The following is a 144,179-nucleotide window of genomic DNA, read 5'->3' as shown; positions in this document are numbered from 1 at the left end:
CAGCCATGGGCCCACAGGTGAAGATGATATACCTGTGTGATTGGAGGGGGTGGAGCCTGGCTCCACCTCTCCCAAACCCCATTTAAGGGCTGACCACCACTAGGGAAGGATCTCTTCTTGGAGATCCCTCCTATGTGGAGTCTTCTGCAAGCCTTGATATCTTGAAGGTGAGCCATCTTCTCTTTTGTTTTATTTGTATCCTATCTATATAGAACTGCCCAAAATATACTATCATCTATACTATTTTGTTGTGAAGTACCATCCTTGGGAGTTATTTACCTCACACCTGGGGAGTATGCTAGGAAACTTTTTTTTACTTTTCTTTCCATTCTCTTCTTATTTTGCTCATTTCTCTTTGCTGGTGATGGTCAGCCATCACACTACTCTCCCTCTTTCCATACTTCAGCCTTCCTCCTCCCAATCTCCTAGTAATATTTACAAGCACCTGGTGTCTGGAAGTCTACTCAGTGTTTGCAGAACTTATTGCACTTGTAACCTCTAGTGAGCAGTGCAAGACTGTGAGCATAACCCATGCAATCATCCTAAGCTATTTGCAGGTTCAGAATTCCCTCTTTTACTGTCTATTCAAATGCAATCAGCTAGAAAGTGTCCCTGATTATTGCCATTACACTAAAAAATCACCCCAGCTGTGCAAACTGTTTCCACTGGTGAGTACTCTGTTGTAATGAACCAGAGGATGTTGCGTTTCAGAGTGTGCCAAGGTGCATTTAAAGCTGTTATTGTACAGCTGCTGCAAAGATGTTCATGGACGTTCCAAAATAATACAAGTCAGAGGATAGGGTGTTATTTATGCTGTTAGCAGGTGCTGGAATTCTGGGGAGAAGGCTTCCCACCAGCACCAGCAGAGTGATACAAGTTTCCTGTGCGGCAGAGGAAAGAGATGTTCACTGCTGAAGCCAGATGGAAGACTGGAGACATGGCTAGAGAAAGCCTAGCCACCACAGGAGATGATGCTGGGCTTGTGAAGGTCCATGAGGAGCCCCACGGCCCCATCTGCCCTTGGTGGAAATGGGTGGCCAATTTAGTCCAGTGGTGAACACCCAGAATGGATCTACATCCTAAATAGAACAATGTTATTTAAGTAAAAAAGTTAATAAGCAACTCATGTGCCAAAAAAAAAGGTAAATTATAGCTGAAAAGGCTTGATACAGCATACAGTTTCCTTCAGGAAGAAGTAGGCTGCTAGGTCATGGAGTTTGGTTTACTGATTGTATTGACATTGGCTTACTCAACTAATTAAAATCCTCATTAGTGATCTTAACTGAAAAGCTGCTATTTTCAGGTCAAGTTTCTGCCTGTGTTCATCTGTACGATCCTGGGGTTAAAGCACAGGGGTTCAGCAGCAGAAAATAGCTCTTGCAGCTATCTCACCATCTCCTGGTACGTCCTTGACAAGTCCCTTAATCTCTTTGACTTTCTTTGCCATGCTGTAATGTGAAGACAAGAACTTTCTACTTGTCGATCACACAAACATAGATTTTTCTAGTATTTGAACAATAAGGTGGCAGAGAAAACTGAATTAGTGTCACTTGTTCAAACACTGACAGTTTGTGAGAACAAGTAGGTGAACTGGGTGAGTACCAGAAGATTCTGTTGCAACAATTTTGAAGCTGTGTGTACACAAGTCATAAGAGTGCTTTAAAACAAAATGGCTGGCATACCTTACCTGTAATACTGCTGTGTGGAATACAGACTTCTTTAAAAAAGGTGAGTGGAGGAATTGCACACAGAGGGGTGTATGTCTGTACATGAATACTGCCACAAGTCAAGTACTGAGTCACCAGCTTCCCCTAAAGCACACTGATGAGGTTTTACCTGGCTTTCTGTGTCCTTAAAGGTCTTAACACAGAGCAAATCAGTTCACAGTACTGTGTTTTAACACTGCACTTCAAGATTTCTGCTTTTAGAGAGATTTCCCGTGCCATGTATACTCTTAATATTTGTGCTGGCTTAAAAAGGTGAATCTTTGTGAGGTTTGCCCCAAATTCAATCCATGTCGAAATTATCAAGTCCACATCTTCAGACATGAAAAAATGATACCAATATCTTGCAATTCTGTCATATTTTTAAATACTGCTGATTATTTCACTTTCTAATTAATCATTATTACTAATTTCTCCTTTTAACAAAGGGAGAGTACTAGCATAAATTACAATAAAATAAGTAACCTTTTGCTTATGCTTTAGTAAAGAAGACTTGTACAGAACTCAGATAATAACAAAACAATCTATTTTTAAAAAACATGGAATGAGAGCTCTTTTATAAATTACAGTTCCAAAAAAAATTATAATTCTGTATGGGTCAACAGGAATTAAACTCATAATCAAAAACACAAAAAACCAACAACAATGACTTCTATTCAGAGTAGTCAGTATTCTGAAATGAGACTATACAGTACAGCTCATAATAGTAACAGAAATGTTGAACAATTCAACATTGGTGATCTCAATTTAAAGGTGGACAAAATGAGAAAATGACGACTTTTGAAGTTTCAGCAGGAGTGAATGGCAGTACTGGTGGTCTCACAACTTTTATTTTCCAGCCAAACCATTAAACTGCAAGGGGAGCAATGAGCTGGCAAGGGATGCTGCACAATAAATACAGTACATGGAACTGGTGTGAAACTTCCTGTACCACAATGGAGCAAAATAGACAAATTCAATATGCAAAGCAAGGAATATGTAAAAGCTACACAGGCTAGCTAAGAGATCTCTCCAAAGATCCCCACTGACATCAGAGATTCTGTGTGCACAACCAGGACTGTGCATATTCTATTCACTGTTCATAAGAGATTGTTCACAAAAACTATCAAGTGTGTAATGTATTTCCTGCCACGCATTGATTGTTGCTTTGTCACATGAATTAAATGACTGTTACTATAGTACACTAAGCAACTCAAAGGAGAAAGTTCATGTAAACAACAAAAAAACAAACCTAAATGAGCATAGCATCATTTAAGTAATTAAATCTTTAATGGTTTAATGCAAGTATTGTTTGAATTGCTTGGCTTAATACTTACAAGCATCAAAAAGGTAGAACAACTATCTTTACTATGTGCTCAGTGAAGCTCTCAAGACTTCCCTCTTGTGGAGAATTTCGTTGTGTAAGGGCAGAAGACACATCTGAAGATTTGAAGAATGAGGATTTGATGGAAAAGTTTTGGCTGAAACAGCAAGCAACAACACGGGACAGTTTTATGATAAACTAAAGAGGGCTGGATTATCATTTATTACCCAAACTGACAAGGCACTTCTTGGAAAAAGCCAAAGTGCTGTATGCAGATCTCTGGTTATTTAGACACAGCCAACAGGATACTGTGGGCTGTTAACACAAACAGCATATATATAATTCAACATTGCCTGTAGTCACTCAGCATGACCATAAGTAGCAAGTGAAAAGGGTCAAGATGTAGATGAGGTTAACCAGTGTTGACAGTGACCATACACTCATCATCATGTCAAGATCACAACTAAACAGAAAGTTTAGGGAATAGGTTAAATGCAACAGTATTAGCAAATCCTCCCACACAGAGTGATTCAATCAGTTGTATAAACGTCATTTCAACTATGGTGCAATCAACATACTTAACACAAAAAAAGCTAATGTTGGTATCATTTATCCTCCTTTTTTGCTGTTAGGATCTGTTTTTAAAAAGGCAAGTTTTGTTAGTACTTATTAATATATAAAAGAAGAAAAACAAGACCTACTGTTGGGTACACGTGATGTTGAAACAGCACAGTGGTAGCAGAACATCATCAGACTCTTACACTTCCTTCTCACTCACAATTCCATGTAGTGGAAATTACGTAGAGGCAATTGTTGATAGATTTATTAGAAGAGCCCTATTTTGAAATACTGCTCTCCAGAACCACCCTTTCGATTATGCAGGCCCCTACTTTATTAACCCATTATGAAAAGCAAGGTGCCTGTGGCAAAAGCAAAGCAAACATATTTAGTCCCTTTCTGAGTACATAATGTAACCAACATTTCTCAGCTACCAGCACAATACATACCCTGCAATGCTGAACAATCAGCAGCCCTCGATCTGTACTTCTGGGACATAACACATTTCATAACTGAATCAAGTGTCTCAGGGCAACTATGAAGGTGAAATGACGCGACTACTGTGCACTGGAAAGAAGTAGTATCTAAAAGCTGCAAAGGACAGAAGCACTCATTTAACAGGGAAGGAATATTTCTTAGAAAATAGTCACTGTATTTTATTTTGGATGTTTATTTTAGATGCTCACTGAGGAATCTGAGGAAAAAAAATGAGTGCTTTCAGAAACCTGCTGGATAATAAACACCATGAATTCAGAGAGTGATTTTCTTAGATTAAAACCTCCTTTCCTTTCCTAATGTCTTTCTTCCTTGATCTCCTCTTCCTTTTTCTATTTCTTCCTCTTCAAAAGCGCCAGCTACTTTTTTGAGATGATCAGAGGCACAACTAATATGCCAGAAGACAATGATCTCAACATCTTCTTTGCTTTGAAGGCTTCTGCTTCAAGTTTCAGACCTGAGAAAGTGACTCATATGCAGAAAAACTTGTCTAATTTTCCCAGTGATACAAGCTCATCTAATAAAAGATATTTGCTGCACCAGCAAACTGTCTTGATGATATCTTCATGCTGTCATAACAATAACAGCACCATTCTTATCCTTCACGTAACATAGTCAACCAGTAGATACATTTTGTCTTTCCATAAGCAGTGCATAAAGCAGTAATAAACCAGCCTTTGTGGTTTCAAAAGATAGAAACAAACAATTGAATTAAAATTTAAATTAAGGGTAAGGCAAGCACAGAGAAATACATTCAACTAATAGCACCTAAATGGCAAATAAATTCTTGAATTAAACTGGAAAATTCCTTATAAGGTTGAATTAAATTGAATAGTACACTTAACCAAACTTATAAGATGTAAGGCTGAATACTTCCAGGTTTCTTTTTACTTCTGTTTTTAAAGGCCAACAACTGTCAGGGATACCTTTTTGAGGACAAACAGAAGAGAGAAAACTCTGTGGAAGCAGATCATTTACCAAACAAAGATGAGGGAGAAGACAAACATAGGGTGAAAAAGAACTTAAGGAAAATAAGGCTACCAAGAGAGGCAGCCTGTTGGGACTGCTTGAATAAGTACACGGTGGAGGAAGGGAAAAGGAAGGAAATAAAAGGCATGCAAATATTTTGGCTACATGTACAAAAAATGAGCGACTCTTAGAAACCTGATTTAGATCGAAGGAATCTGGTGAAGGAGAGGGAATGCTTCATGGCTGGGTCAGTGAACGAGGAAGATGACATCTGTGTCAGGGTTGTAACCTCCATCCAAAATCATACAACCAAAAAGAATTAGAAATAACAGTCTAGATAAGTAATGACGTATCAGGAACAGATATTTTTAAAGCTGTTTTTTAGCCAATGTTTTCACATAATTTCTGTTATAAAATTTAATCTAATACTTCAGCAGATGTTAAAGACCTCAGTTGCTTCTGAACCAGATGACTGCTTTACATTTGCAGATCAGTTTATTTTGTTAAAAGTCTAATCTGCTAAAGGTAAAGCATATACTACTATGTTAAATGTCTTTCATTGACTGTTGTTTTTAATGAGTAATAGAGAACCATTCCTCAAGTATCTGTTTCCTTAAATAAGCTCCGTATTTAAAGAGGCGTATCAGGGATGATGTGCACACATATTTTCAAACATTCATTTAGATCCATCAGAGTTTTATCCACGTTCACTTTTCTTTAAAGGACAATTATAAGAAGCAGACATCTGGATTCCAGCATAAGTGCATGTCTACCAAGCATTGTTCTGCATAGGTGCAGCTGTATTCAGCACTGAAGAGAGAAGCAATTTCATGGAGCTGACAGTGTTATAAGCAGGGTATTAGTCTAAAGGGTCCATAATGATTGTTTCAATCCAACACAAAGGCAGGGAGCTTAAAATAATAAAAAAAAAAATTTTGAGATATGCACTACATACTATATTTGAAAGATTATTTCATTATCTTTTTCAGAGTATTCATGACATGAGTTCTGAGCTCCCCCCAAAACAATAATTTAAATGTTAGCGAGGTCAGATATCCTTGCGGGGGGGGGGAGGGTGCAGACTTTGTAACTAGAATGGTAACTGCCACCAGTCAAAGAAGGAATTCAGTAGTGAACTATAAGGAGAGATTACTCTTGGTGGAGCCCACAGGAGTGGCACACACAGTATTAGCTCAGAAATGGGGAGCTGGAAATGATTGTAGGCTGACAGCACTTAGCTGAAAGGAATGCACTACCAAATAAGATAAACTTCTCTTAAATGTTAAATATTTATAACTTTAACACCAACTTTTTCTTTCCTCTCTTCAGTTTCCATACCACCTACAAACCATTCAAATGCCTTCTTCACCCAAAAGCCATATACTGATTGTCCCCCAGAACCTAAACTTTGTGGATTTGAAACTTTTAAGTATGGTTGCTAGCATAAAATTATCAACTTTAGCCATCATCTTGCCTTAGATCCCTGCCTTAAAGCTCAATGGAATCGGTTTCAGATTAGAAGTTCCTTTTGGTAGTCCTTATTGGTGTCCCTTGGTGGCACATGGTGGACAAAACTACCATAGACTTCAGCAGAACCTCTGCTGGCCTAAGGAATCAGCATCAAATCTATCAGGTAGAAGTCATGACCTTATTTCACCATCTTTAAAAATGCAGAGAAGTCAGAAGCATTGTGTTGAGTTGTTGCTGTTGTTTTTAATTATGTCTAGCCAATTCACTGATTAAAGGCACCAGTCTGTGGCCTCTGGAAAACTCAGACTTCTTTTCTGTAAGAATTCATGTTGGATTTTCTGCTTGTGTTTTTCATTCTCTGTTCACGTAATCATCTTAACAAATTATTTGGATAGCAGCTTTCATTTTCAAGAATGAAGTGTTAACTGAGTTCATTTGTAATCCAAAACATGCCCACTTAGCAACCACACTTAAAAATGATGCAGTAAAATTCCAAAATTTGGTATTCAAAATGATATCCTAAATGAAGTAAGCGAATCAACACATTTTATATTAAAACTCATACAATCCTCAGCACAGATTTTATTATAGATGCTCTTCAAAACAAAGAAACAAACAAACAAAAACGAGGCAAACAAAACATTAACAAAATATCAATATTGGTTCATGTCAGGCAACATGACAAAATTCAGCTCTTTATTAGATAAAATCTGTTTACATACAACCTCTTTTTGAACAGTACACACTAAAGCAATTTGTGAACAATATAATTTCTCCTTGCCCACCTATAAAAATACAGCTGTGCTGCCCTCTTTTATGTAACCAAGCCACAGTAACAAATTCCCTCTGGCTTTTGATGAAATACTCATTTTTGCTTTTTTGCAGGTAATGTCTGTTCAAACTGCTGTGTTGCCATGTGGGACCAGATGACAGGAATGTAAAGCCAGGTCTGCGTCCTGGGTGGAAACCTACCTTTGCAGATGCAATGAAAAGGGGACCTGCAGTGAAATATGGCTCCAACCTCATAATTCCGTTCTAAAATTAATTATTAGTAACACTTGCAGAGCAGATTTCTCCATTACACCTTCTGCTGTCTTCATTTTAATGAGCCTGTTGGTGTCAACAGAAATTTTCCATAAATAAGCCCTGTGTATTGAAATCTGAAAACATTTCTGTCACTGGCAGCTTCAGTAGTGGAATTTGTGCAGTTGCCATCTCATCCCTGCTTCTGACCATGGGCAGACTGAGCAATGACATCTCTATCAGATTTTATTTCTTATTTTAAATATAATTAGGCCCTGTTGATGGGTGTGGATTGTTCAGTGGCATTGTGCTCCTACCTGGCTGGGTGTAACTTCTCTACTAAAGCAGTATGGTGCTCCTGCTAGTAAGGTCTGGAAGACATTGCTTTCAGACTTAAAAGTCTGACAGCATGGACTATGAGGAGAGCAAACACACCAACGTCCCACTGCCTATGTGGATGTATCACTTTATTTGTCTTTAGTGACACAAGATGCCTTATTCCATGCACACTTTTTCTTTCCAGGTGTTGGCAAAGCATTAAATTGAGAATGAGACTTGAGACAGACTGAGAAGAGCTCAATGAGAGCAGCTTTCTGGAGAAGGACTTGGGGATTCCCAGTGGATGAAAAGCAGTCTGGAAAGCCAACAGTATTCTGGGCTGCATCAACAGGGAGGTGGCCAGCAGAGCAAGGATGGGATTGTCCTCCTCTATTCTGCCCTTGTAAGGCTCCATTAGGAGTACTGTGGCCAGGCCTGGGGACCCCAGCACAAGAATGATGTGGAACTGTTGGAGAGGGTCCAGAGGAAGGCCATGAGGATGGACAGAGGGCTGGAAGACACGCTGAGAGAGTTGTGCTTGTTCAACCTGGAGAAGGCTCTGGGGAGACCTCACTGCAGCCTTGAAGTACTTGAAGGGAGGTTATAAACAGGAGAAAGACCAGCTTTTTACATGATCTGTTAGCGACAAGATAAGGGAGGAGTGGTTTAAAACTAGAAGAGGGGAGATTTGGATTAGATGTCAAAGGAAAATTTTTCACTCAGAGGGTGGTGGGGCACTGGCACGGGCTTACCAGAGAGGCTGTGTATGCCCCATCCCTGGAAGCACTCAAAGCCAGGTTGGATGGGGCCCTGGGCAGCCTGGTCTGCTGGGTGGCAAGTTGGGGTTGGAAATATTAGATCTTTAAGGTCACTTCCAACCCAGGCCATTCCTTGATTCTATGATACTACAATTTACATACAGAGTAGTATGTAACTGGAGCAAGATGCGCTATTTATTTGTAAATTGTTATGGAAAATATGTAATATGAATCTCTACTGCTCAAAAGTAATCTAATAATTTTGCAATGAGTATATTTTTTGGCTAAAGAAACTAATGGAGCATTTAATCAGCAAGTACAGAAAGCATTATAATGCTATGATGATCAGCTGACTCCTTTTATTATCAATTTCAATGATATGTATTATTTATTTTTTCCATGCTAAACACCTTTTTACTTATGAGTAGAGGGAGCAACACTGGCAGACTATTCAGTCAAAAAGCCCTGTGATTACAAGACTATGAGATTTTCCAGTTACTTGAGTCACATTAATCATAGCTCAGCTAATTAGCAATTTTAAATGGATTGACGCACTAATAAATTAAAAGAAATATATGTGTACAAAGAGATACTGTTCTATTTGGCTCCAGTCTTGATAGCAATAAATAAAAGCATCTATTGTGTGAAGGCAGGGGAATGTCTCATCTATAGTTACAGAGATTTGCTTCAGAATGACACAGTCACAGTCACAGCTTCTGTTTTCTCAGTGTTTTGTGGGCAGCATTCGGTTTTCTGTTTATTGAGGGTGAAATTGAAGGTTAGAGTCTAAATTATGTCAAAATGCCTTTTGATCATCTGATGTGACAAGGCAGCTGAGCTGTTTGGGGATGTGTCCCAAACGCCAAGAATAGACAGTGTTTAAGGGAATGATGTTGGTGTACTTATTGTTTCAGTCTACAGCTCAGATTTCAAAAATAAAATGACCAAGCAGGACATATTTGAAAATATTGCAATATTCTTCTAACACACAAAATGTGGTTACATAGATTGCCATAGAAAAAGCAATTCAGGAGGTGCTGGCTTGATGCCTCATTGCCCCAAGCACTGCCACGGCTTTAACGGATGCTATGAAACATTTCAGTTTGCCTTGGATAAGGACACTGGCAGTACAGATCATGTGATACCAGCCTCAGCAAAACATTCTTTCTCTTTGGGATACAGCTATGGAGTGATTTTTCCTAGGAGACCCGATGAATCTTGCCTGGGCATCTGCAATACCTTTTTTCTCTCACATAATGGAAAGCTTTTAATCTGAAATGCAACCCAAGTTAGTAACAGGGGCCCTCCTGATTTTCTCAAATCAAAAATAGAGAAATCAAACCAAACAAAAATCTGCAAAGAGCCCAAACTGGTTTTCTAAATATGCACAGGGAATTTGTATAAGTCAAAGAAAAGGAGTCCCATGCTCCAAAAAGAGATTGCAATTGCATGTTCAAAAATGATTCTACAAACATCTGAACCAGACAGTTGCTGGCATAATGCTATCCCAGTATCATTGCTGAATACTTGTTAGCATAACTTAGAACTGCTAGTTTGCAAACAGCAGCACTACAAACACAGCTCCTGGCTTCCAGGGGGTGGGAATCAGGCACTGTGGAAACAATGGATGGCCAAACCCACAGGGAATGCCACAACCACATATACAAACTACATCTCAGCAACTTCTGAGAGGAAGATTTTGGAAATAAATTGCTTTTCTTGTTAATACAGTAAGAACTCTCTCTATATATATATACATATATATATATGTTTTGTTGTAGTTTTTTTCTTTCCCAAAAGAGCTCTGTCATTATCTGCCACTACCTGTGATAAGACCTTTCCGTTATACTAAGCATGATACCCATCACTGATGTTGGTAATAGGAGAGGCAATATTTGGGCTGGGGAGTCTGCCAAAAATAACAAAGAGTGCTGTTGGTTTTTATTCTAGTCGAAATGACATGCACAATTACATTCTGCTAAGATAGAAAGATAATTTCCTAACTTGATTAAATTCTCTTGTTCCCAGCTGAAGCATTTCTGAACCGTATGTTAGATAGATTATGATGAATAAAGACAATGAATTAGCACAAACAATAGGAAAAAGAAACCCTGTAGAAAAGAATTTAATGGAAGAATTTACTAAGAACAGAGGTGAACTGAACATAGCTTTCCACATGCCAGGAGTCTGAGGGAAGAAGGGTCAGAGAAAAGGGACTGGAGGGATGGAACAATCTGTAAAACCAGAGAGGAGAAGGAGAGTAGAATTGACTTCTAAAATTAAGGCAGTATCACAATTATCTTCAAGCATTTAAACCAAAGTTCTGAACAGTTGAGGGTAAGTGGAAACTATTCTTTTATAAAGAATATAGCTTAGGAGCAACAATAAATTAGACCAGATTTGATGAAGCAACTTTTGGAAAATAAAAGATAAAAGTACCCATTAGCTACTAAATGCAACATGAAATCTACTTTTCACACTAAGAACTAATAAGATGAATAATTTTAATTGCAGCTAGTGATTCAAACTCAGAGAAAAAGTAATCACAAAAACGAAAATCAAGTCAAGCATTGCTTTTCTCCTTCTCTGGGTTATGATTTATTTTATGTCATCTTTAAGTATAGAATTTACAAGCACTAGCCATTCAGGAATCCACAGTGGCTACAGGTGAATGTGCGCTCTTTATACTACAACATGTAACAAACCTTATTCTCACTTACCAACACCTGGCTGGTGTTCAGGTGGGAAACTCAAGCTGCAGAGCTTGACCTTTCCCTATCCTGCCAGGCTAATGCAGAGCAAGCAAGCCTAAGTCCATTCTAAGAGTCCCTGAGTGTCAAAAAATGTGAAGCAGTCTCCTCAGTCTCACCTAAATGTATGAAAACAAAACTGAAATTTCTGTAATATGTAATATTCCAAGATTATATTGCGAATATGGAGTAAAGGAATGTGCATTTCTGCCATTCCACAAACAGTGTGGAAGCACCAGGGGTATATATTCACATCCTGCATCCCTGAGTAGTCCTGGCTTATATGTCCTGAAATGCTAAATGCCTACAATTGTTTCCTGTAGTATGCAATGGCCAGTTGGCCAGCCTGTAGAACAGTTAAGCCTTTATTGTTACTAGACTTAACATTTTCAGCAAGGTTGAATAAAGCTATTATCAGCAAGACTTTTGCCTGCTGTTTCAGTAATGTAACGTGGAGCTTTTCAGGCAAATGCAGAGACCTATACATACTACTGAGCACTGATCCCAAAATAAAGTTGCACCAGAAAAGCTAAGCCACTTAAGAACACCCAAAATTGCGAGCCATGCTTGCCTCTGTGCCCGTTACTCACATTAACTTATCCCAGTAGATTTTCATGCAATCACACTGAGAGCAAGATGATTTTCTTTTCATCAAGTGTTCATCCAAAAATACTCTTTGAAGATGCAGATCAGTACTTCTGGTCACTAACAAACTATATTTGACTCCTGAGATAAATACAATCTGGGGATAAAACAGCATCTGTTCTCATCTAGTACTGAATGCTGCTTGTTCATTTAAAAGATTATAATACATATGTCCTTTTATTGTAGTGTTCCCCAAGATTCTAATCCAGGCCCAGGAGTATCCATACCATATGCTGTACAAAACAAGAAGAGAACACTCCCACTCCCTCAAACTCTACAGAATTCAGTACTCGATATGTTACCGTATAATGCAGAAGTTATCTATTCCACTTATAGGTTCATAGTACATTAGGTTGGAAAGGACCTACAAGATCATCTAGTCCAACCATCCTCCTATCACTATCCCTACCCACTGAACTACTAAATCAAATCCCTTAGCACCTCATCTAAACGCTTCTTGAACAGCGCTAGGGACAGTGCCTCAACCACCTCCCTAGGCAGGCCATTCCAGTGCCTGACCACTCTTTCAGAGAAAAAATGTTTCCTCAGGTCTAATCTAAATCTTCCCCAGCGCAACTTGTGGCCATTCCCTCTCGTCCTGTCGTTATTTATCAGGGAGAAGAGGCCCACCCCCTCCTCACCACAACCCCCCTTCAGGAAGTGGTAGAGTGCAATAATGTCTCCTCTGAGCCTCCCCTTCTCCAGACTAAACAATCCCAGCTCCCTCAGCCGCTCCTCATAAGACTTGTGCTCCAGACCCCTCACCAGTTTTGTTGCCCTTCTCTGAACACGCTCCAGGGCCTCAATGTCCTTCTTGTAGTGAGGGGCCCAAAACTGAACACAGTACTCGAGGTGCGGCCGCACCAGAGCTGAGTACAGGGGGATGATCACCTCCCTGCTCCTGCTGGCTACACTATTTCTAATACAGGCCAGGATGCTGTTGGCCTTCTTGGCCACCTGGGCACACTGCCGGCTCATGTTGAGCCGAGCATCAACCAACACCCCCAGGTCCTTTTCCTCTCTACATTCTTCAAGCCATTCTGCCCCAAGCCTATAGCATTGCATGGGGTTATTGTGGCCAAAGTGCAGGACCCTGCACTTGGTCTTATTGAACCTCACCCCATTGAGCTCAGCCCAGCTGTTCAGCCTATCCAGATCCCTCTGAAGGGCCTCCCTACCCTCAGGCAGTTTGACACATCCTCCCAACTTGGTGTCATCTGCAAACTTACTGAGAGTACACTCAATCCCCTTGTCTAGGTCATCAATAAAGATATTAAACAAGATGGACCCCAATACCGACCCTTGCGGGACACCACTCGTAATGGGACACCAGCTGGACTTAGAGCAGGGTTGCACTTACTCCAAGCTGCACTTGGAGCAGGGTTTCTTATCTCTCTTCAACTTCCACGATTGAATAAAGACAGAGAGACTACATACATGAAATCACAGGTTTCAGTCACAAAACATGAGTAGGAGGTGGCCAAATGTTTAGTTTTTCTCTTCATTCTGACAAGAAAAATACAAGATTTGTGGTATTGAAACAGCTAATTTTGACAGATTGAGATGCTCATGGAGAAATGGATTTTCTTATGTATTACTGACCTAAGAGTTTTCAAGGAACAGCTTTTTCCAGGCTTTCTGCACAGAACTGATCATTGCTATTGCAGGTAGTCTGCTGCCCTGCTCTGTCTTCACTTTGAAAAACACGCATGCCAACAGATACTGTTTGAGTTCCCACCATCTTAACAACGATGTGGTTTAGGTGCATTCACTACTTCTCATATTTGATAAAACATATAATAACATTTACCCTGAGCACATGTCCTTGAAGTCATTATACATTATGGTTTATAATCTGATTATGGCTTTTGTCTAACAGGAAGTAAAAAGTAACAACTGCATTAGAATGCAGTAACTACAGCACATCCTATACAAACTGCCATTGTATTTACAGCAATGACAGAATAATCACCCACTCAGATAAATAATCTTTTAGCCCATGTATAAGAAATCAAACAGGGAAAGCGAGAAGAACTGAAAAATAAAAGCATACCATACCTCAGTGGATTGTGGAAGAATCCATTTATTTCTGGATAGAAAAACATATAGTTAGTGTTGGCTTATGTGCTTCCAGCTACATGTTTTCTCAAGATGGCCCTTAAAATGCCCATCAAGAACACTGCATACCTTTTTTTGTAAAAACAAACAAGCTACAAGTACAGACAGTACTGGCAAATGCTTCCAAAAATGCTGTCAAGTCACCTCCCAAGTCAAATCCCACTCTCCCTTGAAACACACATAGAACTAAGGGCAAGCCACACACCATTTCTGTGGCCTAAAAAACAAGACAGGACACAAAACAAGATCCTGAGTGTCAAAAAAAGAGCGAGCAGAGCCATGTTCAGGCAGGCTTATAAGAGGCCTGATAATACACTTGAGGCACAACAGAAACTCATGTTGCTCTTTCTAAAGCTTTCTGCAATACTTGTTCACTGTCTGGCTTGATTATTTTGACTGGATTTTGTCATTTTGAAGACACATATTTGTCTCATTTTTAACACACATGCTATGACCCATCTCATGTTTTGTTTCAGTATGTAATCCCCACAGTTCTTGCAGGATTCTGCCTTTTATAGATAAGAAATGGTTAATAACTATGATAATTAAAACAGCGTGGCTTATAAATTGAAATTCATGTTCATATACAACCACAGTGTGGTCAAAGCGTAGTTGCTAAGGGGGAGTAGCTGTAACCAAGCTGTCAGTGGGTACTGTGCTATTCTTAAATTTTAGAAATCTAACATTTAGATGAGTAAAACCTTCTGAACAGCCCTTTTTGGGGTTTTCCTTTGATGTCTCATGAAAGGCAGGAAGTTTGATAAAAATGTATGATGGATTTTGGATAGTGTGAAAAATGACTTCTGCTAATTTTCAGCAATTGCATCTCCCATTTTGTGGCATAGCTGTAAGTCACTGGCAACGGAGTGAGAAAAATGCATTTGTCACTTCCAGTTATTATCGGTCAGCTTTAGGAAATGAGTGTCAGAGTAAAAATAGAAACCGACATCACGAACATCTTGCAGCAGAATCAAAAAAGCACTGACAGTCTCATCTGCACTAACTGTGAGATTTATCCCGTGTAAGTGGCTACGAAGATAAGTGGAAAGCCAAATCAGCCATAAGCATACTTCTCATCAAAGTATTCTGGTCATGCAGCCTTTCATTCTCACTTACTGACTTTGGTTTACAGAACAAACTGAAAGCCCTAATCAGAGCCAAGGCTCCAGCATGGAAGGAGCTGCCCAAACACAACGGCACATGTTACTGTCCTAAGAATGTAATCAGAAATAAAATGCTACAAATAGCTGCAGTGGTTATCAGGAGAAACAGAAAAGAAAACCGATCACAATTCTAGGACCTGGTACATAATTACATTGCCCGGTTCAGTGACTGAAAGCTTATACTCTCCTTTTTATCTAAATACCTCTAAGAGCGATTCCTGAACACTGATCTTCAATATTCAACACCATTATTTTGATGTTTCTCACTCACTCTCTCCTTCACTTCCCATCTGGGATACACAAGAAGTGTGATTCAAAGAAATGTGTGAAACAGCAAAAGCATTAGGACACTTATGGCGGCTGCCTTTGGAACAGGTTAAAGGGGGGGAGGAATATAGAAGTCACAGCAAAAAGTAACAGGTCAGAGGACATTATGTTACAGCCTTTTATAACTGAGGAATCTCAGCAGTTTTAAAGAATGGGTTTTTGTCTGTTTGAAATCATTTCACATTTATGTTATGCTCCAGACACCTCACAGTTCCATACGTGGCAGCCTTGGTCAGTGTGCTCCTCTCACAAGTTTTTCTGAGCCCTTGCAGAACATCACTGCTGGTACTCACTGTGCCACCCCAAGGATCTGCCACTGCTCCTGAAAGGTGTAACTTGACTTTCACAAGATGCAGCTGCAATCTCTATTTCATAAGAGAAGAGTGGAAAAACATTAAGCTCGTGAGGAACTCAATTGCAATTCTGGTATCATTACAAGCATGTTATTGTTCTTCCAGCTTCCCCCACAACAATCCTCAAGGTGTGCTGTAAGAGAAGGTGGCATGAGACGTGCACTGGATACTGTCAGGAACAAGCACAACATTGTCATAATCAAATAAAAATGCTGTTTGCATCGTGATGTTACATCTAAAAGGCATTAAAGCAATGCAATAGGGTTAGCTCAAAGAATCTACAAAATTATGAGGAAGACAAAATATACAAAGAGAAAATTTGTTTATATTAAAGAAGTTGCATTTGATAAAGATTTTTTTTATTAGATGTATGATTGAGTACATTATTATTTATTTTTTCTTTCCAGGAGAGATTAAATACAGCCAACAAAATTATTTGTCTCCAGGAACAGGACACTGGTAAAATAACAAGCACACAGAAGGACCTGGCAGAACTGGGAGGTGAGAAGTTCTATTCTCTCTATATATACTTATTTATAAATGAAAAGCCACGTACTAAAAAAAACGTCTGAGGTAATAGAAAGCTTTTCCTAATTAAAAAATGCTGAATTGATTTTTTCCCCCAAAATCAGTGTGCATCTGGATATATGATAAACAGTGGAAATACGACATAAAGTAGCATTACTACTTTTTTTTTTTTTTTTACAAGGGGAAATGGCCACAAACTGAAAGATGGGAAGTTCTGCACAGATGTGTGTGGGAACTTCTTCCCAGTGCAGTGACGGAGCAGTGGCACAGCTGCACAGAGAGGTGGTGGAGTCTCCTTCTCTGGAGACGTTCCAGACCCGCCTGGACGCCTACCTGTGCAACCTGGGCTAGGGAGCTGCTTTGGCAGGGGGTTGGACTCCATGATCTCTGGAGGTCCCTTCCAACCCCTACAGTTCTGTGACTCTGTGATACTTTAACATTATCTCTAAGCTTGGATTTCTTACAGAATAAGACTTTCAAAATAAACAAGACAAGAGCTATTAACTGGAGGTGGAGCGTACCTTTGCTGAAAGGTTGCCAAAGGCTGGAGGAGTTTTTGCACTCCATGCAGATCAGTGCTAAGCTCCGTGAATCATAATATCTATGATCCATAATACTTACCTGAAGAACGCCAACGCAAACATCTCAGGGGAGTGATACCACCAGACTGTTCCACCTTGCTAAGGTGACCTAGGAGCTCCCCAAACACGTTTTAAACACTGATAGCAACATGATTCAAAGGGAGTCAGTGCTCCAAGTTTTAAATATCAGGGATCCACAGTGATTTCCACTCTGATGTTTCTGAACCCGCTCCCGCACCACAGCATTTTGTACTTCAGATGAGCTACATGAAGTGTTTGAACACTTATTTTTCCTTTGTTGCAGAATGTATTGTCATTATAAAAACCTTAACATAAAACAAAAATAACCTAAAATTGAAAGGGCAGGTGTAAGGTTTTACTTTTGTTTCTTACGAACAGAAAACAAACAGCAAGCACAGGTTGTGTTGTATTAGTAGAAGAATGCATTTACTGAATAGTTTCTATGAAACCTTCTTTAGGCAATTAGGCCTAGTTTTATGTCAGAGCTATTAAAAGCATAGATTAAACATATCCAGGCATAATAGCTCACATAAATACAGAAGACAAACAGGGTGATAGAAAAACAAAGGTATGAACTGGTAATTTATTATATTTTAGGCTTAGAATATATATTTGGCACGGGCCTGGTCAAATAAATAAAACAGATGCAACAGTATGCAACAAACTGTCAATGGCTTTTGTACAGCCATCGAAAATAACTTTCACATGCATTCCAAGTATATTTTTCATTTTATTACTACGCAGAGAAGGATCTTTCAAAGGTCATAACAGACAACTGTAGAACTGAAAAAGGAAACAGAACTTCCAGACTAATTGTATTTACAAAATACCATTGGCATATTTTATCAACAGTCTATTTATTATTATAGAGAGGAGGCAACAAGTTTGCTGAGAAGCAGAAAAATGTCTAAATAAAACCTCATATTCATTAAGTATGAAATGTACTAGATAATGTGCTAATTAAACATATACATTCATTAGACACAGCATGACACAATCTTTACTTCCCAGGATACTTTTTCTTTCTTATATCACTTTACCACAGATAATTTGGTACACTACAAGCAGAGCAGTTCACAGGTCCAAAATGCAATACAACCTTGGTTTATTTGTTCTACTACTGAAAAAATTGCCTCAGGGATTAAACTGATTAATTGTACAGAACAGGTCTAGAACATGCCTTAGGACATGTCCTCAGCCAGATCTTCCCACACATACAAACACACACTTGCAAGCAAATCTATGGCAATTCTCAATATGTGCCTTTTGCCTTAGAGATATGCCATAAAAGTTGTTACACACCTCTCAAGGTGTTTACTTCAATACACTTCTTTTAACCATCAGCCATTCAACCTTCAACTTTTGGGCCCCTCGCTACTAGACACTGAGGTCCTGGAATGTGACCAGAGAAGGGCAACAAAACTGGTGAGGGGTCTGGAGCACAAGTCTTATGAGGAGCAGCTGAGGGAGCTGGGATTGTTTAGTCTGGAGAAGAGGAGGCTCAGAGGAGACCTCACTGCACTCTACCACTTCCTGAAGGGGGGTTGTGGTGAGGAGGGGATTGGTCTCTTCTCCCAGGCAACAAATAGGACCCAGTGAAATGGCCACAAGTTGTACCAGAGGAGGTTTAAGGAAACGGGCGTATTCTTTATTGGACTTTATTTATTTATCTTTATTTATTCTTTATTTTATTACGTTCCTTATTGGACGTAAGGAAAAACTTTATCTCTCAGAGAGAGGTCAGGCACTGGGATGGCCTGCCCAGAGAGGTCATGGAGTCACTGTCCCTGGCAGTGTTCAAGAGGTGTCTGGATGAGGAGCTATGAGATATGGTTTAGTAGCTTGTGGCAATAATGGTAATGGGTGGATGGTTGGACAAGACGATCTAGTAGGTCCTTTCCAACCTTGTGATTCTATGATTCTACAGTTCTGAAAGCCTTTAAGTTCTAGTCCTATACTTCTCTCTAGTCTGGATGATGCCTGCTCCTTTCTGTGACTTTTTTCTGGCATCTACCTCCTTCTCATATTCACCTAATGGTAACAAAAACCCTTCTGGCTATTCTCCCTCCCAACAACATCATCTTTAAGCCATACCTGAGACGAACTGCTGTGGCAAAGCCATTACAAATTCCTCCAGAGACTGAAAGATGATAAAGAACAGCCATCTTCCTGTGACTGTGGGTGATTTGGTAGTCTGGAGTAGCTCATCTCCAGCACAGGGTACAGCTGCAGGCAGTTTCCCATGCATGGCTGTGGGAACAGGGCAATAGCTGCCACTTGGGTCTTTGCAGGAGACTAAATAATTTGTATGATCTACAGCTGGGAAATTTGACATTATCTTCATAATTAAGTGCTTTCTTTGCACCTTTGTTCATCCTTCCCCCTAAGTACATGTAATCTAATTTTTTTTTCTAATTTACCAAGTTTTTACAAGTTTTTCTACTAGTAGGTTATTTCAAGCATTCCTGCCTCAGGAAGCTGGTTTCACCGAACTCCCTAACACTTAAGCAACTTGGAGAATGTTCTGCAACACTCCTATTCCTTCCAAAGTAGCAAAACCCATAATTACTTCACTACTGTCTATCTACTTAGAATTCTCTTGCAAAAGATTATCTTGATTTTTTTTTCCAAAAATACACAGAAGTTAACTGCTAGCACGGAGGTCTGGATCTTTAAGCTCTCATCCTGAATATCAACAAGACTGACACTACCAGCAGACTCCGCGTGGTTACCAAGTCTCCTTTTTTCCAGAGATCATTTAGGCCTGTCATGTCTTCCAGGTTTTCTCTAATCTTACTTTGTCCATCTTCTACAGCAGTCCAGTGTTGCATTAAGAAATATTCTTCAGTGTGTGTATGACACTGTCACAACTAATTAGTCTTCCCCTGGCTGAGAGTTTTGACCTTACACCACCAGAATTTTCATATCCTGACATCCCAGAACGTTGCTTCTTGATTGAGACTCCTCTATATTTTTCCTTGGCCATGCAGAGACTTGTCTTGCAGTGAGACTTCTCAGTTGCTATCTTGCTTAATAGTAGTAAAGGCAAATAACCTGAAGCCTTCCTAATCTCAGCTTTCTTCAGCACTTGGTACATCAGGCTGAGAAGAAAGTTTGCAACAGACTTGCAGCAAAATTTGTTTGCTTGTCTCTGAAAAGGTTTCACTACACAGTAGCTTACTGGGCCTTGCAGTTCATAAATTTTTCAGTCATTTAATGTCACAGGGAACAAGTTTGTTATCAATGAGACATCTGTCCTGAGTAAGCTCTGCACTGAGATACTGCATTATTTATCAGGACAGAGTGGATCATACTACCGTAGTGACATTTCAAACTTTACAGCTCTATTCTCTACTCACTTCATACTTTGATCTCATGTGACAGTGGATGGGGGCACAGAAATCTTACCAGCATGTTGTTCCTTATGCTGTATCACAACGAGCAGGTTGCCTTCTCCAGTTACTCACTGATCTTGCTGCTTGTGCCACAGAGGACAAAGCCCTCTTGTTCCAGGTCGTCTCATGTTCCACTGAGATACCAGTCCCCTGCTCTGATGCTTCCATCCTGTGTACCCAAGCATTTTTCAGGAATATTGCAGTGCCAAGCTGGTACTACACACTCACTGATTAACAGGAAGATTTTGTTAAAAAAAATAAATATTGAAAATAACCTTGTGGTCAACAAAAAGTGACGTTCCACACACTGATAATGACCTACTGAACATTTGGGGAAAAGATCTTTTCAGTTCAATGGCTTTAAAAATTATTTATTGAGCAAATGGACAATTTTACTGAGTGTTAGTGAAATACAGGAACCAGGAAGCTGGTTATCATGATGTAAAATGTAGAGAATTGGAATAAACACCTAGCACACAGTAACTGCCTGAATCTACAAACAGAAATGAGCACAACAGGATATGTAAATCTCTTTGAAGTGTGATTACTGGTTGTATATGTGATGTTTCTTTAGTTTTTAATACTGTTTCACTGTGACAAAATCACACCTGAAAGAAACATACCTTATCCTGATGCAATCACAGATTTAAAATAAATCACCACCAAAAACCTGAGGCATTTGAGACAGTGAAATTAAAACTTAGAATTCCGAGGGAACATAAAATTTTATTTCTGGGAAAATCACAGAATTAGTTTTAACTGTCAATGCAGAATACTATTTCTAGAGAAGCTCTATGAGTTTTTGATGGGTTTATAAAATGCTGTTTTTACAATCTACTTCTTTTGTATTAAAAAGTGAAGCTCTGGCATTACCATTTCCATTTCAAACGTAATAGTGTGCTGGGAAGATACATGCTCTGTTTCTAAGTGTGAACACCTATTTTTCTCCTCTCCCCAAGGTCATATCCACAAAGAGAAGGGCAAAGATTAATAATAATACCAGTACAGCTGAGGTTCTGAGTTATATTCTAGGCAACCAGATCTGCTGATGGGCAGAAATCACAGAGGAGGCTGTGACCAGAGGCTGTGTGGTACCTTAAGCTGAGTATATCCTTCATGTGTCAACTTCAAAGTCAGTGGCATCTGGCCCTACTGTCAACTGGCTTAGTGACACCTGGAAAATTTTCTCTCTGCTATAGCTAGTTTTCTTAAGGTATGAGGTTTCTGTAATTTGTTGCAAAGGAGGACACAATTTTAATAAAACAAGATGAATTATTCAAGGAGGGTGTTATCTGGTAAGCAAGCAAGTACTTCATGTACTTTCCTGAACTGAAGACACTATTTTCACTTAGGGTAGTTTCTGTTTTAAAATCTTTTGAGGCTAAATAAAAAAATAAATAATGACGACAAGCTAAAAGCAGCTTCACACACTTAATTCTGGTCTGAAGATGCGTGACAGGCGCTGTAAGGTAGATGTGAAGAACAGCGTGTTTTGTACTTTCTAAAAAGAGATTTTATATCAAGATTCTCTACTGTCAAAACACAGGAAATTAAGCTGGCATGTAAGGAAGCACATTTCATTGTGAGGTTGGTCAGCGCCCACAGAGGCTGCTCAGAAAGGCTGTCAAGTCTCTGCCTTTGGAGATCTTGAAAAATCTGCCTGTACTGTCATTTTTATTTTATTTTTTGAGACATCAGCTGGATGTGGTCCCAGGCTGTAGGTGACCCTGCTCTGAGCAAGGGATGGACATGGGGAACTCCCAACACCCCACTGACTACTCTATGGTCAGAGAACTGAGCAAGACACGATTTCTATCAACCACGCACACCCATGAAACATTGAACAGTAACAAAAATATAATTTAGCCAACGTTAAGTATATGAAACATTCATATGTAGATGGACGTTAGCCAATTTGTGCTGACAAGGTTTGTAATGTAGTTACGATTTCTGTTCTGTTAATACCCACATGTGCATTTTCATGGAATGACCTGGGTTGGAAGGAACCTTTAAAGCCCATGCAGTTCCAACCCTCTGCGGCATGCAGGGCTGCAAGCCACCAGCTCAGGCTGCTCAGGGCCCCATCCAACCTGGTAACTAATGTCTCAAGGGATGGGGCATCTGGGCTGTGATGGGGCATCTGTTTAGGCAACCTGTGCCTCAGTATCTTCTATATCTCTTTTCTATCAGCTAAAGCCATTTCCCCTTGTTCTACTGTTACCATCCTACACAAAAGGTCGGTCTCGCTCCTGTCTGTTTATGAGCTGCCTTGAAGTAGTGGAAGGCTGCAATGACGTCTCCCCACAGCCTTCCCACCTCCAGGCTGAAGCAGCCCACACGAAACCCCGCTGTATCACAGGAAGAAATGCAGGACGAGACGAGGGGCTGCGTGTCCCCTGCTGGCACTACAGTTGTGTCAGAGCAGCAACAGCAACGCACTTCCTTCTCCAAACACAACCCGCTGCGACTCTCGACTCCGAAATTCCTCACGAGGAGAGGAAAACATCTCCTTTCCAAGTTTCCCCGCGGAGCCACAGCGATGTAACAAAAGGCACAAGGCGTTGGGGTAGCGCGATCCCACAGCGCTCCGCACCGCGGCCTCAGCCGGCGGGGCGGGAACAGCCGCCGCGGCGGGGGAGGGGCTGCGCGCGGCTATATGGGCCGCGGAGCGGGCATCGCCTCCCTGTGGGGGAGTATCGGAGCACGCTTCTTCTCGCCGTTGTGGGGGTGTTGAGCGCGTACGTCTTCCCCTTAGGGCGGGAGGGAGGGAGGAAGCGCGCTCTCCTCCCGCCCCTCCCTCCCGGTGCTGGCGGCGGCTCCTCCTTCCGCGTGTGACCCGCAGCCGCCTGCGAGCGGGGAGGAGGCGCGGCGCGGCCCCAGTGTGGCGACGGCGGGAGGAGGAGCGGGTGCTGCGCCAGCGCCGAGCCCGACGGATCCCCCCATGCCCGTGTGGTGCTGCCGCTGCTCCTTGGCCGGTCCCGTCAGGTGAGCGGCGGCGCGGAGTCGGGGCCGCGGCCTCCGCGGGAGGAGTGCGGAGCGGGGCGGGATGGATAGGGCGCACCGGCCGCGCGGTCACCTTGGGCAGCGCCGAGCCGGGCTGCGGAGCGGGCTGGAGCCGGGCGGCGCTCCCCTGCTGCCATGCCCTGTGGGGCCGTGCTGCGGAGCTGGGCTGCAGGGAGCAGTGTTTTCAGACATCCCTGTTCTCTGCCGGCCCACCTGCGAAGCGATGCTGCCGTAATTTGCAGTGTGGGCTGCCGGGTGACGGAGCCTGCCTGCTCCTGTTGAAGCAGCGGTGTTGTGGTTAAATATCTGTTCGCTTCGTGCACGGTTTGTGTCTTAATGCACAGCTGTAATTCAGTCAGATTTCCAACTTTTTTTTTCCCCTTGTAGTGCAGGAAATATTGATGTGAAGTATTGACTTCCAGAAGTAAATAGGATTTCCCCTTCTTGACCAGGAAGTGGCTCTTGTGGGGCATGGCAGTGCCATCCCTGCTGTGCAGCTCGCTCTGCAGCTTCGTGTCAGGCTTTGGGACCATGCAGCAGACCCCTCAGTGTCAAGGCAGCTGACACCTTTAATTGAGGAATTAACTATTTCAAAGCTTTAATAAGATAACTCCTAGACACGTATTTTTTTAATTCATTGTTGCCTTTTAAGCTAAGCTGATGAAATGTTTGCTTCTTCAGTGACCTGGAAAGACTTCAGTAGGAGCTAACAAATAATTAAGTAGCAAGCAGTCTAAAACAAGTCTTTAGTATTGAGGTATGTGCAGAGCGTGAGGAACTGTGAGAGGAACCTAGGCTGCTGTTGCAGAGGAAAAGCTGACCAATGACAGGTGGTGGGAGCAGTCTGCTGTGCAGTAGCTAGCCTGATTGGGGTATAGTAATTCCTTGCATTCACTTCATTGTTTAGTAATTCCTTTTGTGAAAAGCTGTTCTTAATGCAATTAAAACCCCATGGGCTGCATCTAGGGTTTCTAAGGAATTGTCGTTATCTCAGTTTTTGCATCACTGCTGACTTCCAGCTTCACATTCACCTAATCAGAAGTGTCTTAGTATCAAGTCTCGTGTGCTGTTCAGCAGGTAGGAAGGCATGCGAGCTGCTGCTGGTATGTATTATCTGCTCACTCAGTCTTCAGTTGGTGTTGTTTGTGGGCTAGGCAGGGTGCATCTCCTCTTTTGATAGGAGTAATGAGAAATGAGCTTTTCTGTGTGGTGGATCAAAATAATGCTTGTGGTTATACTCTGGCTTTGTATAAACTGAACTGGAAATCTGTGTCTCTGTGGAGCCATCTGTCCCTTTTTTATTATCTTGCTGTCGACTTTCTACGGGATAATGGATTTGCTGTTAGAAAACTGTTCTGGGGAGTAAGTTCTGTAGAAGTGATGAAGCATATCTATTTTGGTCTGTTTTTTGTTAATTCTATAGCTCTTCAAATAAAGCATCACAAACAACTTTATTTTGGCAAGATTGTCTTGATTCCAGTACAACTGTTTCATTTTTAGTTTTTTTCCATCTGTCCCTCTCAATTAGAAATTACAGTGCCTCGGAATCTGAAGGACAGCTTCTGAATTCCTTTGCCCAGTATTTTGGTGACAGCCTTGGGAAGAAGATAGAAAGAATGCCTTTATTAGAAGAAACTGTTCTGCCTGGAGACTCTCTCCTTACTCTGCCTGTGGTAGTAATTGGTGAGTTTTTTGACTCTTAAAATTCTCCATTGCTGCCATTCCCTTTGTGTGCTTGCTTTGTGAAGTCATTTATCACTAAATACTGCTTAACATCCTTACAGTGAAGATGCTTATTGGAGAAATAGTTATTGTGATTAACAACAGCACTGTCAAATCATATTACACGTTCTTGCAACCAGAGTTACATTTGAATTCAAATGATGTTTTGGCAAATGGAGCTGCATCACTGGGCAGCATATAGATGAGTCTTAGCAGCACTGTTTGGATTCCAGCATTGATCACAAAGGGCTTGATGAACGTGGTACTGTGTCTTCATCAGGTTGCATGGAGGTTGGTACTGTGCTGGTAAAAATTTGTGGAGTCATATGGGACAGTGGAAAACAGAATGCAAAGTGTGTGCTTTGTATTGGGTAGGTGCTAACCTGGTGTATTAATTGCATTTCTGTTGCATTTGTCACTGGCATCTGAATATTGTTCCATTTTTTTACCAGATGGATCCGTGTCAGTTCAGCTGGCTGAGAACAGTACTTTGTAGTCTTGATGGAATAGTTAAAGGGTTGTAGTTGTAAAATCTTGCTGAATGACAGGATGGCAGAGGGAACAGACTCCCTGGGTACGCAGCATAATGGTTACTGCCAGGGTGGTTTGTATTGGGCCAAGGCTCTTGAGCAACAGCAGTTCACTAGCTCCTTACTGCCACGAGTTGATGAAGGGTTTAAAGAAAAGATCTGAAATAAAGGAGGCTTTCAAAGTCCAAAGCTGTTGGGACTACAGCAGATCAACACCTTTAATTTTACATGCGAACAGGCAGAGATTCCAGAGAACGATATTTCAACATACATTCATGGTAAAACTCCACAGCTTGGAAAGATCAGTGTTTGCACAGTGCACATTTTCAAAGCTTTCTTCATAATGGCTTAAAATAGTGCTCACATAATGTATTTTATGGGAATGTGACAGACGTGAATCACTCACTGAGTTCTGCATCGCAGTGGAAGAGCAACAGCTTCCTGGCATTTCATCAACCTTAGTTTAAGTTTTCCATATGGCTAATGACTCAGTTTTCACTGTTTAGCTTTGCAAATATGTGTTATGCAAATACCTGTGCTCAATACTTACTTTGTCTAGAATGCCTTCCACCGTGCTGATAACAAACACAGCTGGTTTGACTATTTCTACTTGGGGGGGAGGGGGGTAGTTACCCGAAAGTGATTTCACAGATATGTCTGAGAAATTTCTCGAGTTTATCTCCCTCAGCTGTGTGTTATTTCTAATTCATTGGCTGTCTGAAGAAGCCTTACAACAGATCTAAATTACTCTTTGTATTGCAGAGGTGCTCCACTGTTTTTTCCCTCATATGTGTGTGTACAAACACACCTGGCTCAATCCTGAGTGCTGTTCCTGTGTAGCTGGAGTTCAGTGCCCTTGTCTTTTCACTGCGCTATTTTAATAATTAGAAGGAAAAAGATGGCATTATGTATTACATCAGTGACTTCATTATGGAATAGCACCTTCTGTTGCCCTCTCTTTAGCTTCACCATTCCATTTCTCCCAGTTTGATTGGATTCTTAGGCTTGAGCTGTGTAGTGTAGTGCTGTAGACAGTACAAAACTACTCTGGTAATATTAAGTAACTTCTGTACTGTTCTTGTTTTGCTCAAGAAATTGGGAAGACACTGTTAAATTTTATTTGAATGAGGTGAAATTGGGAAGTTTTGTGGTAGAGCTCCCAATCCAGAGAATGTTCTGTGCTGAACTTTGTCATGTTGCACCAGTTTTGATCGTTAACACGTAAGCATGGTGCAGTCTTAAATTTTCATCCAAGCAACAGGGCTTTGCAGTGACATTTGAGGTTGGTTATCTATGTCAGGTTTAGGCACATAATGGTAAACTTCATCTAGAAAATGCCTGTGGTGCCAACTGGCAGCTTTCCTTCCTTCTTTGCAGTGCTTTATGGTCTTTACAATGCAGAGGTGTTTTAACACTTTCTTTTGGTGCCTATATACTCAAAAGCTGCATGAAGAGCCTTTAAGGCACTCTGTATGGCCTGGGGTGTTTGCTCAGGGTCTAGGTCTGGATAGGAGGGGCAAGGTCTGAGCAAGCTTGTTGGGAAATGTGGGGACTAAAAAACTGGGTAAGTGGGAAGAAGTGGCACGCATTGCAGAAGTGAGAATGCAATAACGCAAAGTGTGACTATTCAGGTATTACTGTGATTGACAAGTAGAACAGATCTTATCCATCAGATCATTTGCGTGAGAGCAGTGAATTTGACATGCTGAAATATGAAATCCCTTTATATATGCTTTGTTTCATAGTAATTGTCATACACGTTTTTCTTACCTGATAAAAATTGTGCTTGGCTTTTCTGGAAGAGGTTATTTTAGTGTGAAAGTACACTACTTTGAATCAGGATGGTAATGCATTATACCACTTTACTGTGATTTTTTTTTATTGCTGCTTATTTAATTACTTAATAGAAGTTACTTTAAGTTCCTAAAGCAGTTGCCTGTTTCTTTAATAGGAAATGGACCTTCAGGAATTTGCCTCTCATACCTATTGTCTGGATACAGGCCGTATTTGTCTCCTGAAGCTGTACATCCAAACCCCATTCTCCACACAAAATTAGAGGAGGCTCGACATCTTTCCATTGTTGATCAAGTAAGCTTGTTTTGCAGTCTTGTCTAGCTCTTTTCCTACTGCAAGCTAGATTATGAAGCAGTAGTCTTTAATAATCCTATTTAAAATGCTTCTGTAACTTACATAAGTAGTGCTGTAGATGAAAAGGGCTTAATGTTCATACCCTCAAAGAATGAGACCATGGTACAGCTCAAGAAGCTGTCTGGCCTCGACCAACCACTCAGCCTGTGCTCTTCTTACCTGTAAACTGAGGGGCAGTGCATACCTTCTTCAGTGGCTCACTAACAAATTATACGTAGGAGATTTCCAGATGAAAAAAGTAACATTCTGAGAACTGCTTATCTTTAAAAAAGAAAATCAGAAAAATACGTAGGAACAGCCTGCTTAGCTAATTGCATTTTTAAAGCAGTAATAACATCCTTCTGTTCATTTAGATGCTCTAAGGCTCATGATCTGCTGTGTTTGTGATGGTGGTTTGTTTTGTGGTTCCAGAGAACTTTGTGTGTGGCATTTTTGGATTTTACAGTCTGCCTTTTGTAATGATTTCATTGCTTGCCAGAAGTGTCTAAAGCGCCACATTGTTGGTGAGGAGCTGATGCAGGTGTTCCAGCACTCATGTCCTAGAATGTTTGGGTCCAGCTGTGTGGTTGTTTAAGACTGAATGCTACATGCTGATAACATATTTCAGATTTGAAAATCATGCCAGTATTTCTAAACTGTTTTGATTGCATTTCTACCTTAAATACTTAAAATGCAACTTCCATTAATTGTGTTTTCTGCGTATTGAATTTGATGTCTGTACATCAGAACAGTGTGATACACAGTGAAAGTTACATAAGTATATAAACCTTAATGCTTCAGGATCTAGAGTACCTGTCTGAAGGCCTTGAAGGACGCTCTTCAAACCCAGTTGCAGTGCTCTTTGATACACTGCTTCATCCTGATGCTGACTTTGGGTATGACTACCCATCAGTTTTGCACTGGAAGCTGGAGCAGCATAATTATATTCCCCATATAGTGCTTGGTAAAGGACCACCTGGTGGGGCTTGGCATGTGAGTAAACATTTCATATCATAATACTGGGGTTTGGGGTTTTTCTTAGGTTGTTTCAAATGGTGATAATGGCAATTGCAATTCCTTTATCAAAGGTCAAGTATGTTAAAGATTGGCGGAGGAAGAAGTTACTCTTTAATTTTTGGAGTTGTGGCTGCAGCTGCTGTCTTGTTTCTTTCTAGGTTAAATAATACTGAAGGTTATTATTTAACTTCTCTCATTGTTTTCAGATGCTATTATACAAAATCTTAAGACTTAATATGGCCATATGCTATTGCTTCAATGCTTTTTTTTCTGTTTTTAAGTAACATTTATTTTTAAGTAACTTGGTTTTATTTTCCCTTGTCCTTTCTTTATACTTTACTAGATCACGTAACTTATTAAAATATCTTAACAATAGGCTGAAAATATTTCATCAAGACTTTATGGGATGTCCTGGTATTATGCTGTTTTGATATTGGTCTAAAGGAATACAGTGAGAAGAACTTGGTTTTACTTATTTGAAGTACCTATTTGAAAGGTATCTGGTCATGCATCCTGATTTGTTGTATGTTTTCTCCACTGTAGGCCATGGAAGGCTCTATGCTGACAATTAGTTTTGGAGACTGGATGGAACTGCCTGGACTCACTTTCAAGGAGTGGGCAGCTAGCAAACGCAGGTAAAGATGCTGCCTAATGTACTGGGAAAAGATAAGCTGGGAGAATGCAGATGTAACCCATGTTAAGAACTGGAAAGCATTTGAACCTCATTCTCTGCAGGAATGCTTCTTGTTTATTAAATTGCCTGATGGCACTGGAAATGATTTTTGTATGCACTCTAGTGGAAGAAAATTGACAACAGTTAGCCAGAATGTAATGGCTTCCAGTGCATCGGAAGCATACATACCAGCTCTGGTGTTTTAACATTTCTCTAATAAGTGCTGTAACTATAAGCTGATTCAGTCATTTAAAACCTACCAAAGTACACCACAAGTTCCTCTTTCAGTGTGGGTGTCAACTTGAGTAACTTAAGTTGCTGTGGATACTAGCTTTCAATTCAGGAAGTCAGTCTCAGTGTTTACAGACAAAGCTGTGGCATCTAAAATGCTACAGTCTATGAACTGGCCTTTTAAGAGAATAATTCATTGCTTCTCAATGTTACGTTCTTGTAGTAAGTTCATTGGAAAGCAAGTTAAAGAAAAACCATTATCTGGTACAATCTCTTGGCTTTTACTCTGAAGATGCAATTAGATCACAGGGAACTGTGTCAACAAATGCACTCTGCATAAGGCCATTCTAAAATACACATTTTTCTAACTTTGTTACAGCAAAATTAAAGAAAGCTGTTTTGACATGTAGGGCAAAAAAAGTGGGTTATCTTGGGTGTGTTTTTTTAAGAGCAGAGTTACTTGTTTCAGGACAACACTTACAATGAAGAAACTGTACCTTTGTTCTTTAATAGCTTTCTTAGATAATAAGGAGGCAAGATTACTGTCATTAACTGAAATCCCATAAGCTGCTTATTATCTGAAGCTAATTTGTTTGTTACAGTTTTCAGCAATACCACAGAAACGCTGAACTGTTCTAGTACAGTTAAACAGCCATATTTAAAAGTATCAATGATAATTAATTTGCAGTCATGTGAAATAGTTTTCTTATACTGGGTGTCACACTGATGTTCATCCTATCCAATAAATACCTCAATAGGGTTTTCAGAGTAGTAACCCAAATTAAAAACGCATACACTGTCTTTTTAACTGTTGAGAAGAAGCAACCAAATCTTGTGGAAACATGCTTCTAAGTTCAGTTAACCACTAGTTCAGTGGTTAACCTTTTATTTGCTACTGTTTCTTTTGGCTTAGTCCTAGAGCTTGCTTCTAAGGAAGCAGACATTCATTCAACTTCTCAAACAGCTTATGTTTTTTCTAAGTAGGTCAGACATAAGGTTAATATTGGGATTCCAGTGCAAGAATGCTTTCCATTGGCCATCTGGTCATTGTAATCCTATTCAAATGTGTGCTAAGGTTCTGTGTGGTACTTGCTTTCTTTTCATTCAGGTAGGGTTTAATTCTCTGTTACAGAGCTACTTAATTTGATACTTGCTGAACTTATTTGTACTCAAGGAAGAGTCTTTTGAGTTAAACTCTTTTCTTTGTTATACTTTGCAAGTGAAGTACCAAACCTGAAGCTTCCATGTACCAATCATGAATTATTTTCAGTGGTCACTGAGTGTTATTCTTGCTGGTGGTGTATTGTAGATGGTCTCGATGTTAAACTGATTTTATAAAACACTTCTGTATATATCTGCTGTAATAGTGTACCTTCTGTTTTTGATTTGTTCATCACCTTAGTGCTTATAATTACATACACTGTTTAAAAAAAAGCTAGCTTGTCTCTTATATCAGGAATCGAGAGAGCAAATAAAGCAAACTGAGGGAGTTAAAATATATTGAACTCCACAGGGCAGATTCAATGCTCTGAAATCTGACTATTGTGTAGTAGATCATAGATGATGGTGAAAGTATTGATAAGGTCGTGATATTAACTGGAAGCATTCAATTTTGTTTCAGAACTATAAAGAGTGACAGAGTAATGCCAGAGGAAATAGCTTGTTACTACAAACACTACGTTAAAGTCATGGGCCTCCAAAAAAACTTCAGGGACAATGTCTATGTGACTTCAGTATCCAGACTTTACCGAGGAAAGGATGATGAAGATAGAAGTCAACTGAATGAAAGTATTCCAACGCAGCATTCAGACATGGGAGATGGACAGGAACCGCTGATAAAGCAAAACTGGGAAGTCAGGGGTTATCAGCGAGCAGCAGATGGTTCTCATGTGCCCTTCTGCCTCTTTGCTGAGAACGTGGCTCTTGCCACGGGGACCTTTGACTCTCCTGGCAGACTGCATGTTGAAGGTGAAGATTTTCCTTTCGTGCTTCATTCCATGTCTGACTTTGGAGCTGCTGTAAGCAAGGGAAAGCTACGTGGGAAGGCAGACCCTGTGTTAATTGTGGGTGCTGGACTTACTGCAGCTGATGCGGTGCTGTGTGCCTACAACAACAGCATCCCAGTGATTCACGTGTTTCGTAGAAGGGTTACTGATTCGAGTCTCATTTTCAAACAGTTACCTCAAAAGCTTTACCCTGAGTACCATAAGGTCTATCATATGATGTGCACTCAGTCACATTCTGGGGACTCTAATCTGCATTCTGCTTACACTAGTTTCCCTGAACACAATGTACTTTCCTTCAAGCCTGAAATGAAATGTGTTCTTCAGAGTGCCTCTGGACTGAAGAAAATTTTGAAGTTTTCTGTAGCCTTAGTTCTGATAGGCTCTCACCCAAATCTTTTCTTTTTAAAGGACCAAGGCCATAGTATAGGTCATCACTTAAATCAGCCCATCACGTGCAAGGGGAATCCCATTGAGATAGATCCATACACGTACGAGTGCACTAAAGAAGCAAACCTCTTTGCTTTAGGTCCTCTGGTCGGAGACAACTTCGTGCGGTTTATCAAAGGAGGTGCACTGGGCATTGCACGATGCTTGGCAGTAAGACAGAAGAAGAAACATGAATTGATGGGCAGTGGGGATGGAGGTGATGGGGTACCATAAAAAAGGCACTGGAAACTTCACGTATGGAACTAGACTTAGTCTAACAGAACGCTCACTGACAGCTTAAGTTGTTAGCAGTCATATTTCTGTATACAAGTAACCTGTGCTTGTACTGTTTGATAAAGGATGCTGATACCATAACAATTCCTTTTCAAAATGCAAAAATTTGATCTGCTGTTACAACTGATCTCTGTCTTCTGGAATTACTTCCAGAGAAACAGAAAATGAGACTAACTCTTACTGACCTGCCTGTCATCTCTTGCTCGGCTCCAAGAGCAGACTTCCTCTGGGAAAACAGTGCATGCCAGGCTGGGTTCATCTTTCAGTGTCAAAACCTGACAAAATATTCCTATCTTGAAATTAACTTCAGAAAGCAGAAGGCTGACAGTAGGAAGTGATTCTTGGGCACAAGGCAAATTTTGAGCCTTTTGTGTGAAGTGAGAATTGTATTTATTTACCACAGTAAAACTTGGAAGGAGCACTTACTAAATGGTCTTTTACTATACGAAGGGTTTTCCATCTGCAGAGAGGTGGTGTTCAGCCATTGCCAATGACTTTATTTGGTAACTGGAATAAAGGAGTAGGCATTCACATTTAACCTTCAGTGCATGATTTGACATCCATTCATGTTTTCTTTCATGCGATGCCTAGATTTTGGTGAGTGGAGGAAGATGTGACATGAGATATTCCCCTACAGTAATGTGTACTTGCTGAGAAAAGTCACCAACATAAACAATAAAGTACTGATGTAAGTGCTCTTATTACAGTGTCAGTATAATGAATACTTAGTGTACTGGTGGAGAAGTCTACATGAGAAAGCTTTGCAGCTTTTTGCCTCCTAGCTCAGGAAGACTGGGATCACTTGAATGATGAAGGTGGGTGATGGATGGTAGTATTTCCCATTCGCCCAAGGACTGGTTATTTTTCTTTTCAGCCTGCGTATTTTTTAAGGTGGCATGGAAAAGGATTATATCTTACAGCCAGGGTAACAAAAAAAACCTTGTTCTTTATACCAAGTCTTACATTTTGCTATAAAATATAAATATCTAACATGTAACTACCTCTGAGGTTTTACATTTCTACTCTATAATATAAGGCCTGGATTTCATTTGTTGGGTTTATGTCTGAACGCACTCTGGAGTTACTGACTATAGCAACAGCTCCTTAGAACACTGTTATTCCAGAACTCTCAAATGAAGTGCATCAATTCCTTACTGAACAATTCAGCTGAATTCACAGAATAACCTGGGTAGGTGCTTAGTTTAATTTTTCATTTGTGCTTTTGTGTTGAAGAATGTCCTGTCCATTTGAGGCACTGCATTTGCATGACTGCAATCTCCATATTGGAACTGAAGTAGATTTTAAAGTGGCTTTAAGGTTCAGACTTGGTCTGAAGCTACTAGTGCATGCCGGTACCCCAGCTCACTTTCCCAACTTAAGGATACCTACAGTGACAAATGCCTGTTTTCCATGCCAACTGAATTACTGGGTTCTGTGGTTACTGTCAGCCTTTATGTATCTGAGTAAGGTAATCAGCCACACAAGTTAAAGATGAAAAGGCTGGAGTATGTGAAGGTTAAAGTGATTTTAGAGATTTTTTTCCACTGGAAATCCAAAATTATTTATGAAGTGATACTGCTTCTGATAAAATTTAGAGACACCTGCATATAAGGAGGGCAGATACTGTATTTCCTTTATTGCCTACATGACAGAATTCAGCTGTAGGTTTTCATAGTGAAGATAATAGTGACATTTGACCTGGCTTTAATTATTCTAGGTTTATTTTGTTGATAATTGAATTGAGATTCTCTAATTAGCCTTCATTAGTGAGAACTGTGTATATAAATTTATCCTAAGTCTGTGGTACCTAGTCATTTAACTGAAAATCAATGTTGCAAGTGCTAGATTATAAACTGCAGGTTATACCACCAAATCTTTACTTTAGAACTGCTTGAATATTTGCTTACAGAACCTAATTGCAATTAATATATTGAGAATATAATCTACACTGTGATTAAATTCCTTCAGTTTTGTATAAATATAAGTGACCAAACAGACCATATTGCAGCACATTTAGAGTACTTTCTTTGCAGTGCAGTGACGGAGCAGTGGCACAGCTGCACAGGGAGGTGGTGGAGTCTCCTTCTCTGGAGACGTTCCAGACCCGCCTGGACGCCTACTTGTGCAACCTGGGCTAGGGAGCTGCTGTGGCAGGGGGTTGGACCCCATGGTCCCTTCCAGACCTTACAGTTCTGTGTTTCTGTGATACGTTCCTTCATCACGTGAAACAAAATGCCACCAAAACACTGGAAACAATATACTTAAGTACTTAGCCAGAAGTATGCAAGGTCTGAGTGGCCAAATCTCCAGCCTCAGCTGCTAATGGGCTGTGTTTATTGTGAGAGAAATGCGGCCAGAGATTTGTTCCGTTTGTTTTACCAGTGTCTTACAGCAGCAGTACAGCACCTTGAGCCTTAGCTGCTTTCCTCTTTTTCTCAGCGTCTCTGCGATGAAATCTCATGAGATGCATTAGTTGGGCAGAAGAGTTTACTCAGTGGTAGTGCTTGTTTAGGCTGCCAGTAGGAAAACACAATCTTCAACTGAAGCAGTTCTAAAAAGGCATCCTGTTTTTCCTAGGATCTGCCAGTTTTGAAGTTGCAGCCAGGCTTCCTGACATTTGGGTTTCTGACTCTGACTTCCAGGAGTGCTCTCTTTGATATGCTGTGAGAAGATTTGTGGAAGTGAATTCAATTAGGACAGCTTTTCCATAGGACAGCTTTCCCTAAAGCACTGTGTGACACTGGCTGCATTTGCTGTGGGTTGGATGGAAGCACTGAATAGTTGTTTTTGGGGAAGCGTGTTGTTTCTCCGTTCTCAAATCCATACACATTCAATATTTAAATTTCCTCTGTTATAGCAGTTCCCCAAAGGGAAACTTTTGCTTCCTTCAGTGTTTCTTTCAGTGAGGAAGTTTTCAAATACTGTGCATTAAAAAAGGTTGCTTATTACTTATTACTAACACAGAATATAACTGTGAAGGAATTCCATTTGGATTTATAGAACTTCTAAAGGTGCAATAACCGTACTATATGTTTTCTAATAGGCTGGTGGAAAAATGTCTTTTGTAGTCGTTCTTGGTTCTTCAATGCTGAATGCATCTCCTAAACTACTGCTAAGATTATTTTAATTAGTTTTCAACTGTGTTGAACTGGGACTATGCTGCGTCACAGTAGGTTTTCGTAGCCTGTGATTCTTTAATGGTAGGCAGTTCTGAATGAAGGCGTCTACATGGCTGGTAACAAATGGCACAGTTTCTGTTGCCTTCCAGTAGCTGCTGGATGCACTTCTGCTTAACTTGCCAGAAAGGAAAGGCTTCATTTTACCCTGCAAGTGCAGAAATCCACACTGGTGACAACAACGTCTGTTTTTAGGCAGTGCTCTTGAGAGACAAAAAAGGGTGTGAAATCTTCCAACTCCCAGTGGTTTCATGCTAATTAACAGGCAACGACTGGTAAGGGACAGCAGAGGAAAGCAGCAAAGAATCTGAGCAATACTAACTGAAAACCTGTAGGTGCCAAACAGAGCGCACCTGTGTTACAGGATGGTGGGTTCCCATCCTCTAAAAGGTTCCTACCGTTACACTTTCATTTAGCTAGTATTTTAGAATCATCTGGCTGTGATGTTACCAGTGTGGGCTATCGGTGAGAGCCAAATGGGCACACAGAAGCTCAACTGGTAGAACTTTCTGGATATTCGCTTTTCTCCTTGCACAACCTGGAACAGAATGCATATGCTTTATCTGAACTTACCACAGTGCCAGAGACAATGGAAACTGAAATGCCTTTGACAGAGGAAAGCTTTGGTGACACCAGGGTGGAACGTACTACTTTACAAACAGCTCCTTCTGTGAGACAGTACTGTCTCTGGGGGAAGATGGTTCACTTCGAAGGTATCTGAGCTAATTCTCAAAGCCTGAATTGCACTAGGAAACGTGAAATCAAACATTTGGTGTAAGGAATGAGGATTGGGGTGGGGTGAAGTGTTACAGCAGTAATTGCAGTCAGGCTGAGTGCTCCTCCTGGGATGGTTTTGTCAGTGCAGACACTGAAATGTCTCATGCTTAGTGCCCCGACATCCTGTTACACCTGTCTACATGCTGAGGTGGCCTTCTAACAGTGATGATTTCTTACTTCAAGGGCACACAAAGCCCAACTCTTACAACTCACAAAACTAGGAGAAAATTATATTCTTATCTCTTTTAGAAGCTTGATCATCACGTTTACATTTTTTTTTTTTACATGTAAGATCCTCTGTCACCTCACGTATGTTAGGCAAGGTCTTGTAAAGTCAACGCTCTGGTATTGCCTGTTATTGTTAGCTCTGGTTGTGGATTTCCTGTTCTAACGAGCTGAAGATTTGTATTTACCCACCCATGCTTCCTGCTCCCACGCAAAGCAGCTGGAGCTTGAGGTACTAAGTAAACATTTCAGTGTGTCATGCTTCACTAGTTCTGCTTTTGCTGAAGTATGGTCATATCCTTTTTTAGAAGTTCAGTGTGAATGTAACACGTAGACAGTATCTGCTTTCAGCTGAAGTAGATTCTCCTTTGGGCTGTGAGCAAAACCTCAGTTTTGATGAGATGATAAACCTACCTGAGGCTTGCATACAGACCTTGTGTCATCTTCAGATGTAGAAACTGATGGTAGACGAAAGGCCAAAGGAGTGGAGAACCCTGAAGTCAAGTATATATGGCAAGGCAAAGGCATGTAGTGTTCAGGAGAGGGAAGAATATATTGCTCTGGTGTGGCAACTAATGCTTGAGAAACAGATTCTGAGGGTCAGAGCTGGGGTGGAATGGTAGAACCAGTGGTAAGGCAAGTGGTATGGCATGATGCTGGCTGGGGAGATACGGAAATGGCAGGAAACTGAAATGTGGTGGTCAAAACTTGTTAAGAGGAAGAGCAAGGGTATAACAGTAAGGAAGATGATACAGGTGTTTTGCTGTTTGATTTAGGTGTGAAGATGCTAGAATGAGCAGAGTGCCATCAGATGAGGCCAATTGGTGACTCAAACACTGGATGTGGCCAAATGTGACTGGGGGATGGATTCAAAAAATTGAATGGAGCAGGAAAAGAGGCAAGGTGTATGGGAGAGGAAGTGACAGGGAGAAGATGAAATGTTTTCTATACGAAGCAATGGATGTTGGAAGAGCTGGCTGGGGGTGAAGGTTGGCCTCAGCACTGCCTTCAACTGCTATGTCAGCTATGAGCTGAAGTTTGGTGTGAAGTGTGAAACACAGCCTCAGATTGAGGAGTGCTGGCCAGCAGACAAAGGAATGAGAGGTTGATGGCAAACACATTTTCAAACTACAGGAATTAGCACAGTGTCATAGGAGAAACCAGCTCTGCCCTCGGCACTGCTGCATCAGCCCTGAGAGCAGATGGAGAAGGGCAGGAGAGGAAGAGGTGGGCTGTCACGGGTGGGCGTGGACTGAAACAGAACACAAACTTCAACAGTCAGAGTGAAAAACTCCTGGTAGCTTTGGTCAAAGGAGTGGCCTCCCCAGGTGATGTGGGAAAGGCAGGAAGTCATTGGAAACTGAAGTTAAGGATGATGTTCCTCCACAGATGCAGCACTTGGGCCCTGCTCCAGGGCGTGTGAATTAATTCAGCCTGTGTGGAGCCATGCTCAGTGGAGCTGCTGGATGCAAGACTGTACTCTAAAAGCCTTGCTAATAAAATCATATTTAGTTTTGTATATTGTGTGCATCTTCTTCCTGTGAGCAATGTGAACAAAGATAGTACTAAAAAAAGCACTCCCATAACCCCTCAATGTTCATTACACAGAAAAACACAAAGTTCTGCAGATAAAGTTATGCTCATAGATGTATTTTTAGACAAAAAAAGCAGCATTTTGTCAAACGTGGCTTTACTGTCAAGTTGTGGGCTGGAGCAGATTAGAGAAAGCTTATAGGCCTGAGTTAGAATCTGCAACTAAAAAGCACTCACTAACCTAAGTGAACCCCATATGAGTTCACTAGTAGGAGAAAAAAAAAAAAAAACTTCAGCTGAGTACTGAAACCTCAGGGCAGAAAACACCTGTAAAACCAAAGCATGCAGCAGCAGCTGTTCTGAACTACACAGTACTCAGTAATGGTTACCATTCAGGAAAAGTCACTCTGTATAGAGATATGATGCCAGAAATGAAATGTGTGAGTACAGATGTCCCCAAGGAGAGAACAGCAGTCCAAAGGTGGCAGCAGCAGTAATTTCTAATATAGTGGGAAAAACAAGGAATGTTAAAAAAAAAAGTAATCTCAGAAAGACTGCAGAGAAACGTTGACATGGAGAAAACATCTCAAGGTTTATGCAGAACCCTCCATGCACTCCTATTTGGGTGCTCACCTGGTCACGTGAGCAGTGAGTCCATCGGCTCTACAATACTAAACTGAAAAATGGTATCAGTGCTGCTAAATCAACTGTCCAAGGAACTGGAAGTAGGAGTGGTCTCAACTGTGTCTGGCACTCAACTGAGTGCCTCTCGGGCTGCTCATATCAAGTTTCTGTAAGCAAAAAACTCAAGAATGTTCTTTGAGGACAAAATATTTTCCATCTGAGAAACCTGGTTGACTTGAAAATAAATGCTACTGGCACCTGTAGAACTTGGAGTATTTCTTCAGAGCTGAAACATGACAAAGTGGTTTGAAATAGCCTTGTTCATCTTGCCCGAACATTCTGAGCTCTGGTGAGAAGGACTAGCTTTGTTAAAGAGTACTCTAATTCATTTATATCATGTAAGGAAAGTGATCCTACCATCTTATGAACAGTGATCGATAGAACTACTGTCCATCTTCTTCGTAGCTTTATGTAAGTAAGGGAGCAAAAAGCCTTGAAGGTTTCTCACACTGAACTTAAGTATGACAAAGAAAAGCTGATTTATTTCCAGCTCCAAAATCTTTTAGAACAGTAGCACTAATGCTTGCACTACTTTACTTAATGAACCACTGGGAAGGCCACCATGATTAGGTATTATCTACACTTAAGACTCTTAATGGATTCCTAACTCTTAAGACAATAACCCCGAAAAAGTGCTCAAGAACTCAATTAACTTCCTTTTCTCCCTCTTGAGACCAGCTCCTTTGGCTTCTCTTGGCCTGAATCTTCAATACCAGATAAATGACATCATTATTTCAAATCACAGCAGTATTCATTTAGCTTCCCTGCCACTCCTTGATCTGAAACTTTCAAGTTTTTCTTCTCTCACTGATGGAAAAGCTCCTCTAATCCTAACAATCAAGGACAAGTCTCTACAAACAGTACTTGGACAGTTGTTTCCTACGGACAGATAAATGGTAAATGACAAGTGATCAATGGTAATGACAAATAAGTAAAGCTAAATTCTTTGTTTTATTGAAAATAATGAGTAGTAACTGTCAGCTTGAAGAGGGGAGTGGTTTGCACTTCTCAACCAGAAGCATACTTATTTTCTGTACAAGATTCATTTAACAGAAAAGATCCTGAGCAGCTCCAAAAGAACTGCTCATGTCCCTTGAAAGGAATAGCACCTGGCATTTATCAGTTAGAACAAGACTGACATCCATCCCATTCCCTTAACTACAATGTTTTATTGCTTTGAAAACAAAAACCACAAGTCTCAATTTTGTACTTGTGGAAATCATCAAATCTAGTCTTCTTCCCCCCTCTGCAAATGAAAACAGTTTACTGATTTATACTTCAGAGGAATTGGTAAGTCAGATTTTCATGTGATACTATAGGAGAGTCATAAACTCCTGTAAGACGATGGTCATCATGTAGCTTTTTAAGAACAGCTTAAGGAAAAATCAACAGCCATTTTCAAACACAGTTCTTCTCTATTTGCAAATGAAAGGGAATAGGTGGAGAAAGAATCAATCTTTGTCTCTCTCCCCTTTCAAAGAATCAAAAAGCAAAATGGAACTGCTTGTTGCTGTTGTAAAATGTTCCTGTTTACAGGACTGTTTCTAGCCCAGCATCTGGATGTTCAAACAAACACTGGCTATTTGACTACTGATAATGGGGCAAGATCTCTCATTTCTTAATCCTAAGCTGTGTTTCAATATTCACCATCACAAAAAATTGGTGTCTATGTATAAATAATTTGATGTACCATTTTTAAGAACAGGAAGAAGCTGGAGTTGATTAATATTAAATTTGTGCCTGAGTGAACCAGAAATACTTAAGGTTTGGTGTAACTTCTTTGTCCTGATTATGCACTCTTCAAAAGCTTTTTACTGTAAGGCAAATGTGATAACATACAAAAACCTAATTATTTAACAAGGCCTTTCTAAAAACAAAAAAACCTTGATCTTAGCTTCCTTTCTTCCAACCTCCCTTCCAATAGTACTGACAAATAAACATCAGAAAGAAACTGCCTGAAATTAAATCCTAAATACATGTGGTATTTTCCTGAGCATTACTCTGAAACAAAAATATTAAGGTCTTGAATGTACAATCCTTGAAAAAAATTCTTCTGTAACAAAACCAAGATTTAAAAACAAGTCATATGATAACAGATGAAATAGACACACCTGTATATATTACATGCTGTAATTAGCAAACATATCAGTGGAGCAGAAAGCAGGTTTTGATACAGAACTGCTGTAAATTCACGTCACCATTTATCTTCTCCTCTTCACATTAGGATCATACCTGCAACAACAAAAGAAGTTGCCTCAATTAAGTATGGCTCCACGATATTTAGATATAAGTATGTGATGCAAATGATCTTATGATACATCCATAATAAGGGATTGGGCAGTGTTCAGCCCTCTCCCAGGCTGCCCTTCTGTGATTAACTATGGCCTCTACAATTTGACTGAAGGATGCAGAAGTTAAAGCTGTGTATGAACCAAGAATAAGAGCCTTCCCTAGCTACTTTCCCAGCTACTCAAAATCGCTGTATCTATCCCACCCATAAGCAAGATTCTCCAAGTCCATAAGATATCAAAGTGCTACTGAGACACCCTGCAAAAATCCAGAGGCCCGGGGAAGAAAGGATACTGTACATTCACAGCAGTGTACAACATTTGGCCACAAAACCTTCTGCTGCTTCCTACTCCCACACAGAATTCCTTGCTTTATCTTCTCCTTCTTACAGCTTCTGATTGACTTTTAAGTTAATATCATCCACTTTCTGGAGAAAAAATCATTTACTGAGTTACAGCAATACATTTATGATTTTCATGTGCTACACCCCTTGGCCTTCTTTTTCTCCATTTGTGCCTCACCTCCCCACATCCTATGTCACTCCTTTGAAATCCTAATATGCTTTGTGCTCATGCATGAACAACTTAGGGACACAACAAATGAGCAGGCAGTTTTACTTCCTCTAATTCTGAGCTCATTCATCAGGACTTTTTTGCTTAGGAAGGAAAATGCCACAACTTCTGAGCCAAATTACATCACCATATAACTGCAGAGCTATTACAGAAGTCACTGCTCTAACACATGAAATGGTTTGTACACCTATTGATACACAGTATGATGTCTTTTGACATTCGTTTGGACAAACATAACCTTCTCCACCATATATGCTTTTCTTCTAAAATGGACAGGTCTTAGTATTAGTCAAATGCATGGCAGGTCAGAAGACACGCAGTGACTGCTTGCTTCTTCAAATAGAACTAAGAAAAGGATTAAAGCTCTGCTTTAATGAGATAATTACATTCAATCTCATAATATTTCTTTGACTTCGTTGTTACAACGTTGCTCCAAATCAATTCTAAAGTTTGAGGATGTCCTGGACACCAAATCATATCTGGGGGTTTTGAAGAACAGATAAAACCAGAGGAGACATTCCATGGTGCCCTGATGGCAGAGGCTCCCAGCTTCAGTTCCATCTGTGACTGCCTATGAAGAAGCTGACACTGACCATCACAAACACCTCTCTATTTAATCTCACCTTCAGTCATTTTTCATGTTAAATGAATCACGTCTTCCAGACAGAAAGAAATCAAACAGCAATGTCTAAGAAAGGAAACTCTACAGTGCCTGTGGCTCAGACTGGAAAGAAAGCTACAAAGATCCCGCTGCTGGCATGAGCATATAAAGAAACAAAGGACCTTGCTGGGAATAGGGAATGAAGGGCACAAAGATTGTTACCAAGCATAATCTATTCATTTGTAGTCTTATCAGAAAGACATTTCTTTCCCTTCCTCCCCCGTTTCTCTCTGTACTGAATCAGAAGCTGATGAAGGCACAGATTTTCTTTCCAACTCATCTCTACCTTAGAGCACGGCTGTTTCTAATTTCATCTTCAAATGCAATTTTCAGGGGAAATTGCAGCTGTTAACATTAGAATCACTCCAACCGGTTTTGCTCAGGATAAAGGACAAAATTAGAAGTAGGTTGCGATCTGCTGAACATTAAACTACGTGTTTTAATATTTTTGGAAGCTTCTGTACATGCCACTATCCTAAATAAACCAGAGCTCAGGTCAAAACTTTTCTAAGCATGAACACACGTGAATTAATCTAAGTTTCCACTCCTTCTGAAAGGTTCGAATTAATCACGATGTTTTGGATCAGGTGAACAACTGAAAGAAGGGATAATGAAAGAAAATCGCTGATACGTCTTAGAAGAAAATATCATGAATTATGGCAAAAAAGCACAGAAAATATAATAGTTAAATGTATTTATATTTTTTTAAGCTTTGTCTTAGATTCTGGGACTCATTACCTCAAAGATCAAAGAAGATCACTCCACCCATCACTTCCTTCACAGAACTACCAGTCTATTGCTTTAGTTCCCTGAGCACAACACAGATAAGTACCATGGCTAGCATTAAGAGTTGCAAACTCCAGAGCTGCTTCTCAGGAATTCAAATGAGTGGCTTAAATCTAACACCAAACTGTTTCATCAGACAAATGTTAACAGCACAGAGCCTGGCTCTGAAAATCTCTTCCAATCTTTGTGAATAATCAACCACAGAACCACACAATATTCTGAGGAGCTGAAAGGGGCCCACAGGGATCACCGAAAGTTTACCTTCTGGCTCCACACAGGACTAAGACATGAGACAGAAAATGGCAATGTTCTCGTTGGAGAATGTTCTTATTAAAATATTATGGTCATTCTGAAGAAAAGTGGAAGCTTAAGGCATTAAAAACAATGAGGAGAATTAATGAAAGTTACCTTGAGTATAATTCCATACATGGCAATACATGAGATTTTGAAAACAAGCAAAGTAGTCTTTTGCAGAATTGGATTTGTCAAAAACAAAAAACAAAAACACCCAAGATGTAATGAAATATACACCTTTTCTAAACATAAATATAAATCTCTTACCTAAAGAGATCATCAGCAAGTGATTCTTCTTTTGCACGTCGATTCTGTTCCTGACAAAATAAGAGTTTTCAATATTGTATATTAAGGATGAAGGTAATGAAGACCAATGAGCTCCTCCACTACCATAGATTTTTCCATGAAAAAAAACTTAAGCTCACTATGGACTCTATATTCCATTAGTCACAGCTTGCTACTGCTGCTAACTAGCAGATTAGTCTATGATTTGGTCAAAAATTAGCTTTTTGTTTTTTAAAGCATTATAGGAATTGGGGAAATTTTGTCTGATTATTGGGTTATAAGAGAAATTTTAATCAGCATTATCTACATCCAGGAACAACAACAACAAAAAAAAAAAAAGGAGGTAAGCAACGGGATCTTGATCAGCCCACAGAAACAAAGTATGGATCATCAGCAAGTACTTTTAAAGAAACTACTGCAAAATGAAAAGTGATGGTGCTTTGATAAAAACATAGCTTCTAAGTAAAGAGGGGAAAAAAGCATAAAACTTCTCAGTGTATTAGTAAATTGCAACTGAATTTTATACTCAGGTATTTTCTGTTCTGTTCAAGAGAACACCAAGTATCAATTGCACGTTATAACAATTCAAACAAAGACTACTACACAGAAGTCCTTCCCACCTCTCTGTCACATCTGTAGGAACCACAACTTAGCAGCCTGCTTATTTTTGTTATTAAAATATATATATCACTCTTTAATAGTGATTTAAATCAAGATAATGATTATATGAATTCTTAATGTAGAATGCATTCAAATGATCAGCAGAAAAAAGCCTTACCTCTGGCTTTCAGTAACTTTGCTAACACATGTGTAACAGATAATTGGCTGAGATTAGTTTCAAAAGGAAAATGTTCAAGTATTCCAGAAATGACCACAGATCAATATGACCACTTTCAGGAGTTAAGTTTTGGCTTTGCTCATCCTCAAGAAAAAAATTCCTTACCTCCAATTCTTCTCTTAACCATTCTTCTAGCTCTGAATTCTTTCTAGCTTGGTGAGCAACCAAATCTGATCCTCCAATAATGTATGGAAGTTGTCCTGCACCTGGATAAGGGACCTAGAGACAATAAATTCTTTAAGTTACAATGCGAGGCAAGCACAATGCAAGAAAAAGGTCTGTCAGCAATGAAAGTCAGGCTTTCTTTGAATAACATTCATCAGACATTAAACTTAAATGAGACTGAAGTGAGAAAAGTATATTGCAACCTATTAAGTTCCCCCCTTTGCAAAAGTGAACAAAAAATATCTGAATAAATATGATATGTATTAAATGAAGTCTGAAAACACTATAAAACTGATTTATACTGACAGATTTTTATTTTACATCGAAATACAAAAGCATCTATTACAGAAAGATGGCAATAAAAATGCTATCAGAAATATAAAATGTTATCTAAAATGACTGCTTACTCTCAGATAACTGGAAATTGCGTTACTTGATTAACATTATTATATTTTACTGAAAAGCAATTCCAGGGATCTTAAACCATGTATGTCACTAGAATTAGTTATAGTAAATATACATGTATATATGTACTTATTTTTAATATAAAGAGGTACTTTTATACCGTATGCTAAGGATTTCCTTAAAGTTCTCCCCAGGAGCCAAGCAAGCAATAGTCTTACAAAAATGAGATAATAATTTAAGTTCCATATAGCATTTCAAATGTTATTTTCTAACAAGATTCAGAATCAGCACGTGCTCTTTGGAGAAGTTTAATTGCAAACTTTTGGAGGTACAACCTGCAATTACACTTTCACTAAGGTTACATTTGGCATCACCTAGCAGCTTAGAATTTAAGCGGCAGCCAGGAAGAAATTACAAGGATCTAAAGAACCTTTATCAATGTAGTACTTTCTGTTCAGTTAGAAAAATACTTGGTAATAATATAGTATGATACCAAAACTGTTCAGTTTTCTGTGGAAATTATTAAGGAAAGTATTAAGGAAATACTTCTAGTCATTTTAAACAGTGCCATCTTGTGACCATTTGAAATACACACCTTTCTAAACGTTTTGAAATTGTTCTGTCCCCTGCATCGGGTACTTCTAATAGTCGGACTGTTTGGTCTTGGACAGCTGACAACCAGTGATCTAAATTCAACCAACAGAAGTTTGCTGGGAAGATTGCTGGAGTCATCTTCAGCTTTGTTGTGGTTCTCATATGGGAAGAAAAAGAAAGGAGCGCTTTAAGTGTATAAACTGACATAAGATGTATCTCACAGCCTTCTCATGTATTTATCAGTGGAGACTGATGCTGTGTGAATTCATTTCTCACATATTTACATCTGTTGAAAGCACAGGATTATTAAAAACTGCAGTCATATTTCTGAGGTTAGGGCACTTCATTTTACTAGGATGTATATCCTCTTTTTGCAATGAAGCTATTATCTAAGAATATTCTTCTCCACTCTGCCTCTAACCTGGACTAATTCTATTGTTTATTCTAACAGAAACTCCAAGGAAGAATAAGTTGAATGTCTTCAGCTTAATTCTGCCCTACAGATTTAAGTTTAGACCAATTTTGTCACGATCAACTGAATCTGATAAACGAAGCAACTTTATTTTGTACATGCAAACACTCATATCTGCAAATCTGAATGCATACTTTTCAGCTTGGAGTTAGATCTATGTGGACTAAAAATGAAGTCTGATTGGAAGACAAGTACACAGGCTTACAATATCTTCAGGGATAGCTCTAGCCCAGATACAGCACTGCTATTTCATTGTAATATAAATTCCTTAATCCAAGATGACCCTGCACTTTGGTGTACTTGCACAGCATTCCCTCTTCTTGAATTGTATTGCATACCCATGCCCAAAAAATAAAATAAAATCCTGCTGTTTGTGGGCTAACTACACTCTTCCCTCTACAGAATCTTTCCATTTCTGCCTTACTGCCATTCCCAGCTATTCTCCTCTCTCATTAATTCATCCTCCCACAGTAATCTCACCTATAACAGTATGCTATTTACTATTAACTGCTGTATCCTCAATAGTCCATCTGTTTCATTTTAGTTCTGACCTCCTTACAGAAGCCAAGGAGATCCCATTCTTGTCAGGTCTTCAAGTAGTTACTAACATAAACATCAGTACCAGTATTAACCATATTGAAAAGTTAATACAATTACACTAGGTTTCTGTAATCTCAGTCATCTTAAATACCCGTTAGAAATAGAAGACTTTATGCAAACATAAACTACAGTTTTGCCTTTACGCAGTCATTAAGTTTGTCAATACTACTCAAATTTACTTTCAGAATTCTATCTTCAGAGTTTCCTTGCCCTAAATTATGATTTGACAGTATTACGTTCTTAACTGCAAAACTTTTGTGCACTTCCTTAATGATTCTGAAAGTCTGAAGCTTACAATTAATGTGCTTCTTGCTGAGACTGATGATTCTTCCTTGATCTCATTTTTCCTTTCTGGAGTCGGAACTGATCCAACTTCTTCTTCTCTCTATTGATTAAATGTTGGAATTAAACAAAAATTATAACAACAATTAGATAATATTGCTTTCTGCCTTTTATTATGGAATAATTATGTTTAGATCAATATAAAGAGATAGAAAATAAATTGTAATGAAGCACACAATACTTAGAAAATCATGTGATTTTTTTGTACACTGTCTGCTTTGAGTTATAAATGAGAACTTTTTGCTGATGTCTTTTGTCCTACGCAAGTAGCAAATGTTCTGTCCACATCTTCAAAGTCCTGCCACACTCTACAAAACACTTTAAAAGCTCATTAATATAATAAACAGTACCATTAGATATTTCATTGAAGTGTGCATGTGTAGAAAATAAATTTCACTGCTAGGACAGGAAAGCGTTCTGTTGGCTGCTTTCATCTCAAAGGTTAAACCTGCTTTCCTTTTTCTAAATGGCTTTCAGTGGTTGAAGAAAATCAGGTCAGCTTTACGTGCCCTGTAGATTTTAAGTCAGTAATCCACATTATTTTTCTTGTCAGACAAGCAAAGTATTTCTGTGCTTAAAGAAAACAGGTAACATACCTGTGGGGCTTTATTGTGAACCCTTCCTCTTTCACTGAAAATATGATTTACCTGAAGAAAATAAGTCTTTGTTAATGAATTACAGAATCACAGAAAGGTTTGGGTTGAAAGGTACTTTTAAGATCTTCTAGTTCCAACCCCCTGCTATAGGCAGGGACACCTCTGTCTAGACCAGGTTGCTCAAAGCCCCAACCAGCCTGGCCTTGAGTGCTTCTAGGGAAGGGGCATCCACATCTATCAGAATACCTTTCTTCAGCAAAAATTTAGGGTGTATATTTAAAAATGATAAAAGAACAATTTAGTTATACATAGAAATCTTCTTCCCTTATGACTCTGTAATATCAGATAAGCAAAACTTCCCAGATCATAAAAAAATTCCTAAGATTATTCCAAGCAACCATTTCAGTCTCTCAGTACAGTCAGACTCAAAAGTACCTCATCTCTAATAGTATAAACCAACCAAACAAAATAACAAAGAAAAAACTCTACAATTAGATTACTTTCTATCTTCTAAAACGTGCCAGCTACAAACATTAAAAAAAAAAACCTTTATAAAATTATACTGAAGTTTGAAATTCAGACCTCACAGAAGCAATCTCACATATCTGGAGAAGAGCATTAAGCTTGTATCAAATATGGACGCATGACTGATAATGCTGTCCTGCAAACTCACAGAGAGGTGGTGGAGTCTCCTTCTCTGGAGACGTTCCAGACCCGCCTGGACGCCTACCTGTGCAACCTGGGCTAGGGAGCTGCTCTGGCAGGGGGTTGGACTCCATGATCTCTGGAGGTCCCTTCCAACCCATACAGTTCTGTGACTCTGTGAAACTACAGCTACTCAATTGTGCATTTTAGCTTTACAGCATTTAAACACTGCCTATGCTGTGTAAGAATTTGCTGGACAGTAACCTCTGAAACTTTTAAAATGGAAGAAAAATCTTTTTTATTTTCTTGTTCCTGTTTCAGTTTAGTTTTCTTTTTTATTCTCCCCAATAAAGTGGCTGTTTTTCTACATCTCTCCTAGAAAAATATCTTACTCTGAAAAAAAACCAAAAATAATCGAAAAAAAAACAAATGATAAGCTACTTCATGATGAAAATAATGTCTCCAATCTTGTCCTCTTCCTCTTCTCTAGCCTAATCTGCATTTCTGATCTTCACAGGGTAATAAGTATTTTCAATCAAATATAAATATTTAGACAAAAAAAAAAAAGAATAAAAACTGCAACAGCTTTTAAAATTATGTGGCTTTTAGATGAAATTTTAAGTTAAGTTTGCAGGGCTTATCAATTTTCACACTAGGGAATGAATATGAAATGAGAGTATTTACACTACAATGAAGCTGTACAAATCCAAGCCTGACGTCCTGGGACTTCCAGAGTTGAAGTCTGGCATCTCATTACAAGACATTAACATGAGCCACATTTTGCCACCTGGATCTTTCTTCAAGTGGTGTGTTTTCAGAACTTCTGAACAACTTCTAAAATGTAAAACTGAGTCTGTCCATACTTAACCAGGCTTTATGTATATACTGCTTTGTGACATTATTTTATTTATTTTTAATGGGCATTGAGGGTTTGAATTGCCTCATACAGGAATTCTATTGATCTTCCACTTGTCACATAGAGAAATTCTGAATTGAAAGATGTTGGATGCTACTGTGGTGTTGAACAAAAGAGGTCACCATAAGGTTTCATCAGAAAATTCATGCTATTTTAGCACCTATATTAACAATACAATTAACACAACAACACATGCCATGAGAAGTTATTGGCCCACTGACGTATTCTGCCATTCTGCCTGCACTACTTGAAGCAAAAAGAGAAGAAAAATGCCTGAATATAAGAGTTTTCAATTCACAACGAAACTGACAAAATGAAAATAAAATTAGATTGGTGTAAAACTGCAATGCATGAACAACTTTTCTTAGACTTAAAGAAGCCATCCTTCAAATACAATCGTCAACTTCAAGATCAGGCACATGAGAAGAATGTAACTTACCATTTCATTCTCCTCTCTCTGCTTTGCTTTTACTTCTTCCATTCTGCTGCCTTTGGTTTCCAGACACCTCTTCATTCGTTTATTGCTTGGAGCTTCCTGGTCACCATTTGCTGTTTGCTTTTCCCAGTCTAGATCCCTGCTCTCAAACACAATCTCTAGTGTTTCTACATCTTCAGATAAATCACCTAACTCCTTTCTTTTCTTTGGTGCAGGATTCTCACCGAAAGTAATGTTAGTGTCAGTTTTATCACTTGCTACGTCACCACTTCCCCTTCCAAGCTGGATGTTATTTTCCTTTTGACGCTGCTCTGGTTCACTGTTCCACGCTGATGAAGCTGAGGATTCAGTGCACTTGGAAAGAGGCAACAGCCTGTTCTCCAGTTTTGCTAGTTTGGATGCAGATGTTTCTTCTCCTTCTTCAGCTCTTTCCCTTAGCCGTAAAGTAACAAAAGTAAAAAAACAAACAAAAACAACCCATTACAATGATGTCTTTGAATACGATTAGCTGCATCAGCAACATAACAGCTTCCTGAGGTTTCAGAGATGGTATTGTGAAGTTTGAATGTAAATACTTTTGAGAAATACTTTTCCCTTTTCAGAAGCTGATCTAAAAATTACCTTTTCACTAATTCTATTATGAATAAAATGCACATCATTTGAGTTATGCAGAAAAAGCAATAACATAAAGGAAGTAATGCCAAGAACATACCTTTTCCTAGCGACATGGAAGTAATTTGTAATTGAATTAGACTGCTGATGTGAAGTGCACTCTCTAGGTTTATTAACCTCCAAAATTTTAGATGGAGAGAGCTGATTATTTTTTTGACTAAACCCAGATGTTCTGTTTGCTCCAGATATCAATGCTCCTGCATTTGCAGTGCCACTTGTGCTAGGGTGCTCCTTCACAGCAGTGTGCTGGAAAGCCACTTTTTCTCTCTTCTTTATCTCCGTACTGTATCAGAGAGAAAAAAATGTGTGTATTAGGTGAACAAACAAAAAGTTACCACAGAGATACACTTCTGCATAATACTGCTTCTTAAAAAGTGACTTGTACTTTGAACATACTTATAAACAATGTATTTGTGCTAACAACCGATGCTGTAAGATCTGTGACATTTACTTTTCATTATCGCAAAATGGCTTAAAAATTCTGACTACAGTTAAGATAGACAGATATCCAACATCTGCATTCCCATTTATTGTTCCATACTGTTATTTACCACTTGAAAGCAGAAATTAGCTCACTGCAGACAGGTGAAAGCAATTCATGAAGTGCCATTTTGAACACTGTGCGCCTCTGCCATGGCACTGATGAAGTTCCTCTACCACAAGGAGAGTACTTAGCAAGTTTTAGCTCAGAAACTACTTCCATGCATACTTTACCATGTCTGCTCTTCCATTTCTGTATCAGTCACATATAATGCATTGTTATCTGTGGCAGCAGCTGGCATTATTGTTCCATCCACAACCAAACTCTGAGAAATGTCTGGCCCTGCTCCTGATGCAGTGCTTCTAGTTACAGCTGCAAGATCAACATGAGGAAAGAACAGAAAGATTAATATCCAGTGTTTTTCTCTGCATGTACCATCACACTACCACCTTAACCTATCAGGTGAGATTTTAGGAAAATGGTAATCACGCAGTTTCTAAATGGCCAAATTCTATGGTCTGGTTTTGGTTAAATATTCCACTGAATTAAGACACAGAATGTTGCTTAAATAAGGATGAACTACTATGGAAAATTACTTATTCATGTTGTCATTATGTAATATATAAATCACACAATGCAAAACTGTCACAGCACAAAGTCCACCATCTGTTTACGTTTACTTTTTTATAATGATCTGTTAACATCATCGTTATCCTAGGGATTATCCTTAAAATAACTAAAATCCTGTTTGTTTGTTATCAAAATATCTCACAATAAATGTCTTTGGCCAACAGGCCATAAATAGGTCATCAAAGGAGTGCCTTAAAACACTGCTTGTTGCTCTGTTTAGTTACTTGAATTTTTGCTCCGTAGAACCAAAAGAAATGCACATACACCGTCTTTTATATTGTTTGCCCTTTCCACTTCTCTTTGTCTTCTCTAAGATCAAACAGCACATCTTAGTATCCTTAACATTCATGTCACACTGCCCTTCTAGATACTTTTTTAAATTACAACTTAGTACTCGTTCCCTTACAATTTTCCTGCATCTCATTCTGATAAGTCTATGACAGCATTATCCTCTTGGATAACACCTTTTATATATATACATTTTCCTACCACTGTAACCTATACAGGAATAACCTACAGAATCATGTAGGCCTCTTTCTTGAGCTGATACATCTTATATGATTTCATATGATTACTACAGTTTAGATGAGCAAGATAATAGTATCCTGCTATTCATTGTCGAGCCAAGAGTGGAGGAAGAGGTCTTGCTTATAATCCCTGTGATTTGAAACATACACGTAACTGTTTCTGATAACCTCAAAACTCTAGAATTTGTTCCCTCTTGACAAATAAACTGCAAGCACAGCAAGCTTAAAATACCATAGACAGTCTTTTAATGTAAGTTGATCAGGTAATTTAACCTTCACCTAACTGAATCATTCAGACAGGGAAACAAGACTCAGCATTTCTAATTTATTCAGATGTCGGCTCTGTTAATAGTGTTAAATTTAATGTGAGAATCCATATATTCTCTATTGTTTCCTAACCTCCACTGGATAGACAACAGATCATATATAAATTACTCATACAAAAGCTCTAGTTAATCAAAACATTTATCAGGCCTCTGCCAGTATTACTGTCATATCTTTCTCAAAGAATCACAGAGTCACAGAACTGTAGGGGCTGGAAGGGACCTCCAGAGATCACGGAGTCCAACCCCCTGCCAAAGCAGCTCCCTAGCCCAGGTTGCACAGGTAGGCGTCCAGGCGGGTCTGGAACGTCTCCAGAGAAGGAGACTCCACCACCTCTCTGTGCAGCTGTGCCACTGCTCCGTCACTGCACTGGGAAGAAGTTCCCACACACATTTGTGCAGAACTTCCTATGCCTCAGTTTGTGGCCATTTCCCCTCATCCTATCTCCACACACTGCTGAGAAGAGTCCAGCCTCGTCCCTTTGCCTCCTGCACCTTAGGTATTTATGTCTCTTCAAAATACATTTTTGAATAAGCAATGTTCTTATACGTAAAGACAAATTCATGGAGTTTATAACTTTTTTTTTTAGTAGTTTCTTTGTTTTGTTTTGCTTTTAAGTTATAGGATTTACTAACTGATTTACCACTTCACAGAAAAGAATAGAAACTAAAATTATACACGTAATCCTAACAATTTCATAGAAACAAAATGCATTCTTACTACTTTAGAAGCAGCATGAAAAGAAAATTAGATAAAAGAAACGTAAATCTCGTCTCCCAAAGACACTTCTTGCTCTTTTATTGGCAAATATAAAATTTACATTTCAAGACAAAACACGTAATGTACATTTTCCATACTGTTACTTTAACAAATGTGCCAATTTGGATTTTGAACTGGAAGTGGGGGTGGGGAGGATTTCCCTAAAGCAAATTCTTCTGTGTGCAAAGAAAGCAAGACTTTACAAATTAATTTAGTTCTTATTCTCTAGATTTCTAACACCAGCCTATTAACTCATTACCCCAGCCTCTTCATACAAGACAGAATAGCTTGGAATTCACAACTACTATACACATTGATTAGCAGCTACTAAAACAACCAACCTCAGATGATTGTTTTAAAGTATCTTTCCTTGAAACTAACTGTGTCTGTTTTTCACTTTTGAGATGTTACTTTTTATTTATTTATTTTTAATCTACACCTATAGGTCACATTGTTTTCAATGCAGCTTATAGCAAGCAGTTGAAAAAGCATTTATCTTTCCAGATTTGCATACATTTTTCATGCAGCACCATTCTATTTTAGTGGTATTGTGAAATAAAGAACCTTGGCATTACTATACCTGATGCCCCGTACAAAAAGAAATGCTACTTCTTTATTACTGTTGGCTTAGTACTACCCTTCTTCCAATTACCTTGGTCACCAGGCTGCCTCTGGGGGTTGCAGTATCTCTCTGTAGACATGAAGATCACTGCCAATCCAATTTCTGCTTCAGGAATAACCCTGAGATTGTTGCTGTTAACACACAGATAAAATCAACACAGATAAAAATACGTTTCTCAATACAGACTCAAAGCTGAAGAGACAAACAAGTAGATATATGTCAAGGTATAAAATGCTCATCACACATCTCTGCTGTAACACAGCCATGAGAAGAGCTTGAATGCAGATGAATCTCCCTGCTAAACAAGTCTAGTCACCACGTTTTCTCTAACTATTAAGTTAAGGTTTGGGATTATAGTTTCTTGGATTTTTTATTATAGTACTATAAAAATACTAACATCTACAAAACAAGTAGCCTGCTCTCTCTCTCTCAAAAAAAATTATATACACCCACACACACACATATATACAAGCTGCCTTTCACAATCATTATGAGTAAGTAGATGACAGCAATGAGCCACATAGCTTCCAAGTGCCCTGTATTTCATGGAAAACATGAAATATGTATGAATATTGAGAGAAGAATCAAAGATGATAGATGATATATCCCCCATTTTTAGAATATATTCATTTTTAACTTTTTTTAAAGCTGGAAGAAAGCTTGCCTTCTCTAATTTCAAACCAACTCAATGAGTAGAAGAACCTCCCCCCGAAAAACACCCAAATACAGAGCTGCCAAATCCTTTCTTTCATGCTCAAAGAAATTCTAGTTACTGTGCTATGTACTTACTTAAGAGCCACTATCTAAGCATACTAGCACTTTCATATATGCAAATACACTGACTAAAATCACTGCAGAAATTTTAACATAATCCCCTTTCTGTGCAACAGAACAACTATTCACCTTTCCAAGACAGTCAGAATGGAATCAGTCCAGCTTCTCATGGACTCAGATCCTAGGACCTGAGAGTTTGTCATTCCAACATCAACAACACAAACTTCAGGAGAAACCAGTGAAGAAGTTTCTTTTCTTCCCTCCGTCATCAGTTTTGCTTCCCCTCCTCCAAGAATAACTGCTGGACCCAGTTTCTTGTGCTAAGAAAAGAATGCAATTAAAAAAATCTTAAAATACAGTCTGTTGAGAAGTATGCTAACCTATGAGCATAAATCTCATTGCTATGTATTAATGCAGAACTGATGTGTTCTGTTTCTACTCCTGCATTTTATCTTACTTAGGTAGTTGTCTTGTAGAAAGATAAAATATACAGAAATATTTCCCGAGTGACCCAGAATGAGTCTGAATCTAGAGAAAAGAGAATATATGCTTAGCTCTCCCCCAACATCTTTGCAATGTAAAACCCAGTTACCTGCTTGGCAGTCAGAAATACAAAAGTTTTTCCACTGAATACTTTTTTCCTTTCAGGATGCCCTGATAAATCCAGGTTATCAATACCAATGGAAGGTTCATCAACTGGAGGATAAAAGCTGTAAAAACCGAAGATTAAAGTTACCAGATTTAGATATCTGTTTCAGTACTGGTTTGATATTCCCTTCTGTTTTTGCTTAAAGCTGGGAAGTTAAAATACTGCACTGCTTTGTTTCTGTTGAAGATATTGATATAAATATTTCTTCAAGGGACTAAGAGAAAACAGAACCTCCCATTTCTCAACATCTAAGCTTAGACCAACACTTTCTATCTCAATAAATACAAGAACAAGAATCTGGGGAAAGCATACACTAAGCTTGTATATTTTCCACTGTAATCATAATCCATAATTCAATGATGATAGGCCACAGCACACTAAAATAATTACAGTTAATTTTAAATGAACTTTATGTTCTTCCAATTAATCCCTAAAGGTTTATATACACAATTAACAAACTTGAATTCGAAGTTTCAACAAAATAAGAAATAAATCAGTATTTGATAACTTTCAGTGACCATCCGAGTCTGATACAGAGTAACACAGAAATGGTTCCCAAACTAGAATAAATACAGGAGACAGAGACATCTTTAAAAAAAACAAAACAAAAAATGACTAAGAAGGGAGAATGCAGTTTCTATTATTTTGTTGTATTTCATACAGGGCTGTGCCTATGCAGCTGTTAGCAATCTGGACATTTTTCTTCCTTAACAGGTTATTGGTGAGTACAAGAAGACTGTGGTAATACATTTCACCACAAAAAGCCTTGAATAAGAAGCCAATTATGTGCATGTATTACAGTGCTCTGAAGTCTTGGTATAAACCGAGAGGAGTTGTAATGTTTTGGAACTTGAAGATTTCACTGGCACAAAGATTTCTGAGGAATCAGTTCTACAGTAGTAAGGTTTTATTAAGGATCACTCTCCATTCCCACCCCAATAAGACTTGCTTATTTCAGATCCAAATTAGTATTGCCCTGAGTTTTTTAGTGTCCTATCAGTGTACTAGCTCACGTCAGCTCTAACTACACTGTACAATATAATATTTTCAGAAACTGAATAGAAGCTGATGCTGTGTAAATTTTCAGTATTTTCCCACAAGCTACATTTTATAAGATCTCTTGTACTGTAATTATTTTAAATACAGATCTCAACAACTGTCTTATTCAGCCTGATGCAGAATTCTCTCTTTGAAAGCTAAATAAAAGATATATTGCTAGTGTCAATCAAATGTAGTGAGCTCATTTCCTCTGAGAGTACTAAGAGTTAACAAAAATGCTAAAGAAAGGGAAACACATCCATCAGATTATATTTTACAGAGCACTTAACAGCTCAATTGCAATGACATTTTCATATTAAAAGAATGGATAACAGCACCCTTGTTTAAAGCTCAAACTACTATTCCTCCTTTACAGAAAAGTAACAATAAATCAAGCAAATTTCAGACTGCAAAATCAACTGATGCTTTTAAGGGTTTGTATTAGCTCTCTTAAAAAAAATAACTGCCAGAAATCTTTATGCCCAATATTCTAGAATGTATTCTCAATCTTTTTGTGTGTGTGTGTGTGTGTGTGTGTTTGTATAAGAACGTTAACTCTAATTAGATGGAAAAGTTATATTTTGTGAAGCTTCCCTTGCTTGTGTAACTGAAGATCACTCCGTACCACTCTAAGAGGATCTCCTCAATAAACCTGCAAATGTAAAACAGCATCTGGAAACTAAAGAGTATTTGCTGCCCACTGCTCTAGGTTGGCACTTGTGTTGCTCTAAAAAGACACTGCCATGTTCTGTAACAGACATCCAGACACGGATGTACTCCAGATAGCACCTCATGAGGGTAGAGTAAAGAGGTACAATCACCTGCTTGTCCTTATTGGAGCCCAGGATACCATTGGCTGCAAAGAGCACATTGTTGGCTCATGTTCATTTTTAACACCACAAGGACCCCAAGGTACAAATGTCAAGTATTACAGCTTCTCAAAGCTACAAGAAGCAGAAATGACAAAGAACATGTACCCGTAGAATTTACCTTTTAAAGATACGTAATGCCAATTTATCACCTACATAAGTCACCTATTCGTATTTAAGTAAAAAAAAAGAAAAAAAAGAAAGAAAAAAGCCCACCTTTTCAGGGTAAAAATAATAACAGTGATAAAGGCTCAGATGAAATTCTTTCATACAATAAATAGAAGGGATTATTTTATGCTTTTCTATGTGGACCACAGAATGACCAAACGGCTATTATTTATTGCAAAAGTCCAAAAGGTCACAGAGTGACCAAAATAATACTATTTGTTCTGAAGCAAAAACACTCTTCTCGAATTATTTTAACTGTATTTGATTCTCATACAGTGAAGGCTAACTCACATTAGTCTCAGTCTCCCAGAAGAAAACAAACAATGAAGATCTGTTAGTTTCTTCAAGTTAACCTGCTTTGATCAAACCTTACAAGCTCTTTTCTCATGTAACAAGAGTCAGAATGCAAAACAATGGCCTCAAGATGTGCCAAGAAGTATTTTTTTTTCCACTGAGTGTTGTCAAGCATTGCATCAGGCAGCCCAGCAAAGTGGTGGAATCCCCAACTCTGGAGGAATTTATGAGACAGGTGGATGTAGCACTGAGGGACATGGTTTAGTGATGGGACGTGGCAGGTCAGGTTGGATTGATGGTTGGACTTGACAATCTTGAAGGTCTTTTCCAACCTAAAGGATTTTACAGTTCTATGACTAACCTCATAATCTAACCGTTTACTGGAAAAATGTTCTTATAATGAAATAAGGTTAATATAGTGTTTTCCACACAAATCTAATTTTCTTCATTTTAATATATCAACTCCCAAAAGAGTTTCCATGATGCTTCAAACATATTACCATAGAGATTGCTATAGCAACCTCTCTGAAAAAATGCTCCTCTCTAGAGCTAGCAACATCTCTAAGCATATAATCAAATCCAAAAGCTCACTTCATGAATCTAGGTAGGAGAAGAAAATTGCCTAAAGATTAAAATGATAGCCATTCTTCCACAAATAAAGCTACTGTAAGTCACATTCTATGAACCATCAGCAGATAAGTGTGCAATTATTTGATATCTAACTCAAATAAAATTAATTCTATGACACTGGAAGCAATACCTACCTTTCAGGAGTTGGCAACTGTTGCCTGGACTGAACAGCTTTGATTAATTCATTAAAAAACTCTGGTTTTATAATTGGTCGCCCACAAATCAAAGCACATATCGTCTGAGAAGAGAGAAAACACATTTATCATTAGGAAAAAGCCTAACTAGAATACAGTTCAACTGACTGTAGCTTTATTTTAGGTCACAAAAACACATCTGTACACACTTAATCACATCTTACTGATGTGAATGACATGACACAAATATAACTTCATTTGATTTTGCCATAGAAAAAACAAATAACAGTTTTGCTATGGAACTGTATATAGTAACTAATGAAAATCAGCAACAGACTTCATAAGAACTAAAGCTCCAATACACAAAATGATGACACTGTGTTGTTGTTGTTGTTTTGGTTGATTGATTTTTTGCCTTATTTTTCTTTTGTCCACAAAGTGACTAAATAAACACTAATGCTCGATTTGTACAACTATACTGGATATACCCAGTGAACTGAAAATTTTAAAGGCTAAACGTTTTTCCCAATTAAAGTGCACTACTATGAAACTATCCAAAAGTTAACATAAAATCTAGAAGAAAGTTGGTAACAAGCAAAATGAACACTAAGGAAAACTCCGTTCTTCATTTGAAATTAAAAATATAGTAAAAATGGGAAAAACAGTATACATCAAGCCTCTACATTAGGTAAATATTTAGAATGGTAATTAAAAGAGAAAAATCTAAGCAAATACAGTCTGATTACACAGATTTACTTGAGAGAAATAGAACCATGTTACCTTTAATGTTTCTTTTAACTTAGATATAAAGTTCCATAATCAGAAAGAAAGAAAATTGTGTGGGCTCTCAGCAAAATAAAATCATTTTTTGTTGTTATTTTTTATCCATCCCAGTACCCTCAGTAGGGTGATGTTAGCTTTTCCTTCAGGTGAGCTCTCTGATCCAAACTACTGTACAGGTGTATGAAAGACACAGCAAGCACAGGAGAGGGAGCAAGAGTACAGTGGGAGGAGGCTCAATAAACTCCAACTGTGGAACTGAATCAGTGAGAAATTTAACAAAGTAGTAAAAGAAAGACCAGGCAAACAAACAAACAAAAAACAAGACGAGAACAACTGCACACACAAAAGAACCAGCCTTAACAAAGTAGTAAAAGAAAGACCAGGCAAACAAACAAACAAAAAACAAGACGAGAACAACTGCACACACAAAAGAACCAGCCAACCAACAAGGCCATCTTTTTTAATGATAGGATTTTCCACAAATACTACAAGAACACTGGGAGGGAGAAAAAAAAGACTTTTCTTTGTTTCTCTAAATTTCTTAATTTTCAAATACCCTGTTCCATTTTTACTCCACTTTAAAATGGCATTTTGGCCAGAGAGACACTTTACTTTCTCCATTCTCTTCTCACTCTTTCTCTTAAACAACTTCTATTTTCTTCCCATTTTCTCTCCCTCCAACATGAATCTCCATAAATTTGGAAGAGCTGACATCACAGAGGAAAATGTTGGCTAACTAAAATAACACAAAGCTTTGCTACAATCTTGAGTACGTCTAGAATTTTATTTCACATTAATTGGAAAGCTTCAAACCAACCCTATCCATGTGCAAAAACTCAACATACCTTAACAGTAACTTTTACTGATGCCATTACAAGGTGAGTACATTCTTTTGTCCATTCATTCACAACAAGCCCTCCGAGCTGCTGGATGGCCTCATTTAAAGCAGCTTTCTGAGCAACATCTAAACACGAGGAGCAGACAACTAAAGATTCATATTCTACTCTGCAAAGAACAAGTAAAAGAGATATGCTTTAGTAGCTATGGCATAGCATTATGGTGAACAAAGCTGTCTTAGGAATCACTGCTGTTTCACAGGGATTCCAGTAAGTAAATAAACAGACCCCTGCAATTCTTATATGGATCGAAGACTGTGCTTTAAAATTTCCTGATGAAAGTAAATAACTAATTTCTATTCAGAAAAATAAACTGCATGTTGATTAGGTACTTGAAATGTTTATTCTTGAGACTGTCATCTCAAGAAAGAGCACAGACACCAATCAGAATCAGTGCTTGAAGAACACTGCAAGGTTTGAGATCTGGAAATATTTGAAAAAATCCAGCATGTATTTCCCAAGGCAAGAAGTATGCTCAACAGAACAATTCATGAACAGATAAGTATTTGAAAGGCATGAGTTTTGTAGTATGCAAGGTCAAGAAACTTTTTTCTATGACTGTTCTTACACTTGAACATAGGCCTCTGTCATTTAGAATTAGAGAATATCAAATTCTATGATTTGATTTGGTGTAGGCTAAAATCATATCAACCATGGAAGTCATGATGTGACATCTTTTAAAATGGCATTGGTAAATAAACTACTATTTTCTTAAAAATTAAAATTGTATCTCAAAATGAATTATAAACAAAATACGTACTAAAAAGGGGTTTCAGAAGCAGGATGCAGAACACAGCAAAGGATTATCCATTTTCTCTGCTTTCTAAAGACTCAGTATGTAAATTCCCTTAGCATTCTACTACTCAACAAGTTGTACGATGTGCTATAACACTCTCTTTGTAAGCTGTTATTGTCTACTTAGTATTTAATCATTAGATTGAGTACTTCTTACCTAAACTTGCTCTCAAAGACTCCAAAATTGACTCTGTCACCAGACTGTAAAGACCTTGAAGTGCCACTCAGTTTTGATCCATTAACAAATGTACCATACTTGGAGGTGTCTTTTATTGTTAACACAGGGACAGAAACAGACTGGCTCTGAAAATAAACATAAATAAGCATGACTGTTTATCAGAAATGGGTAACATAAAAGGAATTCTGGTTGACTGGCTTAAAAATATCCAGAGAAACCGCAACATGTAATTGACAGTGAAGTGCCGGCTGCTAATTCTCCAAGGAACATTTTTCTTTTCCACAGCTCCCTAATCAAACACAGAATTAATGATGTGGAGTGAAACACGCATTCCAGAACCAAACCTGCAGTAAAGTTTTTTTTTTTACAAATTGAAATGTAATTGCATGATTTTCCTGCTGTATTAATACAAACACCTAATCAACTTGCACTCTGGGCTAGAAGGAACACTCAACTATGAGCCTGGACCATTAGAACCATGCCAATGGATTTCTCAGCACAAACAAGCAATGCAGGGAAAAAAAAAAACAAACTAAGAAAAGATAGATGATCAATGGTTCTACTCCATCTGTACTGTCACGGTATACTGAGTTAACAACACTGTATTTTTAATGCAGTAAAATGCTGGCTGCTTACATGGGTTGTTTCAGGATGAATTACAGTCAGAACTGCATGACTTCGACTGATTGATTGATCATCTTGAATTAGAATTGCACAGTTTTTGCGCCCAACAACATATTCGGTGCCAACTAAAAGTCGAAATGGCTCCCCTGAAAATAAACAAAAGAGAGAGAAAAATATCCATTTACAAGAAACTCCAAAATATCCAATGTACCTAGAATCAATTCAGAAGTTTATAAAGTATCTAACTGTTGTACCTTGTCACACATCACTTATTAGCCTGACAAGAATCATGCATTTAATTTATAGGCAAAACTTGTTTCTTACTGTTATGATTACATAATAAACAAAGCAGTACCATATTTTTGTACTAAAACTTGATTTATTCTATCTCGCATTACTTCTTCATAGAAGCACACAAAACACAAACTTTACAGGTACATAACTTACTAACAGTATATAACTTATGGACTAATTTAAGTGTTTCAGACAAAAATGCCTTCCTAAAGGATGCTGAAAGATCTGCATCATAAAGCAGACAGATACTCAGTAAGTTCAGCCTCTGACCTATGCTGCAGCTTATTGTCATCTAGATCACTTAACAGTGCGTGGCTTGAAGATATCCAAATGGCACTGGACATCCACGAGCAGTGAATCAGGAGTACTAGTTTTTCAGACAGTAATACATCAAACTCTGTTCAGTGCAGACAGACAGTGCTGTCAGTAAGATGGAAACTAAGCATCCTTAAGTCACTCCCAATGAAGGAGGAAACAAAAAGCAGATGCAGTGGTGGCTGCTTTTGATAAGAGAAAGCACTTAAGTGAAAAAGCTGCTTCGAGTTGATCAAAACTCCTAAGGACAAAGAAACCTAGGAACAACGGCGCAACGACAACTGAGTCAAAATCGCATTCAAGAAACACGTTTCAAGTTCAACACTTGGTCCCTGAAACATCAACGTAAAAGTCAGGCATCGTTCCTGGAGGGAGAGACTGAGCGACCTCTGCCTGTGGGCTCAGCTCTCCAGGTCCTGCAGGGCAGCACCACGCTGACTCCGCTGGCGGCAGCAACCCTGGGACACATCGCCAGCAAGGCTAACACAGCACTGCCACCGCGATCAGGGTTCCGGTGAAAAAGGGAGTCCCACCGGGTACCGCAACGGAAACCGAAAGCCGGGCCTCCCAGGGAGGAGGTGGTGGAGCCGGCCTGAGCACAGGCCCTGAGCGGAGGGGCGTGGAAGGGCCCCACGCCCGCGGTGCCCTCACCTGGTCCTGCGGCGGGCAGCAGCTTCCACATCCTGCGGCCGGCGGGAACCCCGCGAGGGGCTGCGGCTTGCCCGCTGCTCCCCCGGGTGGGGAACGGAGAGCCGCTGGTGCTCCGCCGCCCGCCCCGCCACCGCGCCCGGCCGTGCGAGAGAGCAGGGAGCGCCACGTGGTGGCGGCGGGCGGACGGCACAGCCAGGTCAACCACTGCAGCCCGCCCCGCCGGGCATGCGCGGCGGCACCGAGAAGGCTCGGCCCGCCCCAGAGAGGGGCTCTGCCCGGCCTGGGGCTGCGCCCTTCCACTAAGAGATGTCTATCAGGAGTGACATTCGGGTGGAATCTTAAATCTGTGTAATAGAATCATAGAAAGGTTTGGGTTGGAAGGGACCTTTAAGATCACCTAGCTCCAACCCCTGCTATAGGCAGGATACCTCTCTCTAGAGCAGGCTGTCACAGCCCCATCCAGCCTGGCCTTGAGTGCTTCCAGGGAGGGGGCATCCAAAGCCAAGCAGACAAGTTTTCTTCATTGTCTTGGCTCATTTTTTCAGTCCGTCATAATTGTGCAATTTCCATTTTTCACTAGGGCGGCCAAAAATTTATGGTGCATCCTAGATGAGGCTATATTTCAGCTTTACGTAATGGTACTGAAATATTCTCCGTATTGTTCATTATCATTATTCTGTCTTACTTATCCCTTTGGCTTGGCTTTTGTGATAACAATTTCATATGACAAATCATCATCGTAAGAAACTGTATGAATCCTGTAAATCACATTATAACTTCTATGCTCTCAATTTCCCTGCATTTACCTGATTTCATTTTCTGCTATTGTGTTTTCCTATTGATCCCCATTTACCTTCTAGACTTCCTGAGTTTCTCACTGCTTATCTGATCCTGACTGACCTAAGGACTGCCCATGCTTTAAGTTTTTGATTCTCCATGTATTTCTTTATTTTTCTGATCATAAGTGATTCATCAGGGTTCAAAACTTAATTTCCACAGTGGCTGTCAGCACAGAAATAGGCCTTTCAGATAGCCATATAGGCTACAGGCTTAACTCAATAAATGAACTGGTGAAGTAGCACCACAGTCCATCAAGCCCAGTGAAACAGTATCTAAATAGGATATTGAGGTGATCCACCATATATCTTTTACCCTGAACAGAAACATAGATCTGCACCATGTCTTAGTTATGCCAGCTTTCTCTTTCCTGATACTTACCCTTCACTGAGGATTTTTTTCAGTAGCCTTTTGTTTCTTGGACCATTTCTAAACTTCATCCCGAGGAGTTAACCTATTCATGTAGTTGGAGTAGCAGAAACTGCAGGAATACAAGTTTACAACCATTGTCACACCTGGCCAGTCCCTTGAAAGCATGAACTCTGTTTGCCAAGGCTCACATCATTTCTTCACGGTGTTTCTGTAACAGCTATTGAGACGATTCTCTCTGCAGAAGACTAGAGCTAGTGAGACACTTTCAGACCACGCTTTCCTAAGTTTTTAATGACTTTTTTTTCCTCCGGTCACCCCAGAAAATTGAAAAAAAAAAAATAATAAAAATGAAATAAAAATAAAATAATAATAATAAAAAAATAAAATTTAAAAAAATAATAAAAATAAAATAAAAATAAAAGGAATAATAATAAAAAAAAGATTAGGTATTTTCTGCCCAGTAAAACCTCCCAACTTGTTTTCAACCAGAGATTTGATGCCTGAATATTTAATGTATTCTTAAAACTCTTTCCAAACTCCTAATCAGCTACCACCCAAACAGAACTGATATTTATGAAGTGGAATAACCTCATTTTAGACAAATCTGATTTCATTGCAAAGCTCAGACAGCCTTCCTTCTCTTACACTTCTAGATCACGAGACACGAAGGGTGTAGATGTATTTTTATGAGCTTGTCTGCTTTCTAATCTCTGAGAACCGCCGATCGCGATCTTGAGCTGGGCAGTTATCAGCCCTGCTTGAGACCGCTTTTTTCATATAGGTTAAAATAGACGACGACGCAACACCAGCACGCACGGCACAGCCCGCGCCCGCCGCCAGGGCGCACCGGGGCCGGGGGACGGCCGCCCCGCCCTGGCCTCGTACCCCCGCCTCCTGAGCGCAAGATGGCGGCAGCGGCGGCGGTGCTGGGGCGGAGCGCTCTCCGCGGCGGTGTCTCAGTGTGTTTCCTCAGCACCAGGCGGGTAAGGCGCTCCACGCTCTCGTAGAGCCGAGAACCGGACAAGAAATCGTCAGGGCTGGGGTACCCAGCGTCCCCCGGCTATTATTCCTCCCCGCTCCCCTTGGGTCGCAGCGGTACGGGCTGCTGCTGTCATGTGGGTGAAAGGTCGGAGTGGAGGCATGGCCGCTTCGTGGGGCGTGCATTCTTGGGAAGCCTTACACCGAAGTGAGTTCGTGTCCCAGCGGCAGCTCGGCTTGTGGTGTGTGCCAGGAGCTGATGGAGTGTTCCGCTCTTAATTTCAGTGTGGGGAATGGAAGTTTGTACGTAGAACAATTAATAACTTGTGAAATCTATACTGTTTTAAAGTAGCCTTTTCTCCTTCAACACGGTTCCTGTTATAACGGTGTTATGTTTAACAGCGCCAAATAAAAGTAATCACAAAGTCTTCCTAAAATTATACTGGAAGCTTCTTCAGTCAAAAGGACACATTACAGATTCTATTACAAGTTAGTATTAGAGTAGATAAATACAGCTTAAGTTCTTTCAATTCTTCTTACTTCAGAAGTAGTCCACACTTATTGTACTTAGAAATGTTTTAAGTTTCAGTTTGACACAACTTTTGTATTACAGATATTTTGGGATTTTCTGAACTGTTTGTGTAATGGTGCTGTCCCGAGCGATGTCCTTCAGTTTGAGGTCATACTCTAGTACTTGAGGATTTCAGAAATGCTCTCTTCACTATCTGTCTTGTCAGTGCTGCAGGTTACTTATTACATATGCCAGACTTGTGTAACTTATTGAGTACACCAGTGTTATAAAACAGTAAGGAGTACTGTTTTCTTAAAACCTGTATCACTGAACATAACTATGAATTTTCTTCTCTGGTGGTGTTTTTTTGTTCTTGTTGTTTGTTCTGTTTTGTTTCTACAAAGTACCAACCACACAGCTGCTTGCAAAAATGAGGTAGTTAATCTAGGACTAATTTGCTATACATACTGAATGCCATTTATATGATTGTGAAACTCAAATCCTATTAAATCTAGTAATTAGCTGGTAGGGTATTTCCACATACCATGAACAAAAAGGAGAGCCGTAAGAATAGCTAACAACTGAAATAATCAGAACTGTGTTTAAAATATGTTCTCAGTATTTTTGTAGTTGGAATGGAATGTCTAAAAGTAGCTTAGTTACTTTACTAGTTTAGTATTTGTTTTACGCCATGGTGTGCTTTAAGTGACTTTAACATAAATGCAAGCTAATTGTATATTCAGTCTATGTAACATGAAGGTAGCTATAAGGTTGTTATTCTCACAAGCAAGTCTAATCTTTAGTAACAGTCCTTTTTTTTTTCTCATTCTTTCTTCCAGTTCTTCAGTCGTGGACCAAATGTGTTGCTGCAAGAGAACAAAGCTCCACAAGCTGCTTTCTTTTCACCTCTTCAAAAAGTGATGTTGCCACCAAATTCATTCCAAGGGAAAGTGGCATTTGTAACTGGTGGAGGTACTGGGCTTGGCAAAGGCATGACAACAGCTTTGTCCAGTTTGGGGGCCACGTGTGTTATAGCAAGCCGGTAAATATTAACATGTTTTGGAGCTTTTAGTGTTGAGTGCTGAGTGGATCTGTTTTCTTTTCTTCACAAGCTGGTTAAATTCATATTATTTATTCTGATTTAGTTCACTTTTAGATTATAGCGTAGTATGGGAAATACCAAAGGCCTGATGAGAAGGCTTTGAAAAATCTTGTGTGTTGGGGCAGAAAAATGAACAACCAAGAATATTAGACATAAATTCCATTAAAGCATAAAAGAGAGCACAAAACTGATGTTATCGAACACTCCTGTATTAATGATGTTCACAGATTTTAATAGACTAAAGAATTGAAATATTCTTCTTCGTATTTAACAAATGTAATCTTTATACAGTTCCCTTAGTGGTATAGTGAAGACAAGAAAAGTTTCATTCTGAAACAAAATTAGTTCTGACGTTCTTCCACGTAGCTGTTAATATACTAATTTTGAAATCTGTTTTTTCCAAAGTATTAGCAGAGCAAAGATGGGTTTATTATTATGTACTGAAAAGGATTTAGCTAACCTATTACATTTGGTTAGTTTAAGATTATTCACTTTCCATAGTCACCTCTGAGTTGGTTTTAAGTACTAATAGACAGGAGATACTTTGATTTTTAATTAACTTTCAGAAAGTTAGTAACTAAACATTTTCATTTTTAAGCTATTTTCATGAAAATTAGCAATATGTACGAATGCACATGCATCACATTTTAAAACATAGCTCATATCTGTTCAGAAAGCATTCATCAGATTTTCTTTTCTGAACTGTAATTGCATTTAATTGAAATTCACTGATATATGATTATTTCTAGAAAGCTTGATGTTTTGAAAGGAACGGCAGAAGAAATTTCTTCTAAAACAGGGAATAAGGTAAATTTTATGGAATTGTAAATTTTAATTACACATTAAATGGTTGTGGTTTTTTTTAATGTGTTTATATGCTTCTGGGTGATTGTTTAATTTGTGTGATATGCTTTTGAAGTCTTAAAACTGCCTTTCCATTGTTATTTAGGTCCATGCCATCCAATGTGATGTGAGAGATCCAGTTTCTGTTAAGAATGCTGTTGCTGAATTAATTCAAGTGGCAGGACATCCTAATGTAAGTTTTATAGAGAAAGTAAAGAACTTCTGTCTTTGGAAATGCTTTGGTAAGTATGAAAGAAATGACTGTCATAGAAAGTTTATGTAATATAAGGAGACAATAGACGGAAAGTTGCAGAACTTCAGGACAACTAACATTCACACATAGACTGGGTACTCAAATCCTGTATTCTTTGAAATTCATAGATGCTGTTCTAAGGACTAACAATATAAACAATGAGGAAGTTTAGATGGGATTCTTTGAGTTAAATGAACAGAGTGTTGCCCTAAAATCCTCCTGAAAAGATAACTTAACCTTTGCTGGTACCTAGTTATACCTGGTGTAATTATTAATAGAATGTCTGTAATGAATCATAGAATCATAGGGGTTGGAAGGGACCTTAAGAGATTGAGTCCAACCCCCCTGCCAAAGCAGTTCCCTACACCAGGTCGCACAGGTAGGCGTCCAGGCGGGTCTTGAATATCTCCAGAGAAGGAGACTCCACAACCCCCCTGTGCAGCTGTGCCAGTGCTCCGTCACCCTCACCGTAAAGAAGTTCTTGCGCACATTCGTGCGGAACCTCCTGTGCTGCAGTTTCTGTCCGTTCCCCCTTGTCCTGTCTCCACACACTGCTGAAAAGAGTCTGGCCTCATCACTGTGTCCCCCACACCTCAGATATCTATAAACCTGGATCAGGTCCCCTCTCAGTCTTCTTTTCTCAAAGCTAAAGAGACCTGGTTCACTTAGCCTTTCTTCATAGGGAGATCCTCCAGGCCCTTCACCATCTTTGTGGCCCTGCGCTGGACCCTTTCCAAGAGATCCCTGTCTTTTTTATACTGGGGAGCCCAGAACTGGACACAGTACTCCAGATGAGGCCTCACCAGGGCAGAGTGGAGGTGGAGGATCACCTCCCTTGACCTGCTGGCCACGCTCTTTTTAATGCATCCCAGAATGCCATTGGCCCTCTTGGCCACGAGAGCACACTGCTGGCTCATGGTCAACCTGTCATCCACCAGAACACCCAGGTCCCTCTCTACAGAGCTCCTCTCCAGCAGGTCATCTCCCAGCGTGCACTGGTGCATGCAATTATTCCTCCTTATAAGAGAAGCAGAAATAGTCATAAGCGTTCTCTTCAGTCATTGCTTGGCTTGTTAAAATGTACAAATAAGGTTACAACTTGAGAATAAACCTTTTCTGAAACAAAGTCTTCAGTCAAGCTAAGCATATTTTTATATTTGGGCACAAAGCATGGAGCATTAACATCAAGCTGCTACTTTGAGAAGGATTGTCTGGTGGGGTCTAGGCAATGATAAGCTGTAAATCCTGGTGTCATGGTGAGAGCAGCTCAGCTCTTGGCTACCTGATTAGAAAGTGTGACGAGGTGTTAACATCTATGTTAAAGATATTCAATGAAGTTTAGAAGTGTTCACTGTAGATCTAAAACTGTCTGTGCATTACAAACACTTTGCATTCACCAGTAGCTTCGTATACATATGGAAGATAACCTAATTAGTTCAGAATGTTCTGAATAAGAAGTGGAGAAAGCATTTCTTACACTTGCGAGCCACAGCATTGCTATAAAATAAATTGGAGATTGTTTTGGGTAGAAGTTACTGTATACAGTTTTGGGGCTAAGCACAATCATTATCTACAGGTTTTAACTGTTTAGAGAGGGAAGAGACTTCTTTTTCTGTGTTATGCCTTTTCACCAATAATTTTTGGAACAGGTATTTCCCATTTGCTGTCTCATTACTGTGATAATTTTTTTTTTGTTATTCTTTGACACTTAAGAGGGAGTACAGTATGAAATGAATATTCAGTTCTTTTTGTCTGCTTTTTACTGAACATCAGAAGGAGCATGTCTGAACACTAGAAGTCTGAGTATCTTGGCCTCTGAGGTGCGATCTCAAAGTTTGAAGTGAATGCCATGGTCTTTGTTTTATCCATTTTGTCTTTGAGAATGTTACTCTCTGTTAGGAAGCAATAATTCTTTTGCTGTGTGGATTGTTTTGACTGTCGTGTACTTACATACCTCAGGAATTGTCATGAGGTCCTTGGCTGTCTAGTTTTATTATTTCAACTTTTATCAACTGTGTACTTACGTAGAGATTCAGGTAACCTCCTCAGTGTCTCAAGGTGTTTGGATATCTAACTTGCTAGCTTTAACAGCTAATGGATTGATGTATTAAAACTATCTTCTGTCTATTGTTTTAGAAAGGCAACAATGATGGATATACATCTGATTTTAACTACATTTATATATAGAGAGAGAATTTGTTTGCAGTTAACTAAATCATAGTATTTACATTGTGACTTCAAATAGACTACTAGTTATGCAACAGTCCAGACTTCTTGTCATGAGGTTAGCTGAACTTTCACTTTTATTCTCCTGCGTCTGTTACATGAAATATGGTATGTAGCTTCAGAAGTTGGATGAACTTTCCTGTTAGGACAGCTGAGATGTTATGAAAAAAACTTATGTCGTCCTCTATGATTTTAGCTCCTCACTACTGGAATGGTAATTTAGAGAAGTTTGGAACTACAGCTGAATTTCTTTTGCACATCTGTGCTGCTGTTAGAAGTTCTGATGGGTTATTTTCTCTTTTAGCACTGTATCTGATTTGATAAGGATTTTTTTTTTTTTTTAACTTTCTGCCTGGGTACACTAAGAAATTCCTTGTAAGTTTTCCACTTTTCTCTCAGGAAGAGTTGTTTTAATTAACTCTTTGTGTTTCAGATTGTGATAAACAATGCAGCAGGAAACTTCATTTCCCCTTCTGAACGACTTTCTGCTAATGCATGGAAAACTATAACCGATATTGTGCTTAATGGTACTGCCTTTGTAACTTTGGAAATTGGAAAGGAGCTCATTAAAGTACAAAAAGGTATCTTAACTTTACATTAAGTAGCAACTAAGCCTCCTAGTTACTTGTTTTCCTTCTGTTACTAAGATTATGCACAATAGCCAGTTTTGTGAGTATTAAAAAGCCAGTCTTCAACAGCTGGATTAGTTAGCTCTTAAGATTGGACCCAGAATATATAAGGTTGCATTTGAAAATCTGTTTGGAGAATCTACAGGAATTGTAAAATATTCGTAAAGCTGAAGAAACTGTTTTAAAGTTTAAACTTTGTTTAAAGGGTAAGTTATTTCTCTGGGGTCTTCAGTATCTCTGTTGGTTTTGTTAAGAAACTGAATATATGACATTTATTTAAATAAACAAGGAGTATTGCTTAACATTTTCCCTCTAGACCTGTGTATAAATAAATAATTAAAATTTACTACTGTAGTATTGGGCTAGTGGTATTAGAGAATATTGCCTTTGAGGCAATTTTTCTGTTCCTGTCATATAGTCATAGAATGGACTGGTTTGAAAGGGACCTTAAAGATCATCTAATATGATATCATCAAATAGCATTTCAAGTGGTAAGGCATGTTATGATTTTTCATGTGACCCTGCAGTTGATATATTCTCTAGGTACAACCACTGTAATGAATTAATTCTTTTTTATTTGCACTAATTCCTCTAACTCTAGAGTAAAAACTCATCACGTACTCAGTGTATTGTACTTACTATAAAGTTTGTACTGTATTAATGGGAGCAATATAAACTTCATGTTGTACGTATATTTCTGCAAGTCTGTAGTAATTTTCATCACTTGATAATTCATTCATTAGTTAAAACTTCACCCCCAACTCTACCGTATCATTCTAGCTGATTCATTAGTAGTTTGTTCTGTGGCCTAATGGATGCATGCACTATCTTCTTGTAGTAATGTAAAATACAGCTTTAAAAACATCTTTGTCTCTTTTTCTCTTAAATTAAAGCTACTTTTTCTACTTCATCTAATTCTGCAAGATCCAGTAGTCATTCACCTCGTGCTGTTTCTCTTCATTTCTCTGCTAAGCTCATAAAATCCAGGAATTTCTCTTTCTGCTTCTTGCTTTCTTTCTTTCTAGGGGATTCTGTATGTGAGAATCCTTTGTACAAAGTTTGTGTTGGTTTTTTTGAGATATTTTTTTGCAAGTAAATCAGGTGTGTATCTATTTCATCTTGTTCTCTACTTGCATTTTCTTTTTGCATGTTTGGTTTTATTTTGTTTGGGCAGAAACCTTAAGTTTTGAACTGACAGAAATTCTACCCAGTGCAGATATTTTGGAACTGTCTATGAGGATGCCATACATTTGACAGTTACAAGAATATTGGCATATACATTAGGACTGCAAGGTGACCTGTAATAAATGTGCTTTAATAGATAATAGAAGAGCTCTGCATTTCGACTAAGTTTGCAGTGGTGTGGAAAAGAGGTTTGTAATCTGTTAGTATATTATTTATGCACTCTGACTCACAAAGTGAGTGGACTTAATTGAATGGTTACGTATTTTCATTTGTATGAGTATAAACTTTAGAAATAAAATGTATGTATAAACTGAAGTGTACTTCAAACTTTTGAGCTGTAGTATTATCATTCTTGCATCCCTGTTAGGTTCATTCAATACAGATCTGTTTAACTTGGACTCATTATTGGTGGAAGCCTGAAGTTAGACTTTAATAACCTAATCATTGCCTGTTATCACTTGTGTTGAACAACTCATGTTTACAGAATTGGGAAAACTGAAGGGGGGAAAAAAGAATAGTTCTTTTAAAAATCTTTTTTCAACTTGGAGCAGATGTCATCCCTGACAATTAAACTGCAGACTTCTACACCACTGAAAAAAAATTAAAAGCAAGTTCAAAGTTTCATCTTTGTGCATGTAGTTTTCTGATTATTAATATTTTTTGTAACTTCCAGGAGCTGCATTCCTTTGTATTACAACCATTTATGCAGAGAGTGGCTCAGGATTTGTGTTGCCAAGTGCCTCTGCCAAAGCTGGTGTAGAAGCAATGAGCAAGTGAGTAATAAACAAAAACTTGCTTTTCACATTGCTGTGATAGGGTAAATATAAAAAGGAGCTAGTTGGTACATTTAATGCAGTCATTTCATGCCATGTGGTCAGAGAGTTTTCCAGCCTCTAGTATCCTTGCAACAAAATAATATGGTGACAGCTTCTTCCAGAATGAAGTGCTAACTGCTATTACTGTGATAATTTTTATCATGACAAGAAAGTGAGAGTGCACATATTTCTAGAAGCAAATGTAATTCTCAGGAGTATTTTTTTTCCCTTCTGTTACTTTTGAGTGGAACAAAATCAGCCAAATGCCATTTACAGAGGCTCTGGAACGCATCTGATACATCTGGGAATGAGTTACAGTTTTAAAACATCTTATGTCAATTGCTGCTCTAAGAGCAGTGTTCCCACTAGGGTGGTTTTTTTTTTTTTTTTTTCTCATCACCTACATGTGTTTCTTTCTCTCACCCCCTTTGCCCCCTCTCTGCTAGTTGTTCAATTTGTCTCTCTTACAGTTGGATCTTACATAACTTTTCCCTTTTGTGAGTTGGGAGAGCTGTCGTTCATGGCTCCCAATTTTCCCCCTTTCTGTCACGGACTGTGGCACTAAGCTGGACTATAGTGAGCCTGTTAAGCTTGTTATTGCACTTTGAAGCAAAACTATGACTAAGGAGGTGTTTTTTTTTTTTTTCCTGTGGGTTTATGAGCTGGAAAAGCTTCTCCTTGAACCAGAAGTGTTAAAGCCAATACAAGAAAGTTATATTGCATCGATTGAATCAGTATTCTTGTGTTTCTGAATGTGATTTTTGTTTTGTTACTTCTGAAATATTGCTGTTAACAAAAACACCGAAAACCCTTAAGTGGAAATGCCTGTTTCAGGACTTGAATTTTAGAATTTGCACATGAGATTCAGTTAGTTATTTATAAATATTATTATTAAAATAATGTGTTTAAAATATTGATGCACTTTTTAATGCATTTTTAGGTCTCTTGCAGCCGAGTGGGGTAAATATGGCATGAGATTCAATGTGATTCAACCAGGTCCAATAAAAACAAAGGTACATAGCATAAAATGAAATACAGCCTTAAATATGCTTTGTAGTACAGGCTTACACTTAAGAAAGTCTAATATTTTCTGTAACCACAAAATTAGAGTATAATTTCTTTGGAAGTCCAAGGCTGGAATACTGATAAATAACTTGCTCAATAATTAGCTTATAAAATGGAATACTACTACACTAATATAAAATAATTCTTCGAAACACTAAAAGAATGTTTACATGCCAAAATATTGTAATGTATTTTTTCATATGGATTTGAGGCTGTTATTTCTCAAGTGAAGTGAGTTCTTGATGAGTACAAGTGCCTGTTTCTATTTGAACTCCTAATTCTTTAAACAAAGCATCTCAGTTCCAAAATTTCAGAGTCTTTTTTAGGTCTATGAGAAGAGAAACTCACTTGTTCTGTTGAAAATCACAAAACTAGAAAGAGGAAAAAATAAGGCAGCAAGGAAATGTGAAGCTTTGGTATGAGTGAAAAGGAGGACTGGAGGGTATAAAGGAAGTAATCCAGACCAGCTGGAGGAGGAAGAAGAAAGGACAAGTGCTGCAAGACGAGAGAGAAGAATCCCTTTCACATAGAGTCGAAATATTACAGTTATGAGCATTAACTGCTAATAATGGTATTACAACTACCTGTGTAGTGTCTTAACTTTTACTGTTGTTTGGGGAGTGAGTGTGCAAGGTTGGTTCTTCTTTGTTTTGTCAGCTTTACACGCTATTCCAGACAGCTCAGTTTTAGTTTTTTTTGTTTGTTTGTTTTGACTATAAGGATAGATATGTGACAGTATCAGCAAGCTTGTTAAAATGTTAAAACAACCTGTGCAACCTGGTCTAGGGAGCTGCTTTGGCAGAGGGGTTGGATTGGATGATCTCTAGAGGTCCCTTCCAGCCCTACAGTACTGCCAGGATTGCACTGGAAGTTCTCCAGGCCTTGTACCCAGTTGATTTGTAGGCAAGGATATAAGAAAACCATGTAATGATGTGTATTTTTTGTTTTCAGCCTCTGGTAGTCTGTGGCACAAGGAGTTTGATACATACAACTCTTCATACTGTAGTTATTTTAATGGATTTCTTTAGTGCTATTCCTTTGTCCTATTCTTTTTTGAATCTGTATAAACTTTTTAAAATCTGCTGTATCATCTGGCAAGATGATTTTGTTTTACAGGTTCTCAGCATTTTTGGCAAGTTAGCTACTTTAAATGTCAATATTGCTGCTTCCTGATAATGTTCCTGATTTGAACTAGTAGCATATCTCCGACTTGAGAATGTTTTTGTTTTTGTTTTATAAAGCATTACATTTGTTATACTAGTTCCAAGTTAAAATTCCTATGAAAGCTTGAAACTTTGAACTGGCCTTACGTAAGAAGGCCTATCACAAAATCAAGACTTTCTGCCTTATGGGTTACGCTTGTGTCTTTAGAAAACACTGCTGGAAATCACAGCAGGAAAAGGAGAAAGCATATAGGAGCAATACTACTAAGCTTATAAACTGCTATTTAAAAACATGGCCATTGAAGGCTTAAATGGAACAAGTAGAGCTGTAATACTGTAATTCAAGTAATACAGTATCTCAAGTTACTGCAGTTGTTAAATGTTATTGATTCTGCTTGAGGAATTGTTTCTTTGTGGAGGAGCTGGGAAGAGCAAGAGAAAAAAAAAACCACTCAATTTCCCATGCAATTGTAGGCTATTCAGATATTACAGACTTAGAGCAACTTAGTTTAATTCTCTAGACTTAGCAACAATTTGTGTATTATTTGCTTCCATAACTCTGCTGGTCTTTCTCTCCCTTTTATGCAGCAATTGTATGTTAAGAGTGTTTTGGGAAAATAAACCTCTCTTGTTTGGGTGACTATCCCAAACAAGTGTTAAATTCCAGTTTGCCATCCACCGTAGATGCATATTAGTGCAACTGCAGTAAGTTATGTTTTTTCTTTCCTACTTTTTTTTTAATCCTACTGACAAAAATGGTGTAGGCTGTTTGTTCACAAATGTTAACTTCCGTATTAAGCTTAAATCACTCCCATGATTATTATTTCCGTGGTAGTTAAAACATTTATTTTCCATATGTTTCTCTTAATTCTCAGGGTGCTTTTAGCCGCCTTGATCCAACTGGCATGTTTGAGAAGGTGATGATTGAGAGGATTCCCTGTGGCCGTCTGGGAACTGTAGAAGAAATTGCAAATCTTGCTGCCTATCTTTGCAGTGACTATGCAAGCTGGGTTAATGGAGCAGTGAGTTACAGTTGATTCCGTTTATACAGTCAACCTGCTGATGGTCTGATGTGGTTTTAAATTTTTTAGTTCTGTTACAGTATTTCAGAAGTTAAACAAATCCATTACTTTGAAACTTGAAATCGTTATTAATCTGCTAATTATTAACCTTTTTAAGCACCTTGAAAAAAACCTTTTTCTTCAAAAGATTTAATTACATCATTTTGAGTGTGTATTTTTTTGCTCTGAACTGTAAGTGATTCAGATCAGGCAAGGGAATGCTACAGAAAAAACTGCTGTTAAATATACTGCTTATGTTTTCTCTAGGTTATTAGAATGGATGGTGGAGAGTATGTTTCTATGGCAGGAGAATTCAATGATTTGAAAAAGGTACTAAACTTCTTGCCTGCTATTTTCCATTCAGGTACTTGGATATGTAATTGTTTTATGAAATTCCAATAAAATGCTGTTTTCTTTTTCAGGTTACCAAAGAGCAGTGGGATATGATGGAAGCAATGATTAGGAAAACAAAAGGCTCTTAAAGTGCCTAATTGTATGATGTTGACTTCTGGAAATAAACCACTACTAATTCATGAATATTTAGAAATAACCAAATGAGAAAGGGGCCTTCAAAATGGTGTTGATTCCAGTAAAATATTTTGAAGTTTTCATATTTGGAATATAACGTGTCTTTTTTCATTTGCAGTCTATTCTTATAAATAGTGAACAACAGTTTAATTAAATTTAAATAAGTTTAAATAAAAAAGTAAAAGTAAAAAAAAAGTTGAAATAAAATGTTACGGTACCCTGGTTATTTTTTACATAACCATGCCATAATCTACTGTTATGTTCTTAAATATTGCAGGATTTTTGGGCTTCTCGGGTCTATGCAAGTATCTCTTAATTACAGTTTGAACAAGATTTTGAATAAATGATGGGTATAATAATTAGAGGGGCTCTACCTCCAACCAGTGAGAGGAAAGGGACAATCCAGTGCCTTGGTCTGTGTGGATTTCTTGGCCTGGCACATCAGAACCACAGAATTATGAGGTTCTGGTAAACACTGGTGTGCAGTGCACCCTGATGCCATTGAGTCATGATGGGATAGAATCCATCTACATTTGTGGAGCCCTGAACAACAACAGCCTTTCGAACAAATTAAGTGGGATGTAGCCCACACAGTAGCTTTAGAATTAGTAGAATTGTAGAATTGAGTAGAAATAGTAGAATTGAGCTTATACCCTTTGGAAACTGATTTCAACAGCCTTAAGGGAGAGAGATCCCTTCTAGGAACATTTGATGTCTCATCCAACTAAATGGACCACTATTTGTTAATCTTAAGAGAAACTAAATCATTAAGTCCTAATGTTTGCACTGTGGTAATAAATTTAAGGCTTATGAATTTCAAGTCATTAGCAATGCTATGTAGGAGTTATGTTTCATGTAAGCATATGGTTACTTAAAAGCTGAAATTAAAATTTTAGGGTTTTTTATTTTTAAATTAACAATTTAAATTTCATTTAAATTTTCAAAAACATCTGTCTCAGCTTTTTGATGACATTTTCAGTATGTTAAGATGAACTTCAGAAGTGGCATTTAAGTAATAGTAATGCCTTCTTAACTAGCTCTTTTGTAAGCATGATTAAGTTAATGTTCTTGGAAAAACTAAAAATGATTTGCTACTAATGTGTGTGAGATGAGGGGGGTTCCTATGTTGCATTCGAATTTACAGAGAAGTACTAGAGAATCTATATAGACTGCATTAGTTCTGACTCTAGTCAGTCCATTGCAAACAATATGGGTCAAAGTAGTTATAAGTAAGTGATTAAAAAAAATAAATAGCATATTTTCTAGATTTAGAGGGTTGTCTTGTGTAATCGCTCTCCTGCTCTGCTTTAAATAATGCGTGGAATTCTGCAAATAAATTAACAGGCTCTGACCTTTCCAGCCTGAAAGCCAAGCCTTTTTAAAATTCTCTTTAATTTCACCACCCACACGTAAAAAATATGGACATAGAGCCATATATGTTTTGAAACTAATAGAGTGATGTAAGAATCCAGAATATAGAAGAAATTAAAAAATGTCTTCTTTCAAGTGCTGACAGCTGTCTTGTTGCTTTACGTATGCTTCAGGCCATACTAACATATGTTGACATCTGACTCTGAGATCATTTGGTTGCCTTAAAACAAAGATGAAGCAAGCTAATATGTGCTCTGCTGAAACAGTGGACTGTATGAAATGAGATTAGTGTAATAATGATAGTTTCTACGTGCCATCCTTATCCTGAGAATGGTGATCCTATGGGTGACAGAATATTCTCTGCTACAGAAAATAAAAAATAAAAAGGTTCTGTCATAGCAGGCTTCAGGGTCTCAAATACGTATTTGTGAGCTGTGGGATAATCAAGTATTTTTGTGATACTTTGCTAGATTATCCTGTATAGATGGGCTATCAAGAAAAGTAAATTCCCCTTGCTTTCTTACATCCACAGTTAAGTACAGATCTCACTGTAGAAGAGTTAATGCGTGGTTGAAGTACTGCACCGAGTTTCAAGATGACCAGATCTTCAGTCTCCAGTGTTACCGCATATTTGCATGACTTACAAATTATTTATTAAAAAATAAAAATAGTTTTTAAAAAATTTCTTTCATTGCTATGCTTATCAGTTTCAGGCCATTGCTTCTAGGGCTTGCTTTAGTTGATAACGAGCCTTTCAAGCACTGAAGCTCTTTCTTGAACATTTGAAGTTACAGGTGTATGTCTTTTAGGGATGGTTTGTTGTTGTTTTACCTCATAAGATCAGATCACTACAGGGAAGCCTATTAAAACCTGTCTTGTAAATAAATATTAGTTATTTATGTGATAACATTTAAGATAACATTTGAGAACTTTTATTAACTTGCAGGCACAGGCATTGCTTCCAGAGTAACTGTTTACTGTCTAGCTAAATAATTATGGCAAACATTTTTAAAGCATATATTTAGTGACAGAAGCAGAAAACATTTTTTAGAGAATCTATAGTAAGAACAGGGTTTATCTTGCCTGTACCAATGACATTTGTTTCAATCTATGCAATTTTGCTGCTTTAGATTCTGAAAGTTGTGTCGGCAAGATGAATACAAGGTGATGATGCAGGTTTTGAAAGCAACATATGTTGTTTTAGAATTGCATGTTATTCCTAATTTTTGGACTTAGTGAAATGAAAAAACTAACTGATTATCCTTCTACTTCTGCAAGAGTATAGAATAGTCAGTCTTGAATGTGTTTCTTTCCTTAAAGGAGGAACTCTGAAGATTTTATGTTCAAATGTGTGTTATACCTAAATACAATTTAATTGCTTGTTACTAAGGTAGCAAGATGTGGTATATATGCCTCAGGAGAATGACAGAAAGTAGCCTTATAGCAACCACCAGTGTGGCCTATAGCAGGGGGTTGGAACTTGATGATCTTAAAGGTCTCTTCCAATCTAAAGCATTTTATGATTCTCCACAGTCATGTGCTGAATTATTTTCCCTGGGACTGTTGCATTCCTGACAGTGCCTCAGATTGCCAATGAACCAAATGATAAAGGGAAATAGAAAAAAAATAGCACTGTGCTGCTTAACAATTGTATGGAGATGAAGTTGACAGTGAAGTAGAAGAATCAGTCAGAAAATGAGATGTGTATGTTGGAGATCACAGAGTCAGTGGGGTTGTGGAGTCATTTTAATTTTCCTGGATTACAAGAAAAACACTTCGGAAATCCTAGTGCCTTTTTTAAAATGACTTTTGTTTGACATGTCTGTCAAAGGTGTTACTACTCCCATGAGCTCAGAGATGCCATAGCAAAGGATTAAGCGTTGTCTGTTTTCAACAGAGAAGTATGTCTCAGCTGCTAGATTAAACCTTGAAATTCCCCTAGTTATTTCAGTTGATGATTTACTGTCATAGAACCTCTGTTATGGTTACTTACATTAAATCATTCCTTAAAAAGTGCCACTGTATTACTGTAGAGGTTTATTAACTGTTTATGAAAATATTTGAGGTTCCTAATGAAAATAATTGTATTACGTCTTTGCAGTGATTCAAGAACTGCTGCCAGGCTTTGGTTCTCTTATGTCCAGGAATTCCCCACTCTTGAATAATTCTATTAGTGTTGAGAATATTCTTATTGTTTCTGCTTTATAGCACAAGCAAATACGTGTTGGAACCATAGGTTCCTGTCTGTCCATACTGGCTTCCAAGTTCATCGGCACATGAGCTGCTAATTTATCTTGACATTTTCTAGGTCCAGATCTGCTATTAGCATCTAAGGGAAAGATATGAAGACGATGAAAGGTCTAGAGGGGAAAATGCATGAGGAGCACTGAAGGTGCCTGGGTTTGTGCAGCCCAGAGCAGAGGAGCTGAGGGGAGGCCTGATGGCGGCTGCAGCTCCTCACAGTGACAGGGCCTGAGGGAACGGCATGGAGCTGTGTTGGGGAGGGGTGGGTGAGGGTTAGGGACAGGGCCTGCACCAGAGGGCAGTGGGCAGTTTCAGGCACAGGGTTTGAATTTTAGGTGGTTCTTTGTGAGCCAAGAATGGGAACTCCATTATCCCTGAGGCTCCCTTCTGACTCCGAATATTCTGTTTGTGTTTTTTGCGTGCTGATAACACTCACATAAGTAAAGTCAGTGAAGTGAAAGGACTTTTTTAACTTTATCCATGGAGCCATTTTGTGTTGTAGTGGTGAATTTGAAACTCCATTCCAGCCTAGGTAAAAATCCCAGTCTTTCTTGAGATGAGTTAATGTACATTTAAATGAAATGATCTTTGGGATTTCAGTGCTTTGCCTGCTTTTAATTGGTGCAGAATAATTCAGTTAATTTCAGAGGAGTTTGCAAAAGCTCAGCAATACAGGAAAGCAGGCCATTTATATTTAGGTGTGGATTATAAGTATGGATTCTGAACCTTCTTGTTGACCCAACATGTAGGTGTGGATTTTGATACGCCTCTACTACCAGTGACTACATCCAATGATTGTGGTTAGGGCTTAATATGAATGCATAAGATAACAAATGGAAATTAATCAGAAAAAGCTAACGTTGTCTAATGGAATAAATGCTTTTATTGAATGTGGAGTTCTATCAGCAATGTATTTTATTTTGTGAAATGAGGTTCATTTTATGCAGAAGTGCTGCTGGCTCTCAGGGGTCTGATCTCCACTCAACATGTCCACAGTATGGAATATGCTGTTGAGAACATTCTGGAGCTTGCCAGGGTAATCTTTGCAAAGGTGCATGATTTACTAATTTGCAATCTATGGTGATTAAACCACTGCAGTGATGCTGTGAATGTGATCTGTTCAGTATAGAAATGTGAAATGAAGAGTAAATTGCTTGCTTCAAAGCCCGTGTTTGCTCTTGATAAAACCATTAGTGAAACTTCTGCTCTTCTTTATTAATAGGCAGTGATTTATATCAAAACTTCAGTGGCTGATGACTTGCAATCAGGTGAGACATCCTGAGGTGCACTAATGGGATGTCTGGACATTGTTAAGGTTTACATTAGCAGGTGCTGCATTTATAATGTCAAAGCTGTTTAAAAGGGCCAAATAGTTACTGGATCTTAGTTTTAATTGAGAACTAGGAAACTTTTGCTGCCTTCTGCTGTAGAATGATTAGAAAATCTATTTTACTGAATGCTGCCAGAAGAAAAAGCTTGCTGTCTTCCTTATCATCACCTCTCTTATTGACCTAAGCCTCGTTCAACCCCAACCCTGACAGCTGAAAGAGCTCTGTATAGGATCACTGTAAGGATTTGAAAGTCTGGAGATTTTACATCAGCTTTGACTTAGGTGTTTTTGCTATAAATTTAGCTTTTCATTAATATAATAGACATCTTTGTTAGAACAGTGTTGTCAAATCATTGTCTTTAAATCCAAGTTTTATTCGTGAGAAGATACTGGAAGAAACATTTGTTGTGCCAGTAGCTGAGAACTGTTGTATGGAGGGAGAAAACTGCCAGCAGTGGTAGAAGCAGGGTGACTTCAGAACAAGCCTTTGACAGGTAACTTTGCTCATGCTCAGGAAGACAGATCGCAGTTTCTGTGATGATGACTTTTTTGTCAAAACACTTTAAACACCTTATCTTCCACTGTAGTGATTTTAGCAAACAGTCATCTTACATCATATTTTGCATACAATATTTTTTTAACATTTGCACTGTTAAAATAAGGCAAAATTCAGGGTTTCAGCTGCACAGGATGAACAATATCAATCATTTATTGTACTGATAGGCAGATAATATTTTCACTATTCCTTCACTTTACATACACAGTTGTATATCACATTGCATAGAGCAAACAAGCAGGTGAGAGGTTAAATCACTGTGTGGAGTGGGAGTAAAGCCATGAGAATAAACTAAATTAATCTCACTTCAGTTTTTGTGCCCTTCTTCAGCAAGGCCCCATCCTGCACTCCATAACATTCCAAGCCCAAGGCTGAGGGAGCCTGGGGCCCAAAGGGTGTTCCTGAAATGGCATTTAGTTGCCTGAGTTCACCTGAGGTCATGGATTAATGTCAGGGGAATTTCAGTGCCAAAATAATCTTGAAGGATCTCAGCCTCATTGCTTGAGATACGTTTCAAATAAAACACATTTTCTTCTGCTCGTTAAGTAAGAGATGCATTTGAGAAGTTACATAAAGCTAATCTTCTAACCTGCTTCTGAAACAGTTTTCTGTGTATGGAGGCAACGTAGATTTAATGACATTAAGACACAGCCCCATTTCCTTCCTACACCAGTACACACTGAGAGCGGTGGCCAGGATGTTCCTGGAGTTGTGCTGGTACAAACGGTACAAAAATGGTGTAAAGTAAAAGAGCCAAGCCGAAAAATAAAATAAAAAATGAAATAAAGGAAGGAAAAAGAGCTCGTTCTGTATTATACCTCACATTTTAAAAAATATCTCTCTAGCTTAATACAAAGCAGAGCACTGGTAAACTGAATTACTAAACTGTTATAAAATCTTTACTACGTCTCTTGTTTATTTTAGTGTTAAATTTTATTAGTACTATTACAGATTAGTAACTCAGTGTAAGATCCAAGGAGGCACATTTTTCAAAATAATTGCTCTGTCCTTTACATGATACAGAAAAAAAATCCAGGAGATAGACAAAGTAGACAACAATAGTCTTAGGATATTAAATTTAATTATAGATTACACAGAATATGATGTAAAAACAGCAATTTACTAGAATAATATAACCTGCAAAATGTGAAAATAGTTTAGAAAATGGATTGTCATATTCTCTGACACAGCAATAGTCATGAAAGGTACACTTATATGTTAATCTGTGTATTAGCTATGCTATCTGTCATTTAGCCAGGATTCCAAGACGGATTAAAGGCATTTGTTCCTGAAGTGCCTGTGTTTAAATTCAGTAAAGTTAAACAGCAAGATGGAGAACAGTACATTTTTGTCAACTACTGCATGGAGATCTATCCCAGATAAATACTTCCTCTATATACTTAGAGTTCATAATGAGAAGAGTAGTTGAAAACCTGCAGAGCACAGACTAGTAAGTGGGTGGTTTGACAACTGGGAATATTTCTTGGTGCCTTGGTAACTTTTGGGTTATAGACATGCCAACTTATTTATCCCATTTCAAACCTAAGTTGTATTTCTTCTGAATATGTATCATACATTACAAAAAAGGCAACCCAAAAAACCCCAAACACATATACTTGTAAGTGGGAGAGAGTTTATTCTAGACTTCTTTGTTATATAGACCGACAAGGAAAAATGTTGCAAGTGTCAAAGGATATGATGACCACAACAGCATGGGCATGTGCAACTCTTTCAGGCTTGTTTATGAAAGCAAAAAAAAAAAAAGAAAAAAAAAAAAAAAAAAAAGAAAAGCCAAAAAAAAAAAAAATCCAATCCCAATATGTTTTAGTTTCTTTTGAATATACAGACTGGCCCAAACATAGACATTCTCTTTATCAATCTTATTGTTACAAAAACTGTACATTACAAACAGTATAGAAACAAACTTAAAGGAATGTGCCACACATCCTGGCTAATTTTCTATATGCATTTTAAAAATACAGCCTACTCCCTTATAGTGCACAGTTATTGTGTAGATAGAATACATCACTAGTTAAGTGGACATGAGAGAAGAATTTTAATTTTCCTCAGCACAGAGAATGAGAGCCAGTTCTGCTCGGTAAAGCTTTCCTCCATCAGACAAGGCCATGATGCTTTTCTTGTATGTCGCAAGGTTGTTAATGTCTAATTCCTATTTAAAGAACAGATAATGCTTTATAATCCTGTTTAGTTACCAGCATGAACAACTTTGCTGCCAATGGCAGAAAATAAGGAGGGGAAAAAAAATAAGATATTCTCAGTTTTTCTAGCAGTAACATATTGAAAATGTTGTTACATTTTTACATGATCCACGTTATAGGTGTATGTTAGATTGCTTATGTCCCATAAGCAAGCTTTTGACAGTGTTGCTGTGTAATCACAATTCCCTAAGTTAAGGCTTTGTACTGCTATGACTTCTGCCAAGATTTTTAGTTGCGCGTTGACTTCAGGAATTCTGACATAGAAGTTCTATATTTATCTTAAGTGGGTGGATTTTAAGTGTCCTTAAAATCCAAATTAAATCTAATCTCTAAGGGGAAAAAAGGTCCTCTAGGATTACCTTTTTGTTCTTTTCACAGAGATCCTTCAGTAATGCATCAAGTTCATTTTCATCTATATATCCATTGCCATCCTGAAAAATAACATTGAAGAGAGTACCAGGCATTTATTCTTCTTTTCAGAGGTTTTCCACAAATTCAGAAAATAAGTGCCATCAAACAAACCAATTAATTAAAAGGCTTTCTAAAGACTTACTTGATCATACATCTCAAAGGCTTTATTGAACTCCTTTGCACACATTTTGACGCCCTAAACACGAGAAGGAAAAAAAATAAAATTATGACACTGATTATGTCTAATACTATCAGTTTAACCATAAGAAAATGAATATTCATACCTGAAATTTAATAAGAAAATTTTCCTGTACTGGGAGTAGCCTTTGGGGACAAAAAAACAACAAACAAACAAAAAAAAAAAAAATCAGTGTATTGACTGTAATTGGTATATGATATCTATTGTGAAAAAGAGACAGGAGGCATACCTGGCCAGTTCAGTAAGCTCCAACTTTCCATCATTGTTTGCATCAAACATCCTGAGCTGAAAGAGTACATATTTTTACATTACTAATTGCAATTAATTAACACTTTAAAGAAAACACTTCTTAGGAAAACAAATTCATTGAAATTTAGCCTTTATTTAAATGCTGAAATGATGGGCCCAGGACATTCAATTCCTTAGGAAATAATAGACATTTCATTCAATTGGCTGCTGGGCTTAAATATGTAAGTAAAGATTGCATTATGTTGCTGTAATATATTTAAAGAAAAGGCTGAAGAAGTGCACTGGACAGTTAAGACATTTTATTGGTAGTGTAAAAATGGGAAATAAAGTGGATGAAAATAATTGCAACCAAATTATAGGAATATACATATATATATATAATTTGAAAAAAAAAATGCTACTTCTAATCACTCTTAAACATCATATTGTATTAGAGTGCTTTCCATTCAGCCCTTGAAAGGATGAGCTCCTGCTGCTTAAGGGGAACAAACAGCATACATTTGTTTTTTTAGAAGTAGATGGAGATATTACTCCTGCATGGCACTTCCTCTCCCATTTTTACCATCTATATGATTCAATTTTTCCACTTTCAAATATTATTTTACCTTTGCTGTATAAAAATTCACAAAAGCAGCAAATCATACAAAGCATTTTAGGCATTGTACTAAAACCACCACCACCCACACTCATCTCATCACTTTCAATCACAGTAATTTCAGATGTAGTTTTTAGATAAGTTGAAAAGTTGAGTCGTGTACTGAGGTAAGTGTACATTCTTTCAGCTATAGAAACAATGCCATGGAAGAAGACTCATTTTCATTTTTGTAATACACAATAAATGGCAATGGAGAACAGAAATAGAACCAATTCTATAAATGTTTATTTCTGTATAACACCCTGGCTCCTTCTAACACCTCCCTTCCTTTTTGGAGGTATTTAACATGAAGGAGGTAAGCAGTGGGAGCTATAAAGTCAATTATTTTGATAGGTTGTTATTGGCTGGCTGTGCCTGCCTGTGGCTTCTGGATGATTTCCATTAGTATTTCTGTATGTTTTCCATTAGTCTAAGTTCCTAGTTTCTGGGGAGATCATGGAAGAGTTGGCTTTAAAGGTTCTTTCATATCGCTCTTAATTCTTTGTCAGTGTGTCTCTCAGCAGAGACACTTTAATATGAAGGTCCAAAAACTCCTTAAATGAATAGGATATGTATGTTATCTTCACCAAGGACCAAACAGTGACAATTGATAAATGTAAATTTAGGTAACTGGCTTGTACTAGTACAACAAACCAGCAGATTTTTGTCAGGAAAGAAACAAATTTTGATAAACCATTCTCACACTTTGAGACACTTGGAGTACTTGTGCATTTACCTAGCACATTCTTGATGGCTAAAAGTATTTTGGGATGAAACCAAACCAGGAAAGCAAAAGTGCTGTGTTAGAAATTTCACGAAAACAACAGTTCTGAGTCTTTTTTGTCTTGAAATTTTCATTCATATGCCAATAGTGGTCTATACCATGCAGCACCATAGTGGTGGATAGAAGGTATGCCCCAAGGACAAAGCTGATTTAAGGCCAGGGAAGTGACAGTTTTCTTGTAGTGTTTATCAAAAACATTAATTTATTCTTTTGTAATTACATAGTGAAATTGAGAAGAGTGTAGTGCTTGTAAATCTGTTAAGAAACCACCATGCATGGATGGCTTTTAGGACAAGAGACAAACATTACAAACAGGGAAAAAATAGAAAGTAGTCTCAAATTAATTTGATGTAAGTATAATAATGTATTCAATGTTATGACAAGAAGGGTTTTTTCTCCTATGAGCTCTGAAGACTTTGTTTTGACCCTTAATGTCACGGGGAAGCGTAATAGGGGAACATTCTTTGCACCATACTGCAACGAGATCTACAGTTTAATAAACACCAAGTAGGTTCAAAATTCCAGAGCATTTTTGTAGCAATGATGAAAACCATGCAGCTACAGGAGTACTTGAAGTGCTGGGTGCCATCTCTGTGCTGCAATGACACATTTGGCTGATTTTGACTTGGTGGGGCCCAAATAATGTGTACCCATCTAGCAGCAGAAGATAAATACAGTTTTGATGAAATATGCCTTTAAATAATCTTACCATTATTTCTGTATATTCTGTTAGCTTTGAGTCTTCAATCTGCTTATTTGCCTTTTGTAATAAATCTTTCAAGAAACTCTGTTAAAATAAAGAGTGTAATAGGTGAATTTTTATCTATAGTATAAAACGTGACTTAATAACTTCAAATTAAAAGAATGGGAAATAATATTTTGCTTCCACTTTAATATTTATTGTTGAAGTTCAAAATAAGTAAAGAAAGGTGTAGCAATTAACAGTTAGGTCTGTAACAGTTTCTTTATGATCATTTCAACTATACTGCACAGTTTCATAAGGCATTATACATTGTATGCCATTCATTGTAATGTGAATTTAAAAGAAACAGTTTGGCTCTCAAGCATACTTCTTCCTAATCAATTCTACCGGTAGATTAAACTAATTAACCTTGGGACTCCTTGGAAAACATGCATGCCAACATAGGAACAATTTTTCAGAAAAGATCAATGATTAATCATTCTCCTCCTTGCTGATGGCAGTACATGATGCCAGAAGTGAATGTGTTAACCTGTGTCACTCTCTTACCTCTTACTTTAAAAATGTGCAGACAATTTTGCTAGATTTTCTTTTTTTATTGAGAATTGGATGTGGCATCCCATGCCTTCTAATCACATTTTAAATAACAGCCCTTTTTACTTTAAAAAAATATTATTTGTTCTGCTGATGCAGAGGTTGAAATTTCTGTACTGGATTTGTAAGAAAAACTATGTCTGAAATGTTGTAAATAGACTTTAGTATAGAAACATGTTTAATCTTCTGTATTTTCATGGAAAATAAGGCTAACCTGCCCATCTGAATATCTCTGACAAGGTCATTCATATCTCAACTTTACACATCATTGTCTGACCTGAGCTGTTGCCAAACCATTACTAAATATTGGCAGTGATGGAGGGACTGACTCTTCCCGAGACAATGTATTCCACTACCAGTATTGCTGTTGGAAAGTTTTGCTCATTTCCAGCCTAAACTACTCCTAGAAAGTAATTAAGTAGGTGTGTTCCTTACATAGCAAATATTTAAAATGTTTGGACTCGGCAAAAATAAAAAATAAAAAAAATAAATCGACTATTCCTAAAACTGAAACTTCATGTTTATGCCTTATTTTCATAGACTTGTTTCTCTGTTTCTCTGAGATCTCATAGCAAATGAGAGAGAACCATTCGGGATCCAGTTAAAATTTCTTAATTTAACTATTCCTAAACCAGCCCTGCCTTTTAAAGTCTATTTTAAATACTAGCAGCTGGCAACAGTCTTTAAAGAACTGTCTAACAGCTGGAGAGTTATCAAGAGCTACATGTTTGACGTCCTCCTGCTCCTGACAACTTCAGATACACCAACACGCTGTGAGCAGGCAGCAAAAGAATGGGCTTGGCTGTCTGAGGGCTACCTTGAAGGAGGTTCCTTGGCAAATACAATACACGTACTGAAATCAAAGAGGATGGGAAAAGGAATAAACTGAATGAAATAGTCCAAATTAGATGAATAAACACTGCTAGGTCTCTTGCTATGAATGGTTTTGACTCCTCTGAATATAAGGTACAGCAACTGAACTGTGGGAAAAGGCTCCTTTCTACTCAAAACCTGCTGTATGTGGTTAGGTCTCCTAAGAGGAAAGGCTGGGAGCTCAAATTGTTCAGCCAGAAGAAGAGGAGGCCCAGGGGAATCTCATCAATGTCTATAAATACCTGAAGGGAGGGTACAAAGAGGACAAGAGGCAGTGGCCACAAACTGGAGCACAGGAGGCCCCTCTGAGCCCCAGGCAGCACTGCTGTGCTGTGCAGTGCTGGAGCACTGGCGCAGGTTGCCCAAAGACTGTGAGGTCACCTCCTTGGAGACCTTCAGAAGCCACCTGACAGTGGGCCTGGGTACCCTGCTCTGGTTGTCTCTGCTGGAGGAGGGGTGGGACCTGAAGGATCCAGAGGGCCTCCAGACTCAGCCATTCTGTGATCCCGTGACTCTGTGATTCAGCATCTACAATTTTCTGTTAGTTTTGTGACTGGGGTAAATCAATGTAGTTTCATGTTTTGTTAATCCTGTTAAGACTGAGATGATTAATTGAATGATTCTGCCCTTTTTGTGCATTCTAAAATTAATAGCTAACTCCCACCAAATTAACTGAGCATGAACAATTCCAACTGTATTAACAGTAGTACAATGGAAATTGAACAAGTTCCATGATACATGAGAGAGCATAAGCTGCCCAGTAGCATAATGATTAGTGGTAAAGATGACCTTAGGAAAAAAAGATCAAAACAAAACACAAACAAAATGAACACCATCACAAAAACAGCCCTATTCCCTAAACAGTTTCAAAGAACAACGTGTCTTATAGGGGACTATCTGGTTTCCCAGGGCAGAAATCATCTTACCTACTTTTCAGCTGGAGCACCAGCCACCCTGAATCACTTGAGACAAATATTCATCTGAATTAAACCACATTTTTAGAATCATTTATAAGATTAGAGATGCACTTTAAATGATAAAGTCACCAGCTAATCATATTGCCTTCAGTCGTGTCTGAAATGCAAAATTATGCACCAATGGGTATGAACAAACAGATCCAATGTCTGTAATCCAATCTCTAATCTCATTTTGTGCACGCTCATAAGTATCAGCTTACCTTAAGTTCCTCAGAATCAATGAAGCCACTGTGGTCACTGTCATATTTTCTCCATGTCTGCAATCAGATGAATGATAATGAATTTATGGCAATCAGGTCTTGAGTGATTTTACAGAAGGAAAATTTTCACAGAGTACCTGCATGAAGTCTTCACTTGACTTTAGCTGCTGGCACCTAAAGAACAACAGGAAATTCTCCTCCGTCGGCAAAATCTGAGCAAGCTGTAATACATTGTAAAAAATACATTAAATTCTGATTTTCCAACAAGCCAGCTGAGCTTCTAAATGAGTATGAAGCTTTTAAAAGAGTGTGAAACTCTTTGTGGTCCTCCTGTCCTAATGTAATCTCACAAGAACCTTCATCTCATAAGCCCAAGCATTAGGACGATGCCTCTGAAAGGCTTCTGGCTTGCAGCTTTGCCATATTCATCCAAGTCAAACAGAAGTGAGGTCTGATATAAGGCAGTGAAACTGCTGTTTAGTGGAGACACCTAGGGATAAAGAGGTAAAAATTGACTTATGCAATGTCAGGATCTGTAGTGAAAACATCGGAATTGGTGTGAAAGGGAAAGCATGAAACAATGACGTTTAATGAGTGTGAAGGACCATGAAAATTAAGGAAGTAAGGAAGAAAGATTACTGACAGATACTGAGTACAAGGAAAAAGAGGCAGGAATATGTGTGTAAGGAAAGCAGAAAAATAAACTGGAAAAAAAAAAAGACTGTGAATTCTGGTAGGGCAAAGGGATGGCATCTAGTCATCATTTGTCAAGTACTGAAATGTGTTCAAGAAGAGCTATAAATATCAGAAAGAAATCAAAAAGACTTTAGCCCCACTGAATCAGGGGTGGTTCTTCCGACCCTTCTGTGTTACAAAAGGCTTTGTGAAAATCAGACATTATTGTACTGATTTTTGAAAGTGATCATTTACTATAACTCAATTTTGACAACTAACAAATGTAGAAGATGGAGAGTATGCTATATAATTTAACATAAAATCATGATTTGTTTTTAACAAAAGCCCAATATTTTTTTCTGTGCTTAAAATGTATGAAATATGTTTTGATTAGAGAAAAATTTTAACTTGAAGAATAGACCAGCTGTGCTTACTAGGAAGAGAAAATAGAGAAAGCAAGATTTCTTAGCTGCATTCTTCATGAAAAATGACATCTGCAGACTTCCTGTACCCCATCTTAAAATCTGTATTCACATTTTTGTTTCTGTGCATTCATTTCAAATGCTCAGATTTCTTGTTCTGCTTTTCCCTCATTTAGTGTTATCGCCCAATTGCTCAGGTGTTTTTTTGGGTTCCCATGGTGCTTGTAGGTGACTTCGGCTCCCCCTCTCACTGTATAGGTACAACAAGGGGATTGAAACAGATCTCTAGTTTCTCTAAAATTATCTACTCGAGAAGTCGGTCATATTCATTTAGTGCCTGTCTAACTGAAAACACATGTCAAAGTACTCTTCTTACAGAACAGAGCCATTGATTACAGACTGCCAGGCACATCAGAGTGTTCTGAGTGCTTTTGCTAAATGGCTGAATAGCAAACCTAATCGACTTAAAAATGTGTTTTTGTCAGCAGCTTTTGAAATTCATTCCATTAAAAACAGCAAATATTGTATGGATAAGTACATGCTCATATGTGTAACAGCTAAATGTGTGGAATTTAGCACTGATTTATGGAATTTTTTCTTTATTTCTCCCATGAGAAGAGGCTCTGACTTTTGGAGTAAGTCAGCTGTGCTGCTCAACAGCAAACGATGAATAAAAGAACTAATAAAAGAGTTTGGGGAAGAGACTGCTTATGACAATGGGCCCTTTCCAAAGTATCGTTAATGACTTATTAGCAGCACCAAACTAGATATGAGGCATGGAATATATTACCTCTGGAAGCAAGTTACTATATTTTAAACTGCACCTCCTGCCCTTCATAGATCACAAACAGAGAAAACCACAGGTCTTTACACTACAAAGAAGCAGTGGCTCAATATCCAATATTAGCTCAGACTCCTCTCAAAAATAAATCTTTCCTGGTTTCCATCTTTCATACCCTTTAGCATACTGCAAACAGTACAACTAAAGAGAAGTCCAGTTCTCCTAGCTTTTGCATCAACATCATTAAACTGCTTTTTGTTGAGAACTCTGCACTCACTACTAAGGGACAGTGAACTTCCAAGTCACTGCTATGGAGAGGAAAGGTAGGAATCTGCAGCTTGACTTCTGTGTGAGAATGGGTATCCTGAGATCCAGTGGGTGTGTCTGAGTAAGAGTACTATGAGTTCCCGCACATAGCAGCAATAGCAACTTAGTGTTTTCTGTGCTTTGTGAGTAAGAAGGGACAATGACAAAGCCCAAGGCTGGCTTGACTCTCTCTACTAAGCTGCAGGCTGAGGTAGGTCTTTATAAGTTACCTAGCAGTCATTAAGACAATATAAGAACTATTTTTTGGAAATCATTCTCTAAGTAAATTTTGGTAATTAAAGTACCTTACATATAATTCAGTGAATTTTCTTTGCAAAATACTATAATAGAGAACGGGAGTGAAAATAATATTTTATGCTAGTAAGTAGTTATTTTTATGGCAGAAGCAAGTGTCAAAGTATGTGAATATGGAATTACTGCTGTCTGAGCCTCAAAAATCTATGTTCCACATCCACATTTTAGTCCAAACATTGGCCTGAATTGATACAAAAGGTGAAAGAAAGGTCTCTTACAAAATGATAAGCAAGTAGACATGTCTGGCTCTGTATTTAGCTTGTGGACACTGGCTAAGTGCTAGAGCACTAAGTACAGTGTGCTTCCAAAGACAAAGCTGACATTTAATATGGGCATCTAACTGAAAAACCACTCCTTCCTCTATGAAACCACTCAGGCCTCCTCTTTATCTCAGCATACAGATCTCTCCTGAAAACTCATCATGTGAAGGACATTCTGATGGCTGGGAATTTATGTATTTTTTTTTTAACCACATTCTTTTTTTTTTTTTTTTCCAGAAGAAGTGTTTATTGAATTTTGTAAATAGTAGCAATCTGGAATCACAGGGCATTCTTATTTGTAAGGAAGGAGAAATCCAAATAACAACTTTAATATCATAATGCACGTACAACTTAGGCCAAGTCCCATCAGCACTTTCCAAATCAAGCTTCATGCTGATGTCAGTGAAATAAAATATAGATATTGGGTTAGGAAACCGCTATATTAAGAGAGAGAGTCCCTTCAGTCACAGAACTGAGTGCTGTCATTATTCAGTGGCTTCAATGGATGCTGAGTATGCTTGGCAGTTCACTGGGGGTGGTAAGCACCTTAACGTATTAGGCCCTGTGGGATTTGCTCACCTTTACGCATTAAGTCAATAGTACAATCAGAAATAGAACTTGAAAGGCAAAACTCCCAGTTATCTTCCCTAGGTAAAGAACAACAATCACTGCAGGCACTGTCTTGCATAATGCTTGCTATTACGCAATCCGAAAGTACTAAATTAAAAGGGATTATTCAACAACAAATGAATCAGCAGTTCTTAGTGCAAAAATAATTTGTTATGCTAAGTATTGTCAAAAAGATGCGTTTTTAAAATCACTTATAGCTGCAAGTAAAATAAACTGTGTTTCCATAATTTAGTCATAGCTAGGTTTTCATATAAACAAGTATTTTCAATTCAGACACATGACTGAGGAGAAAAAGTACCCTGAAATGATCTATTATATCAGCAGTGATACATTCTAGTGAATTGTATGTACTTTATTCAGTCTTCTATATTAAAAAATAGCTACTGACCCAAGGTTGGTTACTGTAGAAAATATGCAGACCTGGCTTGGTTCCAGCTGTTTCTTAATTAGCTTTCTAGGTCATATTTTGTACAATCAGAAAAAATAATAATCTCATTTCATAATAAAACTGCAGTCTTACTGCACTCAGTGTAACATAAATGAGTTGTAGATTTAGGCTTGAAATTGTGATTTCTCAAGCTGTAACCTAATGAACTCTCCTTTCTGATTTGCAGCGCTGAACAATGAAAGCATGACAAAATACAATAGTTCTTTGCTACCTAGAAAGTCATTTAAATTATACAACTGTACAGAGCCTGTACGTGTAGAAAAGGTTGGCTGACTGCACCTTTGTCCTCTTTAGAAAGTGATAGAAAAACAGGAGTATTCTGCCTCAGGTTTGGTCAAAGAAAGGGCTGGATCACAACTACTCTTAAAATTTTCATTAAGTTTGCCACGATTAACATCCTGTTTTGCCATGTATGTGCATAGACTACATACAGTGACTGCCCAATTACATCCACTTGTGTGTTACCCTCAATACAGGAGTGGTGAAAAAGCATTAGTTCAAAATTGTATGTAGAAATAAATCCTATTTACCTTTCACAATTTAGATTTCTAAAATAGAGCTGTTAGCTGCTTCACAGGAAAACCAAATTTCTGTTGATGCTCATTCTGAATCAAGGAAGCAGAGTTAAATGAAGTGTAGTCAAATATCTGGCAAAGGGTAAGGAATACTTTGCTTTTGGCTAAGAAAAAATAGTGAAAAAAACAACTAAAGAGAAATTTTCTGTTTTACTAAAACTACAAACTACTTACAAATATGCTCATATTGCTCTGTGCTAAATGTATTTTCTGTAAGAAAATGTGTTAGTCGTTTGTTATAGAGTAACTATCTTACCTCAACTATTCCTATTTTTCCATCAGTAGCTTTGCCATATTGGTCCACAAAAGCCTTCATTTCGGGTGTTAAGTCCTGCAGAGTTACAATGAGAAAATCAATACTTTTCAGACACAGAGAAACATATGCAAACTACTTGAATATTTTATTAGTTGCCAATACATTTACTGCATTTGATGAAATATTCACTCTTAATTGTAGCGAGAGTCCTCAAGTTTAAGTGAAATTGAGTAATTTTTTTAGGATAGATAATGTCACTGTGATAAATTTTAATTCCTAAGGGATGATATTACAGTCAGTGTGAGTGATTGGCATCTAAATACTTTGAACTCCTATTTTAGTTTACAGAATGAAAAAAATGAGAAGACAGATGTGTTGGAAGATACGTATAACAGCTCTTTTGTTTAATAGGATGCCAGTGAAGTTCATGGGTAATTATTAATCAATTTTCCCAGTTTCCATTATTAAATGACAGACTTGAAGGCAGCTCAAAATCCTTCAAAATAAGGAACATTTCAGTACAATACCTCTGAATACCAATATGGCCTTTCCACATCTTTGAGCTGATTTTATCCGAACAATGGATGCTATTTTAGCCCTAAAAGGACTAATCAGAATATCATATTCCTCACTGTTTAGTACTGAGTTATCATAAATAAATACAGAATCCAAATGCAATTGCTGTAATCTAAAGAGGCTTGTGAGAGAGACAGCATTGAACAGCACCTTAAATCTGACATAGTAAAGCCAGTTTCTTGTATAAATAACTGTTCTTGTATAAATTATGGCTCCTACTATACACTGGTACTCAAATAGTATCTTCAGCCTGAGCTAAAGCAAAGGAGCCAGTCTCAGGATGAATATCTAAACACCTGATTTGACACTTCACCAGGACTTGATTTGCTTTGCTTTGCTATAAGCTGCTATCAGCTTTCACTACTGTTTAAATTTCTGATATTCCTTGTATTTCTCATCAGTCCAAGCTAGTAAAACCAAGAGTAGCTAGTAAAGCCTGCAGAAAGAATCAGGACGGCGGCTATATTAAAATAATCAAAAATTATATGGTTACAGATGAAATTACAGCAGTCATTAGAAATTAAACTTTTAGTTGCTATAATAGTTCTGATTATATAGGACCTAAGTGAATTTCTCACTGGAGACATGGGGAATCTCAGCTGTACAAAGTCTGTTGAAGTTTGTCCCAAATTTCAGCTTCAAAAGCTAACTTAAATGTCAGTTCTTTAAAGATGATACAATCATGGCCTAGTATCCTATTTATGTCAAAGTCATCCATGGCAGGTTAGTAATTTGCCACAGCTTTAATTAGAGATGTAGTTATTAATACAATGCTGTTCAATGTCACCTCTCATCTAATGATCCCAAAGTGGGCATAAGTTTGCTTAGCAGTTGGAATGGAGAGTTAAGACATGCAGATTTTAATTAGTCCTGGTTAAATATTTTGCTAATTCTGCTAGTATCACCTCCACAGAGCCAGACAGTGTCCAGCCATTAAAGGAGGCATAGCTGCTTACAGACTAAATGAAACAGGATGCTCATCCTCTAGTACACAGTCCAGAAAGATAATTTTTTTTTCTTGGTGCTCACTTCAGCTACTTTTTGAGCTGGTTGACAAATTTTGCAAGTCACGTTATTCAAATACATATTCCGTCAAAAACTTGTTTAAATTTAACCAAGTGTAGTTGCTTTATCCTTGAAAATAAGAAACTAGCTCTTCACACCTTCATATCCTCTCTTAAAACTTAACAGTCACTCACCAAACCAAGTGGAGCTGTAGAAAAACAGCTGTTTTGAAATGATTTTTGAAGTGTAAGGATAGATAGCACTACAGAAGCACTTACACTACTGCAATCATAAACACCTACGAAGTCACATCTCTCTGTGGAGAAGTACTGTCCTCATCTGTATATGCAGAGAAAGTAAGTTAACAGATGTGGAGTAACTTTCCAAGACCCACTCATCAACCCTCTATTGATCTCTGTGTCACTCACTTAGACTCCACAGGTTCTTCTCATAACTGGCACACCAAGAGAATGTATTGCATAAAAAGTAGGGCACAGCAAATGGAAGCTCTGTCTATATATTTATACAGTTTTTATCTTTAGAAAGTGTCTGTTCTTTTTAAATATCTGAAAGTATGTCAGATCAAATCACTATCTACCACAATGCATGAAGTGAAAACACATAGTGTGACCAAAGAAAAGCCCAAGCCCTAAAACCTAGTACACATCTACCCTCTGGAGTGCTGGGTAACGTCAATCAATTCACATGCTATTGCTCTATCATAGAAAAAGCAACTGTGAAAGTAGTACAGGCTTACTGAGCAGATTAATAAAAAGATTAGAACATAATTAGAATAGCTCTCTGTAGCTGGGAATAATACTTAGAAATGTTAAACCATCCTATTCAATGACAGAATCAATGTGATTCTTTAATGCATATGGCATGACTGATGTAAAATCTAGCTATGAAGAATGCATAATTGAATATTTCAAAAATAGTGAGCAGGAAAGTGACTTGAAATACAGAAGTTAATGATGACAAAGAAGCTTTGGGTTGTTAAAAGAAGGACAGACAAGGAAATGACATATAACCTACACTAGTTTCTCAATGTGTCCCTTCTGGCAAAAGAAAAGAAATTTAAAGCTACTGAATTAGCATCCCATGAGACAAGAGATGAACTAATGAGATGCTTGTTTGGCAAATGAGCTTTCAAATCCAAGAATCAGCTTAGATTTGAAACCTAAAATGACATATATCCATAATCCAGAAAAAGACTTCAGAGATCTAGGTAATATCTACCAAAGGCAGAGGCAATAAACCATGTACCAAATTTGATGTTACTAGTGTAAATTGCTCTTTTCAGAAGAACGTTCCAAAAACAGGCTTGATCCAGAGAAATGACAAAAGAAAACTTAATTAAACACCTGAGTATTTTCAAAATAGAGTGGTGAGATACAGGTTGCAAAGTTCTTCTGTGTTACTTTGAGCAAGCCCTATATTTATGAGATGCACACCCCTTTTGAGAGAGAAAAGAGTCTGATTTTAAAGTAACTAATATTTTTTCCTTCAAGCTTCTAATTTATTTTGCAAATTCCTAAATACTATGTCAGAATTTCCACTTTGAATGCCATTGATACTAAATATAAGCAGGCTTTAAGTATCTTATTTCTAATGAACATGCATAAGTTTCCTGCACTTCTCTACAGAAAAGAGATATTTTCTATTGAAATATATGAAACGTGCTGAAGTTGTACTTTGTTTTTATGTGCAAAAAAATTAAAACAAACAAACAAAAAAAAGAAAAACAAAATAAAACACCACCTTTTCCCTCTGAAAACCTATTTTCTGTATGGTTTTTTGAGGCTTTTTGAAATTTTAGATTATACTTATTAACACTCATGAAAATGAGCATGTACAGCAATGACTGTATGAAGAATTAACTGATACCAAGACTGTAGAAACGTTAGAGGCATTTCTGGGAGACAGATTTTCAAATGTGTAAAGTTTGCACTCATAGAATTACTAAGAAGATAACCACAAGAATATTTTCCACAAAATTGAAGCATATGATTTTTTTTCTTTTTCATTTGTTTCTAAAATATACAGCAATATTAAAGTAAACTGTTGAAAGGTTATTGCTCAGTTTGGAGGTTGTTTTTTTTTTTTTTCTTTTTGTGAAGTAATCTATTTCCTCCATGCATACATGCTGATCAGCTAAATCTTTTTCTTTCTGTTACTTTGGAAGTATTTTAGCATAGATTGACTTGAATAGACTTGATAAAGTTGTATATTTGAATTTGGTGCTAAGTGGCCTGTTTTAGAAACCGATTACCCATAATTTATTTGTTAAAAATATTCACTTCTATTTAAATCTAGCTCCTTTCATGGAATCATTCCTCTCTCTATTTCTCCCTTGCTTCTTTCCTCTGCATTCTCTCTTTATTTCCCAAATGATTACAGTTTGGAGGAAGTTTGTAATTAAAACATTAATAACTCATATAATTGTTTTGATAACGTTTTCAAAAACGTTGCTGTCCCTGTCAGCAATCTGAACTACCAGGATTTGGTACTCGTATTCCTGATGTGCAACACTGGCAAAGGGCAAAAAGTGGCTAGCAGTCATCTGCAGATCTATGCACTGACCACCAAGGGGCAGAAATGTATTTCAGCCCACACTGCCCGTTAAGCACAAAATTAAAAGAGTCCAACTAACTTGAAGAGTTGGTTTCTCTTTTCTATTCTCTCTCTATTTTTATTTATTTATTTAAGTGTCAGTGCATATCTGGATCAGGTTGCAATAGGACAAAGTCCACCCACGGCAAAAGGATAACCTCATTTCTGACTTTTCGTGTTAAGCCCTTTGAGCAGTACCAGCCCACAGTCTGGTGAGATGTGAATGGGACCTGCTCTCCAGCTGAATGGACCCCCCTGACACCACCTTTCCGAAGCAGATGACATGTTTCATTTAAAACCTGCTTATTTCTAACCCATCTACCTCTCTTTGCAGGGTGAGGCTAATGTATGAACTGTGTGAAGGCAAGAAAGTCCTGAAGGAACCAAAGCACTGGAGTTTGCTCAAGAAAACTCTTCTTTCCCGGAGGAGATGGAAAAGTGGGGCAAAAGGTTAACCTACCAAGCCTGCCTTCTTCCGTGCCTGCTGCAGCTCCTGGATGAAGTTTTGTAGCTCCTTCCCATCCATGTACCCATTGCCTACAACAAAAAGAGTTACGCTTGTCGTCACTGCTCCCTCTAAACTCTCTCCACTCTTCAGCGCTGCCAGGGATGTCTCTAGCCCGTGTTCTCCCGGTGGAGCTGCTCCCGCACTCCTCGCCCGACCTCAACCCCAGTCGTAAGGTCGTGCCGGCTGCGAGGTGGCAGCCAGGGAGCGGCGGGACCCCCAGCCTCCCCCACGCATATCCCCCTCCAGCCGCCCCCCGCCACCCCGGGAAGGGGGAAAGGAGTCACCGTCGGAGTCGTAGTGGTGCCAGATCTCGAAGAACTGGGCGGCCGAGATCTCCACGCCCTGCAGGTGGGTCTCCGCCGTCATGATGATGGGGGCGCGGAGGGGTTCCGATGGGGCGCTGTCCGCGGTGCTGACTGTGCCCGCGGCCGGAGCGGCGGCGACGGCGGCGGCTGTGGCGGCGACGGCTCCGAGGGCTCCTCCCGCCGCCGCCCCGCCGAGGGCTATTTATGGGGCTGGCCCGGCACGGCCACTCCCCCCACGGCGCTCCCCTCCCTCTCCTCGGGCCTCGGCGCGGCCTCCCGCCCTTAGCGGGGGTAGCCGGAGTCTCCCGTCGGCGGCTGTGGCCCCGAGTCCTCGCCAGTCATCCCTGCCCCCGAGCAGCTGCCTCACAGTGCGAGGTGAGGGGTACTTGCTGGGGAGCCCCGAGCAGAGGGAGAAGTTGTTATGGGTCCATCACGGTGGTAGAGTGCGCCCATGAGATGAGGAGGATGGTGGGTGATCATTCAGTTCAGCCATTGGGCTTCCACCTGGGAAATAGTCCTAGGTATCTGAGCTCTGTAGGATGTCCCAGTGCAAGAAAAACTACATGGGACAGAGTGTGGAGTGCAAGGAATCTACTTCAATCACACCATTTTTGGCTGCACTGTCTAGGAGCAGAGATGATAAATTTAATTATTTGGTCCTAATTTCATCCTAGCAGGTAGGAATGGAACTCCACATTAGCTCACTCTCATTGCAGAGGTGTGAGGGATGCTACCACAGTCACTTCTGATTGCTAAGAGAGTCCTTTTGGTGCACCAGCATTGAAGATTTACCCTCCTCTACCAGTAAGTTGGTGTGAGGGGTTAGAGATCTTTCTATCACAGGATAGCATGGTGTTGGACCATTAATAATTATTAGGTTCTCTTTGGGATGGATCATTTCAGTATTTAGGTTTACTTGGGTGCTCTTAGGCACTGAACCTGCCTTTCTGTCTTCTACAATGTCTCTCACATGCTACCTTGAGTTAGCAGAGTTGAATGGCCAAGAGGTTTGGTTGACAGAACACTGCCAAATACCGTAGGTAGTACAGTAAAGGTGGGGGATGAGAACAGCTGGGAAGCTTGGGAATCTCCTTGTGTTAAGTAATTGACATAAGCAACAGTAAAGACAGTAGTATGTTAAGTCTCATGTGTAACATGAGGATCAAAATTGATGAGATAATGCATAACAGAAGATGGCAAAAAGCCAAGGGGGATGGATAACCCAGCAGGATGAGAGGAGGATGCTTAGTTAAAGTCTGACATGTCCTGAGAGAGATTTCAGTAGATTGGGTGGCTGAAATCTTGTATGCATTATGGAACAAGATGTGGGCATAGCAATTAAGTAATCATGAGACCTTGTACTTGATTCCCTTCATCTTTCCATTCTCCTGTTTCTCCACCTGTTATGTTTAGCTTTCGCTCATTCTCTTGCTGCTGTTTGGCTGTGTGTTCTTCAAGGAGATATATCTGTGTTTTGTGAGCTGCTGAACAAAACAGATAAGATGAAAGGCACAAGTATTTGATAATCCATCTTCAGTTCAAAATGCTTGTAAGTATTAGTGAAAAGCATTCTCAAGAACTTTACGGCCACAAATACCTTTATGCACTTTCAGAATGGCTACAGTAATTTTAAATAGTACCTTCCAATTTCTGTTTGTGTGTTGCCTTGTGAAAATAAAAGAAAGAACAAAATTATGGCTATGCCAGGCACACTTTTTCAGGAGCAGCTTTCTCAGAGAAGTAGACTTTAGTGGGAGCCAGATCCTGAAATTTCTGTGTCTCTACACTGTCTTGAAAAGAAAAATCTCATGCTAATGCATTTCAAGAAAGTAACAATGATGACAAGAGAACAGAGCATTCGTGAGAGTTTTTTGTTTTCTTTTTTACCAAGAGCAAGTACCTGGCTGGGCCCTGGCCATGACAGCGGAAGTGCAGTGAATTGAGCCCGGACTATCCTTTTACTTGGGAAAGACAACAGGGTGCTAGTGACGCAAGGACATTGGAAGGAGACAAAGGTGGAATTGGCATTTCCATCATTTTTACACAGAAGAGATCTGTGCCAATGAGGCAACCTCTTGTATTTGCCAAGCGTATTGAATTACTAAGTTCAGTGCAGAATTTCAGCTTCTAACAGCATGCTCAAATGGAAACTGAGTATTTCAACAGTCCTTTGACTTGCATCTTATGTTGATTTGCTCCTTTCTGTGCAGCATTTTCAAATGGCGCATGAAACCTTGTCCTTGTTACTTGCCATTGACCCAGAAGTCTGTAGCTGGATGATAGAGAAGAATTCATGATTGTTTGGGGCCAGCCCAACCTTTCTCATCTGACTGCTCATACTTTTAAGTGGAAAGGAGCTGTAATGTTCACATTTCTAAAAGTTCTCCAAATAAAATATTTTGCATAGGTCATATGTGGCCAGGATGGTTTGGAAAAGTCTCATAGAAACTTTGAAAATATGCTGCTTCTCCTGACCAGGAAGATGTATAATCATGTGCAGGTAGGATACTTGGATGCACTGTCCTATCATTGTGCTAACAACTTCAAAATCAGTACTGTCTACAGAGCATTTATGTATCACTGTGCATTCTGTCTAAAACAGTATATTAAAATGAATGGGTTTGTATGTTCTCGCTTCTGCACTTAAAGTGATTCTGCACAGACATAAAAGTAGCAGACATTTCCATGCAAAAATAACCGCTTATGTAACTAACTGCACATCATATTTTCATGATTAATGAATTACCAAGCCACCGTTCATATTTAATCCTACCGGACTCTGCTTCTTATGCAAAACTAAATCGGAAACTGGTCATTTCCATTCCAATAAGCTATTAATTTCCATTGGAAGAGAAAGCACTAGAAAAGATCTAAAAATGCAGATATATACAGGATGTGATCCATAACCCAGTGAAGTCCATGCAAATTTTTTCAATGACTCTAGAGGGCTTTATACAAGGACAAAGTTCTTCATATTTTCAGAAATTATATCTGTGGGAATGTGCATATATACACACTAATTAATGAATTATGTCACTGACAAGCATAAGCCTTGTCATTCATTTTAGCTAAAGTTACTTGAAGTTCTCATGAAAAATGAGCCAGATCAATATCCAGCAGGAAGCTACAGTGAATCCAGCTGGGAACTTAACTCAGAATGTAGGTGTCTATGATTTTCTTTGAAAGCATTTGTTTTTCATAACTGTTCATCAAATGCTTTTAATTAATATATTTTGTATGCAGAGTTCCTAAGACTTTCTAGTTGTGACTACCAGACTTATGTCTTCAGCCTCTGAAGAGAGTCTAGATATAATGTCCCAAGGGTTTCTCAAAATGTGTGGAAATCAAATACACCAATTATAACTGCAACTCAATCTAAAATATCCCCAAATAAAAAGCAGGAAATAACAAGGTCAGACATTTTCCACCAGAAGCACCAATGGAGAAAGAAAAAAAACCACAAAAACATTTTATCATGTCTTGAAGCATCAAAAACTTGCATGTTGATGAACAGACAGTACAAGAGAGACCCAAAATTCACTATTTTCAAATGAGAATATGCTACATGAGCGATATATCCTTTCATAAGAGAAAAAGGATGTAGGTGATGTCAACACTGAGCAAAGACAAATACTTCTACCTGTACTTGCTAATGTTAGTTGCAATGGCAACAGATACACAGATAGATTACTTGTTCTTGGCAAACCATTACATTGGGAAAACTTTTTTCTAAGGCAAATCTTTAATCCAGATACTCAGATAAGATTTCCAAGCTTACTTGGGACACATCAACCAGACAGAAAAGCTGGAACCGTCTTGGTACCTAGTTTGGACTGTGGCAGAATTTTTCAAGTAGCACTATGCTCAGGAAGGCAGCTTCAAGTTGCACATAGTTGCCAGCACATGTGTGTGGCTTGGCATGGATTGAGGAATGTGTTAATTTACAAATATTTCCATAATACTACTAGTGTATCACTTACCTAGGTGAAGCCACATCTGGAGTCCTGTGTCCAGTTCTGGGTTCCACAGTTGAAGAAAGATGAGGAACTGCTGGAGAGGGTTTAGCACAGGGCCACAAAGATGATTAAGTGTCTGGAGAAAAGGATGAGAGACTGCGACTATTCATCTTAGAGAAGAGAACACAGAGAGGGGATCTTAACAACACTTACAAATATCTAAAGGGCGGGAGTCAAGTGAATGGAACCAGTCTCTCATCAGAGGTGCCCAGCAATGGGACTAGGGACAATGGCACAAACTAGAACACAGGAAGTTCCATCTGAATGTGAGAAAAAAAAAATTTACTGTAAGGATAATAGAGCACTGGAACAGGCTGCTTAGAGAAGTTGTGGAGTCTCCTTCTATAGAGATGTTCAGAACTCACCTGGACAGTTTCCTACTGTAGGGATCCTGCTTAACAGGGAGGCTGGACTCAGTGATCTCCAGATGTCTGTTCCAACCACTATGATTATGATTCTGTGATTCTGTGAAGTGCACTCCTTAGCTGTCCTTGGGCTTCTATAGCCATTATGTCAAACTACTGTTTGCACAGTAGACATATTTTGTAAATAGGAATTTACATGAGCCATTCCTGTTTTTCAAGGGCAGAATTATATTGACAGAAATCTATCATGCATCAGACAGAACTGTACAAATGATTTTAAGAAGGTGAGCTCTGTTTTAATACAAATTGCAAAATGGTGAATGACTTCTAAATTCAGATAATAGCATATCCCTGGTTTTAACCTTCTGACTGGTGAACCTGAGGCCTAATTTTTCGCTTTTTTTTTAATCAATTTTATACCTGTGGGAGTCTGGCTGCTTTGTAATACCCTTAGTTTCACCTGTAGCTTTCCAAGCAGTAGCATGCTGAGGATAAAGCAATATTCAATAACAGATTCCTCAGAATTACATGACCCATAGTCCATGAAACCATGCTTTGCCATGTCCTGCTATCCTGTAAGATCTGTGAGGCCATCAGAGCATTTCTTTCTTAACTTTGCAGCTCACTTTCTTCAAGGAACCCACGGATGTTCAGCGCAGCTCCATCCAGCACAGCTCCTTTCAGCACAGCAGATGCTAAGGGCAGGGAGCATGAGCCTGCAGCTCCTACCCTGGGGGTACGGCCTGTTAATTGATAGAATCTGTCAATATGTTAGCTCTACAAATGCACAAAAAGCTGTACTGGGGTGGCTGGCATATCAGTGCCACCAGGAAAAGACCCTGAGATGGATGAGATCGGTTTGATGCTCTACAGTACTATAGAAAAACTGGGAAACCAGAGGAATTATTCACAGTTAAATTTGAATTGTATCCCTGAATCAAGTCTTACCTTTTCCAAGATGATGCTTAATGGTGTTATTTTCTTTTACTCTGTAGGCCTAATTATGAGATTTAAAATATCCTCAGAGATGACTTAACCCATGCTCTCTTTTATCTCCCTCAATCTCTTCATACTTTGGGAGTGTGTGGTCTTATACTTCTGTATTTTCAAGGAAAGATACCCCCTAGCATCCAGAAATCTTCAGCTGTCGCCTTAAGGTCTCTGCACCACATGTCCTGAGGGGAGATGGGCTCTCACCCATGGACTGAGTGCTTTTCTGAGAGTCAGTTCCAATGCTTATCAAAATTGGTGTTTTTCTTGACTTCACAGAAATCATAGAATCATAACATTGCTCAAGTTGGAAAAGACCTTCAAGATCCAAGTCCAACTTCAATCTAACCATACTACCCTAATTCTAACAACCCACTGCTGAATCATGTACCTGAGCATCATATCCGAATGGTTTTTAAACACATTCAGGGATGATGACTCAATCACCTATCCAGCAAGTTTCTGTAGGATTTTTTGTGCTTTATGTTGCTTTATGCAAGATTGCATTTTTATTATGTTTTTAATATTTGAGTAATGTGTACTTGCACATTAACCCAAGCAAATATGGCACCATGTAATAGTCTAGCAAACAGTTAACTAGGATGTTCGTGTTATTAAAATGCTATGTGGTTCGTTACTGAATCTTTCAGAGCCCCATCTTTGTGAGAGATCTTATGAGGAGGCTGATATAAACTTAGTTATCTAATTTAGGAGGATTGCCTCTTTGTAGGATTTTGCAAAGCCTTTTGAGTACTTAGGACTGTGTGCAGTTTACAGGACAGCATGCATGCTTTGGCTGAGCACTGGCTCTGCAGCGGGGTGTGGGGCACTGTTGTTCTCAGTCCTCGGTTTCTGAGCACCAACTTTTGAGGAAAAGAAACACTAAATGGTGTTAGGGGTCAGTCCCCAGCAAACAGAAGGGGATCAGAAAGCTACCTCATCCTCTTTGTATGTTTCCTTAACTAAAGTTAATGCACAGTAAGAAGAGTACAAATCAAAAGAAATGCAAACTGTGTCCTAGAGCAGTTGTGCAGGATGAAAGCTTACTGTTAATTTGTAACTAGGAAATACAGTGTTCTCCAGAAAGACTGTTCTACAGCATTATAAACTGGGTTTTTTGTTTTCTTGTGCTCACAAGCTCACAAGTTTTGTCCTGTTCAATCTGTGTGCCCCAAGGGTCTATCACGACATAGTTGTTGCTTGAAAAATTAGTCATTTTAGAAAGGCTATGGACTGTGGAAGTGTTTAATAGGTAGCCTCAACCTTTTGTAAATAATGGAAAAACTTGTGTTATCTCATTCCGAATTCTTTTATTATAGTTATAAGTCAACCCATTCAACTTCAAAGCCATAAAATTACATGGTAAGAGTCTCAAAGTGTAATATGGAAAAACCAGTAAGCAAAGCAAACAATATTGTAAGGTGAACAGGTTCATCTTTCAGCTCTGATGAACTCAAAACTAGCTCAGCAAAAATTGCATAAACTCCACTCTAATAAAGATCTTAGTCACTGCATGCCACTGTGCAGCAGTGTGAGTTCCTGATATTGGCAGAAATCGATCCAGCCTCTGGCTGTAAGGCTGCAGAAATAGGCATGTAACTCTATTTATTTATTTTCTGTGCAAACTGCCAACTGTAGTTCAGCTGTATGGTCCATTCTTACAGTTCTCACTGAAGATCAGTGGCTGCCAAACTTGGATATGAAAGGGAAAATAACTCTTCTATATGCTATTTATCTCCCAAATGATGTGAGCTCTTTTTACAAAGATTGATGCACTCTTTTTTTTTTTTTTTCCTTTCATATTTTCACCAGCTTCTCTCCTTTCTTTCTCCTAGATTGAAAAAAAAAAGCATGATTTTATTAACATTTACATTGGGAAGTCAGACTTGCTAACTGAGTATTTTCCATCTCCCAGATGTATAAAAATATTTAGTGTTCTTTAAAAATGTAAATAATTTACTTTGTAGATGAGTTCAAGCTCAGAAAAGAGAAATTAAATAAGGAACCTCTATTAATTCTCCAAGGCATATCACTTTTGAAGAGAATTGAGAACTACTTCTAAGTAACTCCTGGAAATTTTATCAGCATCTGATAAGCATAGGGGCTTCTTGGAAGCTTGTAAAGGATACACAAAAAAGCATTTATTTTACTTCATTCGAGAATTCATTTCTATCTACCTGCCTCCTTTAGGGTTCAAGATTAGAAACTTTCCTCCCAAAAGTTCATAATATAAACACAAACTGTCCAAGGTTTGCAGTAACAAGTTGATGATCAGGCTTGATGGAAGAACTGGACCCATTTCTGAGCAAAGATCAGGGCCTGTCCTCATGATCATGGAAAGAAATGACATTTACAACAGACAGAGAATGGAAAATGTTAGCAAGTCAAAGTAAACAGAAGATAAACATTAGGCTTTCACAACACAACAGTGCAGTGTGTCGAACTTGTTATCAGTTTACAACTTCAGACTCAAAACCCTCTTTCCGAACTGACAAAGATCTTTGTTACTCCTTTATTGAGCTGTGCCTGGGCTGCAGTACTGTTCCCACAGTACCTCTTGCAACACCGGTGCTTTGAGAGCTAGCAGAAATTTACAGGCAGTATAATCCAACCTAGTGCATTGTTTCTCATCACTGAGTGATGGGTTTTAGCACTTAGCATCATTACATTTTTAAGGAAGCTCTTTCTGTTTTCTCAGGAATAGAAGTGACTACAGGTGAGGCTGCTGGTTGAACTGGATGGAATCAATAATTCCAAGTGTAAGCACTGTAAACTGGAAAGAGTTCATCCTATTTTTAAATACCTGTAAACTAAGCAAATCAATGAAATGTGATGGTTCATGTTGCAGACATAACCAATTCATCTGGTTTAGCATTCAGCCATACAGGAAAACGTGTTATGAAAATTAGAATGACTGCTCTCCTGCCTCAGCACAAATGTATTTGCCTCTGCATTTCCCTCAGTTTCCCTCCCTAACTGCAGCATAAGACTAACCTCAGCTCCATGTTCCTGGTCCCCCATCTGTTTGTGAGAGAGGCGCAGGGACACTTGCAAAAGTTTTGTCTTCCACAGTCACACAGGCAGGATTTTTTGCACAGTTTTTCCTTGTTATCCACTATTAGCTACAGTAGGGCCCTTCACCTGGGGAACGGAAATCCCACATCTTCAGGTGCTGGGCTGGCTGCCAGGTGCCAGCTTGTCTGCAGTGAGCCTGTCCCAAAGGCACTGCCAAGGAGAGCAATAGCCAAAGGTCTCCACAACGTTTCAGCAATGCCTTGCTGGCTAAATCAATTGCTCAGTGTCAGTATGGCACTGCATTGAAATGTCTATCCCTCTGCTTCTTATCATGTCCCTACTTTTCCCACGATCTGGAGGTGGGTAAGGAAGAACTTGGCTTCATGAAGAAGCATGGAGGACAAAAGTGATTGATAAAAGCTATCCCCTTCTAAACCAGGTCCTCTGCAGCCTGAAATGAAGTGCAAATTGCTGACCATGATGTGCAGAGGTATATCTCCCAGAAAGCTACAAATAATTGAATAACCAGCCAAGAAAGAGCAAAATATGAGCTTAACACCAGCAGTGGTGTGCCTTTGTGAATACTTCTGCCTTCCCCTGCTTCTCCATAGGGTGAGCTCCTCCTGATGTATTTGAGAAGACTAACTACCCCTATTTTGTTGTAGGCAGAGCTCTGGTTACTATTCTGGAAATCATTCTGCTGATAGAAGGACAGACATGCTAGAAGACATGCTATATTTGAGCCAGAGCTATGACATGCCCAGCTCCAATCAAATCCAAAGTTACCTTTATGAGCTATGCTCCTCTAACCAGTATTTTGCTGTGTGGGTGCCTCACATACTTTAGAGCAGAATCATTCCGTTTCTTCTTATGAAGAGGCACTGTTCTCTTTACTCTAGGAATAACCCACATGCCTTTTGGACTAATTTGCCCTCTTCTTTATGGTGTTTTCAAGGATAAAAACAAGCCTTTCCAGCACTTGTCTAGTGACAAGCAACAATCCTTTTCAGAGTATAGAACACTTTCCATGGAAATTAGTTCTTATAATTAATGTTTCATGTAAGCTGAGGATGTGTTATGTGGATGCTGGGGTGTGGCTTCTTTTACTTCAGAGTGACAATGAACATTTGTATATGTCTGTCTTGTTGATGCTTTGCATGATGATTAAAAAGCTGTAGTACAAAGAACTTCTCCAGTTTCTTAAACAGGACTAACTTTCTTCCCTTTTGCTACCCATAAATCTTCAAGGTCATCTGTTCCCAAAAGTGATGTACAAAGCAGATACAATTCAAGAAAGTGGGAGGAGGCTTTGATTTCACAGGATGGCATAGTGGGCAGTTTGGATTCTTTAGGTGAAAAAGTCAGCGGAAGCTTCTTAATGGTGAATTCTTCAAGGGCAGATCACCGGTAATGACTCATATCCACATATTTAAAAGACACAAGCACACAGCAACATCTTCCTCCTAAAATCAAGATAATCAGAACATATCTGAGAATTGTATATGGAAGATGTGTCTCACTAAGTCCCATCCATGGTGATCTCCTTTTGCACAGCTGAAGTTCAAGCAGGATTTTTGTATTTGAACTCTGTGCAGGACATAGTGAAAAGCTGCCTCGGTCTGGAAAAGTCTGCAGACAGTTTTGAACGTTTTTCGAAGGTCTTTAAATCTTGAGAACGGGTCTTTTTCATTAACTGATATGGTTGTAATGTACCCAGTCCCATAAGCTCTTGGGAAGCCATTCATTCTTCCCCTGTCAAGTGGTCACAAAGTGGGCATATTATGTCTGTGTGAGAAATGAAAAACGTGCTTTTGGGACACAGAATGACTCATTTGATCAGACCAGCCTGGTTCCTGCTTTTTACACTTACAGGCAGCCCATACGACCTGGGGTTCACAGCAACCTACAAACACAGCCACTTGTGTCTTGTGCTGGGGAGGAACAGGCTTGGCCATTGGTGGCAGGAGTTGGGATGACCAAGCAATTCTTGCTTCATTCCACCTCAGCAAGCAGGGGTGCTGCTGTGAGAATATCTTTTACCATAGGAAAAATGTTAAAGTGTATTTAAAGAAGAAACTCAAACACGCTTATGTAAGAAGGAAATATCTTAAGTCGTCTTCAGAATGAGATATATTTTCTGTGTGAATTCCATCTAAAAACCTTATGTCTTTGGTATTTTAAATCTCCTATAGAGGAAGAGTTTAGGACTTCTGAATCCTAGTAGTGTGATACAGAAATCTTTGATGGTCTCTTGAGGTTGAGTAAGTTCATTAATAATGTAAGCTAAATGAAAGCCTAATATGTTTTTTTGTACTTTGAACTGAAGTTGTTAACAAACACTAAAAACAAGTTAAAATGTAACACTTTGCAGCTCAGTCTTTCAAATGCCTCTTTCTTTCACCTAAGAGCAGGAACATCTAGCAAAAGATTAATTTGTATTGTTTTGTCAGGTTGGCTGATACTCTCAAATGTAGAGATTTATATCAGGCTCTGAAGTCTATATTGAGGTGCCTATGAACACACTGTATGACTTTCCAAAACTCAAGTTCACACAAATCCTGTTAAATCAATGAAAGCTGCAGATATTCACTGGCACTTCATGGAGGGTTTTTCCTGCAGGCAGAAAAGATTATCATCATTGTCAGTTTTAGGGCCCTTTATGGTGTGGACTGTAGCTTCAAGATGGGAGAAAGTGAACTTTTCCTAAATCTCATCAGTGGAGTAAACCAATTTTTTGATCAAGGCCGCAGCTAACACAATTTCAGTTTCAAGAGCCACCGAAACATACACATTTCTGGGCCCTTTTGGTCTTAAAATTTAGATGTGTAATGTTTCATTTCATTCTACTGAGCTGAAGATGCTAGTCTGAAGAGTCTAAAAGTTCCCCTTCTCTACAATTCAATACAGGCTGAATAATCGTTGAGCATAGTATCAAATTAGGGTCCCAGCACCGAAAGATAAGAGACAAAATGAAAGGTCTAAGATAAAACTAGTTGGGTCGAACATAGTTAACTTGTCTTACTGGTGGAGATCTATTTTAAACTTAAGATTAACAAGTTGGTATTGCTGCAGGCATGACACTATCAGACTGGTTACCACCAGTTGCTCTCCCGGACGTGCACTCCAGATTAACCAGGCATGAAGTAACAGCTCCTAAATATAGGTTTCTATTTTTGTTAGCAGGTGTAATCCTTACCAGGTAAAATTTCTCATTCCTTCTCTTGATACATACAAGTTTTTAATAACAACAGTTGCTTTAAAACAGAAACAAAGCAGTTGGGAGTAGTCATTTGTAAGTATTTTACACTGGTACATGAAAGTATATGGAACTGTGAATTTAGTTGCACTTGTTTTATTATTTTTCCTTGACAATGCTGAAGCCTTTCTACTGCCTTTAAGTATATGATGTTTGTAAAGCGTGAGTTAAATCACCACTCAGTCAAAGGTATCAGCTGCTGAGAGTGCTAGCCAGGGGGATGTACCTCTGCTTTGGTCTCAGTTATCAACTTTTTTCTTCTTTTTTCATCCCCCTTTGGACTCAAAAACAGTTTTGCATGATTCAGAATATTCTGGCTTTGAATGGAGACTCTAAATGATCTTCATTTATGAAACAAAAAATGCCAACAATAACAGAAACAAACAGCAGGAACAAAGTACGTCAGTTTTGTTAGTTGCTTAAAAAAAGAAAATCAATTACTCCCTGTTTTTTTCAACACAAGGACTTAATTAGGAAGATGGTAAACAATAAGGACCTTAAGCTTTATGCTGGAAACACCCTTATTTTAGCCAGCTCCTGCAGCCTTGCACCTTCTTGTCAGTATCAGGTCGCCCTGCCCGAGGTATCTCATACTCCTGGAAGGAGTCCCAAATACCAGTGCCCTAGCACTCCCCCAGGTTGGCTCTGTATCATATACCTACAGCAGCCCTAATGCAGCTGAACTGGGTGCCAGTCATCCCCAGTTCAGGGAGACCCAGCAGCTGAGCAAAATGAGTTTAACAACTGGTGGCATCCCTTTGTGCTGCCCACCAGGGAGGTTGTGTTGGGTGAGCAAACAGCTCTGAGTAATTAAGACATCCTTTATTTACTCTATCACCTGCTACGAGAATTAGGAGAAAGTGGGGAAATGGTGAACCTTCAAGTCAGGGGAGCACAACAGCCACTTAGGAACCCTTTATGATATTGGCAAACAGTGCCAGGAGTTCTCTGACTTAAGGCAATGCATTTGTCACAGCAACTTGAAACCTAAGTTTGTTTATTACATTATAGTCTGTGATTGCTGTTGGATATGTGAGGAACCCACTTGTGAATGGGCTGGCCAGTTTTGTGCTCCCACTCATGTTAAAACAGTGCGCTTCTGGGAAGGAAGCATTTCATCTGCAGAACAAATAATTCAATCTAATAAAGGAAGGAAATTCAAAAATAGAGATAAGGGGGAATCACTTTTGTGTTAATCAGTGCTACTTGTAATTTCCTGTCATTTACAGTTTCAAGATCTGTAGGATCAGTATTCAAGATTTTGGCACCTGCAAGTAGTGTTCCAGTCCTGTGCTCATCTTTGTGTCCCATGTGTGGATCTACTCCACATCTTTCTTGTGCTAAGGGCTCCAGGCCTAGACACAATACTCCAAATTTCCACAAGCGGCCTTAAAAGGGCAGAGTAGAGAGGGATAATCACCTCCCCTTCCCTGCTGGCCAACCCTCTTTTGAGAAAGCCCAAGATCCTGTTGACCCTCCAGGCTGCAAGAGCACACTGCTGGCTCCCATCCAGCTACTTGTCCACCAGGACCTCAAGTCCTTTTCCACAGGGTTGTTCTCAATGAGTTCTTCTCCCAGTTTGTATACACATCTGGGATTGCCTTGACCCAAGTGCAACACCTTGCAGTTGATCTTATTAAACCTCATTAGATTCTTATGTGCCCACTTTTCAAGCATGTCCAAGTCCCTCTGGATGGCATCCTTTCCTTATGTTGTGTAAACTGCATCATTCAGCTTGGTGTCGTCTGCAGTCTTACTGACAGTATACATAACTGCACTCTCTTAGTTGTTGTTAAAGATATTGAAGAGCCCTGGTCCCAAGACTGACACTTAGAGGACACCATTGATCATCAGCCCCCACCAGGACTTAGAGCCACCAACCACAACCTTCTGACTGTGACCATCCAACCAATTCTTTAGCTATAGAATATTCCACTCTTTGAAACCATAAGTCTCCAATTTAGAGATAAAGATGTAATATTGGACCATGTCAAAGACCTTGCACGAGTCCAGGTAGAAGATATCTGTTGCCTTTCCTTTGTCTACCAATGCCCTCACTCCATCATAGTAGGCCACCAGATCAGTCAGGCATGATCTGCTGGCTGTCTTACATGTGCCTTAACAGAGCTTCCAGATTTGACCCAGTGTTTCCAAATATATCTCTTAAAACCATATAAGACTATTTGTACTAAGTACACTAGGATAATTTGAAATAGAAGAATCACGTTCTAAGATACTTTGCATAAATGTAATTAATCTATGTACTATATAGAAATTATTCCCATACAGTTGCTTCATACAGTTGAATTATTACTATTATTATTATTATTATTATTATTATTATTATTATTATTATTATTATTATTATTATTATTATTATTATTATTATTATTTATATGGGAGCTTCTTGCTGATGCTCTGGATCTGGTAAAGGACAGGAGAGCACTTGCTGCATTTGTTCTGCCTATCCGTAACACTGTTGTCAGAGCTGCCATAGATGTGACAACTGGAAACTCTAATTACCCTCTGGAATTTTGTGTCTTCCATTTCTTCTGTATAACCAATGAATCCAAGGGTTTGGAATTCGCTTGGATTCTGTATTTGTTTCTGAAAACTAGATTATGAATGGAACAGGTAAATTTTTGGGAGAATATTTTCCAATTTTCATGGGTTATTCAGGGCTAAATATCAAAAGAAAAAAGTGACATTTTTCTTTGTGTCTAGTATGGATCATCATGTGATGATTAAGCTGAGGCACACGGGACACCAGCTCTGAACCTCCAACCAAAGTCATTAGGTTTGCTGATGACTCCCAGATCTAAGACACCAGAGCTGCTTGTCTCAGGCTCAGGAGACCTGTTAGCACAGTCCTAAATGCCACTGCTCCTTTTTTCTGTCTCCCTCAAATTTCTTTTTCCTTAGTAAGGAGCATGCTGAGCTGGCAAGTTGAGCATGACTCCCAGATTCCCTGCAAGACTTCAACTGTTCTGTACTCCAGTGATCTCCAGTTGTTCTGGACTCTGATGAAGCACCTATTTTCAGAGTTTATGCCTCCTTGTGCTTCAATCAAATATTGAATTAGCAGGTTTGCCTTCTCCTTTCTGCTTGTATCTACTGTTGTAGGGGTGTTGGCTCTACCAGAAAGTTGTGAGGTACACAGGCTGAGGTTCTCCTGGTTCCTCTTGTTACAGGTGTTTGAGACTGCATTGTGCAAATGCATGTTCCTATGGAGAGAAATATAGAGCATAGTTCCAGCAGATGGGCACTGACCTGAGCAAGAGAAAAGAACAGAGGCTTGCTTTCCTGTCCCTGCTCAACAGCTACTTGTGTGATAATGGAAGGTAGAAATGAAATACGGGTGTCCCCTTCCCAATAAGCATCCAGAGAGTAATGCTAACCTTCTGGCCAATTAATATTTAATCTTCTTACATAAAATGGGAAGCTCCAACAGGAAAAATTGCAGGTGGTTTTTCTTCCTGTTCATCTGTAGTAGCCTGAAAGTGAGAGCTTTCCTCCCTGTCAAGTGGGGCACTCTTAGTCACCATGGGCAGAGCAGAAGGGTGTCATCCAAGTTTCACATCCCAGTGAATACTTCACACAAGCCACCAGGTAAAGACTGAGTTATGAAATCCCCTTTTCATGGACCTATGTGCCTGTCATTCAGCCTTGAAAAATTTGACAAATAGGCTCTTTGCTTGCTGAATTCTGCGTCTGCCTCATTCTTAAGTCTCCTGTATATTATAAAAGGAACCACACATATTCTTATGTGAATGCTCTACCGTTGTCCTGAGGGGCTGTGTTGTAAAGATCTTGGGGCTGGGATGCTCCCCACCACCCAAAGCACTTTGAAATATTCTACTTGGGTTATGAGAGCCTAATGGCCCCAGAACAGTTCATAATTCATAGAATCATAGGATCATAGAATCATCATAGAATCATAGAATTATAATTTTGGAAGCAGAGGTATATAAATGCCACCAGAAGTCACGGAAGCACCTAAATACATTTTCAGAACAAGGCTTGGGAAATGCTGGAGTCATTTCTGAAAACAAACCTTTGTGAACTTGCAGGGTGATATTATGAGCGCTTACATGGTCAGGATATTTACTGGTGCAATGGCTGGGTTTGACAATGTTTGAGGTGAGGACAGGTTTTAAAAAACGTACTGATCCATCTTAAGACAATTAAAAATAATGCACTTGTAGAGTGGAAAACTTAGAAATCCTTTGTCTCAAAGTGTTTTGCTGCCGAAGTAGTAGAATGATAGGACACATTGTTTACTTTTATGGACAATAAAGTAAAGCCTGTTCTCAGGTGCAATGCTCTTAAGTGGCTGCCAACTGCTAACGTGAGACTTTAGACTGATTTTATCCTTCTGACGTTCTATGGAACAAATATCCCCTAGTTTGCAGATAAGGATCACTTCAGTATCAGTTTCAGTTTGACACAGTTGTTTCAAAATTCACCTTGGGTATATTTTTTCCCTTCTACTTTATCTAAAAACTAATCTGCCTGGCTAATGAATTAAATAGGTTAAAGGAATCAACAGTCCTTATTTGCATTCATTCAAATTAATATACCTGTTTTATGGAATAAGAAGCTACAGCTCTGGTATTCCTTAGACATCTGGTGTAGAATGAACATAATTCAATACATATATTCTGATTTTCTTGTTATGAATTACCATACACTGAATAGAAGTATTTTTATGATTAAAAAGATTTATCATGTGAAATTGATCTCCAGACTGGTAAAATGGTGCTATTGAAAGGAAAGATGATTGAATAGCTGAGGTCCTGCTGTTAGAAGGTCTGGGCTCAGGTCTCTCAAAGTGCCTCCATGAATGACTCAGAGATCTACAGAGCACTGGTGCTTCAGTTTCCTACTCATGAATTTTCTTTCTTACAGTAGTTTGGTGAAAATGAATACTGTAGAAACTAAGGATGTCAGATCTTTCACTTGTGCAATACAGTAAGAATAGAAGATCAATACAAAAAAAAAAAAAAAAGGTCAAGTTCTTTTAAATGGACTAAAGAAACGAAGTGGGAAAACTGGAAGGACTGACCAGGCTTTTTTTGTCAAGGTCCGTCTAGTTTTTCCACGACATGCTAAGCTAGTTCTGGCTCTAATATAGCAGGCTATGAGGCCTGATTTGAAAGTGCACTGGGCTGTGTTCAAAACCGTGAAATCTCTAATCATTCTTGAGACCAGTGGAAAACTGCACTCCATTCCTCTGGAAATTATTGTGCATTTAAAGTAATGAAGTAACCTTGCTGACTGCAGATTGCAGAGTGAAAAGCCTTCTGCCTATTCCTGCAGTATTTGCCATGAAGAAAAATGCTTTGACTGCAATCCTTGGACGTGCCAGTGCTGTATAGAGAAACCTGAACTACTTCTGCTGCTGGGCACAGAGAAGTCCAGGATGCCAAGGAAGTTAATGAATGTAGACATGCATTAACACAGACACAGTGAGACAAAATGGCTTTATTTGCTGCCATTGCTAAATGGAAAACCACTTGGGGAATTTAATTTAAATTCCTAGACAGTTATAAAATTGTGCAGGCCTCCTCAAATTATCTGTGACAATTTTCTATTGAAAATTACTTGATGTAATCCTCACAGTTGTTGCACTAGGTATCTCCTCCTTCAGACAATCATCACCAACCACTAGCCAGATAACAATGCCTGTTTCATTTCCATGAAAAAAACAAAAACGAAAAAAAACCAACACCAAAACAAATAGCTTTTATCCTAAGAAGGACAGCTGAGCTCTGCTCTCTGTGACAGCAACAGGACATGAGAAAACAGCATGCAGGGTCAAGTGGGGGTTAGGAACGTGTTCTGTAACAGAGGGTGGTGGGCACAGCCCCGATCTGCTGGAATTCAAGGAACATTTGGACAATGCCCTCAGACATCTGGTTTGATTTTGAGCAGTCCTTTGTGGAGACAGGAGCGGGACTAGATGGTCCCTTCCAACTCAGCATATTCTATAGTTCCACATCTGCAGACACCATAAGGGAGAACAGGTACCCATCAGAGTTCTGAATGAAGGCACAGTTTCCTGAACACCTCATGAAAGTAATGAACTTGCAGCAGGAATAAGGAATGAGGTCTTATGACACCAATGTAGGTTTAATCTATCCTCAGTGTTACACACAGAAGATTGCCAAGTACAGCACCTGCTCCTCAAAAGCCACCTTCATCTCCCTGTGGATCTTGCTGCTTACCTGTATGGGATAAGATTCTGAGAGTCACAAGTAGGGAGTTAAAATGTCTTTTTCAGGGCCTTTCTGCCTTGCTGGCTGAGTTGGTTTTCCTCAGCAGTACCTTGTTTTCTCTGCCTCTTTCAGCAATGCTGCACCATCACAAGCCTTGTGTAAGCCCATGTTCCCTCCATGGGCACAGGGATCAGTGGAATGGGTGGCTGCTGCTTAGGATCCCTTGTGTATCTCATCCCCTGTCAATATTACTAGCAATAGTTTAGAACTCAAGGTTCTCCAATCCTGTTTGTATACAGAAAAAACTGAAACAAATGTAGAAGCAGAATGTAGAAGTGAGCTGAGCTCCGAGAGTTTCCTGTTGGCTCTCTCCCTGCATCAAGCCTTTACATTTCTTTCTACTTAATCGGTGAAGATTTAAGAACAAGATTCCTTAAGCTCTTTTTATCTCTGTAACAAACTGTGGTTTTAACTGGAGTCATTTTGGGGGTGCTGGAGAAGGATGAGGGAACATTGGACTCTGGGGACACATTTCCATAGGGCAATGCTATCGAGCTGCTTGATTTGTGCACAACATCGTGCCTCAGGATGAAAGCCAGGGAGGCGTTTGGAGAGCTACCTACTCACTCAAGTTATTTGATTGAAGTTTGCCATTACCTGCATCTTCACACAAAGTACTCGTTTGTGTTTATAACTGCTCTGCACAGCTTCTTGGCGGATGTTGTGTTGTTACTCTGAAATATGGCTCTTTGTTCTCCTAAATGAGCAAGGGCTGTTAATACCATGCTGTGTTTCTGATGTCTTTTTGCTGGTCAGCACTCACTGTCCTTTTTTTTTTTTTTTCTCCCAGCAGAAGCAGCAGTAGAAGCAGTTATAGCAGACCACTGCATCTCCACTTCTCTGGTGTTGCAGAGTGGCCAAATTAGATCTTTTGGTGTAAGAACACATTTTTCCTTATTGATTATTCACAGAGAAGTTACCCCAGTCAATCTTTTCTCAGCAGTTGAGTGAAACTTGTGAACGGGTTTTTGAGGAGACCAGGGTCTGTTGAACACATGTGAAAAGAATATTTTTTTCCAAGCCTACTGAAAAATTAAGCAGGTGGCAAACTGTGGAGAAAAATGTGAATTAGTCCTTTTATTCTTACAAAAGTACTCTTGTCCTAAGTATCTTAAAGCTCTTCAGAAACCTACAAGTACATACAGTGTATAGGCACTCTTTCATTTTCCTCTTAGAAACAATAAGTGAATGAGAGGTCTTAAGAAAGTACATAGTATCACTGCAGTGAGTAGTACTCCTCTTTGGCTAATATAGAAGTTTGTGTTAGCCACAGATAACTGCCTACTGCAAGCTCAGTGCAGTGTTGTTACAAATGCAGCTATTTTTACCAAGCATTGTACAGAACCTGTAGCTAGAATATGTAGTCAAAACTGATGATATCTGCATCTACACAGTATCCCTTAGAATGGAGGAATGTACAGATGAAGTACAAAAAGAAATACCCTGATAAAATTCTTTCTTATGTGGGGAAAAAAGGAAAAGCTAGTCAATCGCTGCTTATTTCCTGTCAGTGAAACCCTTCCATTAATCTGTATATCTCCAGGTTAGTAGTGAAACTAGCTAGATGTTCTGTCAAAGATCAACAAAAGATGTGTGCTGTTTCTGGAAACAAGGTCAAACATTTAGATTAGCTTTGACATTGGATGCTAAGCAAGGTTCATCACACTAAGTCTCCTACCTGGCCTGCTGGGAAAAGGAATTCCCATAAGTTCTCTGTGGAAGAGCTGATATTAGCTCCTAGGTGATATATGGCATTCAGCACTGGCCACTGTTGAACATTAGGAGGACATTTTATGGCTCTACACTGATAGCTTTCTTGGAAGAAACAGACTGCCAGTCCTCCTGCAAGTATATGCTGCAGAGTTTAAATGGAAACTTGATGTAAACAAATGCTAAACATTTGTTAAAGGTAATTAATTGTTCTCAGTACACTAGATTCTTAAAAAATACAGCTGTGTATAATTGCTACGGTTGTCTTCAGAAGTGAATTTACTATATATTCACCAAGGTGTTCTGTTAATGAGCAGCAAATTAATCAAAACATTCTTCTGATAACGTGCTTGTTTTCAACTTACATAAGCATCACTTTCTGCAAAGAATTTGCTAATGAGCTTCCTGCCACACAAGAAGTTATTCAATAGAGAAAAATGAGACGCATGGAGGTAACTGTGTGAGGGTGTATTGCTTCTAATTCTTCAGAGTTGTTCACATGCAGTCCTTCTCCAAGCAGCTCCAATGTGAAGCTGTCTTTTCCATATGTAACAAATCTTCTTTATACAGTTTTATCTTCGTCAGTGCTTTATTTTGCATCAGAATTATGTTTTGAAACAACTCTTGTTTTTATCAACTGTGTTTTGGTATCCGTTGTGGAGCAGTTTTTGAACATGAGAACTGAATTCCTTTCAGATGAAACAAAAGTGGAAAAAGGTCACCAACAGCATAACTACTGTGCTTCAGCTACAGTTTGTCTATGGGACTGGACTGGAGCTGCTAGATTGAAACCCCCCAGTCCCCAGTCCGGGATGGGTGCCGTCTAGCTGCTAGGTTCTTGTTCTTCTTCACTCTATAGATCTGCTCCTACTGATCTGCACTAACTAGATAATGCAGCCTTTTTTAATCCTGATCCCATGCTGAGTTCTTCAGACAGGAGCACGTGTACCTTGTGAGTGCAGATGATCCAGACAGTGCGGCTGAATCACAGCAGAACTAGAGAGAAGAAATGGACTTGACATGAAGAAAAAAGCTTAAGCTAAGAGACTGGATATGGATATTATAATGTAATTAATGAACCAAGAAACATAATACAGTGTTTGTAATAACAAAAGAACAAGACTATTCTGTAACTGAGTTCTGTGTTTATTTTCAGTATCAGTCTGTAACGTGGGTCAAACCTTTTCCCTGTTGAAGTTGATAAAAATACAAGACACTGTACAGAACCACTGGAAATGCACATCTCCTCTAAAGTACATCTAATGTTGTGTCCATAAATTCTAATGCATTCCTTATTGCCTTTGGAAATCTATGTATGTATGTTATATTTGTACATATCTGTATACCTGTGTATAATTGAAAGTGAAATCAGTATAGATTTCAGTGGTAGTAGTACCGTGATACTTTAGTAGAAAGATCCTAAGAATGTGCATGTCTTTGCAAGGAAAATTCTTCAGACTTTCTGTAAGACAAACTCTTATGAAGCAGCCTGGTTTTTCAAAATGCAGATTGAGCTGAAAGAAGCTTAATTTCACTACCAAGCCATCTCAGTAATGTTAATAATGAATTTCTGTCTCTCTACATATGATATTTCTGAGATGTCTATCACCAGGGTATCTAAATGTCATTATAAATTTAATGAACATCTGCTGCCCATTAAAAGTAAGTGTAACTTCTATTGCTTAAATTAAACTAGTTTAAAGTAAAATGAGCATTTAGGTTAGGCAGGTGTTGCTGCTATTTATATCCAAATGTCAAATTCTAGACTGAGGTTTAGTTTCAAAACTACACTTCTTCTATTGCTTATTTTGCCAGAAAATATTTCATAAGTTGATATCCTACAGAGACAATAAAAGAGGTTCCTACTTCACTGTTCTGTATATATCTAAAATTTGGATATTTGTGCCAGAGGGTTGAATGATCTCACATGAGGAAATTTCAGCTTTTTCCATCCATATTGTCAGTCGATTCTACAATGCTGAGGTTAATTGGACCATTAAATCGTACTCTGCCATCCTATCTTTCCTTAAAGGACTTAATAAGATTGCCTGCTAAAATCCCTGTAACAAATCTTAGTTTTACCACTGCTGGTCTAAGAGCCAAGGAAAAGGATTGGAGCAGCTCCACAGCAGAATCAATTAGCATCTTTCAATGCTTTTTTGAATACTCAATTATCAGAAGTCTCAGGGGAGTCCAGAAACAAACTTGGCCACTGTGGGTGAGCCAGGACAACTGTAATCTCTCTGCCAGGTAATTAATAGCAGCAAGAAGGGCCAGGTTCAGTGCATCTAGGACTGCTCTTCACAAGCGACTAAGCAAGTCCAGCTCCTACTCATGGAGCAGTGCCCTGCACAGGTTGATCAGCCCCCCTGCTAGCTGCCTTTAATTGTAGGAAATCTGTTTATTAAGGCATAGAAAATTGCCATAATTGGAGGGAACTAGAGAAGCATATCACACATGCACAAATATTGATAGCATCTGAGAGTCAAGAGGAAATGGTGTTGTAAATAAGCCATTAACATCCTTCCTATTTACCACTGAGTATTTTGCACTGCACCACTTTAGGCATCCTTTCCACCTCACCTCAGCTTAGCTCTGCCAAGAGCAGCTCTGTGAAGGTCTCATTGCTTGTCCTGGGTCCTGAGAGCTTTTCTGACCCAGCTGTGAGCTGCAAGTCCTTAGTGATTTTGACATCTGGAGCTGCTGAGGAGACAGGTCTTTACGCCACCATCCACTGAGAGATGCTTATCACCCCATGTGCGCTCAACCAAAGGGTTTCCTGAGGGTTTCCCATCATGCCTGAGTTCATAGACCTCTTTGATCTCATGACAGCTTCGCTAATGCCAGTGGATGACATGTTAGCCTCTGCGCACCCCCATGGGGATGCTCCTGCCCAGGTCTGGCAGCACTGCTGGGGGTGGAGGGGTGGGTCCAGGCTGCCTAGCCTTGCCAACTCCCTGGAGAGCTTGAGTCACCCCTGGGGAGCTTCCAGGCCATTGGTAGATGTGTTAGAGGCACTGCATGTCTGAGAACTTTTCCAGGTTGTTTTCAGCACATAGCTTAATTATCAGAAGCCTGAAAATGCTTGACACATCTGGCTGAGCAGATCTGCAAACAAATTTACTCTGAAATTTGTATGAAGAAAAGAGTCTAAGTCAGCCTACAATGAGAGCCTACATGCATTTTGATTGAAACCTGGTCTAAGATAAGCATCAGAGGACAAGCAGAAGTCATATGGAAGAGCTCCTTTAGATTCTGACTGGCTAGGGTTATCCCAGATGACAGCAGATCCAGCACAGCTGTCCTCCGTAGTTTCTCAAAGGAGTATATGCACATCAGCTTCACCTTCTTATTCAGATGGGGAAATGCAATCCTCCCTTCCGACAGCACTGCCACCTCCCCCTGTTTTCTCCTGCTCTAGGTATCGGGCTATCACTGGCCTCATTAATACAATTACTCCTTTTTGCAGATCCTCTTTACATTTGACCTAATATATGCCAGTTTTATTTTGAGGAGAGATTAATGCACTGTGTTTCTTTATCTCCCTGGTGAATTGTTGCTTTTGTGTAGCTATTGCACCACATCCCTCTAATTTCATAGTTAACAAGGAAACTGTATTTCTATCCTTATGAACTTTAAAGTTGTCATTTACTATATCACAAGGGAGAGATGATGGCTCTGTGAGGCTGTTTGATATCTGACCATGGTGTAATAGAGCAGGTGCAGATCTCAGTAGCAAAATTTGCAGAGACCGAACTCAGCAGTCAGGATGCCTTCTCCAACACTGTGCTGATATTGTATTGTTCTTCACTAGATTGGAAGGATCCTCTCAAAGACTGAGTTACATAAAAAAGGCAAGAAGGCTTCTGTACACTGCAGACTTTATATCAGCTACTGTGACAATCTCACAGATCTTATTTTTAATTGCAAGTAATTCAGAAACAGCTGGGTTTGATTCATGCTTTACATGTGACTTCAAATGAATAAGGGGAGTGATACAATGATCTCTGACAGCAGTCAAGCACCAGCAGTCTGTGTATTTTAATGCCAGGCCTCGTCAGGCACCAAAGGACTAGAAACAGTTGTTTAATTTACCACATCCAAACATCCATCTGCGATCCAAGAAAAAAAATATCCAGATCTCTTATAATTCCCAAAGCTATGAAGATACACGATTGCCCCAGAGTAAAAATGTTGTGGCATAACGTTGCTGATGAATGAGAGACTTTGATGCAAGACTGAGCCATGCTGAGGGGAGCCCACATCTGCTGTTGTATGCCCTGGAGCATGGAATTCTGAGCTTTTGCCTGAACGTGAGGAAGCTGAAGGCTTTACTCCAGAGTCTTTGACACTCCTAAAAACATCCCTGAGAAACACAGGCCTTTACTCAAATGTGAAGACTTATGAACTGTAGAGTAAATGGGTCTTTTCAGGAGGTTTCCAGTTTGTCACCTCTGTTACGAATGACATGCTGCACCTTCAGTTGGATGGGTTCTGAATGTGAAGACCCTAAGCTCTATTCCAGTTGTTACATGCAGCAGGAGTGACTTTTAAAATCATTACATATATACAATGCACACATATACAGCACACTACAGTTCATTAGTCACACTGTGAAAAGTTTTGCTTCAATGGAAGCAGCCATGCAGGTGTATATCCTCTCCAGGCACTGAACTATTGTCAGCATGACCTTGGCAATGTTAATGCAGCATCAAAGTGGCAGATCTCAGTGCCAGCTGCAAAACTACTGGGTGTGTCAATAAGAAAAAATGGAAATGATGGTGGAAATGATAAGCAGCTCTGCTCAATCCCTTCACTCTAAAGGTACTCCCATGCTCTCAACTACCATTTAGTTTATTAATGGAACAGAGGATCAAAATTTTGTATAAAACCACTTCTTCCATGAGGAATGGCTTGAAAAAAAATAATTAATGGGCTCAAGTAATGTGATGAAGAGACCTATTTTTTTTTTCCCTTCCTTGCAGAACAAGACTTGTTCTTAATGACAAAGAATTGATTATGAGCAAAATGCTAGTCAGAGAATCCCAGGAAACTCACAGAATCCTGCTCAGTGTTAACCTTGGAGTGTTGCAAATGCATGTGAGGCACTTCAGAGCATTGAGTACATTTTGCTGCCTCAAAATGTAATTGATTTTGTTTAGCTTTAGAAATGTTTGAAAAATGTCGTGGTGATTTTTTCCCAACGCAGCAGATGCACCGGTGTGAAACGCTAATCAATTCTGCATGATTTTTAATTAATGGTCTCCAGTCTGCCAAAGTGTTGTACATCAGGAGTGGTTTCAGTTTGCACTCTCCTATTGTATTTATCCTCCTGCAAGAAAACACATACACTCTAAGTCAGGATCATTGCTCTGTAGGAGAATCTTGAATTTGGAAAACAAAATGAGCACTATGGTTATGTCAGTTGATCTGCAAACCCTATGTCACGACCATGGCATTGAGAAATTCATATCTTATGTTCAACCTGTTGTGCTTCTAATTTCAGAAAAGTTAAAAATTATGCAGGATTTAACAAACATGGGACTACCTTTCCCCCCATCCTCCAAAAGTACGAGTGGGATGATAAAGATGCCAGGTGTAACAAAACTGTTACATCATCAGAATTCAGCTTAAAAATGCAATACAGTGAGCTGTGAGCATATGTGAATTGCTTCTTGCTGAGTTCACGAGGCACAGGAAAACTCTCTGACCCTCTGTTAGGGATATCAAGCTTTATCTTAAACATGTATTGCTGCAATTAAATTGTTCTTTAACTTGGAATTGTAGCATGTCTGGACAGTAACGTTAGAACTAATTGTGTTCTCAGTTCCCTGCAGCACAGTCAGCAGGAATAATTTTTCCTTGCTCCTTTATGAGGCCTTGGACCATAAACACCCCATCAGCTTTCTGTTCGGAGCTATGTAACAGCAACAACTGGAGGAGCAGTGCATTCATTGGCAGTTTGATTACACATAAGGAACTGGAGCAAGTGTATTCCTCTGGAAAACTAACACCTGTCTTGGTGCAGCCTTTCAACAAGGGCTGACAGCCATTTCACTTCAACATGTCCTTGTGAGAAATTTGAGGAAGATGAGAGAGGGGAGAAAAGCAGAATAAACCTACATTTTTTCTCCCCCATCAAATATATATATAGACATGAATGCATTAAACTTTCTGTTCTTCAATAAGAGGTCAATAGCCATATCTCGTTGGAAATATTTAAATCTGGTGCAAGACAATGCTTGGATTTTGTGTGAGGTGTTCATTCCCATGTGGACGAAGACTGACATTTCAGACTCCCTGATCACAGCTGACCCCAAAACTGACAGCCTCAACTGGGGTCCAGAGCTGTAACCAAATGTCTTAGATCAGAGATTGATCTTTCCACATCGAGTTTGATGGGAAATGACAGGTCTTCCTGTACAGAAAGTTTATCCTGACGTTAATCTTCAAAGGATAAGCAAAGGATGTTGTTCTCCTCCAGCATTTTTTCTTTTTAAGAGTTACATTCACTAAAAAATTGAATAGCGCCTTGAAGAATTGAGCATTTTGCATTTTAAGTTCTGCAAAAATAACATGGTGAAGTGTCAACTACATGTTAGTGGAAACAGATTTTTACATGTTGGTAACTGCTATGAGATCCCAACAACTGTGTGGTGGGAGAGTGAAATGTTTTATTTTTTTTAAATCAAATTTCTGATGAGGAGATGCATTTTCATATTCATGATGTAAATCTGACATGGCCCATTTCAATGGAAACCTGATCAGGGAAACACACACCTTCACCATGTGACTGTGCAGACAGCATCCTTCAAATGCCGCCTTTCTTTCTTCATTCATACATTCATGAGCATCTCATGACATGGAAAAGAATTGCTCAGCAATTCAGAAAAGGACAAGGCAAGTTATATTGGACAGACATGGCTGAACAATTTTCAAATATAGTGGATTAAAATCAGATTGGTTCTCCTCACAGTCTTTTGAAGGAGAGAGATGGGAATGCAAGAAAAAAAATCACCGTGAGAGAAAGAATTCTCAGTTCTTTAGCTGTAAAGGAGACACAGTCTGGCCATGGCTTTTGAGAGAATGGATCTTGGTTTCTCTGTTGGCCAGCAGTTTTTAGAGCTTCCTGGAGTGTCTGCGCTGTCAGGTGGTGACTAGGAATGTCCCTGGAAGATGTCTATCCACTTATCTGATGTGCTAAAACTGCCCCCAGGGCTGCCCAGGCTAAGTGGTACTCTTCCAACCTGCCCCCAGAAATACTGGTGGTTAGTGCAAGCTGGGGACTGTTGCCAGTACATAGTCTTAGTGGCTCAGTGATTTTAATGGCAAGACCACAGGATGCGAGTGATGGAGAAAATGTCTAACACCACTATAAATATAGCTATCTGGACAGCCCGGTAGGTCTCTGTCTCTAGCAGGGAATGGGTGGAATGGCTCTGAACGTGTACTCTGCTCCTGGTGCAGTAAGCTGTGATTCTACTGATGAAGAAATAGCAACTTATCACTTGGTTCGGTTTCGTGGAGGAGATTACAGATGGTGAACTCAGCTGGCCAGAGGACACATGCAAGTGAGACATGGGGACTGCAGTCCTGTGCCTAAGGGGATGGTGGAATAATTACTTCACAGAGGAAGCAAGGCAAAAGCTGATAGTGGAGAGGTTAGCAAGAGGCCAGTAGGAGGATGAAGTTGCAGGGACAACTGGCTTTGCTGGAGCAACAAGCATGCTGTGGCCTGTTTGCTTTACATTGCCTCATTTTCCACTAGGTATGGCCTAATCTTCATCTGTTGGTCAATTGTGTGACCCAGAGATTGAGGAGAGCATGGGGAAGGCTGTACTCCTGAGGAGCTTTCCCTAGTATTGTTTGCACAGGTGCACCTGGATCCTGGGCTGACTGCTTCACACTAAGTGGGAGGTAAAGGCAATACAGCCAGACTTGTGCTTTCAGCCTTCTTTTATTCTCATGTAAACACCCCTTCCCTGAGTTCATTTTCTGAACAAACCCTTCTAAGGAAGCAGCCATGTGTATCCTGGAAGAGGTGTATGGAACAGCAGAGTGAGGCAGAACAGGAATCTCTGTGGCATGAAGTTCTTCCTGAAGAGGAGGTGAACATCTAGATCAGCATAACATACATCCCAGCACCGGCTCACAGCAAGCACTGTCTGGATAAGGCTTAAGAAAGCTGCTGAATTGTAATATACTAAATAAATGAAGTGGCATCTCATATTGGCTTTTTGCATTGGCTCCTTCTAAAGATGTAGAAAGTTGGCATGGCATGGCATGGCATTTCAAAGAGCTTCTCCTCCCAGATGTTCTGAATGCAAGCAGTGGTGTAGCTAAAACAATGTGTGGGATGGGTGGGCAGTACTAACAAAAGAAAGTCATGGGGTTGTGGTGTCTGGGAATTACATTTGCATTGGGAGTTTTATTTAAGATCATATGTATAATCAGCAGAATGCAAATAATAAAGAAAATGTCAAATGCATGTGACTTTCTAAATATTATTATTAGGAAAAAGTATGTCAAAATAATTGAGACCACTCAATAAATGGCAGAGAAAAAAAAGAAAAAAAAAAGAGAAACCAAGATAAAATTGCCCTTTTGTGTCACCAGCCTTGTTCTAAAGCCAAAACACATGCAATCATGATGGGTGACAAGGTGAGACAACATGCTGAAGACTGAAATGTCTTATTAAGGGATTTGTGAATGAAATACTGTAACCTTTCACAATCTTCACACATGCACTCAGTGTGAAATAATTGTTACATCCTCAAAATAAATGCACACAAAGAGATATGGAAGCCGGGTACTCAGTTATTTATGCCCCCTTCTAGATGTAAGATTTTGGGAGTTCAACAGCTGTTAGAAAAGATAACTCTTTGATTCCTTTTAATCTTCACAGTTGAGACTGACTTCTATCTCACCTTCTAACACAAAGTTCCATGGTACACTCCAAAGGAAGTTTTCAAGGTTTATGTACAGAGGCTGATGTGTCTACCCACTCTGATATCTCTTTTCAGAAGGAAAATCAGCTGCTGTATTTACAACGGAATTATAGACACTGCAGGCACAGCATAATATCCCACATTTGGGTTAACATCATCACCAGGAACATGATGTGGGAAGGGTAGGTGAGGGATTACATGTGCAGTATAATGCAATAACAGAAGCCATTCTGGACAGTGGTTAAAGCTGTACTCTTTCTTTTCCAAGTAAATTAATGCCTATCCATCTTTTATTTATTTATTCATTCTTTTGATTATAGAGAAATTCCTATTTGTGGTCACTGAATACTTTGTTTTTGTGGGCTTTGTTTTTTGTGTTGTTGTTGTTGTTGTTGTTTTGTTTTTTTTTTCCTTCAAAGCAAGAATGCACAGGAGAGAATTATTTTAAGTTCCTACCCTTTGTTAATGTAATGTATCTTCTTCAAGGAGCAAATCAAATTGGCTTGTGCCCTTGTTCACACTGATGTTATGATGATTTTCACAGCATGAACCCTCTCTATGGACACAAATCGATATCACCCAGTATGGTAAATCCAGCATTTTTCTGGAAGGCAAAGAAAAAGGAGTTAATCATGATTGTTTCTCTTCCTGCATTTCTCTTCTCATGCAGGAATAATATCTCTTTGATTACTTTTAATCAGTAAGTATGAGATACAGTGGATTTTGGTTTTGTCTTGATCTTCAAAACAATCTCCTTCCTTTTCACTTTCTTAAGGCTCTAAAGAATTCCTCTGATGTAAAATGAAGCTGGTTTTCAATTATTCTGGAACTTGTATGTAGAACTTGAATGCTCCGGTTTTCAAGTGAGTCAAGTTTGAGCCAAATTGGTCACAATCAGACTTTTCCATCTTCTACAACTTATCTGGAGAAAAGTGTTAAATGCACTGTTTATTTCCTAATGGAGTTAGTCTCAGCACAGGAATCTGTGATCTTATAATTAGTGCTTTTATTGGCATTTTCAACAGAGAGACCGAAGCCAGAGAGAAGTAGAAACCAGAGCACCTTAGCAGCAGTGGTCCACTTATCTGTGGGATCCACACTTAGCTTTCCAGAAGAGATGAGACAGGGGCTGTGCTCAGAAGTACTGAAGACTTGGATATCCATGTGGTGTCTGAATCCAGGGGCAGCCCACCTGCTATTCAACACTACCAACACTGCTTTCTCTGTGCAATGAAGAGAAATGCGAGCTGGGTTCAGGCTGCCCTCTACAGCTATGTCATAGAAGTGTTTCCATGCATTGGAGAGCTTGCCATGACCACAGGACAGTGGCTCTCTATTTGCAGTCAGCATTTACAGTAACTTGGAAAGCCGAAATTAAGCAAATGTTATTACAGTGGCAGTCCAAGTGGCCACAGAGCTGGATGTTATAGAGCTGCACTGCCCCTATGAGGGTTCAGCCAGTGATTGAAGGCTTGGATATTCTCTCAACTGTGGGCCCTGATGAGACCTGGCTGCTGCTATGTTTAGCCTCAGGGGCCTCTTTCCACAGGAGGAGCTAGTGTTTGGGACCAAGGATGTGAACTGAGTGTCCTGTATAGAGGATGGTTACTGAAGGTTACCCTTGTCTTCAGATTAGGCTTAAATTTATTCAATAACTTAGTTCATTTGGCCATCTCCATTAAACAGCTTAAATGAGACAGGATGCTCTGAGAAACTCTGCCGAACCAGACAATTTTTAAATGATACAACACCTAATGTTGAGTGATCATTAATCATAGTGTCATAGATTGCTCTGGGTTGGAAGGGATCTTTAAAATCATATACTTACAAACAACCTGTCATGGAGCAGGGACACCTCCTACTAGATCAGGTTGCTCAGGACCTCATCCAGCCTGGCCTTGAATACCTCCAGGGTTGAAGCATCAACAGCTTTTCTGGGCAGCCTGTGCCAAGTCCTCACTACCCCCTGAGCAAAGAATTTCCTCCAAACATCTAACCTAAATCTACCCTCTTCTAGTTTAAAACCATTGCCCGTTGTCCAGTCACTACAACCCCTGTAGAAAGTCCCTCTCCAGCTGTCTTGTAAACCCACTGTAGGTACTGAATGGCCACAGTGAGGTCTTTTTGGAGCCTCCTCTTCTCCAGGCTGAACAACCCCAGCTCTCTCAGTTTATCCTTATTGGAGAGGTGCTCCAGCCCTCTGATCATCCTTGTGGATGTCAGAGTCCAAGCTCTTCCTTCGGTGTGTTAGCAACTTCATTATTAGCAACTTTAAGGGAAGACAGCAATGAGTATTGCCTCTAGAAAGTTTTAAATCTGTCCATTTAACTTCACACGGAAACCTTGTTATCACCCATTCTTACATACAATAGCAAAGTGGGACAGAGTGGGAAGGTGCAGGTGTTAAGTCTTTGCTTCGTGCTGTTCACTGGATAGCTTGAATTCATCCATTTTCATACTTCCTGACAAAATAAGATAAAGCCAACATTAACTGTTGAAAATTGTTGTTCTTTGACAAAAAGTGAGTCATTTGTGGCTGAGAAGAGTAGATTATCTTTTAAATTATTTCTCCAAACAATAAATATGCATAGTAGCAGTACTGATTTTTCCATTCTATGTTTTGGTCTCTTTTTGCCTTGTTTCATTATGCACAGCTCAGGGCTGATATACATTCACAGTTCTTACAACAGTCCATGCAATTTGTGGAAATTCAACGCGATTTTGGCTTAGGAGCTGCAAGAGAACTACAATAGGAAGTAGAGAAAAATCTCTTTCACATAAGCCCCAGATGAAGCTTTTCATTAACCATTTTGGATGAGTCTTTCACAATTGTGCTTCAAGTTGTGAACATTTATCTTTACGCGGTAAGTTTGGTTTTGATCTCTGTGTTTACTACAGATATCCTGTAAGAAACCAGACCTCAGTTTGATCTCCCAGGTCCGGTTTAAGCACCAATAAGAGTGTCTGGATACATCCCAAGTTGTACATTTTTCTCTGCACAGTGGCATTTACAGTGTCCACTGTATAACTACACAAAGGAATAGAGCATATGGTGGAAGGGCCATACATGGGGCAGAGCAGATTTTAAAAGTCTCTTTTATGGACAAACAGGGAGCTAAGACTTAGATTTTTCACAGTGTGCTCGAGCACCTATGTTCTATAAGACTACAGCTGCTTTGGTGCAGCCATTTTCTCACCCAATTCAGTAGGAGCTTTTCTAGCTTTCCTGGACTATGTTTTGATTTCCTCTTTATATATAGCAATAATTTCCAAAGAAAAAAATATTTATGCCTATAACAAAAAATAAAACTTCATTAGAAACATGAAAAAACTTTTAAGTTCCGTGGCAAAATAGTAGAATAATAAAAAATAAATATTTGTTAGTTGATTTCTATTTTCTGATATATTCAAATAAAATTAAAATAATCCTTAACATTAGGTCAGTGTAATTTTAAGTTGGCTTCAGAATGGTTTACCAGATCTGCACGTAAAGAAAGTTTCCTATCAAGCCTTTAACACCTTTTGTAAATTTAGGCATTTTTTGTGTCTGATTTGATTTGATTTGATTTGATTTGATTTGATTTGATTCATTTGGGATTTCAGCTGTCTTCAAAAACTTTATTTCTGAGTGAATAAATTGTTCTCCCTGAAAGTTCACCTAACTCTGTTAGCTGGTCTAACACATTCACTGCAGCTAATTGTTTAATCATATCCACTGTTTCTGAGGAGTGACAGAGCAACCCCAAATGTTTGAATGTAAATCCACAGCTTATGTCTTCAAAGAATTTTGTCTGAAAAAGATTTGGTGCCATTACTGTCAAACTTCACTGAAATGAAGCTATTACTGAACCCAGAGATCAATTAAACATCTAAATGGATTTTCAATGCTACAGCAATATGAATGGAATTAAGCCAAAACTGGCTTTGCTGGGATCTGCCAGCTCTAAATAAAACTTGTAGCAGGAAAATCCCTACTGCACACTTCATCTACTGATAAATCAATCAACTGAATTTGTGAAGAACTCAATGTATAAAAAGGTAAATGTCTCCCTGAGTTCTTACTAGTCTCTCCTGACAAGATGCTTTTAATACTAAATGCTTTTAACCTTCACTATAGCCCCTACATTTTCTGTGATATGATGTGAATGGGACAAAGAAATTTAAAATAAATATGGTAGGATTTGATGACTTATTTTCTGACTACTTTGTATGATAAGTAGGGAATGAGAAAGGTCTAACTTGACTAAAAAGCTAGATAAGGTATCTTAAGGTAAAATTGTTAACTAGAAAACTCATTTAAAAATGATCCAGGTTTGAGAAAATGAGGAACAATACATATTCACTCACCAAGCTGACTGATTTTGACTTTTAGAAGTCTCCAAAGAGAAGCAAGTTGGACATTAAAATTAGACTGGTCTGTTGTGGCAACTGGATCTTCTCATGGATGGTGTAGGAGGAGACTCTGGGTTCCTCAGCCTTCTAGTTGGACAAGTAGTTCACAATTGGCAAAAAATATCATAATTTGAGTCACAACACAAATCTACATAGCCCAGAATTCTTTGCTGATAATCAACGCTGTGAAAGGTCTACAGAAGGGATAGATGTATCTTATATGTCTTTCAAGATCTCTCCAAATTTCTGAAATTCAAGATTCAAGTATTTCCTAATCTAAGTTACTTAGGTACTTCTAATGGATTCCTAAACCTATTCTGTGTTGAAATGGAAGCCAAAATCTTGAGAAAGCACCAAGAGCAGGCAACCCATTTAAAACCACCAAGCTGTACAACTCCCATTGAAACCCATGGCTATGTCCACAGTACCTAGAGCAGTGCTCTGCTTCCCATACATTTCCTGCATGAGCTGTCACCTCAAAGGCAGCCAGTCTGAGAGTACCGCACACGTGTGCAGTTCTTGGGTGCACAGGAAGTTAGCCTTGTGAGCTTTCAGCTTTGGTTTTCCATGGTTATTTTAGGGACAGACATTAATCTACAGATCCAGAAATATCATTGAAAATTGTATCCCTAAATGCCTCATCCTAAACTTACTCTCTGCAAAGAGGTGGTTCTTCCTTTCATACTTGCAGTATCACAAATTGATGTAATATTATTGATAAAGCATGCAGCTGTTATAGTGACTGGGAAACATAGAATGGAAAAGCTGGATAAAAAAAAAAAAGTTGAAAAGATACAACTTATATGCAAACAACATTATAGATTCATTTTTTAGCCAAAAATTAATTTACCTCCTAGATGAGGTAAACAGTTTTTTGCTATCTCATTTACAACTAATTTGAGAGTTTTTGCATAGTTCTTTGAATGATGCAGAGAAACCTCATGATTCTTTGCAGCTCTTAAAATAAAAATAAAAAAAATGAGGAAATCCTTCTAATCTTTTTAACATTTTCCTTATCTCCCAACTTGGTTTGAACATAAGATTCATCAGTGCAAGCACTCCTGGAATTAACATGTTGACAGTTTGTATTGCATTTTCCCGTTACCAAATAACATTTTATAAAGTCAAACACAATTCCCTTGAGTCTAACCCCTGACTGTCTGGTTCCTTATCTCTGCATCATAAAATATTACCATTGGGTCATTATGGCTGTCTCTTACTAGTCTATTTTCGTGCAGGTTATTTAGGGACATCCCAAGTCTTTGATTGATCTGATTTAGCCACAGCTTTTCCAGTGAAAATTCTAAGGATCAGGGAGGATTTTTGTTGTATTTTTTTTTACACTTAACAGCATGCAACATACAATTTTCATCAAAATTAATTCAGAATGAAATGCAAAATATGCCCATTACCAAACTCTTCAATCTCTGAAGGTATGTCCACCTTCAGAAGAAAAGGGGCTGACATTCATAAGACTTTGAATATCCAGACTAGCAGTGAATCTCAGCAGACAAACTATGCCACTGTAAAACAATCAAAATTACAGTTTTTACGTAATTTGTGGATTTCTCTGCTTTGGGTGGTTCTGAAGTCCTTTATAACTGGTACTTTAAAGTATTCGACAATATCAGTTACTTTTGTAGGAGCATGTAAAAGTAGCTGAACGTTAAAGCTGCTCTCAGACACATGGAAGCAAACTAGTCTGTGGAAGTAATTATTAAATATGGTTCAAACAAACATTTAATATGAAATAATAGAACACTGGCTATTAACATTTAATGCAAGGGCATGTCATTTTGACTGGTTTCAGCAAAACCATGAGAAGGCATAGAACTACCAAGGAGAAAATTCATTTAGCTAAATTTAGATCCCCTCAAAATGACGGAAACTCCCATTAACTTCTGTAGTGCCAAGATTTCATGCAGAGCTCCTAAATTTAGTACATAACTTGAAACATTCATAATTAACCAAATAGGAATTCTAAATTGGTGGGAATGGTTTTATTTATTTGCCTGCTCACTCCTATTCCCCTGTAATTTGAACAATCACTCATTAGTGGAATGGTTCATATACTTCCCAAGTTATTTTCTTTAATGATGAGAATCTTCTGAGGGAAGATTCCCCAAGGCTTGTATTCTGATGTGATTTTAGCATTCTTCTTGAATCAATACATGGTAAGTCTCCTTCAAAAATGTTCCATTTCTCAAACAGCTGAGTATTGCCTGTTTCCTGTACCAAAGCAGAGAAAAAGACATCCATCCTTTGTCAGTGTGAGAAAATGTAGATCTACATTTTCATTCATTCATGTCTGGCTTCCACCCAAATGTAAGAAGGGATTTCTTGCTTCCTCCTTTGAGTGTAAACCGGAAAGAGCTAGTATCTTCTTCCTCTTGAAGAGGCAGCTGGTTGGGCAAATGTTTTCATAAAGAATAATGCTTGTGCATGCTCTGCAGTCAGCTAATCTGCATGACTGCAAACTGTGAATTGTGCAGAACTGGATCTCTATCAGCTAACCTCTTGCAGGCAGAACTGTTAGCTTCAGTGAGGAAAGCACAAACACAAGCACTAAACCTGCTGACAGGCCTGTATGTAATTTCACCTTCTTTGGGGCTTTTTGTGGGAGGAAAAGAATTCAATATGAAGGCTATGAATGAGTTGCTGAATCTTTGTGTTTTGGGGGTCAAACCAAACCATATGAAAAGCTGAATAGGGAACTGTGGTAACTACTAGTACTCTAAATCTAATGCAGGAAAATAAACCTAAAGAGACTGCTCAAACATAGGGCAAATACTCTCACTTTGTGTCTTTAATAGTACAGAATCATAGAATCATGGAAAAGACCTTCAAGACCATCAGGTCCAACCACAACGTAACCACACTAGACTAACTGTAACAACCCACTGCTAAATAATGTCCCTGAGCATCACATCCAAACGGATTTTAAACACATTCAGTGGTGGTGACTCAACTGCCTATTCTGGTGCTTAACAATCCTTTCTGTAAAGAAGTTTTTCCTTATATCCAACCTGAACCTCCCCTGATGCAACTTGAAGCCATTTCCCCTTGTCATGTCCTCTGTCACCAGTGAGAAGAGACCAACCCTGCAATCACTGCAATCACCTTTCAGGTATTTGAAGAGAGCAATAATGTCTCAGACTCCTCTTCCCCAGACTAAACAGCCCCAGTTCCTTCAGTTGCTCCTCATAGGGCGTATTCTCCAGACCATTCACAAGCCTTGCTGCCCTTCTCTGAACTTGCTTCAGCACCTCAATGTCTTTTCTGTATTGAGATGCCCAAAACTGAACACAGTAATTGAGGTGGGACCTCACCAGTGACGAGTACAGGGGGAGAATTGCTTCCCTGATCCTTCTCACTACACCCTTTCTGATGCAGGCCAGAACGCCATTGGCTTTCTCGGCCACCTGGGCACACTGCTGGCTCATATTGAGCCGACTGTCCATCAGTGCACCAAGGTCCCTTTTTGTCAGGCAGCTTTCCAGCCACTCCTCCCCAGGCCTGTAGGGTTGCCTGAGATTTGTGTAGACTGTGGTCTTTCCATATGGCTGTCAGTATTACATCGGTAGTGATCTCTATTAACTGAGTGCATCCTTGCTGATCATACTGCTGGCTGAAAGTGAACTCTGCTGGCTGGAAGTGAGTGGAGTCATTGATGGTAGAATACATTCAAACCAAATACAAAAATTGAACACATATGCACACATAAATTTTGAATCAGCAGCATGCCTTAACTACCAAGGTAGTTAACAATATTCTTGGTTACATTAAGCAAATGTTGACACCAGGTCAAGAGAGGTTATTCTTCCATTCCTTTCAGCATTGGTGAGGCTGGTCCTGTAGTTCTGGGCCCAGTTCTGGTCCCCTAGGTGCAAGAGAGTCCAGGACATACTTGAGAGAATCCAACACAGGGTCACCAATATGATAAGAGACTGGAGCACCTCTTCTGTGAGAAGAGGCTGAGGGAGATTGGACTACCTGGAGAAGAGGAGGCTTGAATTAGAAGATTGCCCATAGAGCTCTGTCTCTGACAGCATCTAAAAATGGGAAACCTGAAAAACATGTATGAGAGAGAGGCAAAAGTAACTGATAATTCTGTACCTCTGTCATACCTCCCTGACTATTGTTCCTTAATTTATATTAATTTCTCCATGTCCAGAAAATAGATGTTTAGAAATCTCTGGAGTAGAAAGTTGCATCTTGACTGTTTATTCATTCTCTGGCAATATACTGAGTCTGACTGCGCTGATATTTTAGCTTCGTGGAAGTCTGCTATAGTAGGGTTCCATGGTTCAATTATAATCCACATGGAAGAGAACTTTGTGCCTTTAGTCTGCTTCTTGGTTGCACCATCATTTTCTGAAGATCTTGACCACATGTCAAACTAATTATCTGTTGTAAAGAAGTCGTCTTTCTAGGCAGTAACTGATTGCCAATTGCATACATCTTGATCAAGATATACTGCACTAGTTTCATCCTTATTCCTATTTAATGCTTGGCTTCCTCCAGGATACACTTAATTTGGGGATATAATGTACTAGTGAAACAAAGCTTGATACAGAACTATCCCATAAATAGCTTAGGCTTCCCTACATTGCTGGTCACTGTGACTGCCTACTTTGGGTGTTTAGATGTTGCTGAGTGATTGCTTCCTTTGCCATGGTAAGCTGAGAAGATGAACCTGTAGCAAGGTCTGCCACATGCTGATGGAGAAAGCAAGGCTTTCAGAATTCCCTCTGTCCTTCACTTGCCACCCACTCACCCTGCATGTCAGAGAGCAGCAAACATTTCTTATTTATGACAAAGTGATAAAGCAGATACTTGTAATCCTGTCCTCCATGTGCTCCTTTTAGTAGAATAACCAACCCAGAATCAGTAACAAAGCTTTGCTTGTGTGAGTGAGGTCCTTTCAGAAACCCAGCTTTACCTTTCCCCTTACTTCCCAAAGCTATTTCTTTAACTGCCTGCAAAAAGTAATGTTCTTAAGCAGAAGCTGGATAAGTTTGTTTGTTGTCCTTCAGATCTTTGGGGAAAGTAAAACACCTTCCACCTTCAGTAATTTTAAATCTTGCTAATGAGTGTTTCAGATTTCTAATTATAGTCACTGTCATATAAATAAATAAATAAACAGCTTTTGTAGCTGTTCCTCTTTTTTTCTGAAGGAACAGACTCCCCAAGTGTTGAGAACCTGAGCTGAGAACATGCAATGAGATACACAGAGCGGCTGCTTCTGCAAGATGTTTATTAGGTTGGTTACTGCACTTGTGACAGACAGTTTGGAAAGTTCCCGTCTGTGCCAGTAATGGAAATATCAGTTCCTCAGTTGCAGAAAAAGGCTGTTCTATCCTCTTGTCTATTTTGGTCTCCACTTGCATAGGAATATTGTTAAAAGACAACTTGTCAGTCTGGCTGTAAATCAAAATATCAACATTTTGCTCCTACTTTGAGCAGGTGTAAATGACCATGCAAAAGATAAAATTTCAGAGAATCAGTCGCAAAATTGCAGCGTTTTTGGGACACAAAATGATTCTCAGTCTTTCCCCAAACTCAAGCTTTTCAGAAGTTTCTAATCACTTCTAGGTATCCAAATGGAGTGATAAAAATGCTAGAGGGTAATGAATACCCTGAAATAGCAGAGTTGCTCCAGGAACTTTAGGATAGTTGCCCAAAAACAAAGAAGCTCAGCATCACTTTATGGATTTAGCAATCTTGGCTTTGAATTTGATAGTACATCCAACAAGCAGGTGTTGAATACTTCTGAAGGCAGAAGAGAAGCATTGCTGTAATACATTTCCATTCAAGAGCAGTCTTAGCAGGCAGTAAGTACTCCAAGCAGGATCTCATTTTAATGTTCCAGCCAGGATAAATGCATGGCTCTGGGCAGGATGGTCTATATTAAAGATGATTCGGCAGTGCTTCTTATTTGCAATGACTATAAAGAGCTAAAGTTGATGGCAACATCTCTATTCTGTCCTTAGTACCTTCCAGGATGATTGGAGAGGGACCAAGTTGGATGCAATTTTAGGTCCAGCTTTTCCTTTTCTTTGAAATTTGAGTTCACGCAGATACCAAAGGTGATGCGTCCTGTCCTTACGGTTTGCGGCCTTCTGCTGTGGTGAGTCCAAACCCTCACTGGCTTCAGAACCAGTGTCAAGGCAGGGAAAAGGCAGAGTTCATGTTTGTGATGCAGACTATAATTTTCTGGCTATGCAGCTCTCTATGCTTGTGGCCATGCTAAGCAGTTCAGAGACTATGAGTCCAATATGAAGCTGGCTTCTTTGCTAAAAAATCAGAGGCAGTGTTTATCCATAGATGACTTTTCATGAGTAGTAGCATTCCCACTTGTCCTGTGAAAGAAAGTGGAACAGGTTTCTTAGTGTTTGTGCAGGCCTTATAAAATTTTTGCTCAAAGTGGGATTGGCCTGGAATACTGTGAAGACCATAAGGACTTTTCAATGGGATCATGAGGGATTTCCTTGTCTGTTTTTAAGGTCCATCTTCTCACTTGACCTAGGGACATCATCTCAAGAAGTTCTGGGTTACCAGCAAGCCTCACAAGTGATTTACAGAAGGAATCTCCCACCAAGGTGAAAGGAGCACATTACTAATTATGAATGTTTGCTGATACATCCTTACCTGTGAATCATGTTCAGGCATTGTCTTCAGGGGTGCTGGTTCCTGCAGATCAAACTTATGTTGGGCAGACAAAGAATGGACAGGCCACAGTCTTGTGCTTGTTTCTTCATTTTTTTTTAAGTCATTCCCCAAAAGTGAGCAACAGAGATATGAAAGAAGCAGTCAAGTAATGCTCAGATACTAAACCAGCAGCTTTAACCCTTAAATAGATGTACCATTCCAGCAATTACATTTGTATTTTAAACACCACTATGCAGAGCTCTCTATTCACTGACCAGTTCCAAGAAAGGAGCCTTCCTCCGTGTTCGAGTTTTGGCTCTCCTGAGCTGGATTCCTGGAAAGTTCTGCAGAAGTGACTGAAAACAAGGATTTGGACAGTTAATGATACTACGATCTTGCCATGAAAGGGCCAAACAGGTACTATCTTATCTATATCTGCCCTTACAGTTGATTGATTTGTATCCCAAAAGCATTCCCACATCATTGCTCAAGACAGACACCAAAAGGATAATGCAGTTAGATGACAGAGTAGTCTGCTCTGGCTCAAAACCAGCAATATGTTTCAGACTTTGAACTTATATGGGATCCCAGTCACTATCTGAATAAGCATCTCATACTTCTGCCAGTGCTGGTGCTCTTATTGTTGCAGAATGGATTGAGGCATCACACGTTAAAGCACCTTGTTTCTTCTCTATGGTTAATATCTATGCTCTCACCAAGTCAGTGTCCTGCTGTATAACCAGGTATTTCTTTGTGGGTGTACCTGGAATTCCCATCCTACACCCAGAGCTTTGCTTTAGGAATGTGGCTGGTGGACCAGGATGATCCTAAAATGAGTTGTGAATCCCCACATAATGAGTTATGTACCATAAGAGATTATACTGCAATGGCAGATATCTCAGACATACATGAAAGTGTTAATGATCCAACTATACTATCAGAGACACACACAGACTCTAAAGATAACCCTGCTTGCTGTATTTAAAGAATTAAAAAAACACAAATTGCCCACTACAGACTTGTGAACTCAGTTTACTTGGAGATCCCTTCATCTCTTGGTACATTTTGAAGAAACTGGAAATATTTTGGAATAAATCATGTGGCAGTGATAAGCATTCAGAACCACAGATGAACATGTTACCTTCCTAAGACTTCAGCTATCAAACTCTGCAGCCGCTCTTCACACCCGTCCCTTATGCTTCTGTTAATCCTTCCTGGTCTCTCAGAAGATTAGCTCCACAACCTACCTACCTTGCCAGCATGTACTCCTCAGATTATGGCCCAGCAACTTTCTTTACAAAACAATTAAACCTTCCAGTGCTAAGGAGTACCCTTCATATGCTTCTACACGGGGAAAGAACACTCTATTTGTTTCATTTGCAGGAACATTTTTAGTAAAATGTCCTCTAAGTCCCCAATACACCTCAGGCCCACGGATAACTCACTAATGCATTAGCTTTGTTCCTCTCCCCAGGAATGGAAAATGGTCTGCTGCTATCCATATATTAGCCAGGAACTCATTGCCCTGTGAGGTGTGATTAGGTTTTGCCAAGGACATTGAGTAGATGAACAGATAAGCTACTTGCTGGGTTCTTGTTGGGAGTTTCTGGAGAAATACTCCCAAATATGATTTCTCAGGCATATTTTCTTTTTCTTACTCAGTATCTTTGAAAGGCTAGAACAATAAATAAATAAATAAATAAAATGAGTTGAAGGCATTTGGGCTGCTGTGCTTTTTATATAGTATTGATGGTAAAAATCAGTTTTACCAAACCTGAACAATGGAGAGAAACATTCTTCTTCAACCTTTAGTAGGAGTTGTGTTTTGGATAAAGCTTTAGTTAGGTAATGATATCCCAGATTCTAGGACTGTTTTTTCATGTTTTGTTGTTGCTTTTTTTTTGCTTTTGTTGGTTTGGGTGATCTTTTTCTTTTTCTTTTTCTTTTTCTTTTTCTTTTTCTTTTTCTTTTTCTTTTTCTTTTTCTTTTTCTTTTTCTTTTTCTTTTTCTTTTTCTTTTTCTTTTTCTTTTTCTTTTTCTTTTTCTTTTTCTTTTTCTTTTCTTTTTCTTTTTCTTTTTCTTTTTCTTTTTCTTTTTCTTTTTCCTTTTCTTTTTCTTTTCCTTTTTCTTTTTCTTTTTCTTTTTCTTTTTCTTTTTCTTTTTCTTTTTCTTTTTCTTTTTCTTTTTCTTTTTCTTTTTCTTTTTCTTTTTCTTTTTCTTTTTCTTTTTCTTTTTCTTTTTCTTTTTCTTTTACTTTTTCCTTTTCTTTTTCTTTTCCTTTTTCTTTTTCTTTTTCTTTTTCTTTTTCTTTTTCTTTTTCTTTTTCTTTTTCTTTTTCTTTTTCTTTTTCTTTTTCTTTTTCTTTTTCTTTTTCTTTTTCTTTTTCTTTTTCTTTTTCTTTTTCTTTTCTTTTTCTTTTTCTTCTTTTCCTTTTTCTTCTTTTCCTTTTTCTTTTCCTTTTCCTTTTCCTTTTCCTTTTCCTTTTCCTTTTCCTTTTCCTTTTCCTTTTCCTTTTCCTTTTCCTTTTCCTTTTCCTTTTCCTTTTCCTTTTCCTTTTCCTTTTCCTTTTCCTTTTCCTTTTCCTTTTCCTTTTCCTTTTTCTTTTCTTTTTCGTTTTTCTTATTCCTTTTCTTTTTCGTTTTTCTTATTCCTTTTCTTATTTCTTGGAAGCTGCAGACTTTCTGTTTTCAGTCTCTACATAGCTGGGCAGTTGCTCTTAATTTCCAGTTTCTCCATGCAACTTGTAACCTTCCAGTTTTGAGGCCTGCTGATGACTTACAATTACACTACATCTAAGGTTACACGTGAAGGTCAGTACAAAACAGTTGCTCATGTGCCTTGCAAATACATACTTATTAGGCAGAGTTAACTAGAGTTCATTGCATTGGTTCCTTTCTAGTTGTTCTGACTCCCAAGTTGTTCTGGCTGCAATTTAAACTGCCAAGCAGCTCATGTGAATTCCACAAGGGTTTTTGACCTTCTTTGATGAGAGATTTCCCATAAGCTTCCATATCTCTCCTTAATTAGGGTCATAGTTGAATCTTCTCCAAAATAATTCTGAAGATGAAGTTTATTGATTCGCAACTTCCATCGCATTTAAAAGCTAATACATTACACTCATTTTCCAACAAGGAGATCAGATGTTGTCCTAGCACAGATTTATACCCAAAGTAGATCTCAAAGTCTATGTTAGAACATGAAATTTCTTGTCTAGCAGCGACTTTAGAAGTTGGAGTGGAAATAATGGCTGTAGTGGTTCCTGTTTAAGAAAAAAACGCTGCTTGCCTTTGCATTCAGTGCTCCAAGGAATTGTGCACTGATGAGCCCTGCTGGGCCCCTTATGGTTCAGTGCACTCCTCTGGGTATAAAGATGATATGAGAAATACTAATATCAGACATACCTAACATAGAGCCTGTCTGTATATACAGAATTTCCTATTCTTTTTCTACATTCAGAGCTGAAACAAGAGTTGGTATATTTGTTTGTGACCCATCTGTTGATGCAAATATTAAAACAGTGTGCATAATAATTTGGGGGATGTAATAGGTTAAGTCATTCATATGCATGTTTTACTTTGTTCCCGTTTAAAACCGAACATTATTCCTTTGCATTAAAACCGTTATCAGATCGCTGGAGTTAATGAGCCAGAGAGACTAGAACATAGCAAATTTTCTTCCACTGAGTTGGAAAAAAAAGTAGTCATTAGAAGGAAAAGCATCACTTGTTATTCCGTGGATCTGAATGGTTATTTATTTATTTATGGAGAAAGTGGGGAGAACAACCTGAAATTATATACGTCAGAAGGAATTGCAAAACATTTTGGGATATGTGTTATTTGAAACATTGGCTTGCTGGGGAAATAGCTCTTCTGTTAGCACTTCTTTTAGCTCTCTTTACAGTCTCTGATGCTTCTGGGGGGTAAAACTGTCCAGGCAGACGGTTCAATTGGACCAGGTCATACAGATTCCTCTGCTGCTGTGAGTGCTAAGTGTTCAGTATTCATTTCCAGCATGCATCAATGGATATTTATGTGGGTATAGATACATCCTAAATGAAACTACTCACCCATGGCAAAGACCATTTCATATGTTCATGCATAAACAGTATAATCTGATGATTATACAGGCGTTAACATTGGAATGGACTAAATAAGATCATTTTGTTTTTCAGCTCTATAACCAGCCGTATGCAGGTGGGAATGATGGGTGAGCCTTTTCCTTGTGAGACAGACATTACCATTTAATCCTCACAACCCTCAGAGATCCTACGGCTGCCATGTGATTTGCTGTACAAGAGCTCATCTTAACCCTGGCAGTGATTTCATTCATACATTCCTGAAGACAAGTCTGGCTGAGGAGCATGGAGAACTAACTAGTTACATTACTAGAACACCACTGGATTTTCAGATTTCTGAAATTATCCAAGGTTTAGTTTCTTTGTGAAAAAATGGAAACAAAACCAGCAAATTTTTGATTTCAGAGAGTAAGGTTCACTGTAAAAATGTTGATATTAAACTCCAGTAAGCAGTAAAAATTATTTTAAATGAAAATTTCATTGATTTCTCTACGTCATTGCATCTAATTATCAGTATAGGACTATAAAAATACTGAACAAAATATAGAATTACTATAAACATTTAAATTGCAATTGTAATTGGACAGTTGTCGACTAATAAACTCTTTGAAAACTAAAGTTCTGAGATGAGTAAAGTCCCATTAGTTTAGAAAGATGAATTCTGGTTTGTTCAACTAATCACAACCCAAAGAGTAGAAGGACAATAGGATTTAAAGGCTAACCTCCACCAAGTGTAACATCCAAAACATTTTTTTTAACACTTTACTAAGCAAAACTGAACTAATTTCTACACTCCTTTCTTTGGAAAGTAATACTGCTGAGCTCGTTAGACCTCTCACATCAAAGTTATAAAGAAATCAGCTCTGTTTGGGTCTTTTTCTGCTGCAGGGGATCTTAGCAGAGCAACTGGGATTCAGTAGTGTTTTATTCATTTTAATACCTTGCTCTTTAAAATTTAAAAGCATTTTAGAGA

At 38.8% G+C, this 144,179-nt stretch overlaps 4 protein-coding genes across 4 annotated transcripts; 2 read left to right on the top strand and 2 right to left on the bottom strand.

The window, feature by feature from the left end:
* Positions 1–23,211: 23,211 nt before the first annotated feature.
* OSGIN2 (oxidative stress induced growth inhibitor family member 2) lies at positions 23,212–33,229 on the top strand. Its single transcript, XM_065752372.1, has 6 exons — positions 23,212–23,484; positions 25,031–25,185; positions 27,706–27,842; positions 28,683–28,874; positions 29,442–29,533; positions 31,424–33,229. The coding sequence occupies exons 1-6, from the start codon at positions 23,441–23,443 to the stop codon at positions 32,466–32,468; spliced, it is 1,665 nt and encodes a 554-aa protein (XP_065608444.1). The 5' UTR covers positions 23,212–23,440; the 3' UTR covers positions 32,469–33,229.
* A 6,941-nt stretch (positions 33,230–40,170) lies between these two features.
* Positions 40,171–63,077, bottom strand: NBN (nibrin). Its single transcript, XM_065752814.1, has 16 exons — positions 62,927–63,077; positions 61,679–61,812; positions 61,022–61,167; positions 60,019–60,178; positions 58,391–58,494; positions 55,201–55,318; positions 54,738–54,928; positions 53,865–53,965; positions 51,206–51,344; positions 50,532–50,774; positions 49,823–50,252; positions 47,180–47,269; positions 45,814–45,969; positions 44,754–44,867; positions 43,793–43,842; positions 40,171–41,155 (listed from the first exon to the last, which is right to left on the bottom strand). Exons 1-16 carry the CDS (start codon positions 62,955–62,957, stop codon positions 41,125–41,127), a joined length of 2,238 nt encoding a protein of 745 aa, XP_065608886.1. The 5' UTR covers positions 62,958–63,077; the 3' UTR covers positions 40,171–41,124.
* A 1,949-nt stretch (positions 63,078–65,026) lies between these two features.
* Positions 65,027–76,680, top strand: DECR1 (2,4-dienoyl-CoA reductase 1). The gene is made up of 10 exons (XM_065752078.1): positions 65,027–65,118; positions 66,464–66,666; positions 67,476–67,533; positions 67,676–67,762; positions 70,482–70,629; positions 72,536–72,635; positions 73,618–73,690; positions 75,781–75,927; positions 76,234–76,296; positions 76,389–76,680. The coding sequence occupies exons 1-10, from the start codon at positions 65,041–65,043 to the stop codon at positions 76,446–76,448; spliced, it is 1,017 nt and encodes a 338-aa protein (XP_065608150.1). The 5' UTR covers positions 65,027–65,040; the 3' UTR covers positions 76,449–76,680.
* A 5,450-nt stretch (positions 76,681–82,130) lies between these two features.
* On the bottom strand, positions 82,131–99,668 carry CALB1 (calbindin 1). Its single transcript, XM_065752165.1, has 11 exons — positions 99,490–99,668; positions 99,158–99,234; positions 94,504–94,578; positions 89,973–90,056; positions 89,836–89,892; positions 87,201–87,278; positions 85,054–85,109; positions 84,910–84,949; positions 84,768–84,821; positions 84,574–84,645; positions 82,131–84,165 (listed from the first exon to the last, which is right to left on the bottom strand). Exons 1-11 carry the CDS (start codon positions 99,569–99,571, stop codon positions 84,052–84,054), a joined length of 789 nt encoding a protein of 262 aa, XP_065608237.1. The 5' UTR covers positions 99,572–99,668; the 3' UTR covers positions 82,131–84,051.
* Between the last annotated feature and the right edge of the window lie 44,511 nt (positions 99,669–144,179).

Source organism: Cyrtonyx montezumae, unplaced genomic scaffold (assembly GCF_038088225.1).
Source record: "Cyrtonyx montezumae isolate F1298 unplaced genomic scaffold, pur_monq_1.0 scaffold_8, whole genome shotgun sequence".
Lineage (NCBI taxonomy): Eukaryota > Metazoa > Chordata > Aves > Galliformes > Odontophoridae > Cyrtonyx > Cyrtonyx montezumae.
Note: the sequence above shows the minus strand (reverse complement) of the source record. Positions and strands in the feature narration are given on the sequence as shown.

Bases quoted from the DNA above. Each gene is read 5' to 3' on its own strand.
- OSGIN2 (XM_065752372.1), top strand. From the start codon at position 23,441: ATGCCCGTGTGGTGCTGCCGCTGCTCCTTGGCCGGTCCCGTCAG. The intron at 25,186-27,705 runs GTGAGTTTTTTG...TTTCTTTAATAG, and splicing joins TCTGCCTGTGGTAGTAATTG to GAAATGGACCTTCAGGAATT. The intron at 28,875-29,441 runs GTGAGTAAACAT...TCTCCACTGTAG, and splicing joins CACCTGGTGGGGCTTGGCAT to GCCATGGAAGGCTCTATGCT.
- NBN (XM_065752814.1), bottom strand. From the start codon at position 62,957: ATGTGGAAGCTGCTGCCCGCCGCAGGACCAG. The intron at 61,813-62,926 runs GTGAGGGCACCG...GTTTATTTTCAG, and splicing joins GCTGCCCGCCGCAGGACCAG to GGGAGCCATTTCGACTTTTA. The intron at 58,495-60,018 runs GTATGTTGAGTT...CTCTCTTCTCAG, and splicing joins CAGTAAAAGTTACTGTTAAG to ACGATATGTGCTTTGATTTG.
- DECR1 (XM_065752078.1), top strand. From the start codon at position 65,041: ATGGCGGCAGCGGCGGCGGTGCTGGGGCGGAGCGCTCTCCGCGGCGGT. The intron at 65,119-66,463 runs GTAAGGCGCTCC...TCTTTCTTCCAG, and splicing joins GTTTCCTCAGCACCAGGCGG to TTCTTCAGTCGTGGACCAAA. The intron at 76,297-76,388 runs GTACTAAACTTC...TTTCTTTTTCAG, and splicing joins AATTCAATGATTTGAAAAAG to GTTACCAAAGAGCAGTGGGA.
- CALB1 (XM_065752165.1), bottom strand. From the start codon at position 99,571: ATGACGGCGGAGACCCACCTGCAGGGCGTGGAGATCTCGGCCGCCCAG. The intron at 99,235-99,489 runs GTGACTCCTTTC...TTTTTGTTGTAG, and splicing joins GCACCACTACGACTCCGACG to GCAATGGGTACATGGATGGG. The intron at 84,822-84,909 runs GTATGAATATTC...TCTCGTGTTTAG, and splicing joins ATTTTCTTATTAAATTTCAG to GGCGTCAAAATGTGTGCAAA.